Source organism: Peromyscus eremicus, chromosome 12 (genome assembly GCF_949786415.1).
Source record: "Peromyscus eremicus chromosome 12, PerEre_H2_v1, whole genome shotgun sequence".
Lineage (NCBI taxonomy): Eukaryota > Metazoa > Chordata > Mammalia > Rodentia > Cricetidae > Peromyscus > Peromyscus eremicus.
Genome location: NC_081428.1, coordinates 71,613,552 through 71,757,730, shown reverse-complemented (window position 1 = coordinate 71,757,730; position 144,179 = coordinate 71,613,552). Strand labels below are relative to the sequence as shown.

The following is a 144,179-nucleotide window of genomic DNA, read 5'->3' as shown; positions in this document are numbered from 1 at the left end:
TTCTGGATACATATGATCTACCAAAGTTAAACAAGGATGAAGTAAAATAATTTAAATATACACATAACAACCAATGAGATAGGAGAAATGACTTAAAAAAAAATCTCTGAACTAATAAAAGCTTAGGGCCAGATGGACTTAACACAAAATCCTTTAAGACTTTCAAAGAACCAACATCAATACTCCTCAAATCAGTATCTAAAATAAAAAAGGAAGAAATACTTCCAAATTATTTTTACCAAGTCAGTATTATCATGATACCCAAACCAGATAAAACTCAACAGAAAAAGAATAGTAAGGGTCAATCTCCCAGATGAACAAAGAGGCAAAATTTCTCAATAAAACACTTGGAAACTGAATTTAAGAAAATATCAAAAAGATCATCCACTACTATGAACTGGACTTCATCCCAGAGATGTAGAGATGGCTCAACACACATAAATCAATAAATATCAGCCGGGCAGTGGTGGTGCACGCCTTTAGTCCCAGCACTCGGGAGGCAGAGGCAGGCGGATCTTTGTGAGTTCGAGGCCAGCCTGGTCTACAGAGCGAGATCCAGGAGAGGCGCAAAGCTACACAGAGAAACCCTGTCTCGAAAAAAAACAAAACAAAACAAAACAAAACAAAACAAAAACAATAAATATCACTTACCACATGAATAGACTCAAAGACAGAAACCACATGATCATTTTGTTAGATATAGAAAAAGCCTATGACAATATCTAATATCACTTTATGATAAAAGTCCTGGGAATTTTAGGAACACAGGGGACATACTTCAATATAATAAAAGCATTCTACAGCAAGCAAGCTCACAGCAACATCATGCTAAATGCAGAAAAACTCAAAGCATTTACACTAAAATTAAGAACAAGATAAAGATGTCTACTTCCTCTACTGTTCAATATAGTGCTTGGAGTCTTAGTTGGATGTGTATATATATATATATATGAGAGAGAGAGACAAACAGACGGAGGGAGGGAGGGAGGGAGGGAGGGAGGGAACAAATAGAAAAGGAAAAGGTAAAATATTTAAAGTACCCTTATTTGCATATGATGCGATTCTATATACAAAAGGCTCTAAAGACTCCACTCTACAGCTGGTAAGCACATTTCACAAAGTAGCAGGATACAAAATGGACACACAAAAATTAACACCCTTCCTATATCCCAACGACAAACCTGCTGAGAAAGAAATCAGGGGGAAGAATCCCATTCACCATTGCCTCAAAAAATATTGGGATAAATTTAACCAAGGAAGTGAAAAACCCATACAATAAAAACTTTAAGTCACCAAAGAAAAAAATTGAAGACGATATCAGAATATGGAGAGAATATCTACACTCATGGATCCATCTGATTAATATTGTGAAAATGCTATCATGCCAAAAGCAATTTATAGATTCAGTGCCAACCCCCACACCCTGAAAATTCTAACATAATTCTTCACAGAAGTTGAAAAAAAAAACTTAAATTTTGAAGGAAAATTCGAAAGATCAAGGATAGACAAAACAATCGTGAATGATGAAAGAATGATTGGCTGATTTCAAGTTATAAAATAAAATAGCAATAAAGCCAGCATGGTACTAGCGTGCAATAGACACATTAATCAATGGAAAAGAATTGAGGACCCAGCCATGCTTATATCTGGGCTATAGATATACTATGCTTCTACAGTCACTTGATGCTTTTATAAAGATGGAAAAATTGGAGATAAACCAGCTTCTTCAACAACGGTACTGACCAAACTGGATAGGAACATGTAGAAAAATGAAACTAGATCCTTAGGGCTCACCTACACAGAGTACTGAATTGAGAACCTCAGCATAGAGCCTGAAACCCCAAATCTGATAGAGGAGGACACAGGGAATCAGTTCAACTTATAGGCACAGGAAAAGACTTTCAGAACAGGGCCCCAATAACACAGATGTTAATACTGACAGCAAAAAAAGGAACCCCAAGAAACTAAAAAGCTCCTCTGTGACAAAGGATACCACCATTTGAATGTTGAGGTAGCATGCAGAATGGGGAAAATCTTTACCAGCTATGTATCTGACAGAGGCTTGATATTTAGAATATACAAAGAACTTGAAAAACTAAGCACCAAGAAGACAACCCAATTAAAAGTTGAGCCATGGAACTAAACAGTGAGGAAAGAAAGAAAGAAAGAAAGAAAGAAAGAAAGAAAGAAAGAAAGAAAGAAAGAAAGGAGGGAGGGAGGGAGGGAGGGAGGGAGGGAGGGAGGGAGGGAGGGAGGGAGGAAGAAATACAAATGGCTGAGAAACTTTTTTTCAACATCCAGCATCTTTAGTCATCAGTGAAATGAAAATTAAAACTACTTTGAGACTTCGTCGTCATCCAGTCAGAATGGCTAAGATTGAAAACTGACAACAAACGGTATGAAATGCTGGCATGATATGGGGAGAGGGGAACTCTTAATCACTCTCAAGGGGAAGGCAAACTGGTTCAGCCACTACGGAAATCAGCATAGAGTTTCCTTAGAAAGCTATGAATAGATCTACCATATGATCCACTATCCTATATGTCACTTCTGGGCATTCCCAAAGGATTCTATATCTTACCGCAGAGGTACTTGTTCATCCATGCTCATTACTGCTGTGTTCACAACAGCTAGGAAAGAGAATCAGCCTAGATGTCCATCAATGAATGAATGGATAATAAAAATGGAGTTCATATACACTATGAAATATTATTTAGCCATAAAGAAAAATGAAATTATGAAATTTTCAGGTGAATGGATGAAGCTGGATTGATCATCCTGACCGAGGTACCCCAGACCTGAAAAGACCACACTGCATGTTCTCTTTCATATGTGAATGCTAGTTTTCATTTTTTGAGATTTTTATGTATTTTACTTTTAGGTGGTTGGGTGTTCGGTCTGTGCACCAAACACATGCAGTCCCCCAGAGGCAGGAAGAACCTGTCAGATCCCCTAGAACTGGAGTTACAGATAATTGTTAGCTGTCATGTGGGTGCTGGGACTTGAACCCTGATCTTCTGGAAGAATGAACGTTTGGAGCTCATGACTGCTGAGCCATCTCTCCAGCTTAGATGCTAGTTTTGAAACACTCTGGACTTGTGTGTTAAATTGGAGTATCCATAGACAGCAGCAAAGTACTAAGGGGCCGTGGGGGAGTTTCAAGGGAATGGGGGATAGAATGAAGGTAGTCTGAAGAGGGCAAGGAACAACAGAACAGGAGGGGTGGGTGGGGGTGGAAGGCCAGGGTGGGGGAGGATAGCCAGCACTAAAGACCTTTGAAAAAGCCATGTGGAAACCCTTACTGTAGCAGTTCCCCTAAACAAATACATACATATATATGAACGGGGTTTCTGTGTAGCTACCCTGTAATGGGGGACAATGCCTCTCCCCAGACACCATAGACTACCAAATAAGAAGCCCAGTGTTAAGTATGAGTTACCTCTTTTCAAGTTGTTGGTCAATGTGGTTCCACAGCCCCTCGTCAAAAAAGAATATTACAAGTTACTGCCTTTGCTTTCGGTTACCCTCTAGAATTTGACGGTAAGAGTCTGTTGCTAGAGACACCACATATTGAAGTCACAGAACAGGGAGAAGTCAAGCTAAATGGGAAGTTTAATCACTACTAGATAGCTTTCAAAGTGCTGGACGTTTCTGTGCATGCTGAAAGTTTCTGTGCACACTGTTAGGGAAGTTTTACCCAGCTGTGACCCCTGCAGCTACAATAACAACCAGCTTGCCAATGTGTGCTCACTGGTGGAATAGTGGTACAAGTATTGTGGGAATAACCAACCACATTCTTATTAGATTTAAAGTCCTCTCCACAAGACAAAACCATTACCTAGTACCCTTAATTGGGCCAAAAACCCATGACTGGCTAGGTCATAGGCACCAGGGGAGAAACTAACACTTTTATTCTACTAAATAGACATAATAATAAATTACATATGTTCTTATCTTTATACCACAGATCAATGCGTTTCTCTACCCTGATTTAAAAACAAAGTTCCTTTTTGCCGGGCAGTGGTGGCGCACGCCTTTAATCCCAGCACTTGGGAGGCAGAGCCAGGAGGATCTCTGTGAGTTCGAGGCCAGCCTGGGCTACCGAGTGAGTTCCAGGAAAGGCGCAAAGCTACACAGAGAAACCCTGTCTCGAAAAACCAAAAAAAAAAAAAAAAAAAAAAAGGTCCTTTTTGCAGTAGATGGCAACTAATGCAGAGAACCACAAATAAATGTCCACCTGTAGAGAATAAGAGACTGTGGGTTGGTCAGCTCTAAGTGGGACCTTTATATCACAATGCCCTCGGCCTCAAGGCTCAGGGATCGCTGTGGAAGAGTAACGATTCTAAGAACCAGAAAGAGTAGAGGCCCACAGGGCAACAGTGTTTGCTGGATGTGACAGGGCCTTTGTACACATGAACTCAGAGCATCTGGGACCTGCATACGCAAGACCTGCACAGACCAGCGACAATCCCAGCATGGATCAGGGAGGGGCTCATGAAGTCCCACCTCTAGCTGAGAAACTACTAACAATTGGGAGCTTCTGGGAGAGTCCAACTTTCTTTAAGGATGCGGGCCATGCTCCAGGAGATGGTCCCACACCATATACACACAGGCCACCCTCAATTGCCTCAGTGGGTTAAAAAAATTGCGTGAAGTTGGAAGGGAAAAGTACGAGAAATAGGGAAGGAGTTGGAAGGGAGGGAACAGAGGATGGATTTGGTCAAAACACATCATATGCGTGTGTATGAAATTCTGAAGCACTAACCTCCTTAAAAGCAAGCAAACAAAAACAAAAACTAAAAACGAGGTCCCCAGAATAGCAGTAACTGCATCAGTTGGGAAGTTGATAGAAATGCGGTTTCTCGGAGTCTATCCTAGAGCTCCTGAATGCCACACGCAGGTGCACCCCAATGATCACCACCAGTGTGGTGCACTCTACAGTTCAGGGCTGAAAGCCAGTGCCATGGTGGCTCTCCGAAGCAGCTACAGTGTTTGGTCAGGAGCGAGGAAAGTCTTAAGAAACGAGCATGGCTTTGTGAGGACTTTGGGAAATTAAGTAAACGGACTGAAGCCAACACAATTTCATAAATAATATTTCAACTCCAATGAGGAATTTTGAAAATTCTTTATGCAGGCAAGTTAATCGTTTCTTTTACTTATTTTCCTTTCCATTCTTGGTCCATGAGTGCTGGGATCAAGGATATATGCCACCATGCCCAGCTGCTACATAAACTTTTTAAACATTTAGAATAAAATGTGGGAAGTTTGTTCAGGAGATAACTTTGAGGTTATCTGTGGATTTATTATCTTAGCCCATGATTACTATCCTTGCTGTCTAATCTTTTGCTCATGGAAATCATTTACATAATTGGTATAGCAGTAGACAGAGTTAACATGCTAACACAAACACTCTTCATTATGGAACAGTATTTGTAGCTATAGTTTTCATTATGTACAAGAGGCTAGTATATAAATTCACCCTGGTTTATTTAGCTGGTGTCTTATCGTTGACTGCTTCTATTTCTAATTTCTGCTGTGATAAACATCTTTGTATGTGAAGTGCTTCCCTCCACCTACCCACCTCCCTACCCCCCACCCCGTTTTGAGTTAAACCCTTAGCATAGATTTCCACAAGTGGAATTTCAGGGTCACAGGGTACAAATTAGTTTATGATTCTCAATACATTTTGCCAAATTTCTTCCAAAAAGTTTTGTACCGGTTTATATAGCCACCAGCGGCGAGGTGTGAGGATGCCAGCTTCCCCACACTCTTGGCAGTCTTGGAGATTTTAATTAAAAATTTCTGCCAATTTAATAAGCATAGATTTTTTTTTACTTCATTTTAATTTGCATTTTTATTACTTTACCTAATATTGCTCAGTATGTTTTTCCTAGGTTGCTTTAAAGTTCTCAATAAATCCTTTTACGATTGCCAAGCCCTTTTAGCATTGGGGTTTGATGAATGAACATCTGGACAGAGCTGTCCACTTTACAGACTACCACACAGAGCCTGTGCAGCAGGTTCCGGAGGGCTCACGTGCAGCCTTTTAGGCACACACTCATTGTTTTCAGCTCCACACTCCTAACCCACCTCCTCAGTAAACAGAACTACCAGCTGTCTCAATTTTTTTAAGACAAAATTGGGACCCGGGAATCACTATGGATGCCTCCCTGCCCTTCGCCACCTACATCCGGTCAGGAACCAATTCCCCTCAATCACTCTTGAGATTACATCCTCATCTGCTCTTCTACCACCCAAGTTCAATGCATACCCTCCTCAGAAGGTCAGTAGCCAAACCTCCGTGTGGATCTGACTCCCTTCTAAACCATGCCTCACGTTCCAGGCAGACCTATGGTTCTAGATCAAAGTATAAATCAGCTTTTTGTCATTTTTTTTTAACTTCTCTTCCTGGATATAGTTCCCAACTTCCAAGTCCATTTCACAGACCCTGTATCCTCTGAAGCTCATGCTGCTCTTCATATATTTATTATAGGTGTTTGGCCTGCATGTATGTCTGTGAACATGTGTGCCTGATGTCCCCAGAGGCTAGAAGAGGGTGTCAGATCCCCTGAGACTGGAGTGACAGGTGATTTTGTGCCACCATGTGGGTGCTGGAATCCAACCCGGGTCCTCTGGAAGAGCAGCCAGTGCTTTTAACCACTGGGCCATCTCTCCAGGCCCAGCTGTCCAGCTCTTATCTGAGTAGTACACTGTCAGGAGACTGGCCCCAAAACACTGGACACCACAGCCACATTTTCAAAATTGTTGACTGAGACCAATGGTAAGTGTCGGGAAATAGTATCTGCTCCCACCAGTGACCTCAGGAACATGCCTGCTGATCTCAAGGGCAATCATCAGAGTGCTCTTTTGCCTAACTCTGGCTTGGTCTCCGAAGTTTTTGTTACTGGTACAAGATGGGACGAATACGAAAATAGTTAAGTAGTGCCAGGGGGTGGCCCACGCCTTTAATCCCAGCACTCGGGAGGCAGAGCCAGGCGGATCTCTGTGAGTTCGAGGCCAGCCTGGCCTACAGAGCTAGTTCCAGGACAGCCAGAGCTACACCAAAAAACCCTCAAAAAATAAAAAATAGAATGAATAAAATAAAATATAAAAAACCTCCAAAACCAAAAAGAAAAGAAAGGAAGAAAAGAAAACAGGAAGTAGCATTTAGAAACCGCCACAGCAACTGGATAGAATAATTTTCTGTTTAGGAGCCAATAACAAAAGTGGGTTTGCATTTTGTTTCTTAAATGTTCATACTTGCTGCTGGCTTGAAACAGACAGGTAATTGTGTCATTGGTCATTGCTGCGTTTTACTTTCTGTATATTCAACGTGTGTGTGTGTGTGTGTGTGTGTGTGTGTGTGTGTGTGTGTGTGTCCTTGTGGGGACCAGAGGACCACCAATGGCATTGTTCTTCAGGCACTGTCTGTAAGTAATCTATGCTAGTTCTCCAGTGAGCCGCAGGGGTCTGCCTGGTTCTGCTCCAGCTCTGCTGGTTCACCAGTGAGCCGCAGAGGTCTGCCTGGTTCTGCTTCCCGGCTCTGGCATTACAAGCACGTGCCACCACACCTGCTTCGTCTGTTGTTTGTTGGTTTGCTTGGTTGTTTTTTAAATGTAGGTTCTGGGGGTTGAACTCATGTCCTCACATTTGAAGGCAAGCCCTTTACCAACTAAGCTATTGCCCCTGTTCCAGTGTCTTCAGTGGAGGGAAATGTCAAACGTGGATTATTTATCACAGACTTGGTGCTCCACCTTGGCTGTGTGGCTGAAGATGGTTTTTTTGTTTTGTTTTGTTTTGTTTTGTTTTTTTACTTGTTTGTGCCCTGTGCTTTTCACCGAGGGCCACGATTGTGTTGCCAGCTTCCCTAAAATGCCATAGGCTACAGGGGAGAATCAAGTGGTACTTCCTGGAATTTCCCACCCTCAGTCAGAAGAGCTCTTCTTCTGTGTTTAGAAATGGGCTCGTGTGGAGGATTTTACTAGAAGAAAGATTTCACTATTGTTACATGAATGGTGAAACTTAGGCTAAATGATTGCCAATGTCCCCCCTCCCTCCCTCCCTTCCTTCCTTCATTCCTCCCTCCCTTCCTCACTCCATCCTTCCCTCCCTCCCTTCCCTTCTTTCTTTTTAAAATGTAAATAGATTCTTTAACAATTTCATATGCATATACAATGTGTCTTGATGATCTCCACCCCCAGCTCCTCCCTCCACTCTGTCTCTCTCATCTTGATCCCCTCCTCCCCTCCTCTTCCAATCAGCGCTACCGTGTGAGCGTGGCCCTACCAGTGGCCACATCTTCAAAGGAAAATGACCTCCCCACCCCAGCAGCCATTCTCTGCTAGCCCTCTGTCTGGCATTGTGCCGTGTAATCGTAGATGCCTGACTCACAGGCCTAGTATCAGGTGTGGGAGTTGGACATTTGAATGCATAGAAGACAGGCGTGACATCTGAGTGGCGACATACCCCATCGTGAGCAGGTAGACTGCGGTGGACTGGGAAGTGCCCTGTTGAAGGGCTTCTACCCGCTGTTGCCGTGTGACATGTGAGCCCATTCACCAATATATACAGTCTAGAAGCTAATCGTGCCGCATCTGCCTCTGGTCTCTGTAGTTCTGAATTCTTGGAATTTTTTAAATGCTGAAGAAGTAGGACAGAGGAAGTATCAGGCTAGTGGACCAGTCATCTCCGCAGTTGCTTAGCACTGGATCTGGCACATGGGGAACAGACTATGGCTGCCAGCTCTCATTACCATCACCATCATTATTACCTAATAATGGCCTGGCAGACTTGATTCTGTCAATAATTATTGCAATGGAGTTGTAACATAATTATACAATTTTGTACCATTCAAATTTAATTCCTCTAAAAACCGTACCATGAAACTGGAACATTTGGAGAAATTATTGACAGCAGGAAAAAACAAAGTCTCAGATGAATTTGGGTCAAGTCCAAGGTGAATCTTGTATTCTTCTGCCAAGTGTGGCCCTTCAGACTGACTCATGGCTGCTCACGGTGGAAGTGTGCGGGTGGCCAGCACCTTCAGACATTTGGGTATATTATCTCACTCAGTGCTGTCCCACAACACAGTTACAAATAGGTGTCTCGATCTGAGGCTTCTTCCTCACATGCACGACTGTTGCAGTTTTAAAAGCAACGTTCTATAATTCTATGATAATTGTGATAACATCCATAGAATGAAACCCTCTACCTCTTATATAGAATCTAAATGTTCAGAGAATGAATTTATATGTCATTGTGAAATTTTATGCAGGGGTTGGCTTTGGCTTTGCTCTTTTAAAGTTACAAAACAAACAGAAGAGGAAATAAAAAATGTTGTTTCCATTCTAACAGTCTAATAAGACAATGGTTTCTTCATACTCCCTCTCTTGCATCTTTTCATAATATGACTGAGGTTGGTAAAGGTTGGTAAAGGGGTATGGTCATGTTGGAAAATCCTCTCTCTCTGTCTCTTTGTCTGTCTGCCTGCCTCTCTCTCTCTCTCTCTCTCTCTCTCTCTCTCTCTCACACACACACACACACACACACACACACACACACACATGAAAATCCCACATAAACAAAGCAGAAATGAACCAGAAAGACACTTTCTTTTTGAAAAAGAGCGTGTGCCATTCCCCAAAGCAGGCTATAGAGCACACGAGGCCAAGAAGGCCTCTGACTTTTTTTTCCTAACACAGGCGGTGACTGTGCCTCATCCTATTGGTGGGCGGTTGGTGTCACAGTCTGACACGTGGCACAGGGGAGGGGTGTGGCAGAGTTTGGGAAAACAGGCACATCAAAAGACTGAATTTCCAAATCAAGCCGATTCCAGTGTTTGTCCCACCAACGTAGTTACAAACAGGTGTCTAGGTCTGTGGCTTCCTTGACACTCATGTACATGACTGCTGTAGCTCTGTGGAGATTTGTGGAATACTGCTGTTGGTGGGCTGACTGCCTTTGATAGAAAAACATTTCTCACGTCACAAAAATGGGTAGGATACAGTGTAGTTGGTTATTGTTTTTTCCTCTCTTTAGGGGCCCGCTACCCAGCTCCCAAATAAACACATGGAGAATTATTCTTATTATGAATGCCTGGCTTTAGCTTGGCTTGTTTCTAGTCAGCTTTTCTAACTTAAATTATCCCATTTCTCTTTAAATATATTTTGCTTCTGGGCTTTTTACCTTTCTTTGTTCTATATATCTTTCTTTACTTCTTACTCCGTGGCTGGCTGTGTGGCTGGGTGGCTGGTCCCTGGCGTCTTCTCCCCCTCTCTCTCTCCCTCTTCCCTCTCTCTTTTTTCTACCCTAGATTTCTCCTTCTATTTATCCTCTCTGCCTGCCAGCCCTGCCTATCCTTTCTCCTGCTTAGCTATTTATTAGACCTATCAGGCGTTTTAGACAGGCAAAGTAACACAGCTTCCCAGAGTTAAACAAATGCAACATAAAAGAATGCAACACATCTTTGCATCGTTAAATAAATACTCCACAGCCTAAACAAATGTAACACATCTTAAGCTAATATTCCACAACAATATACTTTTTACTGCTGGGGGAGGTTAAGAGGGGATTAGGATCTTAGACCTAGTTCTTTTGTGTTGCTGGAGAGCACACCTAGGGCCTTCCACATGCCAGACACACAGCTGACCTATGGCAGCCTTCTCAAAGAAGGACTTAGAGCAGGCCAAGAAAAAAAGAAGGCGAAGAGAGATGAGTTTGTGAAGAGGAAGGGCTGATTAGGAAGCATGAACATAGAATAATGAGCCTAGAGATCCCAAGATGCCTTTGAAACTTGCTGTTGCGGTGGGGAGGTGGCTCAGTGGTTAGGAATGCTTGCTGCGTTTTGCACAGAACTGGGGTTTGTTTCCCAGCTGGGCAGCTCACATGCCTGTATTGTACTACAGCTTCAGGGGAAGCTGATGCCTCTGGTTTAGAATATGCTATCTAGACCTAGATGGCCTGGAACTCACAGAGACTTGCCTCCCTCTGTCTCCTGAGTGTTAGGATCCAAGATGTGTGCCACCATGTCTAGATTTAGAAAAAAAAAAAAAAGATTTTATTTTATTTCAGGTGTGTGTGTGTGTGTGTGTGTGTGTGTGTGTGTGTGTGTATGGGGGGGGCAGTAAGTGCATGTAAATACAGGTGTTTACAGAGGCCAGAGATACCAGATCCCCTGGAGCTGGAGTTATGAGTGGCTGTAAACTACCCTACAGGAGTGCTGGGAATCAAGCTGTGATCTCCTGGAACAGCAGCAGGTGCTCTGGACTGCAGCTCCAGCTGTGCTGTCCTATACTATTTCATATAGTCTCTGAACAGGCAGCTTGCCCTAGGGTATTTTCCGGTGCAGATGATTGACAGGTGCATTTGGATTAACCCTCTCCTTACCCTCCTCTCTTTTGTGAGACAGCTCTCTCTACATAGCCCCGGCTGTCCTGGAACTCATTATGTAGACCAGGCTGGCCTTGAACTCACAGAGATCCCTCTGCCTCTGCCTCCCAAGTGCTGGGATTAAAGGTTATGAGCACTCCTTGCTCTTCCAGGGGACCTAAGTTCAATTCCTGGCACCCACATTGGTAGCCCACAACCACCTGTGTAAGTCCAGCTCCAGAGAAAATCTGATGCCTCTGGCATTCACAGGCACCTGCACTCACGTGCATATACCACCTACCACCACCACCACCACACACAAGCACACTAAAGAAATAAAACCAACACATATTACGGCTCCCCAGCATCACCTTGCTGTGCATTAGATCTCAAAACCACATGCCCCTTATGTAGAAATGGGCAATTTGATCTGTGACTCTCTAGCCCCCTTACCCTGCCTGCCTCTAGCCTTTGGACATTGCCACACTCTTCCTTGGATCTATGGGTTCAGCTTCTTGAGATTATAAAGTAAGTGAGATCATGAATCATCTTCCTATAACTGATTTTTTTCGGGGACCATTCTACAGTTTGATGCCACCTTTTTGAATTTCAAATAGCAATTCTGAGTAGAGGGAAGAGGAGTGGATTTTCTTCCTCCAGTCGGGAGGGAATGGGGACAGCTCCTGGCTGACCCTGTCGGGAGCCTGACAGCTGAAGAACAGGCCTTCTCTCTGCTTGGGCCTCATCCAGGACTCTGGTCCTTTTAGGAGAGCCCCTTGGGGCCTGGGTGGGCAGCTGCTTTCCTTCGGTGCCACTTTCTGGGCAAAAGACGCAGTGTTTGGATTTTTATTAGCCAATAAAGTTAAGGGGAAATGCTGGAAAAAAAAAATCCCAGCGCACTGTTGTTACTCTTATGAATGAGTAACACAGCTCGCAACTAGACTATTAATGTCTAAATGGGTTTTCTGTGCTCCAAGCCAAAACACATTTCATAAAGTTGCACAGAGATGGACTGCATCCCAGGTAATAAAAACAGTCATGTGCAGAGGATGCCCGGTCCAACCAGAGGGGAGCTGGCTGCTGGATGGTTGCTACAGTTACTGATCCAACTGTGATTTGATTTAACTTTTCAAAAACAAAGCATCTCATTGAATAATTAAACTTGACCATTATTACCAAATTTTAACTCCAAAAATATATTCATTGTGCAAGTTATTGGAAAGACGTAAATAAGGTTTTGTTTTGCTTTTTTTGTGAATTACTCCATCTAGCTCTTGGTAAGGCAACGCCTCACATATCCAAGGCAGGCCACAAGTTCTCTATGAGCAGAGGATAATCCTGAAGGTCTGATCTTCTGATCTCTACCTCTCAAGTTCTGGGGTCACAAGTTGTACCATCACGCCCAGTTTATGTGGTGCTGAGAATCAAGCCTACAGCATTACAGATTCAGCAAGCACCCTCCCAAATAAGCAGCAGCCCCACCCCAATTTTCAATATTCTATCATCAACCACAACCACTTATTTGTAAATAGATGTGCTGGTTTCAAAGAAAATGGCCCCCAAAGGGAGTGGCACTATTAGGAGGTGTGGCTTTGTTGGAGTAGGTGTGGCCTTGTTGGAGGAAGAGTGTCACCATTGTGGTGGGCTTTGAGGTCTCCTATGCTACTCTCAGTGTCACAGTTCACTTCCTGTTGCCTGTGGATCAACATGTAGGACTCTCAGATTCTTCTCCAGCACCACATCTGCCTGCACGCCGCCATGTCCCACCATGATGATAATGGACTGAACCTCTGAAACTGTAAGCTAGCCTCAATTAAATGTTTTCCTTTATAAGAGTTGCTGTGGTCATGGTGTCTCTTTACAACAATAGAAACCCTAATTAAGACAACGTTGATGTTTCTTTTTCCTGTTTATTCCCCCCACCATTTTTTTGAGACAGGGTCTCATTATGTAGCGTTAGCTGGTCTAGAACTCTTCATGAAGGCCAGGCTGGTCTTGAACTCACAGAAATCCTCCTCCTGTCTCTGCCTTCTGAGTGCTGGGATTAAAGGCATGGACCACTACACCTAGACTTTTTCCTTTCTTTTTTAAGATGGTGTTTTCTATGAAGCTTGGCCTGGCCTCAAACTTAGGGTGTTCTACCTTCAGCTTCCTAGTGCAATGAGAAACACAACTTAAATTACATGGATTTTTCTGGAAGTGATGGCAAACACACACACACACACACACACACACACACACACACTCACACACACAATATAATATTTTTATTAAAAATTTGGGAATTTCATACAATATACTCTGATTACACTCACTTCCCATTCATCCCAGGTCTGCCCTTCCATCCTAGTGTCCTTCCCCCAAAAAGAAAAACAAAAACCAAAAACACCAAGTCTACTTTGTGTTACCCATGTAGTCATTGAATTGTGGTCAGACTCCCAGTGGCCAGCCCCTTAAAGTAACAGAGTCATGCCACTCCCCATCCAAAGCCATCAACTGTGAAGAGCTACATTTCAGCATCTTTATCACAATTCTTAATGACTCTCTTCAATAGCTTCCTGTCTGGACTATTTCTCTCTCTCTCTCTCTCTCTCTCTCTCTCTCTCTCTCTCTCTCTCTCTCTCCCTTTTTTTTTTTTTTTGCCAGGTGGGGGGAGAGGGGAGGAAGGAGGTTGTCACAGAAACCTTCAATGTCTCTTATTCTCAATTATGAATCTGCAGTCATCCATGCCACTACAAAAGATGCTTCTTTGCCCATAACAGCCAGCGGCTGCACGGAGCATGAACCTCAACATGGTCTCTGGCAGCAGCATGGATCACGAACATCGACATGGCCTTCAGCAGCAGCAGCAGCACAGACTATAGCCATCTATGTGGCCTCTGGAAGCAACACGGACCATGGACATCAACACAGCCTATGGAGGCAGCACAGATCACGCAGTGTGGCCTCCCGTGACAGTGTGGACCATGGAGCTCTTTCTAGAAGGTTTAATCCAGAAAAAGAACCATTCTTCACCTTAGATAGCTTGCTGTTGCTCAGAGTCGTCAGGGTGATCCTGTGGCTGGGCAGTGAGTTCAAGGGCAGAACCTGTGCAAGCTCCAGGGCCCACTCAACCATCTTTCCCATCTCTCTGTTGAGGATTCATTTATTAAAGCGGCATTATAAACCGCTGTGTCACACAGTGCATTTTTTTTCCTCAAACAGCTTTACATGCAAAGACTTATTGCAACGAGTCTGGGTCAAAGTCTCTGAAGCATCATAAATACTGGACTGTCTCTGAGACTCATCTCCGATAGCCTGTTGCTGCCCAGAGTCGGGAAGGTCTTGCAGCTGGGAAGCACATTCTGGAACAGGTTTGGCGTGAGCTCCAGCCTACTGGCAAACACCTTTAATCCCAGCACTCAAGAAGCAAAGGTGGGCAGATCTCTTGGTGAGTTTGAGGTCAGCCTCACATACACTGTGAGTTCCAGGTCACCTGGAACTACACAGTGAGACCCTGTCGCAAAAACAAAACAAAATAGCAACAAAAATGAACAAAAGCGATGCATTTGATCAAAACACATTATATGCATAAATGAAGTTCTTAAAATTTAAAAAGATAATAATAAAACAAATACAGAGTAAATAAAAGTAGCAACAGCAATAAAATGGCCCAGTTAATTTTATTGCTGGGGAGATGGAAAAAATAAATCAAATACAGGGTAACAGAATTTTTTTAAAAATCTAAGTTATACTTATGGGGCCAGTAAGATGGCCCAATAGTAAAAGTGCTTGCTTCTTGGGCTTGGTAACTCGAATTTGATCCCTGGATCACGAGGCTGATCACTTGGCTGATCATACGGTGGATCACTGGGTGGAGGGAGTAAACTGACTCCTGACTGTTGTCCTCTGACATATGTCCTCACATATGTGCCACAGCATGCATACATATCCTAATAATACATAGAAAAATATTTAAATTATATTTAACGGTCTGGGGATGGAGCTCAGTTGGTGGAATGCTTGTCTAGCATGCTCAAAGCCCTGGAATCAGTCTCCAGCATTGCATAAAACTGGGTGTGATGGTACATCCCTGTAATTCCAGCTCCTGGGAGGGGGAAGCAGCAGGATCAGGAGTTTGAGACCATCCCCAGCTACATAGCAAGATAAGGGTGGCCTAGGTCCTATGAAGCTGTCTCAAAACAGAAAGCAGAACCACAAATTTTAGAAGTCTACATCAATTTGGGAGAGGCATTACATTAACAAATAAAATAAGTGTTATTTTATTTATTTTTGAAACAGGATCTTATCTCTCTCCGAAAGGCTTAGAATGACTGTGTAGACCAGGCTGGCCTTGGACTCATTGAGAGCCTTTGCCTCCCAAGCGCTGGGGCTGCAGGTGTGCACCACCACAGGCAGCCTGTAGGATTTTAACACGGAAAAGGACACTGATAGCTATGGGTGCCTCAGCTCAAGGAGTTATGTATGTGATCACCTTCCATAAAATGTGACAATATAGTTCAGAGCTTAGCATTTGTAGTCAGCCAAAGAAGAAAAGAAAGGAAGAAAGGAAGAAAGAAAGAAAGGAAGGAGGAAGGAAGGAAGGAAGGAAGGAAGGAAGGAAGGAAGGAAGGAAGGAAGAAGGAGGGAAGGAAGGAAGGAAGGAAGGAAAGAAGGAAGGAAGGAAGGAAGGAAGGAAAGAAAGATGTGCTGTAAGAAAGGCCGGGAATTCCACCTGAGAAGCCCCACCTTTTGTTCTTAGAAACCCTTCCCCATCCCAGAACCAGCTGCTGCTGGTCAGCTCACACGGAATGCTAACAGCCTCTTCGGCAAGGCTGAGAAATACACGGCCCTGGCAGATGCTTGCACAGAGCAAGGAGACTTCGCTGTGCATCTTCCTGTGTTCCTTTCTTCCCAAAAATGTAGTACAGACGTAATGTGAAATCTTAGTAAAATACCAAAAGTAAATCCTGTGTGTATGTGGAAATAAATCAAATGTAAGCCACCAGATCATCCAAGTAGGAGTGATTCTACTTTATTCATTTTTAAAATTATTTTTGCAGTACTGGGAATGGAGCCTAGGGCTTTGATGCATGCTAGGCAAGGCTCTACCGCTGAGCCTACCCTCCCACCCCATCTTTTAAAATTTCATTTTGAAATAGGATCTCACTAAGTTGATCTCAGAATGGTATCAAATTCACTGTGTGGCCAGCCTGGCTTCAAATTCCCAATCCCCCTGCTTCAGACTCCAGAGTGGCTGGGATTACAGCTATGCAGTACTGTGCTCAGCAGGATGGATATTGATTTGATCCATTTGTCTTTTTTATATAGTAAGTCCGTACCTCTTAGGAAAGAAGAGATTACTCCCCACCATATACATATATACATATGTACATATATGTGTACATATATTCGAGACAGGGTTTCACTGTGTAGCTCCAGCTGTCCTGGAACTCACTCTGTATACCACCAGGCTGGCCTCGAACTCAGAGACGCACCTGCCTCAGCCCCCAGAGTGCTGGGATTAAAGGTGTACACCACCACTGCCTGGCTTGTTTTTTTTGTTTTGTTTTGTGCATGTGGTTTTTTGAGACAGGGTTTCTCTGAATATCTCTGGTTGTCCTGGAACTCACTATGTAGACCAGGCTGGCCTTGAACTCAGAGACCCACCTGCCTCTCCTCCCAGTGTTCAGGGATTAAAGGCATGCACCACCACCTCCCAGCCTCTGCCAACTTCTAAGTATGTCTGTCGCAAGTGTCTATCCCCAGACTGGGAAAGGAGTACAGGGTGAGTTCAGACACCCACTGGACCTACTGTGAATTGGACGTGATCACCTGACCTCTATAACCCCTTACTTTAGCCAGAGGGCCACAGTGAATCTTGGGGTCTCGCAGAATTAGAGTCAATTCTGAACCAGTATACAATAGGCTTCAGGAAGTCTGATTGCTTCCTTTCCCCCAGTGTACAGTTACCTTTGTAACGGTCATAGGTCTCTCTGGGAAAGGACTGGAGAAAGGCTAACAGGAAAACTCTTAGGCATTTAGCTGAGTCCTTCCTCAGAGGGACCTGGCATTCCCTCAACTCAAGGGGTTCTGGATCTGCAGGCTGGCTCAAGTCTGGAAATTAATCCACAGGCTGAGATTCCCCTTGTTAACAATCAATATAGCCTTTCATTAGTCTGAAATTTTTCTTACAAGATAAAACAAAAATGCAGTAGGCTTTGTATCTATTTCATGCCTGGAAACACCATGATTGATTAGCCAGTACCATATGAGTCATGCCACCATAAAAATCACTGCCTATACTGACCATTACAGATCAGGTCATTATGGACATTGCTGTGTCCATGCTGCCCATTACGATAACTACAATCATCTCACCTTTGGTGACTCTATGCTGCCCCCTGGCCCCCGTTACTTTGGGGCCCAGTTAAACCCAGTGCATTTAATTCATTCAAACGAGCAGCAGCGTCTCCAACCCTCAGGTCTGACACAGGAAAAGGGTGACAACAAAACTCTTCAGATGTGCTGCTGCCCTCTCACCATTTTGTGTCTTATAGGATGAGTGAAGGGCGTGTCTTCTGGGCCTTCCCATTGTGGAAGATTAGGTTTTACACAGAGTACCCACCCTAGCACTGCAGCGTCCCTGAGCCTTCAAACCCCTTCATCAACACTAGGCCAAGGGATATCAGGCATCTCCTGTTCCTTTTCAGTAGGCCAGCTTTAGACAAATGCTTTGGTCAACATTCAAACAAACTGTTGACACCTTCCTCCTCCTCCTCCTCCTCCTCCTCCTCCTCCTCCTCCTCCTCTTCTTCCTCCTCCTCCTCCTCTTCTTCCTCCTCCTCCTCCTCCTCTTCTTCCTCCTCCTCCTCCTCTTCCTCCTCCTCCTCCTCCTCCTCCTCCTCCTCTTCTTCCTCCTCCTCCTCCTCCTCCTCCTCCTCTTCTTCTTCTTCTTCTTCTTCTTCAGCTTTGCAAGCTTCCGTATTATGGAGTCCACTAGGAGCCAGCACATCTCATACACCAAGTCAGTACAGCCGAGGAAAGTTTAGTACAATCAAGCCACTACTTATCTGATCAAGGTCGCAGAACTGATCTGAACTCGGGAGCTGAACTGCGACCTGAGCCAGAATGGTACAGCTTTTAAGCTTAAAACCCACAAACATCTGTGCCAAGTGACAGTTCCGTTTTCCACCCTTCAGGATTCAGGGACAGGGGACTTTCCTGGGAACACTGCTCTGTGGTACACTTGCCTTGTTCTCATTGGTTGGTTCACTCAAGTGTGGTGGGGCAGCTTGCCCACCATTCATGCCTCAGCTTGCCAGCCGATGTCAGTGATGTCAGTTTCCCAGGGAGGTCTGGCGAGGTCTTGGGAACTTAAACTTTATTTGACCCTTATTCAAAATGGAAATTCTACCCAAAATGGCTTCAGTGAGGTTCCTTCTTACAATATTAAACCTAGAATCTCCACTCAGTGGGCCCATATCAATAAAATCAGCCTGATCCAGTTTTATATTCTTCCTACCATTATCCCATGCTCTTAAAATCTATTCGCACACATATTCCCCAGACTTCTGCTTTAATGAACTAGCAAACTCATTAAGCTCTTTAGTAGTGTAGTGTACCTCCTCATGGACTACACTTTCTATCTCTCCTCTAGAAGCCTGCTTAGTCTTGTAGGTCTAGAGGCAACTGTTGGTGAACCCTGAGGGACATCAGTATTGTCTTGTCTGGCATTTCCTTAAGGGAAAGTCATTGCTGGTTTAGCAGACAAAGTGTGAATTTCTTCTGTTAAAGGTGGAAAAGGCAATATTTTAGGGGGTGGGGTGGGAGTACATCTTCTCCTGAGGGTGGTGAGACTACTTCCTCAATGAGATAAACCCTTGAGAATCTGAAGGTTCAAAGTTCTCAGCTTCAGTTGGGTCTGTTATAGAATATTATTTTAAGATGTGTTACATTTGTTTATGCTGTGGAACATTTGTTTTAATGATGCAAAGAAGTGTTGCATTCTTTTATGTTGCATTTGTTCAACTCTGTAAAGCTGTGCTACTTTGCCTGTCTAAAACACCTGATTGGTCTAATAAAGAGCCGAATGGCCAATAGTGAGGCAGGAGAAAGAATAGGCGGGGCTGGCAGGCAGAGAGAATAAATAGAAGGAGAAATCTGGGAGAAAAGGAGAAAGAGCAAGAACGATTAAGGAGGAGGCCAGCCACCTAGCCACACAGTCAGCCATGGAGTAAGAGTGAAAGTGTGATATACAAAAGAAAAGGAAAAATCCCAGAGGCAAAAGGTTGATGGAATAATATAAGAAAAGCTAGCAAGAAACAAGCCAAGCTAAGGCCAGGAATGTATAATTAAGAATAAATCTCTATGCATGATTTATTTAGGAGCTGGATGGTGGGCCCCCCAAAAGTGCAAAAACAACCAACTACAGGGGTCTTCCCACATTGCCATTCCAAGTTACAGAATCTCACTCTTTACCAATTAATGCCGTTACTTTAACCGTTGACACTCTCCAAGGCTGAGACTTGAATTTTTTCTGTTTTTGAAGGTATATTCAGCCTTTTATTTTCAGCCCAAGACAGGGAAGAATGGCCTCGGTGTACCATTCCCTCTCGTTGCAGCAGGCACAGCCATGGTCCCCTCAGCGGGCCAGGAAAGCCATCCCACACCTCCGTCAGGCACTTGTGAATGGGGAAAGAGGGCCAGTCTTGTGGCTAGCGTCGAAAGGTTTCTCTGATGTGGCAGGGCTAGATGGCATCGCCGTGAGCCTCAACACCACAGGCCGCAGGTGCTCTTTTTCCTCTTTCTCTGCTTGCTTTTAGTCCAGTCTTGTCCTGTACCCCCATTCCCCAGGGATCCGGATGTGACTCTCCCGGGATGCTGTGATCCATAAGAGGGCGCTGTTGGTGTAGGAGGCGGTGTGTTCTCGAGAGAGTGTGGGCAGGACTTCACACAGGCCCCCTCAGCAGAGCTGTGATACTGAATGGAGGTGGCAGAAATGGCATGGCTCAGGGGGTCCCCTGCCTTGGATACCATATCCTGCCTCATGAGAAGAGCCAGATCCACTAACTGTGCTACTGTTTCATATGCTAAATATGCCAGAATTTCCATCGCTGTTAACATCGGGCTTCATCGCCATGCTGCCGCAGTCCAGCCAGTCTCGAAATTTGGAAGCATTTTTGGAGAAACTTAGCTGTCGGCTTTTACAGACTTCTGCATATTGAGCTGAATCCACAGTTCGAGTCCGTCTTTCTGCTCTCTCCATCCTTTCCTGTTTAACATCGTCGAGTTCGTTGTCTTCAAACGTTGCCAGAAGCTCTCCTGTCTGGTCCGTAGAGTTGATCGAGTCCTGAGTGATCTTCTGTCCCTTGTTTGTACTGCTGCCGCCACTCAGTTTTTCTTCCAGGAGGTCATCCTCGTCAAGGCCTTTGATGGTCTTTGATTTGCGGTCTCAGATAACCATGTATTTCAGAAGTCTTCTCAGTTCTTATCTTTTCTCACCAAGAACAGAAGATCTTCATCAGAGATCACCCTTGCTCCCCACAGCTGAGAGACTGGCTGTAACAGGTTAATTAGTTGTGTGTGAACCACTTCTTCTACTAAAACTGCTGTTTCATGGAGAGGCCTCCTAGCATCACCTGAAGAAAACACCATGCTCTGCAATTCTGCAGCAAAGCTTATAGCTTTCCCTGTATTTCTTCCACTACTTGACGTGGCCGTGGCCGTAGACATCCGGCTAGCTGCAGTATTATTCGTCTCTGCTTAAGGACACGTGAAGGCACATCTCCGTGTCCGCATGGAAAATGAGAGGGGACAGAGATGGCACCATGTCTGTGGCGGTGGCGGTTCAGGACATGATGGGCAGGGAGGAGGGCGGGGAATGGGGGGACAGAGTGTAGAAAGGGAAAAGGTGATTGGGCTAGGCTGAAGGGGGGGGCGCAAGATGGCAAGAGCGCCACTCTCGAGACTTGAATTTTAGTTGTAATTCAGCCTACCTTATAACGAGGGCTTCTCTTTGATTTTTCACAACTTGAGCTCTGTGGCAGCTGGAGAGGAGATTTTCTTCCAGGGTGCACTTAGAAACCTGTGAAGTCTGAAGTTTAGACTGTTTATGTGCATCTGGAGGTGGTCAGTTTTATCACTGAGTTCACTGTTGGCCTTCACTGTATTCTGAGATGCTAGAAGTTGATTAAAGTTATCACAGAGTTTATTGTTTTCCTTTGTCAGTTTACCGAGAGATGCCAGGACCACCTAACCTGCATCATTGTTGTCCTTATTGTTCCACACTTTGTCAAAAGTTTTATATACAGAGCCACCAAATTCCTTTCCTCTCACAACTGTTGAATCGGGATAATCAAATGCATTTGTCTCAATACATTTGTGAAATTGTTCATGCCATGGGCTCTCAGTGCTCTCCAAGCTTCTAGGAGAGGCTTCAGTAACTGCAGGTGCCAGCAGGTTGGAAAGCCTATTCAGGAACTTAAACTCATCCTTATACTTCTGTAATTCTAGCCCCACTCCCAAGACCAAAATCTGTGCTGGTCAGGGTTTTCTAGAGGAACAGAACTGATAGATGGATGGATGGATGGATGGATGGATGGATGGATGGATAGATAGATAGGTAGATATACGTATATATCTATCGATCTAGATATATAAAGGGGATTTATTAGAGTGGCTTACAGGCTGTGGTCTAGTATACCAACAATAGCTGTCTACCAATGGAAGGTCCAAACATCCAGTAGTTGTTCAGTCTACAAGGCTGGATGTCTCAGCTGGTCTTCAGCTTATGCTGGAATCCCAAAGAAGTGGGCTATAATGCCAGTGAAGGAATGGACTTACCAGGGAGAGTGAAGGCAAGCAGGCAAAGAGCAAAAGCTTCCTTCTTCCATGTCCTTTATATAGGCTGCCAGCAGAAGGTGTGGCCCAGATTGAAGGTGGATCTTCCCATCTCAAAAGATCCAGACTAAAGGTGGGTCTTCCCACTTCAAATGATTTAATTAAAAAAATAATCCCTCACAGGTGTACCCAGCCCTTGGGTTTTTGTTAATTCCAGGTGTAGTCAACTTGACAACCAAGAATAGCCAGCACATGTATGAATCTTGTAAAGCCAGGAACCCAACTATTCTGACTTTGCCAGTATTTCTCCCCAAATGCACATTCTTTCTGGAACCTCAGAATGTGATCTTACTTGGGGGTAGGTGTGGTTAAAGCATTTGTGAGGTCCTTTTGGAGTATAGTAGGCCCTTAGTCCAATGTAACTGGTCTTGTAAGAAAAGGAGAAACCAAAAAACATAGGGGGGTGCCAGTGAACACGGATCAAAGTGATGTATCTGTGAACTGAGGAATACCAAGAATTACTGGCAATACCCAAAGCTAAGGCAGAAGCACACAGGCTCCATGGTCCACAAATACCTTGGCTATGGACTTTTGACCTTTACTGTGAGACAGTACATTTCTGTTGTTTTAAGCCATATAGACTATATGGCTGCTCTAAGAATTGAACACAACATATATAAGCGTTAGTGAATTGAAATGTTATGTACATTAAAAAGCACACACACAAGAAAATAGACATTGAAATACATAGATAAAAGGCCAATATTAAAAATCTTTAAAAATATTTCTAATTTTTACTCGTGTGTGTGTGTGTGTGTGTGTGTATGTGTGTGTGTGTGTGTGTGTGTGTGTGTGTGTGTGTGAGAGAGAGAGAGAGAGAGAGAGAGAGAGAGAGAGAGAGAGAATGTGAAAGTGTGTATGAAAGTGTGCTCAGGGGCATGTGGGTGCATGAGCAGGCTAGGAGAGGGCATCCGATTCCTTGGAACTGGAGTTCCGGGGATTGTGATCTACCAGATGTCTTTATGAGAGCAACCAATGCTCTTAACTTCGGAGCCATCTCTCCAGCCCCTAATAAATTAATCTTATTTTGCTTACTTATAATATGCAGAAAGTCTTGAGAACTACAATGTCGTGTGACTTGTTTGTTTTTGAGACGGAATCTGGCTATGTGGTTCAGGCTGGCCTGGAATCCACTATGTAGCCCACGCTGATCTGGAACTCAAAGTGATCCTCCTGCCTCAGTCGCTTAAGTCCTAAGATCACATGTGTGTGTGCCACCGTTATGTGCCTTTTTAAAATAGACTTTCCATTCTAGAATAACTTCACATTTATAGAAAAGCTGCAGAGATAGTACAGAGAGTTCTCCGGAGCCTCCCTGCTGTGTGTGGGGCAGATGGTGTCTTGCAGACCCACAGGCAGCTGTGACTCTGAGGTGAGAGCCCTGGCTCCTTCTCCACGTAGACCCCAGAACATCTGATTGGTGATCTGCTACTGCCATCTCCCCACCCCGGTTTCTCATTTGGAAACAGGAGCAAAATCACTGTGAAGGTGGAGTAAGTCCTTGTCCTGCCTGTCTCTCGTGAGCTGAAGGGCCCTGAGAAGACATTCTGCTTAAAGAGCGGGCTCCTCATCAGTGAAGGGAAGAGGACGAAGCCTTCCCTCAAGGTCTGAGTGGAAGGGGAATTGTTTCGTGCTTGGCTTCTGCGTTGTCTGCTCTTCCTTTCTTTACCCCTAAGTCATGTTTTCCCGGCTTTTCCTTATGCTGAGTTTTATTTGTGGTGTAAAAATGGTAGGTCAGATATCGGCATGATATATGCAAACACTCCCAGAGAACCCGTTCTAAAATGCTCACAGCTCCTGGCAGAGAGAAAGAGAAAGAGAGAGAGAGAGAGAGAGAGAGAGAGAGAGAGAGAGAGAGAGAGAGAGGAGAGAGAGTTGGAAGGAGCAGGTGAGAGGGTAGAGGAAGAGAGAAAAGAGAGGGAGGCAGGAAGGAGGAAGAAGAAAGAGGTGATTGGTGACCCTTAAGGACCTCACAGCCTTGAGGTTCTTTGCATCAAGAGAAGCAGAATGTAGGCTGAATACTTTTATGCTGGGAGTAGTCCCCAGCTCTGTCTGGAAATTTCCAGGAGGCGGCTGCTTCAGTACATATGTCTGAGAAGAGCTGATTTGTTCTAAAAGGAGCAAGTGCGTGGGTTGCCGCGCACCACTGCTCCGCGTCACCCTCCCCTCGCCCACTCCTCCCAGCACCAGCTCGGCTTCAGTTTAGGAACTCCGCTGCCACCGCTCCTTTTTCCGGGCTTCCTGGGCCCTTTTTTTCAGTTCCATGATGGCAGAGACCCTGGACCACCCATTTTAGAGCTGGGTGTCTCAGTCTTGTCTACGCTTTACTTTCAAATCTCTTGGGGGAGATTTGAACCCCTGGAAGATTCTGATTGCTTTGAGATGGACTATCGCTGTGTACCCCAGGCTGTCCTTGAACTCACCTCAATCTTCCTCCTCCAGCCTCCCTGGTTCTGGGATCACAGGCACACACTATCATGTCCATCAAGCATTTCTGTTTAATTGGTCAAGAAGAGGCCAGAGTTGATTTGTTTGTTTTTTCTTTCTTTCTTTCTTTCTTTTTTTTTTAAAGAGCTCTCCTGGTGATTCAAAAGGATTGAGAACTACTCCTTTCTGCCACAGGCTTCCAGATCACTTCAGACAGAAGGCAGAGACATGTCAAAGCTCTCTCAGCAGCACACACAGATGTTTGTTGGATGAGTGAGCTGACTTGCTCATCAGAGCGCTAGAGAGGCCTTTGGAAGCCATGGAAGGTTGGAGAGATGGTATCAGTTTTTTGGACTCCAGTTCAAACTTAGTTCTCCTGGAATAGCTCACATTTACCCGTTATTATATTTTTTTAATTGCTTCCAAGTAAGATATGCACTATACTCTGGATCAAATGTCTCCCATAGATCCATCTGTTAAACACATGGTCCCGGGTGGTGGTACTGAGAAGTGCCGGTGCCTTTGAGAGGCGGGGCCTGGTGGTGGGCCGGTCTCTAGCCACTGGGGAATGCGATTGAAGGGGACTGTGTGGCCTTGTCATTTCCTGTTTCTCTTTGGCCTCACCTGGAGGTGAGGTAAGCAGATTGTTATGCCACATGCCTCCTGTTGTTGTGACCTGGCACCCCTCGAGGCCTGAATGCACCGGGGCCGCCTAATTGTGGATTAGAACCTCCAAAACTGTGAGCCAAAGCAACACTTCTTGGTATGTTGCTTGTTCTAGAGGCAGGACGCTTCCCAGCACAGTGTAGAGGCTGCTGACTGCGACACAATTCGGCCTTCCATGCAAGTGGGTAAGGGATGGTTCTCCTGATACGTTAAAATAGTCCAAAGAAGTGGGAGAAAAATCCAACACATACTAATTAACAAGTTAAACTAGGATTTTTGTTGTTGTTGTTGTTGTTGTTGTTGTTTGAGAAAGGGGTTTGATGTGTAACCCTGGATGGCCTGGAACTCGTTTTGTAGACCAGCCTGTCCTTGAACTCACAGAGATCTACCTGCCTTTGCCTCCTGAGTGCTGGGATTAAAGGTATTTGGCCCTATGCTAGACCTACAAATTGAGTTTTGTAATTTGAGAATAATTTAGGGGACTGGAGAGATGGTTCTGGTTAAGAGCACTCACTCTTCTTCCAGAGGACCTGGGTTTGATTCCCAGAACCCACATGGCTGCTCACAGACATCTGGCCTGTAAGCACCAGGCATGCACATGGTCCACAGACATACATGCAAGCAAAACACTCATAGACATAAATAAACCTTAAAAAAAAAGACAATACTGCCGGGTGATGGTGGCAGCCTTTAATCCCAGCACTCAGGAGGCAGAGGCAGGCGGATCTCTTGAGTTTGAGGTCAGCCTGGTCTACAGAGCAAGTTCTAGGAGAGCCGGGGCTACACAGAGAAACCGTCTCTGAACTTAGGAGGCTAAGGTAATAGGATTGCTGTGAGTTCAGGGCCAACCTGGGCTACATAGTGCCAGACAGCCCAGGCTTCAGAGTGAGATTCTGTCTCGAAAGCACCAACAAGAAAGAGAATACCTACATGTATACAGTTATGAATTCAGCTTAACCTGATAGCCATTTCTCCTGGCAGACTTTATTTTTGGAAAATTGTACATCTACAGACAAATTGTGAAGATAGTACAGGGAGTTTCCACATATCCTGCCCCTTGTTTTCTCCTAGACAGGAAGGACATGCTGGTAACAAACACGTCAGAGTAGATGAACCAATATGGACACACTAAAGTTTGTACTCTTAGCATGTTCCTCATGACCTTTGTCAGAAGCCTACAGTATATTTAGTTATCATGTATCCATAGGCTCTTCTGGGTTGTGACAGCGTCTCTCTTCTCTTTCCCTTCCCACCCCTTCCCTTTCTCTCCCCGTCTCTGTGACAAAGTTTGACCCTGTTAGTCTAGGTTGGCCTTGAACCTGAGATCTTCCTTCCTCAACCTTCCCAGCGCTAGGATTGCCACTACGTGGGGTTATGCCTAGCTCCCCCTTTCGTCCTCCCCCTGCTTCTTCTCACCCCCCTCACCTCTCCTGAGTCGTTTATGTAAGTGTGGTCCTCAGGTGGTTTTCCTGTGGGCTGTAGTGCACTGCTCCTTAATTGTGCTGCCTTAATTGTTTCCAGCATTGGCCACTGGGAGAACTGGGGGAGCTCCTGAGTTCCGTGGAAGATTACCACCCCCGCTTCCTTGCTTTCTGGCACCAGAAGATGCCACAGATTCATCATATGTATTTTCTGCTACAGATATAACCGTTGAGAAAGACATTTGAATTTCTTATATACTTCTTTTTTTTTTTTTTTTTTTTTTAAGATTTATTTATTACATATACAGTGTTTCTGCCTGCATGTATCCCTGCAGGCCAGATGAGGGCACCAGATGTCATTACAGATGGTTGTGAGCCACCATGTGGTTGCTGGGAATTGAACTCAGGACCTCTGGAAGAGCAGTCAGTGCTCTTAACCCCTGAGCCATCTCTCCAGCCCCCTTATATACTTCTTAAGTTTAGGTTAATGCATTTTTTTTCTTAGAATAACTGAAGATTAAAAAAAAAATGATTGGAGAGGTATGTTAGGCTGCTGGAGTCTATAGTATTGGCCAGCTTAAGAACTTCATTAAGTTTTTACCATTCACTTTCTTGGTTGAAATAAATAATATTTTGTATTCAACCTGGTATTCATGACTTGGAATATTTTCTTTAAAAGAGTCTGCCCACCTGTAAAAGTGTTAGGCTTCTCTCTTGGTGTCCCCAGTGCCCTCTGGCTCCGTACGTGAGCTGAAATAAGAAGTCTAGGTCTTCAGTCGTCATGGTGGAGTGAGACAAAGGAAAAACCATAGAAAAACAAAACAAAAAGATGAATAAGGGTGCCTGCTGTCAAGTATGATGACCCGAGTTAGATTCCCAAGCCCCACAGAGGGGAAGGAGACAACTGATCCCAGAGAGTACTTCTCTGACACCTCTCCATGGTACACAGCCCCCCCACATGAAAACACACACACATGCACACAAACACATACATACACACACAAACACATACACACACACACACTAAAGGAAAGAAAGAAAGGAAGGAAGGAAGGAAGGAAGGAAGGAAAGAAGGAAGAACCAATCAATCAATCAATCAATGAAAATTGAAACATGTAGCTCAGTTTGTGAGCCAGGACTTCTGAACTTTCCCTTCAGCTAATTATTGATCACGATTCTTTGTAAACACGCCTCTGCCAACAGTGTAGATTCAGTTGTTACATTCATTTTTTTTTTTTTTATAGAGCATACTTCAGTAGATATCAAGTCTTTTTTTTTTAGGATTTATTTATTTATTATGTATACAGTGTTCTGTCTGCATGTATGTCTGCAGGCCAGAAGAGGGAGCCAGATCTCATTACAGATGGTTGTGAGCCACCATATTGATGCTGGGAATTGAACTCAGGACCTCTGGAAGAGCAGCTAGTGCTCTTAACCGCTGAGCCATCTCTCCAGCCCTGTTTTTAAAGACTAAAAATATATGTAGCCAGGTGGTAGTGAACACCTTTAATCCCAGCACTGGGGAGGCAGGGGCAGGTGGATCTCTGAGTTCAAGGCCAGCCTGGTCTATAGAGAGTTCCAGGACAGCCAGGGCTACACAGAGAAACCCTGTCAAAACAACCAAATAATAATAACAACTATGTGTATGAGTGTTTGCCTGCATGTCTGCCTTTGTACCGTGTGTGTGCCTGGTATTTTCAGGGTCCTAAAGAGTGTATCAGATCCCCTGGAACTGGAGGTACAGTCAGTTGTAAGACACCATGTGGGTGCTGGGAACCAAAGCCAGGTCCTTTGCAAGAGCAGCCAGTGCTCTTAACGGCTGAGCCATCTCCCCAGCCCCTTCAGTTTTTTTATTCAGTGTTTCATTAAGCACATGTTGTTGGCAGTTCAGCCAGAGCATGCTCAGGAAGAGCAGTCTACATTATATTCATCTTCCTGAGCACAGCTGGAAATAAAGTAAAACAACGTCTCTAACTCCAAGAAGCCTGTAGTGGGGAGGGCCATAAAGTAGGATGGCATATGGATAATTACAGGGGGACCCTGACAGGACTCTGGGTCATACTCCAGGAGCATCTCATTCTCTTCCGGGGCATCGGGAAGCCACCACAGAGCAGAGGCTATCTGCACTCGATTCTGACGGATGAGTCCATGTTTGTAATACAGAGAAAGGGTTGTTGTAGTGTAGTAGCACTTCCTTGTTGGGATGCCAGTCTGCAAATAATGACATAGAGCCTTATTATTATTATTAATTATTATAAAAGCTAACTTACATTAACCCATATTTTTTAATCTACATTTGTTGTGGGATATTTTGATTGCACTCAGATGACTAACCTACGTTTCTTAATTATCTTAAACAGTTTGTAATAATAGCCTTTAAGGACCAGAACTTTACATACATTCTTCCACATGGCTCATTTCCTCACCTCCATACTGCCCAACCTGCTTCTTTGGAGTCTGGCTGGCAACTCCTCCTTTCTTCTTCCCAGAGTTCTCTCTCTGCCCGGAAGGCCTGCCTGTCCTCTCCTGCCTTGCGATTGGCCATTTAACTCTTTATTAAACCAATCAGAAGGTGCCTTAGGCAGAGACACATCTTTATGGTGTAAACAAACATTCCGCAGCATTATGGGCTAGAATGGAGTGGGGCTGCCTAAGGAAGGCTTAGGGTTGTAAGATTTATGTCCTGCCAGGCATATGCAAAATCCTAGGGAGATGAGTGAGCTCAAAATATAACCAGGCTTATTTCAATATCCTTTCCTAGATTAATACTTCCTGTGTCAGATTCCTGTCTGCAACTTCAACCTCTGTACAGTTCATAGCAAATGGTAGGTGAAGGAGACCCCCACACAGCGGAGGTTCCCTCCTGGATCCTGGATTGGGCCCAAACCACATCCAAATGCCTGTTTTCACAGAGATATCCTTTGTTAAGTAGGGAAGAAAAAGTTAAAGCGACTGCTTTCTGACTCAGGCAGAAAAACAGCAGCAAATGACCTTGCAGGTGTAGTTTTTAAGCAGAGAAAAGGGGGAGGTCTGTGTTAGAATGGGCTAGGATATGGTGGTGTATTTTGATTGGGCATGTTAATTGTGTCAATCAGAAGGGACTTTTGATTGCTGGATTTTAATACTTTGATGGCTGAGCCTTGGTGGTCAGCCTCAGGAGGAGGAAGTGGCCAAATAAGGGAACAGACCTAGATGGCCAGAATGTGATCTAATGGTTTTTAGCAAGGCAGAAGGAATGGGAGAGAAGAGCAAAGCCTGCCAGAGCCATGTACGCCATGCTCAAGCTGGCCAGAGCCCCTTCAGTAGGAGCTTAAGAGCATTTGTTGAGAGAATGAAAGAAAGCAGAGACCCCTATTCTAAACGGATTTCTGTAAGTTATAGGAATTCTTAAGGATGTAATTTCATTTATGTGTTTGTGAGTGTGTCTCTGTGTGTGTATGCCATCTGTGTGCACACTCTCTGTGTGCAGGTGCTGTTGAATGCCAGAAGAGGGTGTCAGATACCCTGGAGCTAGAAACAGAGACAGTTACAAGCCACCTGACATGGACATGGACAAGAACTCAGGTTCTTCAGAAAAGCTCTTACCCACTAAGCCATCTCTCAAGCTCTGAGTTATAGGAATATTTGGACATGGAAATGGCCTCATCAGATTGCGTATGATAGCAAAAAAAATCTCCAGAGAACTTAAGCATCCTACAGGAATAGAATGCCTAGAAAAAGCATTGTATGTTTACTACTAAAACCAAATTCTATGTACTATTAATAATGATAAAGATTATTGTTATGAATTTAGAAAGATTACCTATATTGTGTATGACATGAGGAAATTACAAGAATAATTATGTAACATAGGAACCATTCATGAATTGCACATATACATACATGTACTTATGAAGTATCTGGAGGGATTTTTGCAAATAAGTTATGGATTACTTCAGTTTTATCCTTTTTGGTTATTTACTTTTCCTAATTCCTCCATCTATATGAAATGTACAATAATAGAAATGTTCTTAGAAAACAAAAATTTTGTGTAAAGATGTTTACTGAAGAAACAAGTAAACAAATAGAGCTTGTGTCCTTTCAGAACACAAGCACCCCCCACCCGTGTGTGTGTATGTGTGTGTGTGTGTGTGTGTGTGTGTGTGTGTGTATAGCCACGAGCATATGACACAGTTATATGGATATTCTAGTACTTTACTGCCTCACATCAAGTGATTGTTCCCTAATCATCTCTTTCATTCTCATGACAGCTCCGGAACAGAAGAGTGAGTGAGAAGCATCTAAGTATTGGGATTTGTGGCTCAGCACCCAAGTTCATATGGCTGGTACCTGGCTAAGCCTGAAGTCATCCAAGGCCTTGGCACTTCAAGGACCGCAGTATTTTTCTTTCCTATCCCAGAGATTATCCTGAGTGAGGCAGAGAGCCATAGTAATATTTCAGGGCTTTTTCCTGTCATCATAGCCTTTGAAAATGATAGCATAAATGTCCACACAAATCCTTAAGTTAAAAAACATTTGTTACAGAAGTCTGGTCTAACGTCAGTAAAAAGTCATTGTCTGCATAAACCCCTGAAAGATGAATGCAGTAGGATGCATTGCCAAAAGCCATTCTTTGCAATAGAGTGTGAAATAAGAATCTGTGTTTGTTAGACGCTCATGGGCCAGTGAGTCTGGAGTGTACAGCGAAGCAGAGAGACAACATTGACTTCTGAGAGCTGTCCCTAACCACTATGGCATGAGCATGTTTGCATGCGCGCGCGCGCGCGCGCACACACACACACACACACACACACACACACACACACACACAATTAATTTTTTTTTTTTTTTTAAAGAAAATCACTTTTGGCTGGAGATGGCTCCGTGGTGAAGGGAACCTGCTGCTCTTTCAGAGAACTCCAGCTCTGTTCTCAGCGCTCATGTTGGGTGGCTCACAACCATGTGTAACTTGAGCTCCAGGAGATCTGACGCCACAGCCTCTCACGGCACCTGACTCTCGTGCCCATACCTGTATGTAGGAACATAAACATACATATAATTAAAACTAATAAAATCTGGATGTCGTGGCACAGCCTTTAATCCCAGCACTCAGGAGGCAGAGGCAGGTGGATCTGTGAGTTTCAGACCAGGCTTGTCAACATAATGAGTTCCAGGACAGCCAGGACTATACAATGAGACCATGTCTCAAAACAAACAAACAAATAAAATTAATAGAAGTAAATATTATTATTACTATAATATTTGAGACAGGGCCTCACTATGTAGCCCTGGCTGTCTTGGAAATTACTCTGCAGACCAGGCTAGCCTCGAACTCATAGAGGTCTGCCTACCTCTGCCTTCCAAGTGCTGGAAATAAAGGCATCTATCACCAAGCCTGGCTAAAAAAAAAATTTTAAAGAAAAAAAATTTGTGTCTGTTCTTGTAGTTGTATAAGGGAATATTAGGAAGGTACAACTAAAAATGTTCACTTCTCAAAAATTGTTTTTTTTTATTTTTACAGCATTTTAATTTTGAACCATTTGAAAAACCAAAATTAAACCAGGTACCCCTGTAATCTGAGTGCTTGGGAGGCTGAGGCAGAGAACTGTGAGTTTAAAGCTAGCCAGGGGCCCTAGAATAAAACTGTCTCAAACAAACAAATATCTAAGATTGGTTTTAACCCTAAAATTAAAACACTTTAAAATGCAATAAATACAACAAAATGCTCATTTTTTTGCAGTAGAGAATCAAGATACTTATTCCCTTCCTTTTGGCACATCTGGATCTCAGTGTTTCACAAGTGTGAGAAGGAATTATTTTCAAACAACTTTCAAACTTATTTTAAAAAGACTTTAGTCTTTCTACTTTGGTTGGAGACAGGAGTTAAGATTTCTGAAGGGTTCCAAGGCATCTTATAGGCTCCTGTAAAAAGAAGCTCGATTTTCACCTGAAACTCTTAACTGCTGCTGCCTGCCAGGCTGCAGAGATGCTTTCTGGACCTGGTTTCCATTCCCAGAATTCCCTCTGGAATTACAGTCGGGAACATCACTCCACTCAAAGGTGAAATCAGGCTTCCCATCTCAGGGTCATTCCTCCTCTGCCCCAGGCAAACCCAGATAATGCTGGAAAAACAACCCTGGACACCTACCTTAAAGGAAATCGAAGGATTTCAAAGCTGAAGTCCAGAGATATTTTCTGGGTCTTTAGCTCTTGAGTGACTGTGAATTTAATGTATTTTTAACTCAATTCAAGCGCGTCTCCCTCGGGAGATGCATCCCCGGTTTCTCGGCCGAGTTGCCTTGCGTTGTATCCGTGAAGTTTGGCTGGGTGTTTGTTGACACATTTTTCTGGGCAAGGCTATTTGAGAAACGCTGACATTTGCCTAACTTCCTCTCCAGGCAGAAGCTGGGTTTGTCTCCCGGGCCCTGCTGGGGCTCCAGTCTCTTTCTTGGAAGGGAAGAATCTGCTTTCGTCTTCACAAGCACGTTCCAATTTCTAGTCTCCTTCCTTTATTTTCCTCTCCTGATTTGACTCAGCCTGGACGCTTCCAACCACGCTGTCTCCCTAGGCACCGACTTCTCTGCTCACCCATCTGAAAAGGACCGTAGGGATCTTTTCAGTTTTGAATCAGGAATCATCTTTGCCTCACGATCACAGCTTCTCCGGACCCCCCCCCCATATGTATGTTTTCCATTCATTAAAGAGGAAAGCAATTTTGAATACTATGAGAACAAAAACAAATGTGCTTGATTATACAAAAATTTAAGTCTTGGCACGTTTTTGATTACTGCAGGACGCACCACAACTTTAACATTTTCAAAGTTGATCGGTAGTTTGGTTTTATTACCAACAACACCCAACCAAAAGCCTACACCCTTTCAAGTCTTTGTTGTGCGGGCCACTTTGAGGCCCCACTATTTACTCTTTAGTTAGTTTTCATCTCAGGGAGATGAATTGTAGGAGGAAGGAGGACAAGGAAGAGAGGAGGCTAGAAAGACAGAGTAGGACCAAGACAGGCGTGTGCCCCAGGGGCAGCAGATGGTCTAAGAAGAAGTTGGTCTTTAGCTTTAGAAGACAAAGATTTGTCATAGCTCTATACATCCCTTACTGACCAGAAGGTCTGGGACAGCTCATCTGTAAAGCTGGAGTAACTGCTCCATGGGCCAAAGGCGGAGACTGAATGAAAAGGTGTAAGTGAAAACTGTTTGTAACCCAGGTTTCCCCCGCAAAGAACCTAGTTATTATTCAAGATGTTACAGATCATGGCTTAGGACACCCATGAGGCTGCTCAGCTGTGGGGAACGACAAAATGGCCGGCTTTTAGTCCCTCTGCCTGTGTCAACGTGTTCATGACCTCTGCTGACCTCAGAGGTGCCAACAACATTGATATGACAGAATGTTGTCGTCTGGTGTAGAGCACTGGTTTTGGAGCTTGGCTGCCACTCAACCCCATCGGCAAGGGTGGGCTGGACTTGGATCACAGCTCTTTTTTCTGCAGGGCCGCTGTTTGTATTTTGTGCAACGCTGTCTTCTGTGGGCAGGGCTACCTGCATCCCAGCAGGCAAGTTTAACATCTTTGGTCTCATTCACGAAATAACAGCACCCCCTTGTCTTAAACCTACTAAAAAGACTCCCAAATCTTCCATTGCTTTTTGGGCCAGCACCTCCCCGTGAGCAACCACTGGAAATGCCAGCAGAGACCCTATCCAGTGAAAGGGGTCGGATCTGTCAGAGAATGGATCTCTTTAACTAGCTTCTTTGTACACAGAAAATAATTTCATGTGTCTGAGCTCCAGTGTCCCCTTTTATGAAGTGAGAAGCCCATCCTGAAGGTGTCTTTCCTGTCTGTGCAGTCCCGGCCACCCTCTCGGGCCTGCCCATCCCCAGTGCCTCTCCTTAGGGAGTCTCCTGTCCCATGGTGATTGGCTGTGTGCTTTGCATTCTTTTATAAGTAGTTCTACATATCCTGCATTGAACATATCTCCCCCCAATAATCACAGCTTTCCCTTTTTCTCTTTTGCTTATTTGTTTATTGAGACAGGATCTTAGAACAACAACAAAACAAAAAAATAAAAAAAACCCAAAACTCCCTGGACAGACAAGGATGACCTTGAATTCGGGGATTACAGGCATCGGCCACCACACCAAGTTTATTTGCTGCTGTAGACTGAACCCAGAGTCTCGAACATGCTAATGAAACGTTCTACCAAGGGCGCTGCATCCCTGGCCTGCTGGTCTCCTTTCTGTATTCTGTCAGCCTTAGTCTCCCGACCGAAGGGCGCTCCTCAGCCCGTTCTCCACGTGTACTTATGCATGCTGATGTTTCTAAACTAAAACCCGATCAAAGCCTTTTTCTTCGTTATTTTTGTTTGGCACTGGGTTTCATTGTGATATTGTGATGCTTTCTTCTGATGCTGTCATCACGGTTTCTTCTCCTTTGCCCTGCACCGCCTCTCCCATCCTTCCCTCCCCACACTCGCTGTCCCCCTCCCCCTCCCCCTGACATAGCTTCCCCCACCCTCCACCCCCCCATCCCCGCCACCCGCCATCTGCTCTCATGACACATATATTCCATTACCCTCTCTTGTTTTGCTCAAACCAAAATCCTTTGACCGACTTATTCCTCTCTTCTTTATTACATTAAAAGAGATTTAAAAATTTTATACCAATTTCTTTGTAACTTAAACTTTCTTAATTTCATACTTACAGACATTTGCAAGGACAGTAGAGTTCCCGACTATTTTTAACCCAGACTTACCAAATATTACATTTTACTACAAATTACCCCCCCCACCCCCCCTTCTAAACAGAAAACGTGTAGTGTGTGTGTGTGTGTGTGTGTGTGTGTGTGTGTGTGTGTGTGTGTGTATTCCTGAGCTATTATACACAGGATTCTTCTTTACCCTTAAATACTTCAGGGTATTTCTTTCAGATTTTAAAAATTACCTATATATGTGTTTGTGTGTGAGTATGTGCACAGCATGAGTTCAGAGAAGGTGTCAGATCCCACGGAGGCAGGGCTACAGATGGTCGTAAGCTGCTGCCTTTTTGTGAGGCCAGGAACAGAGCTGGGATCCTCTGCAAGAGCAAACCGCTGAGTCATCTCTTCAGCCCCACCCCCACAATCAGAATCAGGAAGTCTACGTCTATATAATATTCTCTGCAGTAGGAGACTGTTAATGGCTTATACATTTCCCTAATCACATTCTGGATCATGTTTGTGTTTGACTGTCATGGTTCAGCTTTTCATCTGAGACAGTCCCTAGCTTTACTTTGTGTTTCTTAACATTGACTTTGTTAAAGAATAGAGGCCAATTGGCTTTGAACTCGGGGTTTCCTGCTTCAGCTTCTGTGAGGCTAGCATTTGTTTTTCTTTTCTTTTTTTCCTCCCTCTCTCCCTTCCTTCATCCTTCCCTCAGTTTGAACATGCCTGATGCTTCCTCATGACTGGAATATAATTCGACTTTTTTTTTTTTTTTGGTTTTTCAAGATAGGGTTTTTCTGTGTAGCTTTGGTGCCTGTCCTGGATCTCACTTTGTAGACCAGACTGGCCTTGAACTCACAGAGATCCGCCTGGCTCTGCCTCCTGAGTGCTAGGATTAAAGGCGTGCACCACCACCACCCAGCATAATTCAGCTTCTTTTCAGGAGAGTCAAGGGACTACACTGTTTCCCTCAGTGCTTTGTGTCAGTCAGGACAAGCCGTTCATTTGTTCTATTCACTGTTAGGTTACGGATTGAATGCCTCCCCTCCCGCCCATTCATATAGGCATCCTAACCATCCGTGGTGGTTTGAATGAAAATGGCCCCATAAGCTCATAGGGCATGACACTATTACAGGATGTGGCCTCCTTGGGGTAGGTGTGGCCTTGTTGGAGGAAGTGTGTCACCAGGGATGGGCTTTGAAGTTTCAAATGCTTAAGCCAGGCCCAGTTTCTCTCTCTCTCTCTCTCTCTCTCTCTCTCTCTCTCTCTCTCTCTCTCTCTCTCTCTTTCTCTTTCTCTTTCTCTTTCTCTTTCTCTTTCTCTTCCTGCTGCCTGCTCATCCAGATGTGGAACTCTCAGCTACTCTCCAGCACCATGTCTGTCTGCACACTGCCATGTTTCCTGCCATGATGACAATGGACTGAACCTCGGAACTTTCAGCCCCAGTTAAATGTTTTCCTTATAAGAGTTGCTGAGTTCATGGTGTCTCTTTACAGCTGTTGAAACCTTAACTAAGACACCGTGTGTGGTGTTAGAAGGTAGGTTATGAGAGATGATTAGGTCACGAGGATGGAGCCCTTCGGACTCATGTCCTTGTATAGGAGACTTCAGAGGTCAGAGTTCTTTCACCCTTTATCTGCTTCAGGACAGCACTGGAAGAAGCCTGCAGAACCCCACCATGCTCTACCCTGGTCTCATGCTTTCAAATTCTACAATTAAATACATTTCTGCTCTCCATCAGCTACCCGGGCTGTAGTGTGTTGTTGTAGCAGCCTGAGCTAAAGCAACCAGCGATCTTATATTGAGTACTTATGGTACTGGTACTGTAAAGACACCTCTGTGTCCTTCATAATTGATGATTATGTTTGGAGAGTGATTCTGAGACTTTAAAAACATCTAGTCAGCCCTCAGACTTTTCACTCAGTGTCTATTGATGATTCTTAGCTAGGGTTAATTCTATTACAATAGCCACTTTAAATCCTCATCCATCCCATGTTTATTAGTGATTTATTTATTTGTTAGCTTTTTTCAAGACAGGGTTTCTCTGTGTAGCCCTGGCTGTCCTGGAATTCACTCTGTAGACCAGGCTGGCCTTGAGCTCAGAGATCAACTTGCCTCTGCCTCCTAAGTGCTAGGATTAAAGGTGTGTGCCACCACTGCCTGGCTTATTAGTGATTTATCTACAAATACTTTAAAATATTTATTTTATTGGTATGAATGTTTTGCCTGTATGTATATATGTGTACCACATGCTTGCCTGGTGCCTGTCAAGGTCAGAAGAGGATGTCTGTCCCCTGGAATTGGAGTTACAGACAGTTGCAAGTCACCATGAAGGTGCTGGGAATAGAACCTGGGTCTTCGGGAAGGGCAGCCAGTGCTCTTTACTGCTGAGCATTAGTGACTTAAATGTTTGTTCTCTAAATTTTATTAATTTTTTAACATCTATAAAAATGATGATATTGTGTTCCCACTGATTTATTTATTCACTTTAGGTTGGCATACAAAAACACAGGTTCAGTCTTGGCATCTCATACACACAGGTCATAATTCTTCATTCTCACTAGCTCTCCGACACTCCGTCCTCTTCCCATTCTGTTGATCTCTTTTGTTTCCTATGTAACCCCCTCTTTCTGCTTTCCTGGCAGTGTATTCTATTGCCCTATTTCTCACCCCTCTTAAGATCTCTTCCTTTCTTCATGATTGCCTTTCTAGTTTTGTGACCTTCAAACACCTATGTACACATATGAAATTTAGATATTCCATATGAGAAAAAAATGTTTGTCTTTCTGAGACTGGATTGTTTCACCGAACATAATGATTTTGAGCTCTGTCTATTTCTTTTCTGCAGATGTCATGATTTCATTTTTCTTTAGGGCTGTATAACCTGCTTTTCTTCTTTCTTTATTATCAATATATAAATTAGGATATGGAATGAATTTGAGGTAAAGACTGTGTGGATGTCTGGCTTCACTTTCTATCCTACAATCTTAGTCTTTTAAATGGCTTAAGCGGTGTTTAAGCATCTTAATGAAATGATCCATTGCAGTGGAGAGCTGTTGGCTTTGCCTCCCGCCCCCACACCCTCCACTCTCCCTGTTTGTTCAAGCTGTCCTTGCATAGATCCTCCAGCATCAGCCTCCTAAATGCTGAGATTATAGGTGTTTACTGTAGTTGGGTTTTATTTTTTATTTTTTTTTTACCCTTTGGAGACCCGCCACCCAGCTCCCAAATAAATACACAGAGACTTATTCTTATTTATGAATGCCTAGCCTTAGCTTGGTTTGTTTCTAGCCAGCTTTTCTAACTTAAATTATCCCATTTCTCTTTTTTTTTTTAAAGATTTATTTTATTATGTATACAGTATTCTGCCTGTATGTATGCCTGCAGGTCAGAAGAGGGCGCCAGATCTCATTACAGATGGTTGTTGAGCCACCATATTGATGCTGGGAATTGAACTCAGGACGTATGGAAGAGCAGCCAGTGCTCTTAACCTCTGAGCCATCTCTCCAGCCCCTCCCATTTCTCTTTAACTATGTTTTGCCACTGGGCTTTTTATCTTCTTTATTCTATATGTCTTTCTTTCCTTCTTACGCCATGGCTGGCTGTGTGGCTGTGTGGCTGGCCCCTGGCATCCTCTTCTCCTCCAAAGCTACACAGAGAAACCCTATGTTGAAAAAACAACAACAACAACAAAACAAAACAAAAAACAAAACAAAACAAAAAACCCTTTAGGTGAGTCAGGCAGTGGTGGTGTATGTCCTTAATTCCAGTACTCGGGAGGCAGAGAGGCAAGTGGATCTCTGTGAGTTTGAGGCCAGCCTGGTCTACAAAGTGAATTCCAGGACAGCTAAGGCTATACAGAGAAACCCTGTCTAAACACCCCCCACCAAAAATAAAAATCAGGTGATATTTAGTTGGTGAATGTGTTATTATTAAGCAATAGGAGAAAAGTTATTTTATTTATTTCTTTCGCTATTTTTAGAATTGGCCAGAAAAATTGTTCATCTGCATGGGTACAGTGTGCTGTTTCAGCACATTAACATCCTGTGTATGACTCAGGGTGCTGAGGCTGTCCATCATCTCAAACATTTAGCGGTCTTTGTGATGTGAATGCTCAAAATCCCCTTCTAGCGATTTTAAATATTTATATTGCTTATGACTAGAGTTGCTTTTCTGTGGGGTAGAACACCAGAGCATTCCCCTTATCTGGCTATGATTTTGTAAGTGTTTAACACTCACCTACCCTCACTGGTCTCTGGTAGTTACTATTCCACACTGCACCCCTGCGCTCAGCTTCTCCAGAGTCCACATATTAGTGAAAATCATGCAGCATTTGACGTTCTGTCATGGATTATTTCAGGTAACATTGTGATCTCCAGGTCCATTGTGTTGGAAAAAAAAATAAGACAGAACTTAAATTTTTATTTTTTTTTTAATGTCTGGAGCTGGTAAGATGACCTAGAGGGCAAAGATGGTTGCTACCGAGCTTGATGCCTAGGACCCACATGATGGAGAAAACCAACTCCCACAAGTTGTGCTCTGACCTCCACACACATATGGCCCCCACATACACAAGTACAAACACACACACAAGGAATAAATAAAATACTTGAAAACTTGGCTAGATAGTACTCCATTGTGCATCTGCACCACATTTTTTTTTTTTTTTTTTTGTTTTTTGTTTTTTTTGTTTTTTTGAGACAGGGTTTCTTTGTGTAGCTTTGCGCCTTTCCTGGAACTCACTTGGTAGTCCAGGCTGGCCTCGAACTCACAGAGATCCGCCTGGCTCTGCCTCCCGAGTGCTGGGATTAAAGGCGTGCGCCACCACCGCCCGGCACCACATTTTTTTTTTAACCTGTTGCTAGACACCTCAGCTGAGTTCACAGGAGCAGCTACTCATAGAACCAAAAGCAAAGTCATCAAAGGCAGCATTCCTGCTAGTGATGCCATCTGTAGCTGTCACAATAGTATGATGATGGGACGCGCACGACAACTCTTTGGGAGCATCCCTGCCAAACACACCGAGTCAGTATCCCAGCATGAGAGAGTGGTAGACAAGCCCAGCTTACAAGACAATCTACTCAACCATAAGCCTGGGGAACATACTTGCATCTAGGAGCTGAAGTTCATAAACAAGGTGAGCAGAGAGGAGCTTGCAAGAATTAAAGCCAAGTGCTGATTAGTGCTCATGATGCTATTTTTTTTTTTTCTGCTTTTCATGGGTTTGAAGTTGTTACCAGGCTGAGCTAATGAAATGAAATACATGCTCACAGAGTACATGCCATACGGACATCTCAAATGAGCGCATCTAGACTGTGCATCATTCAGCCCTTTCTATCAGCCCGTATTAGGAAATGTTTGTTATAATTATAGTTGATACTCATTTCAGATTATTAACAAAAAATAAGATTATATGCTAGCTGCTTGGCTAGTTACTTTCAGCAGTATATACCTTTCTTTTTCATTAACTACATGGGAAATTTAATCACGACGTCTGATGAAATTAAAGAGGCTATTTTGGCTTTTTAAATGAATAACTTAATTGCATTATTCCTAAAAGCTCACCACCAGAATTCACAACCCACGGGAACATCCATTTGTCAAAGAGGTATCTTCTTTTTGGCATCACCCGTCACATTAATAATAACCCACGGCCCAAAGGACTGGAGAAATGGCTCAGTGGTTAAGTGCTCTGGCTGTTCCTCCAGAAGACTAGGGTTTGATTCCTAGTACTCACATATGGCTCACAGCTGAATGTAACTCCAGTTCCACAGGATCTAACATCTTTTTATGACCACTGCAGGCAAAGCAAAACACCCATACACATAAAATAAATTAAAAATAAATAATAATAATAATCCAGAGCTTGAGTCAATTTTACAGTTTGGATAACTGTATTGAGGTCCCCATTGTCATCTTGTGTTGGTAACTTGATAGATTATTCCATCTGCATCAGGTTTAGCTGCTTTAGTGATCTTACTTATTTATAAGGCCTCTCTATGTATTCTTCTCTGAACTCATTCATGATCCTCCCGCCTCCTCCGCCTCCTGAATACTGGTGTTCCGGGCGTGCACAATGGTGCTCTACGCTTTCATAGTATTTCATATGACAGGTGGTACAAAACACACCATTCCACCCGACAACTCTACCTACCCTGACTTCCCTCTCTTTTGGCTTCTCCTCCTCCTGTTCTTTCTTCGGCCTGTGCGGCTCTCTCTAATCACTCTTCCTGCTAACGCGGAAACACTCCCTTTCTCACACACATTTTCAGGAACTTCAGGAGTTCAGGAAAGTAGGGAGAAGTTACCTTCTGTCCTTCAGAAAACATTCTTCCAGTTCGTGAGGTGGCCAGTGGGGCCCTGCACACCATCTGGGAAAGCACCCTCTTCACCATGTCTGACCTACTCTAAAGTGTAAATGTTGTGGGCCCAGCCTGCCACCAGTAGACCCAACACCCAGTCTCCTGTCCAGCCTGTACCACTGGACACTCTTCCTTTGTATCTCAGGAAAAGTAGCCATTTGCTGTCTAATGGCAATCCCAGGGCTAACGTATTATTCCATCTCTAGGCATTTCCTCTCTTTTTGCTTAAACCAAAACAATGCACTGTCCAAGGCCATTTCTCACCAGAAACTCTTGTGGAAATTTAACACTGGGACTCTTGAATAAACTGGACTTTGTGAAGTCTTAACTGGTAATTGCTCTTATTGTATATAGTTTTACTGTGTTAGAGTTAAAACTTTTCCTTTTTATTTAGACAAAAAAAAGGGGGAAATGTTGTGGAATAATCTTTTTGTACACTGTGAAGATGTTGATAAAAAGCTAAATGGCCAATAGCTAGGCAGGATTTCCAGGCACAGAAGACGCTGGGAAGAAGAAAGGCAGAATCACCAGCCATATGGAAATCAAGCAGCATGAGCATTACAGAGTAGAAATAACCAAACTGTGGAAAAGAAGGTAGATTAAAAGATATGGGTTAATTTAAGTTATAAGAGCCAGTTAAAAACAAGCCTAAGCTATCGAACAAGCTTTCATAATAATAAGTCTCCATGTCGTGATTTGGGAGCTAGCTGGTGAGACAGAGAAAGACTTGGTACAAATGGCATACAATGTGGGGCCATATATTTCCACATAAGACCCGAGAAAGCTTAAACAAGAGTTCCAAACACACAAAAATGGAGCCAAACACGGCATCCTGCAGACTCTCATGTGGTCTGCAGTACACAGACATGTCTCCGGGCTATTGCCTGCAGGCTTGAGCCGCCAGTATGCCATGAGCTGAGCTGCATGGCGGTTTAAGGTTTTGCTCATGCAGACAGAAAAGATTACAGATATGCAGTAAAGCAAGTTCAGACAGAAAAAAAATCTCTAAACAGGTTACAGTGTGGTTAACAAATGTATGTAGGCTTAAGAAAAAAAAAAGAAAAAAGATATAGACAGTCATAAAAAATAGTTTAAAAATAATAAAGTTTTTAAAGATAGAAGTAATTAAAAAAAAACAAGCCATATAAGGATGGGAAATATTATAACACAGGGGGTTTGGACCTTATAAGGAGCTTTGTTAATTTTGAATTTTTTGAATGCTAATGAACAGACAAGAGCTGCTGAGAGACATTGGACTGTGGAAGGAACTCCTGAATTAAACCAGCCTACATACTTTAGGAATGCCTTAACTTTAAAATGGAAGTAAAAAAATGTATTGCATTGGGAAGAGGTTATGCTTTTTGTTTCCACAGAAAATAAAAGTCTGTGGATTCCTTTCAGGTCAATAGAGATCAGATTTGACCATTGGAGACCGCTTGAGTATCTTGGCTACAGATTTGGGGGAGGAAGTCAAGAAAGACTACAGGACAGGTGGCATGTAAGCTGATCCCTCTGCCTGGGAACAGCTTGGAGACGAGATGAGACATGATAAATCTTGTTGGCTACAGAGTCCTCATGACTTATTATTACATGCCATCCTTTCATATGACATGGATAGAGATTTATATTACAGTTTGGTAATACAGTCCAAACGGACTTATAAAGTTGACAGATGTCTTTTACCCTGCTCAAACACAAAACAAAAAAAAAATCATCTTTAACTGACTTGTGCACACCACACATTCCATACTTGTGTTAATGCGGATACATATGTTACCTTTTAAAAGTTTGTGTGTTTTCGCCGGGTGGTGGTGGCGGCGGCGGCGGCGGCGGCGGCGGCGGCGGCGGCGGCGGCGCACGCCTTTAATCCCAGCACTCGGGAGGCAGAGCCAGGCGGATCTCTGTGAGTTCGAGGCCAGCCTGGGCTACCAAGTGAGTTCCAGGAAAGGCGCAAAGCTACACAGAGAAACCCTGTTTCGAAAAACCAAAAAAAAAAAAAAAAGTTTGTGTGTTTTCAGAACAAGGGGACCAGACACCATTGAAAACAGGTGGTCCAGGTGATCCAGCCTCTCAGAGTGCCTCTGTTGCAGTTTCTTGGGTATTGGACAATCAAAGCTTGGAGGTCTAAGTCAAAAACAGTCAAGAATTTGGCCTTTGACCTCCAAAGTCAGCCAGGACCCTGGCATGATAAATCTTCTGTAATAGTGCCTTGCAACCCCAGTAAGTCCCCTGCCCTTTTGCTTAGAGAGCCATGGAAACTCCCAGGGTGGGACTCCAACCAGGGCACACCCTCACAAAGAGGTGGGTCATTAGAGGGAAATGTCCCCTGTGCCTCGATGGAAAGTCACATCTTCAGCAAGACTGACCCATCCCAGCAGATGGCACAACGCATGGAGAAAATGAAGGAGCCCGAGTTCCTCCTCCATCCCTAGGAGTCTTGACTGACTTTAACAGTTAAAGGAAAATGGTTGTGCTTTGGTCATTTACACAGTATTAAACACGCAAAAGGAACACATGATGACAGAATAAAATAATTGGTATTGTTAGCAACAGAATTCCAGGGGCTGGAGAGGCGGTTCAGTGGTTAAAAGCACTGGCTGCTCTTGCAGAGGACCCAAGTTCAGCGCCTGACAGCCAGGTTAAATGGTTCACAACTGTAACTCTAGATCCAGGGGACCCAATGCCTGTCTGAGTTCACATGTACATACCCACATGTGGACACACCTACACATGAATAAAAACAAAAAAACTTTACACATTTATCTTTAATTATATGTGTATGAGTGTTTCCCTATATGCATGTATGTTTACCATGTGCATGCAGTGCCCTTGGAGGCCAGAAGATGGAATCAGACCCCCTGTAACGGGTTACAGACTGTTGTGAGTCTCTGTCTCCTGAGTGCTGGAGTTAAAAGCCCGGGGCCACCACTCCCAGCTTATGGGGGACATTTCACAGTCAAATCTCAACTCCCATAAAAATCATTTAAAGATATTCTGTTCTTCTGCCATAACTAATTATCTGGATCTGAGTAAATAAAAATCCAGTTCTCTGTTTAATGTCTCCTTTATTACTGATAGAGAAAATCTCTATCCTACCAGGGCTTGTCATTCATTCCCAGGCTAGGCATGCAGGCCTGTACAGCCCCAGGCTTCCTGACAGATCCTTAACTCCACCCATGAGTCTCAGACCCCAGAGGCCCACTGGAGCATCACTGGACAATAGACACACACTAATTGGAGATATCTGAGCCTATTTTCTTCTCTTTTTTCAGAGCTGAGGATTGAACTCAGGGCCTCTACCACTGAACTAAATCCCCAATCCCTCTAAGCCTGTCTTCTATTTTGCTTCTGCCTCACAGGGATTTTAAACACAGACACACAGACACACACACACAGACACACACACACACACACACACAGACACACACACACACACACACACACACACACACACACACACACACAGACACACATAGCCTCTCCTTCCATGGCATGGTGGGCTCATGTCTTCCTGCTATCTCTCCTTGTGGGTACAGCTTCTTCACAGCAGGCCTGCTGCCGCCATTGCCCTTCTCAGGCTAAAATGGGAATAGCCATGACTGGCCTATCTTACCCCTCTAGTAACATTTTGTATGTTTGCTCTACGCTTTTGGTTCCTGCCTTTCAGCAGCTTTATCAGGTTTGTTTCTTTAAAATTCAACAAATTTGGCTTCAAATAGTTATACAAGAAAGATAGAGGCCCGTCTTGCCTGTCCCAGACCTTGAGACATCACTGTTCTACTTCCGGCAGACCAACAGTAATAGGTAAGGGCCAGTACATTATTCCTACTCAACTTAAGCTACTGAAGACAAGACCGTCATTCAAATGTCAAAAATCTGACACTGTTGCTCTACCAAGAGCTAAGTGTGGACTCCAGGTTAGGACGGATGGCCAGGCTGCTGCGAACTGCAATAAGCCCCAGGTGCAATTGTTCCAGGACACTGACATTGAAACACCACTTGCCTGGTGTTCCACGGACCTCTCTGCCCTATAAAATCAGCCCCTTAGGATGTCTCTGCACAGCTTCATTCTGCCGTCTGCTGTGGCTGGCCTGGAGTGTATCTAATAAAGCCCCCATTTCTGCCTTTTGGTGTCTTGGTGAATTCTTCCACTGCTTGCATGGCCAGCTTGTCACCACCACCCTGCACGGCCGATGAGATGTACGTGATTATGTCACACGAGATTATAATACCGGATTTTTTGTTGTTTGTTTACAGGATAGCATCCCCCTGTGTCGCCTGGAATGCCCTCAAACAAGCGACCCTCCAGCTTCTGCTTCGGTAGTGCTGGGATTACAGGCGGGTGCCACAACATAAGACCGGTCTTGTCTTTTCCCATCCCTTGCCTTACTTCATTTCCTTCCCATCCTTCACTTCCTCCTGTCCCTCTTCTTCCTCTCTCTCTCTCTCTCTCTCTCTCTCTCTCTCTCTCTCTCTTTTAAACAAACTGTCACTATGGACTCCAGGTTAGCTTTAAGCTCATGATCCTCCTGCCTCGGTCTCCTAAGTGCTGGGATGACAGATGTGCCCCGCTATGCCTGGCGTAACACCAGTTGTGTTAGGAAAGTGTCCTGTGCTGGCTTTGAAGAAGTGAGTGGCACTGTTGGCAAGCCTCATGGCAAGGAGCTGAGGGTGGCCTCTGGCTGGCAGCTGGCAAAGAACAGGCGCAGCCACTGACTGTGAGTGTAAAAGCAGTCCTCTCCGCTGCATTTCAGATGTAACATCTGTCTTTTCTGACATGGTGGCTGTAACCTCTGGAGACTGCACAGTGGAGGACTTGGTCAAACCATGCACAAATCCACAGAAATTGGAAGAAAATAATATATGATTTTAAGTCGCAAGGTTTGAGCTGTATATGTGTGTGTGTGTGTGTGTGTGTGTGTGTGTGTGTGTGTGTGTGTGTGTATGCGTGTGCGTGTGTCTGTGTGTCTGTGTAGTGTAGGCCAGAGGTTGACACTGGGTGTCTTCCTCAATTGTTGGCTACCTCGGTTTTTGAGACAAGGTCTCTTACCTAACCTGGAACTCAGCACAGCTGGCCGGCCACAAACTCCGTCTCTCCATTGCTGGGATGGCAGGCAGTTACTCTTGTGCTTGACGTTTTAAGTAGATGTTGATATTCGAACTCAGGTCCTCATACTTTCACAGCAAGCCCTCTTCATTTCCTTTGGACCAGCTACCTAGCCCTCGAGCTGGCGTTTTTATACACCAATCGATAACTACTACAGACAGCAAAGGTATGTTGAAATGAACATCGCAATATTGAAATGATTTTGAAACCGTCAGATTAAGTGGGGTTCTGGAGATGGAATTACAAGTACAATGTGTAGTAATCATCTTCAAACTTGAAAGCACATTTGAATCACCTGCTAAAACACAGATTGTTGGTCCTCATCCTGGGGTTTGGTATTATTATTATTATTATTATTATTATTATTATTATTAATTCTTATTTTTTGAGACAGTGTTTCTCTGTGTAGCTTTGGAGCCTGTCCTGGAACTCGTTCTGTAGACCAGGCTGGCCTTGAACTCACAGAGATCTGCCTGCCTCTGCCTCTTGAGTGCTGGGATTAAAGGCATGTGCCATCACCGCCCTGCTTATTATTATTATTATTATTATTATTATTATTATTATTTTAATATTCAGACAAAGGTATTTCTATGTTGCTCAGGCTAGCCTCAAGCTTGTAACCTTCCTGCCTCAGCCTCCTAAGTAGTTTGGCCAGCTCCAGCATCTCCCTAGAATTTCTGATCTCTCATGTTTGGGATCTGAGGGTCTGCCTTCTAACAAGTTGTGTTGGATGTTGCTGGAACCTGCCTGGAATCTACCCTTTGACAACCAAACATGTAGAGTCATTTGATAGCTAAGTCCTGGTGAAGACCCTTTGGTATACTCCCCAGAATTCCAGTTTCTTATTTCAACAAATTTGAGGAAGGACCTAGAAGAGCTATGAACTGGTAAATCACTGGTAAAGCAGCTCCTGGGGCTGGCGATGCCCGTCAGTGACAGCGCACTTGTCCAGCTCATGGAAAGACATCTAATGCTGGAGTGGCATTACTATTAAACACGCGCACAGTGGGGATGGAGAGATGGCTGCCTCTGCAGGTAAGAGCACTTGCTGCTCTTGCAGAGGACCTGGGTACAGTTCCCAACACCCACATGATGGCTCCCAACTATCTGTAACTCTAGTTCGGAGAGATCTGATACCCTCTTCTGACCTCTGCAGGCACCAGGTGAATAGACAGACATGAAGGCAAAACACTCATGGTCTTAGGGTTTCTATAGCTGTGAAGAGACACCATGACCACAGCAGAACTTTTAAAGAAAACATTTAACTGGGTTGGCTCACTTACAGTTTCAGAGGTTTAGTCCATTATTATCATGATGGGGAGCATGGTAGTGTGCTGGCAGACATGGTGCTGGAGTAGCTGGGAGTCCTACTTCTTGCAGGCAACATGAAGTTTTCTGAGATCCTGGGCGGTGTCCTGAGCCTAGGAGACCTCGAAGCCCACCCCCACAGTGACACACTTATTCAACTCCCTCTTCACAGTGTCACTCTCTATGAGCTTATGGGGGCCAATTACATTCAAACTAACACACACACACACACACACACACACACACACACACACACACACACAGAGACAAAGACAGAGAGACAGAGAGGTTTTTTAACTGAACGAAGTGTGTTAGATAGGGTAAGCTGAACTGTTATTTCTTAATTGGCTCTTGAGCATGTGGTGAGTGAGAAGCCCAGGCTTCTTCCATCTCAGGCTCCACCACGCTTGGGGTCCCGCCACCATCTCCATCCAAATGGAAAGACATATGGAGGAAGCGCACGTTCATCTCATAGCCCTGTACCATAGATAACACGTCTTGTTTTTGCTTATCTTTAATTAGAGAGAAGCGACTAACATGACCACTGTATCCATCTGGGTCCAAACTAAAGAAATCACAAAGTAATTTGCATAGGACCAGTCTCACATGAGGACTTACTAAGCTCCCAGGGACTTGAGAAGCACAAGTGGCCGTCCCCAAGCCCAGGGCAAGCAGCGCTCAGAAGAGGAGAGGACTTGAGAAGAGTCCTTACATTGTTTTTCAAGACCCAGGCTTCATTGGAGAGGTGTATTTGAGGGTCAAAGGTCACCACTAGGCTCAGCCATTTGTGAGAAAGAAAGAACCCAGAAAAGTGGAGACAGGCAGGGTCGAGGCCCGTTAAAGTAAAGAGATACAGATTGAAGTCACCCTAGGGCAGGGCACATAGCAGTGTCTGGGGGACATGGGTACAAGCCTCCACTTGTCCCCCTGTGGAGTCAAACAACATTGAACTCTTTCAGCAATGATGTGCGGGGACACTAATGAAGTGCTGTCCATCACAGAAGTCTGGTGAGACTTGATGTTCCGAGATGTATTGAGGTTAATCACATAGATATGACTGTCTGTCCACATAACTGGTCTTTAGTTATTTGGTTCCTAGGTCCTCTAGAGACCAATTCATGCCACACAGTTTAAAGACCCCACCAAGAACCACACTGTTAGTAAAGGCTCTTTGGTACAGCTCAAGGTCCCAGGTAAGTAAAGACTGTCTTATCACACAGGATATCCCAGAGGCTTAAAGATTATTTTCCAGGAGCCAGGTCGAGGCCAAACCTTTGTGGAATGTGCAATGTTTAGACAATGCAGAATGAGTTAATCCTTTACTGACAAGAGGCCATGACTCTGGCTTGCTGAAGGCCCTAAGTGCCTTGCTGGTAGAATCTACTAGAAATCTGCCATTGGGGAAGTCGATCAGGAACTCTGTTATAAATCTGCCAGGGAGGGAAGTGCTGGGTGCTTCTGGACACTGCGTGGCAGGAGCCAGGCACCGGAGAGGCTGCCCGCTGCCCAGGAGTCAGAAGCACTTTACTGCAGAGCCACTCAAAGTCGGTTGCCTTCTGTGCGCTACGGCAGCCAGGTCTTGGAGAAGCGAGACGACTCGTCACAGGATCGTGGACACAGGAAGCGAATCCTTTCTCTTTACCTCAGGCTGGCATCTTCCACTGACGGAGCCAGACACTAAAGGAAAATGTTTGAAGGTCTCAAGGACTCAACCATTTCAGAGATGCAAAAAAGCAAAAGGAAAAAAAAATGGTGAATTTGAGTTGAGAAGCCATTAATAATTATATTAATTGTATATTAATAATAGGCACAGCTGCATTGCAAAGGATGCTGGGAAGCACAGGGCCGTCATGTATCTGGCTACAGTCTTAATACTAACCGAGCAGAAGAAAAAAATCTCTCTTTGGATATTTTTCACTACTTCACTCAAAATTGCTAAGTCGGAATAGAACCGACACCAAGCCCAGGATCATCTTGCTCAGACTAATGGAAAAACAGTCATTCTCCCATGGAGCTCACTGAAATATTCATTTATGAGATTTTTGTTTAATAATTGTATGTCAGATTTAGTTACATCTTTGTTTTTTGATAAACATGAACTTACGATCACAGGCAGTCCATATAACATGATTTTTAAAATATAGAGCCTTATTGTCAAATAAATATAATTTTTAAAAAGATTTAATTGCGGGCTGGAGAGATGGCTCAGAGGTTAAGAGCACTGTTTGTTCTTCCAAAGGTCCTGAGTTCAATTCCCAGCAACCACATGGTGGCTCACAACCATCTGTAATGAGATCTGGCACCCTCTTCTGGCCTGCAGGGATATGTGCAGACAGAACACTGTATACATAATAAATAAATAAATCTTTAAAAAAAAAAAAAAAAAAAAAAAAAGATTTAATTGCCGGGCGGTGGTGGCGCACGCCTTTAATCCCAGCACTCGGGAGGCAGAGCCAGGCGGATTTCTGTGAGTTCGAGGCCAGCCTGGACTACCAAGTGAGTCCCAGGAAAGGCGCAAAGCTACACAGAGAAACCCTGTCTCGAAAAAGAAAAAAAAAAAAAAAGAAAAAAAAAAAAAGATTTAATTAAAAAAAATTTTATTCATCTATGTGTATGTGTAAGCCACATGTGTGCAGGTAGCTGATGAACCAGAGGGGGCAGAACCCTGCACACATCCCTAATGTCCAGGGAACAACGATGCTCATTTTCCATGTCCACTGAGTTAGATATTTTGAAAAACTATTTTTAAACATTTTATTTATTCATTATGAGTATGAGTATTTTGCCTGCATTTGTCTGTGTGCCACATGTGTGCAAGTCAGATCCCCTGAGCCTGGAGCTGTAGACAGTATGAGCTGCCAGGTGGGTGCTAGGAGTTGAACTCAAGTCTTCTGGTAGAGCAGCCAGGGCTCTTAACTGCTGAGCCATCGCTCCAGCCCCTCAGTTAGGGATTTCTGTTTAGAGATAACACAGTTAGCCAGATAAATACGTTCTGCTTTCATGGAGTTTATACTCTGCTGGGAAAAACAGTCAAATAATCTTGCAAATGGGTAAATAATTAAGCAGTGAGAAGTTCTACTTTAAGAAGTTGTAACCACTAAAAGCAGCAAACAACATGGGATTGATTAATCAGTGTTTTGCAAGATTCATGGAGTATCTTCTCCTTGGCTGAGGTGTGGTCACGTGGACGTCATGGCGGTTAGAGGTCAGGGATGGAGGTGGTGTAACACTGTGGGTCCTGGGGCCGGGCAGGCGTGTCCAGGCTGTCCACCCTGTAGCCTTGTTACTGATTTCTGATTTCTATTTTTATAGCTTAGTTTTGTCTATTTAAGACTTCACGTAAATAGAACTATGCGATATTGTTTGCCATTTATATATTTTCAACTTATTCTCTTTTTAAGATCACTGAGGTGCAGGGTGTGTAGTTCCCACTTTGTAGACGGAGTATCATCTGGCGGTGTAACCGCAACTTCTTTGCCCGTGGGGATGTCTAGAGCCTTAAAACAAAAAATCACTCAGTACACTATGGACAAGAGGTTGGGGTGGGACAATGGAGGAGGACGTGAGACCTGCTAAGTGCTGGCCACACAGTCCAGGTGGGCTGAGTTACGGGACAGACGACGGAGACAGATCTGAGAGGTACTCAGGAGGTAACATTGACAGGAGTTGGTTACTGTTGTTTGATCTTGGTGGGTGCCGATACTTGGCTTCTTTTTGTGGTACCTTTATCCCCAGCAAATGTGACTCCTTAAACATGTTCTATGGAACAACATGCATGCGTTGTACAGTAAAAAAATGTTTAAATCTTTACATGTATGTATATGATATGTATTGCATGTATGCATGGGGGCACAAGGGTGTCACAGCACATGTGTGGAGGCCAAAGGATAACCTTGCATGTTGGTCTGAACCTCTACCTTGATTGAGACCAATACTGCCCACCCCATGGCCTGGTTTTTTATGTCAGACAAGCTAGCCTATGAACCTCCAGAGACTTCTCTGTCCCTGCCGGAGTTCTGGGATTACAGGTGTACGTGATTCCACATCCGACTTCTCATGATTTCTGGAGATTTGAACTCAGCTCTCAAGACTGGATGAGAGCTTTACCCACTGAACTATCTCCTCAACTGTTTTTTGATAAGAAAGATTTTAAAATATTTAAGAAACAAGTTACAAGGTTGTGTACAATGAAGTAATGGCCAATTTTGTTTTTAAAAAGTTAATCAATAAGCCGGGCAGTGGTGGCGCACGCCTTTAATCCCAGCACTCAGTAGGTAGAGGCAGGTGGATCTCTGTGAATTTGAGGCCAGCTCTGGTCTACAGAGCGAGTTCTAGGACAGCCAGGTCTGTTCCACAGAGAAACCCTGTCTTGAAAAACAAAACAAAAACAAGCTAATTAATCAGTCAGTTAATCAATGTGCATGTGTGTGCAAGTAAGCACATTCCACAGCACACAAGTGGAGGGCAGTGGACAACTTGGGGAGTTGATTCTCTCTTACCAGGTGGGTTTTCAGAATTAAACTCAGGTCGTCAGGCTTGGCAGCAGACACCTTTCCTCCCTGAATCATCTTGCCAGCCCAACCTTGTGTATTTTAAAAGCAGCACCAAGAAAGAAGCACACTGGTGTTAAACGTGATCTCTAGTTTGAATTTTTGAAGAAGTTTTGGTTATAGATTTTTCAAGTTTTTCACAAAGAACACGCGCTAATTATAAAATATGAAGAAGGTAATTACAAATATTTAATGTTCCAAAAGTAGGAATGCACTTTAAGAACATAAAACAAGAATACACAGAACCCCAAAGGGGTGGGAAGGTACCAGCAACAGCCCCTGCTCCTTCTTCCTTCCTCTCTGAAAGGCCTTTTCACTCTATGAACTTGTGGGCAAGGATCCGGCCACCCATCCAGAAGTTGTGCCTGGAGGCAGCAGGACGCGCAAGGGCCTGAGTTGAGTTCAAGCCAAGGTTTTGAAATCCACGGGCTTCCCTTGGCCTTAATTCCAGCCATGCTGAGCTGTTAGGTCTGCTATACCAAGGAACATCTTGCGCAAGTCAACCCAGACTATTCTTGCCAGTGCCAGCCCTCTTCCGTCAGGTCACGTTAGAATCACCTGAACGAGCGAGCGGACCCTGCCTTCCTCCAGGAGATGCTTCCTGGCGGCCACCCTCCCTTCCTGCGCCAGTTTCTCCCATGTCTTAGTTGTGGAGTGACAGAGGGCACAGCTCCTCTCTCTATGCTTGTTCCCCTAGGGATTCCATCCAGTCTCAGCTCCCCGGGGCTACCAAACACACTTCTAATTTCTAGCTCCCGCCTGGAGTTCCTCCCTAAACTCCCGGACTCGGCATCCCAGTTGATGTCCCGCATCTGGTCTTTTTTTTCTAATTTTACATTTTATGTGTATATTTTGCCTGCTATGTATGTACGTGCACTGTGTGCGTGCCTTGTGCCCTCAGAGAGGGTGCCAGGCCGCTGGAACTGGACTTCCAGACAGTTGCTAGGCACCCTGTGGGTGCTGGGAATTGAACTCAGGTGCTCCGGAAGCATAGTCAGCGCTCTTCGCCACTGAGCCAACTCTCCAGTTCCCCATCTGATTTCTAATGGCTGCATAAGATAAATTATGTCCTGGGTGGAGGCCAGCTCTTCCCCCAACCACAAATCATGTCTCCTCAGGTTTCTTTCTTGTTTTCAGTTCACAGCAACTTCAACCCTCCTTGGCCCCAAACCATTGCCCCAACAACTGTTCAAAACTTACTGGTGCCAACTTAAACCTGCAACTGGGTATGCCTCCCCTGCCCAGCCATCTGCATTTGGGCAGCCGCAGGTTTTTGGGTCTCTTGCCTCCTTCCTTGTCCTCTCCAGTCCCTTTCAACTTTAGATGTCAAAAGACCACTTCTTGAAGTAAACTTCTGATGAGCTCACTTCTGAGCTCAGATCATTCTTAACAGCTAAGCGAGAACGAAGCAAACCGGGGCATCCTGAATGTCTGTGTGGCCCGTGGAGGACTGCTCCTCATCTCTCACTGTGGACCACCCAACTCCCACCGGTAATTCAGTCCACGCCCTTCCCAACATCCCCAGGCAGCTTCACTCTGCGTTCAGATTTCTACCTGGCACTAGTTTCTTTCAAGTCTTTGCTCAACCGTGAGGCCTTCCTTGACTTCAAGATTTAAAGCTGCAACCCTCCACCCCACCTTCAGGGTCTCCCGGGACCCCTTCCCACAGTAGCTAACACCTTCTGGCAAAGGCTAGCAGTTGTTTATTCCTTTCGCCATTTTCCCCCTTTGTCACATAAAGTCCCAAGCGCAAAAAATTGTATTCACTTGCCCTCAGCTCCACACCCTGGAGTAACACCTGCTATGGAATGCTGCTACTTATCAGATGCCGACAGTGTGTCATATGTTCTAGTTTCGTCTAGAGAAAAGTTTTGTCAGTAGCCTGAGAGCTTCGAAAGGCCCGGGTGGGTTCCGTTGTAACACTCCCATATCCAAGTGTCTGTCACATAATTGGCAACCTGGACATAACTGAGCGATGGAAACCAGACGCATTCCCCTTCACTATGGAAACAGGACCACCGGGGAGAGACCTACTCAGTGTTTAAAGGGCAACACAGCAGACACCACTGATGCTCTGAGACCACCTGAGTAAGCTGCACCCGCCGGGAGTTCCCAGCACACCAGTCCCTGTACTTACCGCCCCCTTGATCCTGGTAGAGAGTACACAAGGAGTTAATATTCTGGGGTTAACATTCAACTAATAGGGGTAAAGGTTAGTGGCTAACTGTCCAGCATCAAGGCAAGATGGTCAGAATAAGATGATGGAACAGTGTCTTTTTGTTTTTTTTGTTTTTTGTTTTTTGGAGACAGGATTTCTCTGTGTAGCTTTGGTGCCTGTCCTGGAACTCACTCTGTAGATCAGGCTGGCCTCGAACTCACAGAGATCCACCTGCCTCTGCCTCCCGAGTGCTGGGATTAAAGGTGTGTGCCACCACCGCCCAGCTGATGGAACAGTGTTTAAGAGCTGGCAAGTAGCGTATTAAACATTTGAAGGGTCATCTTAAGCATTGCCATGCCACAGAGTAACCTTTCATTTGAAATTACTATTTCTAAAGCCCTTAGCAAGTGACTGCATTCAGTAGGCACTCAGTGGATGCTTAGAAAATGAACAATGTATGCTTGGAGAACTGCGCTATATAAAGGTGAAGCAAAGATATTCTGAACTGTCCTATTTACCCTCAACCCCAAGTGCACATACACCTTAAATTCTCTGGGAAATGCCTCCTCCTCCTCCCCTCCTCCTAGGAGTTCTGGGAAGTGGCACCTCACCAGTGCCCTCACTGACCTAGGATGCCCTCCAAGATCACCCAGCTGGGGCCAGAACCTACATGTCCAGCCTCCCAGAGGCTAGTCTGGGTTCAATGGGAGCCACTGTGAACATTCTAAAGAGAATAATCCTGGAGGCCAAGAGCCGTATTTTCAGATTTGATTTCAACCAAGTGTTTCCATTTAAGAAAGCTTGCCAAAAAGATAATGGAGACTTTAGAAAGAAAAAAAAAAGTGCTCTGTAAACTGTAAAGTGCTACCAAATGGTTAGCTATCTGAGGATCACTGCCAAGGTCAACAAATTGAAGCCTGGGTGTAGAGCCAGCTCTTCAATTGGAAGGGCTATGGAAAGGCTGGACGTAGGGTCTGTGTATTTGCCAGCACCAGGACACAACTTCCTGTGTCCCGCGGTGAATCCCTCCATCTATAGGAAGCACAATGCACTTGCACCCCAGAGAACCAGTGTTTCTTTTACATTGTATTAGGATTGGTTTTCAGGACTCCTTCCACCCCCCCACCCCCTTAGCTTGCATTTTGGAGACACACTATGCTCCAACTACCTGACTGCTGGGCAAATGGCTCTTCCCAAACTCCCCTACTGTCTGCGTGTTTTTCTTCCATACTCAGTCCCAGCTGCATTACAATTTAGACTTGAGCTCTGGCTTTCGAATCACATTCTTTTGCCCTCAGACTACCTCTTTGTCATCTAACAGCTGAATAGGCATTGTTCCTCTAACTTGGATCGTGAAAGGGGACCCCATGGAGAATAAACTTCGCATTTTCTGGCTTTCTTACCCCAGCATCCAACACTAGCAGGGCAACCGTGTTAGGTGACCTCCGGCATTAGGTTAATGATCTGGGTCTGAGCCTAGGCTAGATAATGAGCCTGCACACAAAGGAGAGATGACTGTCAGAGCTTTATCATCAGGAATCTGAGAGGAGAGCCCCTTTGTCCTGCACACCCTGCCCCCTTTCCCCAGCATCTTTTCCTCATCTGTGGGAGCTAATGGGTTTTATGTGGCAGACACTCATTCCCCACAAGTTCCCATTGAAGTGGCTGTGTACCAATTCAGTCTTGGATGTTTCTACACTTAAGGGCTTGTAAAACAGCAAAAGAAAGATAGGAGATAACTTACAGAAAGCCTTCTGTTCTAAGAGGCTCTACTTTGTCTCTACACAGTAACAGGAGTCTTGAATGCCCCAAATAAAATGTGCAGAGCAAGGATGAAACAGGAACCCTGCACACAAGATGCTACACAGCTCTATCAATGACTTCCTTCCACATCTCAAGTGTTCCGTGTGTGTATTCTGTTATGTATTTTTTTCCCAAGAGATAGCCATGGAGGAAAGATGCCAGAAAAAAAATATATAAACTAGTTCTTTTGAGGGACTATCATCAATAAAGTATTTCATGTGTCCAAAGCAAAACCTGTTGGGAGAAAATCAGGACAATGATCTTTGTTGCTTACCAGTTTTCAAAGTACCAACCAAAGGGGCTGAGCCAGAAAGAAACTCTGACTCAAAAAAACCCCTGCCTAGTTAATCTTTGCACACAATCCAAGGTTCAAATGAATCACGCTTTAAGGAGAAAAGAATTACTAAGCGGTCCTGGGGGCAATTTTAGCTCACCTTGTGTTGGGGTAGGATCCCTGCCTCCAACCCCTTGGATCAGATTTTTGTTTTTGTGTTTCTGCTTTTCAAAACAGGGTTTCTCTGTATAGCTCTGGCCGTCTTGGGATTTGCTCTGTGGACCAGGCTGGCCTCATGGATGAGATTTTTAACCCTTCACTTCTTTCTACTCCATCACCCATTAGTAAGGCTAAATGTTGGAGACAGCAGGGGTTGGGGTTGGGGGAAGGAGTTCAGAGGAAGCCCATGCTCTTGCTTGCTTGAAAATTAAAACACGGAGGGCAGGAAAGAGGCAGGTTTCAGGAGCGTATAAAGGAAAGCAAACTTCTTTATTGTACACAGTACAGAATATAACGCAGCTTGGCAGGATGTACACAGCCCTGCGCAGGGGGGTGGGTATCTCAAGTCAACGGGCAGGCTAAAGCCTTTCTGCACTGTAGACTTTCCACACTCTGGAAAAGAAGCAAATGAAGGAAAGAACCCCCACACCCTGAAGGAAACAGTTATTGGGGGGTACATGAGTCAGATGGGAATGCAAAGTGACGCTGCTGCTGTCCTATGTCCCTTACAGTGTGAGCCGTGCAGTCAGTCACACAGCAGGGCAAGGGCAGCTCAGGTCACAGAAGGTTCTCTTCATACCCAGTAAAACAGCATAAATTCATTAAAAAACAAAACAACAAAAACCCCAAACCAGTATAAGTAAAGAGAGGAAGAGAAAACAAACGAACAGACAAACAGAAAACCAATCTATACAGCATTTACAACAAATAAATCTCTAGCCAGCTGGGTAAAATTCGCATCTATGTATAGACTATGTGTAGATTAGAAAGCTATAAATATGCTTTAGAAAAAGTCCTTTCATTAGAGTACAATGCTCATTAAGGCCCAAGCTTCAGGCTTGACACCTCAGGGCTGACTAGCTTTCAGGAGGAAAAACCTAAGTTCCCCAGTTACAAAATGCACCCCTCATTCCTGTGAACCTCTTCACGAGTGTGCTGTGGGTCATGAGAGGGCTGTGGAGTGCCTCACTGTAGGACAGCAAAGCCGGTCCCACATTCAGTCAGCTCTGTGTCCTGCACACGAGGAACACTCTTCATGTGTGTGGAGTGTCAAGGACAGCACAGACTCTCGTCAACAGGTTGGGCGCCAGCAAGATGCTGGCACTTCCTGGTGACTTGCATCCACTCTAAATCCAGTTTAAGTTTGGTTGTTTAAAACATTCCCAATATAATACAGCAATCAGAATAAAAACTGAAAAAAGAAAAGAGAGTAGCAGGAAGCCAGAATGCTAGCTAGCACTGTTTTACCTGTCAGTGACAGGCAAATTTCAGACCCTAGGGAACCATTATGCAAGGTTGAAGGTCCAAAACTGAAAGAAAAAAAACAGAAACCGATGTCTATTAGGTTCCCACCAGGTGACCAGGTGTTACATGGACATGACATGTAGTATGTACATCTGCTTCCCAGAGAGGGCAAGTTAGTGAGCAAGGAGAGCTATACACATGGAATCTAAGCTGTGTCCAGGCTGCCCTGTACACTTCAAAAATGTACAAATCAGGTGTAAGTGTTTCAACAGGTTGTCTGGTGCCCAAGGCACCGAGCAGGCTTCTACATGGCGAAGGGAAGCCCCAGCAAAGCCCCTCTCAAGCTGCAGCGTCTTCGGAAGTGGGCACGGCCCTGGCTACATAAGGGATATAGTGCAGTTACCAAAAAGTTTTTGTTTTTGTTTTTTTGCTTTAAATACCAAAACTACAAAAATCAGTTTATATAAACTGTTTTTTCCCCCCAAAACAACCACCAAAACAAAATGATCCCCCCAAATCAAAGCAAAACAAAATACTGTCAAGTGTTTCACCTTTCTTCTAGAACGAAAGCCATCTACACTCAGCCGTGTGACGGGGAGGAGAGGGGCTTGATCTACATGGTGACCACTCTGGCTGGAAGGCTCGAGAGGAGCTGTGGTCAGAGAACCACGGAGTGGGTAACAGCTGTCCTGGCCGCCCCGGTTCTGGACTAAGGGGAAACATTCCACACTGAGATGCAGGAGTTTTGCAAAATTCAAGCCTTAGTAATCTGAGCCTCCCCAACCCAGCCTTTCCACTTTCCTATGGGTGTGTGGTTTCTTTCCAAAGGATTGTGCAAGTCAAAGCCCTTCTATGTAAAGGCATTTAGTAGTACATGCTCAACGCAGATTGTCATACACTCGGTCCCCTTTCGTGGGCGCTAACCTGAACAAGGTATTGCTCTGCACATATTGTCCATGATGGCAAGGAGGCTCCACTTCCATCTCTTCCCAGGACTCTCATCAGAATCACCAGCCACTTGGTGGTTCTTCTGTCTCTCCCTGTTCCCCACTCCCTAGCCAAGGTATTTGTCTTTAAGGGTGTCAATCCAGAGATGGCTTGGGCTCTCCAGATAATACTCAAAGGGCAAGCTTTAGGAACAGCCAAGAACACAAACAAAACCACTGCCCTCAATTGCCTGAATGGGACCTGCTAGCGCTAGGGTTTGGCCACTCAGCCATTCAGAAACTTAGTAAGCGAAGCCTTCAGCATAGGGGAGGCTGCTGCAGCGATCCATGTCCAGGAGGTAAGCAGGGTTGTCTTCAAAGTGAGTCAGTGGCAGGGTGTCCTCCTCGTTGAGGGGGCATTCAGACTCTGCCTTCAGGAACGGACGCTGATTGTCTGGGAAGGCCATGGAGAAGAGCGCATCCGGGTCACAGACAAATTTGTAGACATACCGTTCCCCAGCCACCTGCACGGGAACACACAACACAAGGCTCAGCTGGAACAAGGTATGGGGCTGGAGCAAAGAATTTTTAAGGTGCCAATCTTGAGTCAAGAACCAAAGGGCTAATTAGTAGCTGATTATTCCAATCGCATCTCAGGGACCTGTTACCTGCCAAGGGTTTTGTTGACACCACAGCTCAGTATTTTAAAAAGACGGCATTTGAATTTCAAACACACGCCAGTTTGGCTTTTAGCAGCAAGCCGCACTCTGCCTTACACTGACAGCTCAGACAGCCTGGCTGCACTAGGGTTGATTCAGGGACGTAAAGACACAATGCAGATGCCAGACCGCATTTCCAGTGACCTCCCAAGTGTACAGTTTTCCCAGGATGGCAGTGCTATTTGGAGGGGTTCAGAGCCCCCTGCTACCTTCTTTCTCTTCTTTTTAAATGTGTGTGTGTGTGTGTGTGTGTGTGTGTGCGCGCGCATGTGCGTGTGTGTGTGTGTGTGTGTGTGTGTGTGTGTGTGTGTGCGCGTGCGCACGCGCACTATGTGCAGAGGCCCACGGCACCCCTCTTTCACCTTATTCTTTGAGGCAGGGGCTCTTCCATCAGACCCAGAGCTTGCTGAAGTAGCTTTAGAGATCGACTCAGCTGAATTCCGAGGCTGGAAGTGCAGATGAGCCCTATACCCACGTACTACTTACCTGGAGATCTGAACTCCAGCCCTCTCATATGGAAAAAACTTTATCCACTGAGCAATCTCCCAAGCCTGGGTTAAGAATGTGATTAAGACAGCCTCTGTGGAACTTAAGTATGTTCCAAGCCAAAAAACCCTGCTTCTGACATATCTGCCTGCCACTTCCGCTTGTTCACGGGTCTACTGCACTGGAACTCACGAGGCAGCTCAGGTTGGTCTTGAATTTAAAATTCCCCTACCTTTGTGTCCACATACATTCACACTTGATGATCGTTCACGATTATTCAAGGACCTTGTCACACAGCTGACAAGTCAGCTAGCTCAGTGATTACCCAGGCTCTGTCGGCTCTTCTACAACATCGAGAGAAGGGACAGATTCCTGACAGGCAAATCTAACTGTCAGGCATTGTAAGGAGAGCAGCTACAATTCCCGATTACGTAAGCAAGCGCGTGAAGACTAAAATACCCCAATGGCTGGGCTAGCCCAGAACTGTCATTCTGCTGAGATCTCACATCCCAGTGTTAACTGAAGCCTGGCCCCTGCTCCCCAGGTCTTGTGTTTAACTCTGCTGCAGTCACTAGGAATCAGGGAGCCAGGCTTATCGGCACAGAGAACACAAGCACCAAAGCAAGCTTCGGGGGGCAGCAGATGTACATAACTGATCATCCCGACGACGACGACTCATTTGTTCATTCATCCATCGATTTATTGGTTTTAAGATGGGAGTCTTCACTATGCGGCCAAAGCTGAACTGGAACTCCCTATGGAGCTCAGGTTAGCCTTTAATTTAAAATCCTCCTGCCTTAGCCTCTTAAGGGACCACATGCCTGTGCTACCAATGCAGGCTCTGTGTACGTTCAGTTCTTGTGTGGGTGGCATGGCAACAACCCAAAAGCACCCTGGCTCCCATCACGGGTGCCATCACTAAGTCTTACCTCTGCTTCCCTTACCAATTGAGGGCATGAACCATCTGTGACACCGACAGGCTGTTTAACCTTTTAAACCATCTCATCCAGCCACAGTTATAATAAAGCAATGGGGAGCACATTATTATTACTTAAGATACTTTCAGATGTATTACCCTGAAATTACGGCAGGGTGCTGCATTTTCCCTGTAAGGGATATGAGAAGTTACTTGACCAAACAGGCTACCAACTAAGAACCTGCTAGAGCCACACTTCCGGGTTGTCTCACACTCGAAAATCAAAAGTCAGTAAGAGGGACAACTCTTCCTTCTTAGTTCTAAGCCACTGTGCCTTGGATTATATTCCTTCATATTTGATCTGGAGCTCTGGGAATAAGGTTGGAACGATGACATTTTGGATGAAAAATGCACCCATAATCTCAGGCATCTGAACAACTTGGTCCCTAGTTAGTGGCACTATTTGGGGAGGCTTAGGAGGTGTGGCCTTGTGGGGGAAGTACTTAACTGGGGAAGGGCTTTGAGGTTTTAAAGCCCTGTGCCAGTTCTGGCTTGTGGTTCTAGATGTGAGCTCTCAGAGCTCATTCCTGCTGCAATGTCTGCCACTTCCTGCCATCATGGACTCTTAAACCCCTGGAACCAGAAGCCCAAATAAATCCTTCTACATGATGTTTGGTCATGGTGGGTTTTTTTTGTTTTTGTTTTTTTATTCTTCCTCTTCCCAAGACAGGGTTTCTGCCCTGGAACTGGCTCTGTAGACCAGGCTGGCCTTGAACTCACTGATATCCACCTGCCTCTGCCTCCCGAGTGCTGGGATTTTGTGTCACTGCTGCTCAGCTTGGTCATGGTGTCTTAATCAGAGCAACAGAAAAGTAACTAATAAAATGATGCTTTCTCCTGTATTTGAGATTTGGTCTGACAGTAAGTGGGTTGGGGGGATGGGAAGTAAATGCTAATGAGTATGGGTTTTTTTTTGGGGGGGGAGAGGAGGATAAAAATCCCACAAAATTGACTGCAGGACAGCTGCAAAGATTAACTGGTAAAGTCTATGCAAATACTCTAAATTTTTTTTAAAATTAAACTTCAAAATGTTAAATGCTTCTTATTCTAAGCATTTCAGGGAAGCATATACAACCTGTGTCATAAAGTCTGCCCCAGTGTGTGAATGCTAGACTCATCTGGGAGATGAACAGCATATACGAGGCATTGAGGAAAGGTGCATCAGTCCATCTTCCACTTACTAATGGGATTTTAAGGCTGAGATTCCTTAACCCCTGTCCTAACATGGACTCTATACTGGCTTTTTCAAAAGAAGCTTCATCTTCTATTCTGCAAAGAAAAGACTCTTACTGAATGACAGCAGCTGCTGTATGACAAATTTTGGGCTCTCTGAAGTTCCAAGCTGTATAGGTTTAAGAGAGAAATAGATTTTCTTATTCTTCTAACTCCTTGAGATGGTTTCTCACTGTGAGGACAGTGAAGATCGCTGTGCCCCAAATGTTTTGACAACTAAGATGCCAAGCTCTACAGATTAGAGATCTTAAGTTGATTTTCATGTCTTCCTTTACATATACAACAATAGCTGGCCTAAGTGCTTGAGATTTTTGTATCTGGAAGCAGCTTAAGGAAAGAGGAAGCCAATTTCCTCCTGTGTCTTTCACATGCAACTTCTGTCAGGCATGGACTCAACAACATTAAAAGCACTTTAAAAAAAGAAGTGTTGTTCATTTAAGTGTGTACACTTGTGGGCCTGAGTGTGTGTATGTGTATCACATGTGTACAATACCCATGGAGGCCAGAAGATGGCGTAAGATCACTCAGAACTGGAGTTACAGAAGGCTGTGAGCTGTCTGATACGGGTGCTGAAATCTGAAGTCAGGCCCTGCGAGAGCAGCAAGAACTCTCAAATGCTGAACCATCTCTCCAGTTCTAAAAGGACTTTAAATATCCTACTTGTCTCCTTTTTAAGTTTTTGGAGACAGGATATTATGTAGCCCAGGCTGGCCTAGAATTTGATATGTAGGTGAACTGGCCTTGAATTTTTGATCCTCCTGCCTCTACCTCCCAAGGGCCGACACTATAGGTATATGTCACTCTGTCTTATAATTCCTGTCTTTTTTGTATTTCCCAGGTTCTTTTCTACCAGACTCACTTATGAGGCTCATGTTTTCTTCTAGTTACTGTAAATGGCCTTATTACAGAAGTTAGGGACATTCCTTGAAAGCAGCAGAGGGATTTAAGCATCTGAAGTTGCTCACCTTCTGCATGATGCCCTTTTCATAGTAATAGCGTAGAGAGCGGCTCAGCTTGTCATAGTTCATGGCTGGCCGATTCTTCTGGATGCCCCAACGCCGAGCAACCTGAAATGACAAGACAGCATAGATGAAAACACTGAGTGAATGTTCTATAATGATTATTTTCTCTAACTTGGAAAGTAAAGCGTTTAATTCTCTCAAGATCAAATATTAAGTAAAGGTGATGATTCAGCTACAGTTCTTAGGGGGTGAGATCTGGGGGTAGAAGACTCCTAACACTGTAAGACTGTAGAGGACTTGGTTAGCATCCCAGAGGATACAGGCCCTCTACTATTTCTCCATTTATGAATTATTGACCAATACTCATGGACCATTAACATATTGCCATTAAGTGCTATGGTTTCTGTAGCAGTCAATAAGGAATAATTAGAACGGTCATTCCTGAAACATTAGGAACATGCTAGTGAGTTGCTAATGGGCCTGCAGAGCAGAAGTTCAATTCTAATAAGATTGGAGAGAGGCTGGGAGATGTTTACTTATTGCAGCTCACGGACTAAGGGGGATTCAGATCATTTCAGCCTGCTGCCAACCAGCCCTTCACTCCCAGCAGACCCACAGAATGGACAGTAAAGCGCCCAGCACCATTATCCATTTAATGAAAAATTAACGGGGCTTCTCACATGGTTCTAAAGGGCATTACAGCAACCCAGTCGACTTGAGGTGCAGGGATGGGGAGATGTAATTGGAGCTTTGGGCAAAGGCGTTATGGGGGGGAGGAGTTTCCTCCTAGACTCCACTCAGCTATCAGGGCAGCAAGTTCTGTTCTCTAGCATCTAAACTTTCACGATCCCACTCAGGAGGGTGGCTGTCAAGGCAGATCAACTGTGGAAACGTGAGCTGTCTGACGTCTTCATTTTAGTCACCTTTAGAAACTTCAAAAAAGACCACCTAACTACATCCTTTTGAAGGTTTTCTAAATTATGTGTTATTTGGAGACAGGATCTCTCTATATAGCACAGGCTGGCATCAAATTCCTCATCTTTCCGCCTCTGCTTCCCAGTTGCTTGGATCACAGGCATGCAACACCAACCCCAACTTGCTCTTTTGAGACAGACACACAGACACACTCCAGCTGAGAAAGCTAAAGGTTAAACGGAGAGGAAGGTGAAGAGAAAACAGCAGATCCCATCAGCTATGTGAAGGGTAGGGTGTGGCAGAAACTCCTCCTGAATTCAGGATTCTAAAATGACCTCTAGCAAACACCAGAGACAATCTGGGAAGGAAGAACTCATCGGTCCTAATTATATCAGAGCAATCCACCAGCTACGTTTCTACTTTGCCCTGCAAGAAATCCCGTGCAAGCTCAATTTGCGCTTATTGTTTAGTGTCTCTCAGGCAACCACGGATCTTGGGGCTGTCCTTTGCTCCATTTTTTTTTTTTTAATCAATTAAAAAAAAAAAAAAAAAGGGCCCAAAGGCCAGAAGTCCTTTTTACTTGAGACAGGGTCATCTTATGTAGCTGTGGCTAGCTTAGAACTCAGGCTGGTCTCAATTCACAGAGATCTACTTGTCTTGGCCTCTGAAGTGCTGGGATTCAAGTTGTGCACTAACCCATCTGGCAAAGAGAAATACTTCCAATCAATGGAAATACTGGTAAAAAGAGAAATTTGCTAAGTTAATCTCAGTCCTGCAAGGTTGGACAGCAACCCACACTTGGAAGCTACTTGCCAACCTGTCTGCCAGAAGTGACGGGGAATGTCAGGGCGGCTGGCTCCGTCTCTTTCCTCCCCTGGGTGGTGGAAAACAACCTGCCTGGTCTTCAGCCTCAGTGGTGTCCACTCTTTGCCGCCAGCACATGCAATAGCTTACTGGAGAGCGGTTTTGTGTATGTGCAGACTGCAAAGCTGCTCCGGCAGCGATAGTTACTGACTCATCCTCCAGGCTGGTGCCCTATGATTCAGTGTGGCCTCGCCACACTCCTCCCTCCACAGCAATGCGTGATGCAGCTGGAGACTCGGGCAGCCCCTATTTGGTGTTAGGAAGAGCAGGCGAGAGCACGTTGCCAGCTCGCTCCTTCTTTCTGCTCAAGTACTAAGTTATAGAATACACACTTTGGGAGCTGAGGCTGGGGGGGGGGGGGACGGGGGCCAACGACGACGACCGCACTCATTTCTCTTCAAAGAACAAGCAGTCACAGAACAAGGCGTGGCTCTCTCTAGCAGCCCAGCCTTTAAAACCTCCCATGGCATCATTTATCTGCCACATGTTCAACAAACAACCCTAGCTCCCCCCCCAACAAATATTCATATTAATGCAGATTCACAGTTAAAATGGCTCCAGATTAAAGCCGAGTCAGTCATAATTGAGAGGGTGCTAAGCTGGATGACTATCAAAAGACATTTGATTAGGGGCCTGCCAAAACGCAGTTCTAAAACCACAATTTCCATGCACAGTGTAATGGATATTATGGATAATTACCCAGAGTGCACTACTCAGCCACACAGCTGCCTACAATTACATCCCCAACAGCTTCCTCCTCTGCTTCACCCTTTAAGCTCCCCTGTGACAAGCTCTTACAGCTTTCCCCGGGAGCTGGTGGTATCTTCCTGACATTAATAAGGACAGGGCTGTCACAGTTACACAAAGAACAGAAGAGGAAAAAGTCAAGCACCGTGCAGGCCAAGGCTCAGTGCTCCCAAGATTTCAAAGGGCCCGGCATTCAGGAGCATGAGGATTCCAGAGACCTCAAGGTAGGGAGTAAAACGCAGTTCCTAAAGAAACAATGTTGGAAGTGGTGGGGTGGCTCCGTGGGCAGAGGCATCTGCTTCCCAGGATTGGATCTTCTGGACCCACATGGTGGAGAGAATTCACTCCTGTGGGCTGTCTTCTGATGCAGCACATGCAAACTTGGATGTGTTGCCCCATAATAAAAACACTATAATAATAATAATAATTATTATTATTATATTATTATTATTATTAAATGCTGCTCAATCAAGAGAGAGGCTCAGGGCTGCCATGGCTTCCCATGTGTGACTTGGAGCCGCTTGGCATTTATGAGCATTCTGGGTTAATATTAGTTCCTTCATTAAGTAAGAAAGCAGGGGCCCTCTGCCATCTGTTCATCATTTTCCTTACCGCTGGTAGGAGAGCGGCAGATTCAATAACAGCCTTACAGAGGCTCATAACCAGGTTTACCTGCAGCTGGACAGCCTGTGCTCAGGCCCGAGGCGGTGGCAATAAAGCCATAAAAGCTCCTGTTTGTGGACTGAGATGAATCAATAGGGCTGCCCACAAGACAAGCTTACCTTCATTTCCAAAAGCCTGGGTGAGTCAAGGTACCATCCCCTCACCAAGCCTCACATAAGCCAGGCCGCATCATCAGGAAAGCAGTGACCGCCCCCCAGCACAAGTGGAGCTCAGCCTCCATCTCTACACAACCGAGCCCAATCGGAGGCTGTGTGTAGTGCTCCATGTTGACAGCCTTTCTGTGAACAGGAGACAGGGAATGGCACAGACATATTTGTGTGTGTACACGAGTGTGTATGTGGCCTTATGTGCACATGGAGGCAAGAGATCCAAGTTGCGTGTCTTCCTCAACTGTTCTCTACTTTCTGAGATCAAGCCTCTCTAAACCTGGAACTCATCCATTTGATTAGGCCGGACAGCCCATGAGCTCCAGGGATCTGCCCGTCATTACTCGCGGAACGCTGGGATTACAGATGTGTGGCGCCGAGCCTGGCTTTCACATGGGTGCTGGGGATACACAATGGAATCTCCATTCTTACGTGGCAGGCGCTCTGCTGACTGAACCTTCTCCCTAGCCCCAGGAACGTATGTTTTATACTACTTTAAATGAAGCCTGCCTTATTTTACCAACGCAGGACACCCCAAGATTTCATTCCACTTTTTCCCCCCTCCTTATCCTATATCTCAACTTTCAGACCATGTCCTTCTTCCAAACATAGTGTCAGGCTGTTGCCTTCTGCTGCCAACTCTGCAGTCCTTAATGGAATGCTTCCCCAGAGGGCTGTTCCCATTTCTACTGTACCAACTCAGGGGCAGTGTTGCCTAACCACGCACTATTAAAGAAGCGCATGTCAGCCAGTGAGTGTGTGTATGTGTTTGTATCTTTTCCAACTACAATTTTTTAAACCCTAAACCAAAGAGAAATGAAGATGACTCCCTTTGGCATGGGATATACTAATAACCTGGTTTAATTCTCTATACTGTATGTTCAGGTCCTATGGGTGCATCTTCCTCACTGAAGACAAGGCGGTGGGGGTTCTCTGCCTTAGGTTTTTCTGTTGATAGCTCTGGGCAAAGAGATGGTAACAATGTATCCTTTTCTGAGGGGGCCTCAATGGAGAAAATGCCTCCCTCTATAGGCGGATAGGCAAGCCTGTAGAGCAGCGGTTCTCAACCTATGGGTCATGACCCCTTTGGGAGAGGTGTTGAATGACCTTCTCACAGTGGTCTCCTTAAATGATCTGCACATCTGATCTGATTGGTAGACTATCTATCAGATATTTACGATTCATAACATTAGCAAAATTACAGTTATGAAGCAGCAATGAAAATAAATTTATGGTTGGGGTCACCACAACACCAAGAACTGCATTAAGGGGTTGCAGCATTAGGGAGGTTGAGAAACACTGCTGTAGAGTATTTTCCTAATTAGTGATTGGCATAAGAGGGCCCAGTCCATTGTGGGTAGGGAAACCCCTGGGCTGATGGTCCTGGGTCCTATAAGAAAGCAGGTTGAGCAAGCCAGTAAGCAGCACTCCCCCATGGCCTGTGTGTCAGCTCCTACCTCCAGGTTCCTGCCTTGACTTCCTGGATGATGAATAATGATGTGGAAGCAAAAGCCAAACAAACAAACAACAACATCCCATAAAACCAAAACCAAACTAAACAACAAAAAAATCTCCTCCCCAAGTTGCTTTGGTCATGGTCATAGCAACACAGCAATAGTAATTCTAACTACTATGACAACCGGGATCCTACATAACATACTTAGAAAAAGAAAACCATTTACGTTCTGGGGCTAGATGGAGAGTTGGCTCAGCAGTTAAGATCCAGGTTTGATTCCCAGCGCCCACATAGTAGCTAACAACCACTAACAACCACTAGTAACTCCAGTTCCAGCGGATCAAACACCCTCTCCTGGCTTCCATAGACACTGCACACACACACACACACACACACACACACACACACACACACACACACACACACGGTCCACCTACATACACCCAAGCATGCACACATACATTTTTATAAAATAAATACATACTTTAAAAAAATTTAAGCTTCAAGACTTAGCTTCGGTGGTTTTATTTTTCCAAGTTAGAGCCACGTGAATCACGTGGTGGGGTCCGTGAGATGTGCTCAGCAGGTTGCAGGTTAAGGCCCTTGCGGCCACTACTAATCCTGGCAACTTGAGTTTGATCCCTGAGACCCACATATAGGAGTGAACCAATCCCCACAAGTGGTCCTCTGACTTACCAATTTAGTGCATGTGCATGCAGACACATTAAATAAATGAAGGTTACAAAGGAAAAGTAGTAAAGAGTAGGGTAAATGCAGTCTGTTCATACAGCCTCGGCCACAGGCTGTAACAGACCAGGGTCGAGTCTGTGTTACAGACAACATTAACAGGAAGCACAGCCTGTATCAGGGTTAACTCTTCATGGCTTCACCCATTACTTCTGTTTATTCTCCCTAGGAGTGTTACAACACTTTTAATGTTCTACAACGGATAACTCTGCCTGTTCGTTTGGTCATGTGCAGAAAACCGTCCTACGGACAGGAAGAACACTGCCAAGCCCGCCAGCTGGAAAGAAAATGAGAAAGCAGAGCACACTTCAAACACAAAAGCCCCACTCATCACATCCAGCACCGACTGTGGTAGTTTAAAGAACAAACGTGCCCCACAGGCTCTGGCATTTGAACACTAGTGGGTTGGTGGAGCCACTTGGGGAAGTCTAGGGGGCGTGGCCTCGCTGGAGGAAGTGCGTCCTGGGCTTTGAGGTTTCAAAGCGCCCCCCCCCCCCCCCCCCCCCCCCCGAGCCATTTCCGGCGCTTCTGCTCTCTTTGCTTCTATGCTAGTACTTGAGCTAGGAGCTTGTTGTCTGGCTCCCCACCGTGCCAGAGTCCAACCCTCTGGAACTGGAAGTCTAAACAAACTCTTGTGTAAGTTTCCTCGGTCACGCTGTTTCATTATAGCAGCATTAAAGTAAGACACCCAGACTCACCTCCTCGGGTTCTATCAGCTTAAATTCCATGCCTCGGCCAGTCCAGGCAATGAAGTGGGCATTGGCTGGGTCATCAAGAAGGGTGACAAGGAACTGCCACAGCTGAAGAGAGCCTCGTCTCTGATAAGGGGGCCCCTCTCGATAGAGGGTGGGCTCCTGCTTGACCTTGCCTGTGTGGGACAGGGGTACAGAGGTTTTAACTGAGGTTGGAGTTTCTCAGGGATTTGCACAAAAAGCAGTGGTTGCTGATGACTTAGTCACTGAACGGGCTGGGACTGACATCATCAACCCTCTCACTCAGCATCAAGTCTTGGACGGGCATCTTACCTTCCAGTCTTTCAGGCACCACGCAGGTGTCATCAAAGTATAGCCTGGGATCCTTTTCATATGGAAATCCTGAAAGAATTGAAAGAGAAAGACCACACTGCTTAACAGTCTGCGCTGCACTAAGAACTATGGAGTTAAGGACTAAAGAGGCATTCTTTAACATAAATTAAAAACAACTATTATCGTGTGTGCATGATGTGTGTGGGGCACACACATGTGGAGGTCAGAGGTGGCTCTCTGGGGTCAGTTCTCCTCTCCTACCTTTCACAAGGGCTCTGGGGACCGAACTCAGGTTGTCAGGGTTTCTCGGCAAGCGCTTTTGCCGGTGGAACCCTCTCACCGGCCCATAACTTTTCATTTCTGGTTCCTAAGTCCCACTGTTGTACCTATGCCAGACTGAATCTTCAGAGACTTCCAAAGGACTCAAGCACTCAAGTTCTGATGTCACTACGTTGGCTGAATCAATTCGTGCTATCAGGGCTCGGGCTGCAGGAAGCGCTGCTGAGTCACAAAGGTTCCCTCAAATCTTAGGAAGTTTGCAGGGCCAGTGTGGCTACGACTAACCTGTTTATTCTGGTCGGCCGAAGTAGCTAGCTTTGTTTCATGTGTGTATAGAGTTGTCATTTTCCTTTCAGCTAATAGTAACTCAACCTTCCCGGCAGACTTGTCCAAGCTATCCACACACCTCATTCATGTGCCGCAGCCAAGTATATATAGAAGGAAAAGAAGATGCAGGCCCACAGGAGACTGGGATGAGCGGCACACTCAAACAAGTTGGAGCACTGTCCCCAGACACAGCGGAAGGAATTAAAGCCTTCCTCGTGGTAGACTTGTTATAGAAGGGGAGTCAAGAAATGGGAACTGAATGCTCTGAAGACATACATCAAGGATGAAATAGTTGAGGCACAAAGCAGAGGACACGGGAAAAGACGGCCAGATGTTCTCCACAAGCTGGCCTGTATGCAGTCCCGACCTCAACAAGATCTGTGGTTCAAACCCAAGGCAGCTAACAACTCCCTGATGGGGACCCCGTGCTCTGTTCCTTACAGGTATTACACTTGGTATACAGCCCTTCACCCCCGGCTCTTCTCTGGCTTTGTTCCTGGTTGATTCACCTGGCTGAAGACTACTAGTCTATGTGTGCTAGGTCTGCAGAGGGGAGAGACAGGAGACTCTCTGCAACATGAAAACCCCACAGGTCAAGGAGCCCGGATGTGATCCCTCCCCTGAGATCCCTGGCTTCTTTGTAATCAGTTTAGGTGAGGGAATGTCTTGGCAGGCCTGGCACCATCTTAAGATGCCAGGGCCTAGAAAAAAAAAAAACTCAGTGCAACATGCAACAGATTATTTTGATGTTTAGGTCATTCACCTTTCTGTTTTTAGGCTCAGGCATGATTTTTCTGTTATTTAAATCAACAACACCATATATGGAGAAATAGCTCAGTGGTTAAGAGCACTGACTACTATACTAGAGGACCCAGGTTTGATTCCCTGTACCCACATGGCGGCTCACAACTGTCTGTAACTCTAGTGCCAGAGGAATCCACTGACATCTTCTGGCTTCTCCTTGCACTGAATGCACATGGTGCACAGCCATCCATGCAGGCAAAACACCCATATACACAATTTAAGAAATAAGTATATTTTATTGGCTTTTTTTCTGATTGATTCAATTAAAATTTTAGGCCACATATTTTGCTGATGTGGGTAGGAGGTAAGAACGCAGCCATGGACTTTGTTCTTATGTGTTTACATCTCAACTTGAAGCAGGAAGCAGATAGTAAAAGAACAGGCAATAAATGATTAGTATAGCATAGGAATTAAAGAGTGCAGGCGCCAGAGTGAGAGACAGGTTGACCCCAATTAGCTGTGTGACTCTGAATACATGAATTCCACTGTGTTCAAGTTTCCTCACTGGTACTGTTATGAGGATTGAATAGTTAATGTACTGTCTACTCTACCAGCCACTGCTCTATCTTTACAACAGAGTAAGTACTGTGACAAGCACTATTAAGAAACTGAGCCGGAGCCGGGCGGTGGTGGCGCACGCCTTTAATCCCAGCACTCGGGAGGCAGAGCCAGGCAGATCTCTGTGAGTTCGAGGCCAGCCTGGGCTACCAAGTGAGTTCCAGGAAAGGCGCAAAGCTACACAGAGAAACCCTGTCTCGAAAAACCAAAAAAAAAAAAAAAAAAAAGAAACTGTATGATGCTGTGTCAGGTGTGGTGGCTCATGCCTTCCACTCCAGCACTCTGAAGGCAGAGGCAGGTGGATCCCTTTGAGTTCCAGGCAGCCTGGTCTACAGAGAGGTAATAGTGAGACTCTGCCTCAAAAACAAACAAGCACACAAACAACAACCAACCCTGAATGATAGTATGAGAACTGTCATCTCGACACCCCCTGCATGGAGTCCGATATTCTCAAGGATAAGGGTCCTGTCCTATGCATCTTAGTGTTCTCACAGCGCCTTGCCTATAGTTAAGTGTTCCATCAATATTTGAAGTACAAGATCTCCTGACAATTTAAGCAAAGAATGTTGACATTCTTTCCTTTAAGGCATGGTTTCACGTAGTATAAGTCTACCCTGAACTTGCCATATAGCTGAGGATGACCTCAGACTCCCGATCTTCCTGGAACCCTCACCTCCCAAGTGCATAACACCTGGCAAACTGACTTTTATGACAAGCTGGTGTACTCCACATTATCAGCAAGACGTAATTCCTCATGCGTCACGCTTTTTCCCCTTTAGCTGCCAGGAGGTGATATATTTCCCACCTTCCCTATGTGTTTTAATATTCCAGTGCTGTTTAAATGGTCTCGTTATAAAGTCATTGTAAGCAAACCGCTTGAAAGTTTATACATCTGTCAAACGTGCCACGGTGTTATTTTCAACGCTGTCCTCTAAGGGAAAGATCACTCATCCACAATCCCGCAAGAATAAATTCTTGTTTTGGTTTTCAAAAGCTTATAAGGAACATCATTTGGGAACATTTTGTGGTCTCTAGTTATTGCCACACGGGGTCCTCTAGGACACCTGGAAGATGTTTCTGGTTTGAGTGATAAAGCCAGTTGAGTTTGCATCTACAGTTACTTCAGTTGTGGCCAGAACCACTCAAATAAAGGCACTGGAAGGAAGGAAGAACCTGCTTGACAGGCAGTGGAAATGAAAGGCTCAAAATATCACACGAGGATTCCAGGTGAGTACCCGAGGCGGGACAGCTATCTTAGCAATCAGAGATGCCAATCAGAGATGCCAATCAGAAATGCTTGTTTTGATAGCTGTTTCCTAGGCATCTGTGGTCAAGACCGGAAAGGAAGGATAGAAAACAATCGGGCCAAGATAATTTAGAGCAGTTTAACACACAGGCTTTTTTTGAAATTTACTTTTTCCAATGTGTGCGGTCAATTGGGCAAAGGAATAGGTTGGAGGGCGGAGGTGGCTTCACAAGATGGTTCTGTGTGTAGTAAGCAACCCAAAATCTTACTAAAAATATTTCCCTTAAGAGCATGCTCTTTGCTAAATGTTGTAATTATACAAAATGTTTGCCTCCCTCTCTTCCCTGTTCCTTCCAACATGTGCTTGCTGCAGACATGAACTGCCTCTGTAGAAACAGTGAGGAGTCTGGAAGCAGCCCTGCACAGCTGTGTCTACACAGCCAGCGGTCCAGTAGACAGCCGGCCTGCTCATTCACTGAGATTATCACAGGGTGCACAGCAGGGGAGCAGCACTGGTCTTGCCTAGCCAGGGGGGAGCCATCTACCCAAAAAACCACTCTAGCCAACTAGTCACTTGCTTTTGTTTGTTTTTCCAGACAGGGTTTCTCTGTGTAGCCCTGGCTGGCCTTGAACTCACAGAGCTCCGCCTGCCTCTGCCTCCTGAGTACTGGGGTTAAAGGTGTGCGCCATCACCACTCAGCTGCAACCATAGTCACTTGTAAGAAACAACCAATGCTTCCTGAGAATCTGAAATGCTACAGATGGGGGTTCACAGCCTCAGGTACGTGAGGCTGGAATTTGAGGGTCTCACCACTTAGGGTAAAGCTTCATTCACATCAAAACTTCAATTTAAAAACACCCTCAGGTGAGCCTAAGGTACAGCTGAGGTTGAGTGTGGTTTTCAAACTTGAAAAGAGAGACTTCTGGGCTCCATGTTGGAACTTTTGATTCAGTAGCTGTACCGGGTGGTTTTGTGTGTCAACTTGACGCAAGCTAGTCATCAGAGAGGAAGGAGTCTCAGTTGAGGAAATGCCTCCGTAAGATCCCACTGTAAGGCATTTTCTCATTTAGTGATCAATGGAAGAGGGCCCAGCCCATGGTGGGTGGTGCCATTACTGGGCTGGTGGTCCTGGGTTCTATAAAAAAAAAAAAAGGCTGAGCAAGCCACAGGAAGCAAGCTAGTAAGCAGCACTCCTCCACGGCCTCTGCATCAGCTCTTGCCTCCAGGATCTTGCCCTGTTGGAATTCCTGTCTTGAATTCCTCCAGTGATGAAGAGTGATGTAAAAGTGTAAGCCCAACGAACCCTTTCCTTCTCAACTTGCTTTTTGGTCATGGTGTTTTTGCTGCAGTGATAGACACCTTAATTAAGACATCAGCTCTTGAAAATTTGTCAATCCAAGTTTCAAGAGAAGTTGGTGCCATCGGTTTGGGGGAGTCAGAGAGCTCTAATATATGGGGACAGATGTGTTTAACAGAAAATGAAACATACTTCCAGGGACCCACTCTACAGAAAAGTTCTTCCCTATCCCAGTGTTTGGAAACAAGGTCCTGACCTACCAAACTGCCTAGAAGAGTAACTTGTAGCCCACTGCATACCCTCAAGGCCTCTCAGACCCCACTGGGCTCCTTCCCATCACATGAACTGAGTGCTCTGCCATGGTCATCCATTCACGCAGGAGCTGGGCATTCTGCAGATGTCCCCTGCAGCTCTGACAGCTCAATTGCCCTCCTCCCACACTGTGCCCCACTTCTCCTCTGGATTCCCATCCAATTACTTCTTCAAACAAGTCCTTAAGACTTAAAGTTGTCAACTACACACTGAAAACAGATAACAAAATGCTGGCCTTCAAGAAACCTGGCAGTAGACACCCCCAAAATGTCCTATCCCTTTAACCCAGAAGGTTCAGGAATTTAGCTTCAAGAAGTAATCAAGGAAACACGGAAAGATCTAATTAAATGAATGTCCATTTATAATTATTTTGTGAGGTATCTATAAATTATTTAAAATTTAGCAAGAAGATCCTAGCCAAATGAATCCCTACACATTAAGTACTATGCAGCCACTATGGAAAAAGCCGCTGAGAAATGGGGGATCTGGGTGATTACACTGGACAGACATGTGGACAGATGAAGGCTGGTTTCTGGGCCCTTGGGGGCTTGTCTCAGAATTTTGGGTCTACCTTCCAAGCCATATCATTTAGAGCAAATCTTCTGACCTCTTGGAGTCTCAGTGGCTAATAACATCTATCTTACCAGACGACAGGATGATTAAACAGCTTGAATGTGAGTCAAGAGCTTAGGACAGGGTTTGGAACATAGTAAACATGCAGTGAATTAATGACTCCTGTTAAGAGACTGGACAAAAGGAATCCTGGTATGATCTGTACAGTTCTGTCCAGATGTATGCACAGACAAGCAAGTTCGCGACTCCCTTTGGATAGTGAAATCTGATTTTTATATTGGTGTCTGTCTATAATCTCTAAGCTGTGTGTAATCTGTTTTTATTGCTTACATAAAGACGAAGCTATGAAGGTTTGCACTGTGAACAAAAAGTAGCACAAAAGCAAAGAAAGGTTCTCTAGGGTTCCAGCTCCATTCTGACCATTTCCTTGAGACTACATGCCAGAGAACATCTATGAATCTTTTTTGTTTGTTTGTTTTTTTGTTTTTCAAGACAGGGTTTCTCTGTGTAGCTTTGCATCTTTCCTGGAACTCACTTGGTAGCCCAGGCTGGCCTCGAACTCATAGAGATCCGCCTGGCTCTGCCTCCCGAGTGCTGGGATTAAAGGCGTGAGCCACCACCGCCCGGATCTATGAATCATTTTAAGAATTCTATTCATTACATTAGAGGGCATACAGTGAGCTGCACTGAAGGTCAGAGGACAATCTGTAGGAGTCACTTCTTCCACCACGTGGATCCTGATGATCAAACTCATGTCAGAATCTTTAACCTCTGAGCCGTATTGCTAACCCTTACTCTGTTTTAGCCAAGGATGGCCTTGAACTTCTGATCCTCCTGCCTCTACCTCCCCAGTGCTGAGATTATAGGCATGTGTGCCTCTGTGCCTGGTTATGTGCTGTGCCGAGAGCCTCACACAGAATTCCTTGATTGGGCAGGCAGGTACTGGTAGAGCCAAGCATGTTGGTGGATTTAAATTACTGTTAGTCCAATTAGGTTGATGTCATGAAAGGTAAGGTCACAGGCCCAACTCTGCCCATCGCTCTTGCTCCTAATTCTAAGTATCTCAGCCATCTGATCAATTAGTCGATTCTAAAGGGACTGTGTGTGCATAAGAACCTGAATAGACAGCACACAGCACTCATATTTTGTGTATATGGTTGTATGAAACCATGTGAGTACACGTGGAGGTCAGAGGTCAATGTCAGGTATCTTCCGCCTTCACCTTATTTTTTGAGACAAGGTCTCACACTCAAGTCAGAGTTCACCAACTGGCTAGACTGGCTACCTAGCAAGTCCCAGATCTTTCTGTTTCCTCCCAGTGCTGGGTTCAGGCAGGCACTGCCATGCTTAGCTTCTTCCATGGGTCCTAGGAATCTCAAGTCAGAGGCTCATTCTTGGGCAGCAAGTACTGAGTCTTCCCTCTATCCCTAAACCTTTATGTGCATTCATTCAATAAACATCAAGACATTAGTTCATGCTTGTGGGCAAATCACTTCATAATTTTTTTTCTCATAGCCGTCCTTAGTTTATCCAACTAGAAAACATCTCTGCTGAGTCCTGTAGTGTTTTGTATGCAGTATACCTCTGCATAGTCTTAGCAACCTTCCTATCTCCACCCCCTCCCTTCCATCAGATGCCAGCTCTCTTCCTCTCCAGCTCTCTCAAGGCCAGTGAAGAACTCCTGTGATTTCCCTCTCGCATTAAACTCAGCAATCGCCCATTACATAATCCTTACAACAATGTGCTACCCACCCAAACTAGGTGAAAACCAGAAACTCGTCCTAAAATTCTTTCCCAAGATGTCCTTGGACCCATGTAAAACTTCCTGATCTAAGCCCTGAGGGCCCAATTTAGGCTGACACAGCTGGAAACATAGAAACCAAGTTCCCCTTTTCTTCACAGTGTCCTAGGGACTCGGCAAAGTTAGGGCCATTGCCATTTATAAACGATGACCGCCTCGGTGCTTAGCCGGCTGTTGGCTCAAAGCCTATGTGCAAAGGAACCGATGATTACTATTACTTAGCTCTCGTCCTCATGAGCTACGGAAGGCCGAACCACTGACCTCAAAGCTCAGTTTAGAAACAGGGTAATTTTAAGTTAAGCATATGCATTACCAAAAAACTCTTTAGAAAAAGAGGAAGAAGAGGAAGAGGAAATCCTCCAACTTCCACGTGTGCTGTGGTGAATACAGCCCCTGCCCCCAAAACAAACGAATTTTCAAAGGGCAAAAGTAAGCTCCTGGCCCCTTACCTTCATGGTTGCTGGAGAAATACCCTCCCCTCATGTAGGACGACTGGCAGTTAGGCACTTCTGAAAGGGAAGCAGAGATGCACGCATTCTTACAGATGCACACACTCTTAACCATTCCTGCAGAACAGCAGGGGAGAGGCCGGGCAGCGATGCCCCTAAACCTCACCCTCCAAGGTCATGGCGCTGCTTTGGTTCTTGACAACTTGACACCAGTCAGAGGTACTTGGGAAGAGGGACCCGCCACAGAGCAACTGCCTCTCTCAGATTGGCCGGTGGGGCATTTTATTGATTAATGATTGATACGGGAGGGCCTGGCCTACTACGGGAAGTGTGTGTCTGAGGCAGATCGTCGGGGAAGTGTGTAAGGAAGCAAGCTAAACAAGCCATGGGGGTAAAAATCACGCCGGTAAGCAGCGCTCCTCTGCAGTCTCCGCTGCAGTTCTTGCCTTGGCACCCCTCAATGATGACTGCAATCCCTCAGCCAAATCCCCGACCCTCAACCCCAGCTCTGCACCTGCACCACCTAGGTGCTTTTGATGAGTGTTTTACTACAGCAACTAAGAATCAACCTACGACAAAGTCTTTGGGGCCTTGTTCTGTGGATGGGTACCACGCTAATAAACAATATGGTAAACACTAGACCCCACCACCTGCAAGCAAGACCCTTCTTATCCACAGTCACAGGAGAAAGAGGAGCCCCGCTTCTCTGTCTCGATCTCACTCATTTTAGAAAGCAGTTAACAATGCATCTGGCGAGATGGCTGGCGGTAACACGAGAAACTGGCTTTCAAAAGGGCTTTGGGGTGGAGTGGGGGAAGACGATCGCTTTAGATCTTTCCCAGTCTGCTCCTTTGGCCACTGATGGTCCCATCCAATTCTGTTGCCAGAGATGAGGGTATTTAAGGCCAAAGGGATTAGGGGCACTAAAGCTCTGAAGCCAGGATGAGAACTGGCAGGGTGGGTACTGTAGTCTGGCAAGCATGTTTTCTCCATGTTGGATCTGTTCTGCTGAAACTAAACCACACTCTAGCCATCTCCTCTTCAGGTCCCAGGAGAAGAGAGGGAACTGGGTGCACACCGGGGCCAGGCTTCTGGTGGGAGCATTTCTGGAGTGCCTTTCTTCAAGGGAATGGGATGACCAAAGGTGGTTGAGATAGATTAAAATGTCAATGCTGGGGGGCTGGAGAGATGGCTCAGTGGTTAAGAGCACATACTGTTCTTCCAGAGGACCCGAGTTTCAATTCCCAACACCCACATCAGGCTCACAAGCCCCTGTAACTCCAGCTCTAGGAGGATCTGACTCTTCTGGTCTTTGGAAGCACTCGTATACACTGATACATACGTATAACTAAACTAAACTAAAAATCATATTATTAATTATAAAATAATTCTATATAATAAATTATATATATATATGTATATAAAAGTCAATGCTAACCTTAAAAGTAAAAAATGTTACCATTATGACTTCTCCTGAGAAAAATATTCCAGTGAAAATTGCTATGGGTCATCAGCAGTTATTTTCTATCACAATGTGGTAAATTTCTCCCTTGGCCTACCTTTTCAGATTCCCCAAACTAGTTTCTATCCAAATGGCACAATCTATGTGTTATCTCAAAACCCAAGAGCAGATTCTACACCCCATTCCACCCACAAGAGCCATTCAGCTTCAGACTGCTCCATCCTTCCAAAAGGGGCTTAAGAAAGTCCACAGAGAAAGGAAGAACACCTACCACCCAACCACTCATGGGTCACTGTAGTCCTAACTGTAAGGAAGGACAGGGAGCGTTTCAGTGACGACAGGAAGCGAGTCCTTACACCTCCAGCGTGCCAGGTTCCAGGCCTGCTTTCCTCTGGGGTCTCAAAGGGTCTGACCCACAAGACACAGAGGGAAGAGGTCTACTAGCCTCAACTTCTTCATGGCTGAAGCTGCTAGGCAAACAGCAGGGTCCCTCACAGGTTCCGCCTCTGCCTGGGTTGGCTAACAGCCTCTGCAGGACATAAGCACCAGCCCACTGTAGTTGTGAGAGAGGAGAATCTGAACCAGTACTCTGTACATCTGTGGGTATCGGGCACTTCTCAGAATGATTATTTCAGTCACAGAACTGTGTCTGGGAGGTGAACTCTTTTCCTTATTATATTGGGTCCTGCTGTACTGAAAACAAAGCCACAAAACTAAAATACCCAAATTGTGTTCCTTGTATCCAGTGCACTTAAATTAAGGGTAGGGCACCACCCAAGTGTGGGCCCAGCAATCTTCAGCCTTGACTCAGAGGTGTATTTTATACATTTCTGAATACCTTTAACTAATTCATTAAGTTCTTTGAGGGCAGTTTTTTGTTTGTTTGTTTTTGGTAGTGCTGGGCATGGAATCCAGGACATTCTGTTCTGTATACTGAGCTACATCCCCAACCCCTGAAGGCAATTCTTATACAATGATTCCCCAAATGATTGCGGACAGCACACTCAACACTCATCAGGCAGATGAATGTGAGAATACAGACATCAATACAATGGGTTTATGCTAACCTGAGTCCCCGCAGTAATCTCGGGGCTCCTGCTTGATTCCCATTGGCGACTGGAACCCATGTGCTGGGGGACCAGGCATCCCAGGGACCCCATGTTCATAGAGTGGGTCATGGTACTCCTGCTTGAATCCCTGAAGGGGTGGGGGAGCTGCGGGGGCAATAGGTTCTGACATCTGTCGGTGGTAGCCGGGGCGGTTATCTCCAGGAACTCCTGACTGAGGAGGGAAGGGGTGGCAGGGTTCGGACAGCTGCCGCTGAAATCTGGAAGAAGGAGAGAGTTGTATTGTTTAATACAAAATGAGTACTTACTATGATTCAGCATGGGGGATTCGCTACAACATCTGGTTTAAAAAGATGAATTAATTTCTAAAACAACAACAACAGAAATGTTATTATTAATGTGTGTGTGTGTGTGCGCAAACGTGGGTGGGTACACATTATTAATGTGTGTGTGTGTATGTGTGTACGCATGCGTGGGTGGGTACATGTGCCATGGACACACGTGAAGGGCAGAGGATCGCTCTGTGGAGTCATTTCTCTCCTGTCACCTTTACATAGGTTCCGAAGCTTGAACTCAGGTCATGTCAGGCTTATACAGCAAGTACCTTTAATAATGGCTGAGCCATCTCACTGGCCCATGAATTAATTTTGAAAAGAACCAATGACTTACTTGGTATGGATGCATAACATAAAACTACCATAATTACAATATAAGAAATGAAAAGCTGATTGGTAGATCAAAGGAACTGAATAAAAAAAATTTTTTAATTACCTGTTAAATTGCAAACATATACTTTTATTACCTGTTAAATTAAGCATTTCAAATTTGTAAGGAAGTTTAGGTTTCATTTTATGCTACATTCTAAAGTAAATTTCATATAGACAAAAGATTTCATACTATGAAGTAAATACATGGCTCCAGATCCTCCTGCCTAGCCTTCCCAGTCTTTAGCTATGCACCAGGTGAGTATCACCATAGCTTTTAAAAAGCACCTGAAGGTCAGCATTTCAGCGTGGTGGTTTGAATGAGAATGGCCCCCCATAGGCTCATAGATTTGAATGCTTAGTCACCAGGGAAGGGCACTACCTGCAGGCTTTAGAGGATTAGGAGGTGTGGCCTTGTTGGAGAAAGGCTCTGAAACTTCCAGAAGAAAAAAAGTAGGGAGTACACTTATAGATGCATACAGCCATAGATAAGAACTCCCTAAATAAGATTAAAACCATCCAGGAAACAAAACCATCCATCAAAAGGGACTGGATGAAACAAGTTTCTGTACTGCAGGAAGCTGTTAATGACAGAAGAAGCCACCTAAATGGGGGGTGGGGGGGCGGTAGGGAGTGGGGGGGTGCTTTGCTAGGTTACATCTGACAGAGGATTAGTATCTAGAATATACAAAGAACTAAAAACTAAACTAGAACTAAACACCAAGAAAACAAATGATCCCGTTAAAACATGGGCTGGAAGAAACACATGTGGCTAAGGAAGACTTTTTTAGATGCTGGCCACCCTCAGCCATCAGGGGAATGCAAACCACACAAACTACACTACTTAGTGATTCCATCTCAACTCCAGTCAGAATCGCTGCTAAGAGTTAGAAAACAAAAGACATGGTTCTTGTTAATAGATTTAACCAAACAACGGGGCTTAGATTTTAATCAATCTGTGTCAACAGGTGGCTAACAGATTTCTACAGTGGCATCAGAACTTAAACCCTTCACCTTAGAGATCTGGGTACAGATAACACCGTGAGATCAGCGCACAGCACGCACTGCTCCTGGGGGAGTTTTACCATTCCCCCCCCCCCCCCCCCCCCCCGCCAGAAGCACCATAACAATCACCACATTATAACATCATCTCTGAGCAACTTTACACATGCACATTCTCTTGTCCCAGACACAAAAGCACTCTCATTTGCCAGACCCAACACACCCCAGCACTGTGAAGTTCAGTACAGGAAGGTGCACAATTTCACCAGCAGACACCTGAGCTTTAAGGAAACCTTTCAGGGGTCTCCAAACAAGCACACGTTTGCAATTCAGGCTTGGGCTTGACATTTCAAATACAGGCATCAGCCAGGGGCTCAAAACCTGAATGGGAGCCTTTCAGAAAAGCACGAGGACGTTGTAGAGACTTTACTCTTACTAGCTACCCAAACCCCTTGGGTCACTTGGAAGAAACAGCAGCAAGGACAGCCCCTCTGCCACCATAGTAGCACCTTCAGAGGTGACCCCCACAAGTCAGTTCCTTTGATGGCTCCAAGATGGCCCGCACCACTCAGTTCTGTAACCGGAGCCTCGGCAGCTGGCGGGACGGATGGTCCTGCTTCCGCTTGGTTCTCATCTCCTCACCTTCCAGAATGTAACTCTAGAGTCGGCCTGGGATGGCCTCCTTAGGAAAAGATGCTTCCATGAGCCCTAGCCAGCAACTATTCCCTCCCCACCCCACAGCCGAGTCCTAGGATCCATGAAGCCAAGGCCTGGATAGATCTCAAAGATCAGGTCAGAGGTTTTCACTAACATTGCTCAGCATTGCATGTTTCAAGAATGGGGGTGGTGGTGGTGGTGGTGGTGGGTGGTGGAAAAGGATTCCTGGGGGAGGTCACGAGACCAACATACCCCCAAAAAAGGAATGGTTCAGAGCTGGCCGCTGTAATTGCTATTTGCAGAGATTAATAAAGTAATTCAGTTCTCATCCTCAAAATATATCCTGTGAACTTTACTCACTGGCCTCCATCTGAAACTCATCCCCCTCTCAGAGGTGATCTTTCTGAAGCATCTAAGAACGTGTTGTCCACATAAAACAGCCACGACCAAGATGCTGTTGGGATCGGCCCCAAAGGAGCAGCAGCCCGATTGGACCAGTCTCTCTTCCTCCCACCCCACCCGTGAACCCAATGCTGCTCACGGGTGACAAACTCACGTTCAGTGAGCAAAGGGAGGCAGACTACCGAGCAAGGCTTCTGAGTGCCACTTTATTTAAAGGACAAATTATTTATTTATTTGTCAGATTTATATAGCGCCTTTCCTCTCAAGAGCACGCCCACACCACCAACATTTGGTTTACGTTATGAAAACTGTTAGATTCTTTTTCTGCATTTCCTTTTTGGTCTCAGCTGCCGGCACACAGAGTAAACATAATGGTAACAGAAATCAAAGGGAAAAAGTGCAGATTCAACGCAGGGCACTCAGTGTCTAGGCTTGGCCGGTGAAACAATGATAGTTCAGAGGTCATCTCCGCGACGATAGGTAAGATTGAACAGGAACTACACCACACACTTAAATCTCACTCTTAACAGCTGAGAGAACATGATGGAAAACAGAAACAGCAGAGGCAACTGTGAGCCTGGGCTGTGAGGTCAGAACAAGCTGAGCTGAAAGCCAGTCTCTACCACCGGCTCCCCGCGTGACTTTAGGCAAGTTATGCAACAGCTCTGAGCCTTCAGTTTTCACATCAGCAGAATAAGGATGACCAGGACACCTGCCCCAAAGGTCTGTTTAAAGATTACATAAGATAATGCATGGAACTGGACGGAGCACGCCAAGTTCTCCCAATGCAAGACCTTCAGTCTCCCAGCAAGACTCACAAGCTACACAAATACAAAGACCTCATGGCGTCAGGTGATAGCCATATACGCCTATCCAAGAAAGGCCCACGAGGTGTCCACGATATCCAGTCCCCCTTTGAGACAGAATGTTGGGTTTTATTCTTGAGTGACTCACTTATGCCTACCTGGGAAGAAAAGTGAGGCAGACTCGGCATGCTGCAAGGGCATCAGCTGGGACAGTATCCACACACAAGCATAACTCCGCAGTATCCACACACAAGCATAACTCCGATGAACAGACACATTGTAAAAACTGTAAAAACACAGCAACTGAAGTCTCTACACTTGTGGTAGCCACATTTTAGGAAAGAATCCTTTTGTAAAAAGTATGTTTATAGAAATGTTATATTTTTAAAAATTATTTATTATTATGTGGGTATGTACGAGGGGGTGGGGTCGTGGGAGCAGAGGTCAGAGGATAAATTTCAGGACCTACAGGATCTCCCCCTTTCACTTGGGTTCCAGGGATCCAAGCTCAGGTTGTCAGGCTGTGTGGCACAGATTTGCCTGTTGTGACATCTCACTGGCGCAAAAGTGATGTTTAAAAGGTACAATGTAGAGCCAGTGAGATGGCTCAGCGAAAAGACATCTCCCAAGCCTGACCATCTGAGTGTGCTCCCCAGGACCCACACAGTGGAAGGAGAGGTCTGACTCTGTCGGCTTTGGGGCTCCACAACTACTTCCCATCCTCACAAACTAAATCTGAAAAGTGGGGGGGGGGGGGGGAGGGTAAGTAAAAAAAAAAAGCCAGGCATGGTGATACAGCCTGCGGAGTCGCAGGACGTGGGAAGCACTGCCAGACTCACCCCCAAGTATCCGAATTGGGGTTCAACTCCAAGCCCCTCAGTCTATATAACTCCAGGACTACAGGTCTACAGTTTTTGTTCTTTTTTTTTTTTTTTTTTTTTGGTTTTTCGAGACAGGGTTTCTCTGTGTAGCTTTGTGCCTTTCCTGGAACTCACTCTGTAGTCCAGGCTGGCCTCGAACTCACAGAGATCCGCCTGCCTCTGCCTCCCGAGTGCTGGGATTAAAGGTGTGTGCCACCAACGCCCGGCCAGTTTTTGTTCTTTAAAGATATATTTTAATATTTTTTATGTGTGTGTGTCTATGTCCTTGAAGGCCGTAAGAGGGCATCCGATCTCCCAGAGCCGGGGTTGCAGGCAACTATAAGCTGATGTTGGAGGCTGGGACCTGTGCTCTTAGCTGCCTCTCCTGCCTCACCTAAGCTGTTCCTACAACAGCTTTCAACACTCTATTAGTGACATTTAATACAAACCACACTGGACGTGCACCAGAAAAGCCCATTTTTAGAAACTAAGAAAAAAATTTTTTTTAATTTAAGACTAAAAACTATGATAGCAAACACTTCAAATGACAAAAACACCACAAATCTCAACTTAGGCAATATATCTAAAGGAGGGCTTGTGTAAAAAATTAGGACTAAGGTAGCTGTCTGTCTACATGGGGGCACATTTATAGAAAACAGAACCAGACGGTCCAGAAAGAGTGAAACTAAGTAAGATAAACAACACTTGACTTGTGAGGCTAGATGTTTTCCCTGAGAAGTCGGCAAGACTTTAAAAATTCCAAATAAAAAAGATAATGACAGATAAGCCTTTTTTTTTTCCTTTTTTTTTTTGAGCTGAGGATCGAACCCAGGGCTTTGTGCTTGCTAGGCAAGCACTCTACCACTGAGCTAAATTCCCAACCCTGATAAGCCCATTTTTAAAAGATATTATGGACCACTCTGTGCCAATTAATTTTAAAACACATAAATGGGCAAATTATCTTAAAATTTTTCATTAGATTAAACTAAAAAGAAATTTAAAGCAAAACTCTAAAAGGTAAAAAAAAATTTTAAGTATTTCCCACAAGAATGTCTAGAGTAACTTTACCAGTAAACTCTTCAAACAACTTCAAATACTAATTCATATTTTACATGAAATATTCCAAATATAAAGACATCCTCTATTCATTTGATAAGCACAACTTCAAAGCTAAACCTAACTAAGTCCCCATAAGAATGAAAAACCACCTTATTCTCAATCACAAATTAAGATGCCCAGGTCCTAAGCTCACATGAGAAGCCAAGTTCAGCAACTGCAGACGGCCAGCTACAGAGCCAGGAGGGGGCTCAGCCGTTAGGAGCTTGAAACAACCTGACATGGTGAGTCATCCCTGGAACCCACAGTGGAAGGAGCCAACTGACCCTTGTAAGTTGGCATCTGACCTCCATATACATGCTGTGTCACACAAGCACAGAAATACAAACATTAAAAAAAAAAAAAAAGTAAAAAAAGAAATAAGAGAAATTGGGTTTGTCACAGAGTGCAAGGATGGTTTCATAAAATCAGCGTAATGTACATTTTTAAAGGAGAAAAATAATTGGATCACTTTACTAGAGACAGAAGCATTGACGAACTTCAACCCTGATAGACGTTAACTTTTCATGAGGGGTCGAAGGAAATTTCCTTTACCTTGACAAAAGGTAACAACAACAAAAAAATATAACAAACAGTGAAATGCTGGGAACTAGCTGTAAGAGTCAGCACACCCTCTACTTCAACTGTCAGGAGAAAGTTACTCAGTTTGTCAAAGAAGGAATTAAGAATCCAAGAAACACAAAACAACAAAACAAATGTCTGGGGGCGGCGGCAGCGGCGGGTGGTGGACACCTTTGATCCCAGCACTCCAGAGGTAGAGGCAGGCAGTGAGATCCAGGACAGCCAGGGCTACACAGAGAAACCCTGTCCCCAAAACAAAACAAAACAGAATCCAAGAAACTTGGTTTGAGTCACTAAAGTGAACCCACGTTGCCATACACAACGTGCTATTAGGCAGACATGTGGCGAGGGCACGCACGTTCTACACCCCAGGCTGTTAACACATGTGACTCGTCAACCCCCTTCCTGTAACCACACGAGATCTGAATGGCAGTCTGTCAGGGATGGACTCCAAGAGGAAGTGAATCTTGTAATTTATCAAGCACCATAGTTTTCTATGAAATGAAAATTTGAGAAAACAGCTCAGCCCAGGCTTTGGGCCTGGATTACCCAGCTCACACAGCAGGACACTGCCCTCAGCAGGTTGGCACGTTCCTCTTTCTAAAGGTACTGACCCACATGGCTGTGCAGAACCAACATGGCTGACCTGGTCCCTAGTACAGATGGTCACTGAACACTGTAATATGGATGCTCTTTCACACTACTCAAAAGCAGTTTGGGTTTTTTTCCTACTAGAGAAACATTTTCTTAAGTTTTGTCTTGAGTTTCCATTTTTCTTGATGTCAAGTACGGGAGATAGCACAGTACTTCAAAATTCTTAGATGGAACATTTTTTTTTTCCCCCAGTGAAATCTCTTCAGTTAAATTGTGAGGCTTTCTTCAAGTTGAGATACCATGAGATATGATACAAGGAAGGACAAAAACCACATGCAGCCACGCTGTGGATAGAATACAGCTTCTACATCTCAGCACTTATAACCATCAAGGTTGGCCTGGCTGAAAGGAAAACACACTTCTTCAAGGAGCATAAATGGAGATGTGCTGGAGCTCGCCAAATACATGACAATCCCCTCCCACGCCATGTGAAAGGAATCACCAATGTAAGACACAGCTTTCACATATACCATTTGCCTTCTAAAAATAAACTGAATTGTGAAGAACTCTAGAGGCAGGTTATCCAAAACATTCAGAATATACTTTGACTATATTATATTTTAGTTGTTTAAAGCATGACCATAGCAAATGACCAACGCTATCAACAACCATACTGGGGACAATTACGGTGCAGTTTATGGAAAAGGTCAGACTCATCACCTGGACAGATCAGGCACATCAGGAACAAAACAAAGACATCTTGTCCTATGGACTTAGACTAGATAAAGCAGGAACTCCAAGGACTGCCATTTAAGAGAGGAACAAGGTTCAAGGACAAAATGGTCTCATCGAGGTCACTCAGTTTGCAGTGGATTCTTGCAACTCAACAAGGATCCTAAGCAAAGCAAATGGCATGTCATGCTTTGCTTTCTCACTGTAAACTTAAAACAGCAGCACCAACAACCACAAAATTCTACTGTGGTCACAGAGCTGTGCTCCCTTTAGTATGCTACAAAAAACCAAAAACAAACAAACAAACAAAAAAACCCTATACTTAACAAAGCCATGCTGGGCTGAGGTGAGGTAGAGGAGAGAGCATTCTTCACGCTGTATCAAACTGTTAGGGTAACATAAGAGAGTCATGCCGAAGATCCATGAACTCAGTCTTGGGTGGAGCAAGGAATCTGTGTGTGTGCCTGCCTGCACGCACGTGCACACACACAATATGGGTGACAGAGAAGGTCAACTTCGTGTGTCCCTCGGGTTCTGTTCACCTTTCCACCCCCCCAGGCAGTGTATCTGACTGGACCTGGACCTCACCTAGCAGGCTACACTGGCTGGCTAGCGAGGGATCTGCTTGTCCTTGCATCCAGCAGGAGGATGACAAGCGAGGACCACCATTCCTTGTGGTTTTTTTTCACATGGGAGTCTGAGAATCCAACTCTGGGCTTTCATGGCAAGAATCTGCTAGAATCTGCGTTTTATCTCCACCTCTTCCCTCCTGGGGCCTCCCGTAGACCCTCAGCCTGAGGACCGCAGCGCTAGGGGAGACCCGAGCACTCTAGCACGGCTCTCACTCTGTCACTTTAGAAGCCCACCACTTCACCTTTCACCCCAGTGTCCTCACGTCTCTGTCACCTCGACGAGGGCTACTTGTTTTAGAACCATCATCAACTACAGGCAAAGGGTGAAAAGCAGGAAGTTCAAGACAGATAGGCCACTTCACAAAAGACTCATCGTGGAAAAGAAATACCTATGTGCTTTCCCTCTGGACCCGAGGGCAGACAGTCATAAATCCCAGGGATCTAAATCCTCTTTCTCGAGGGTGGGCAGCCAGGAGACGCGTCTATTCTACAACTGACACTCGTCAGCCATCGTGACAAGACGACAGTGAGCCAGGTGAGCTATTTCTCCCTCAGCTCTGTGATCGACGCATAGAAGCTTTCACGTTGCTCAGGGTAAGAAACGAGGGCTGAAAGTGCTAACCGAACAATCTTACAAGGCAACTTCCCTTTGCCTACATTTGCTAGGCATTTCAAACCCCGAAAAGATTCACTACACCCCCTGCCCCACTAATAACTCCTGCAGGAAATCAGTGAGATGCTGTTTAAAAACACAACGCCCAAACCAGTAAAATAAAAATGGCAAAAGCCCACCTACTTTTGACCCAAAAACCCGTTTTCCATAAAAACACTAATTCTCTTGAAAAAGAACGAGGTTATGATTATGATGACCGCCAAATGAAAAAGAACGAGGTTATGAAAATGACGACTGCCGAAGCCTGGTGGCGGCTGCTCTCTCTCAGATGGGCTCTCTGTGGCAACAGAAGTTCACGAACCAGTGTGTCTGCCCCATCACACATCTCACCCCATCCCCAAATTGGTGATCACCCCTATAGAGCACAAATGCTTTTTCGGGACTCTTGGCCTGACTGTGGGAATGACCGTCAACCAGCTGTATCATGCAGGTCAGAGTAAGCGGGGACGGAACCATAACCCGGTAAAGTATCCTCCAAACAGACACTGGGGTGAACCAGGCTAAGAAAAGACCCCATCTACACCTTCCCTTCTCTTCGCCCATGCCCCCACAGTGTGATAGATATAAAGAATAGTGGCCTCCATCTTGCAGTCCTTGGTAATACCACTGATCAATCATTATCTTGTTATCTCATGATCCAACATAGATGAAAAACATCTGACACGCAGTAAGTCTACAACCAGCTAAATTTCTGGATTCCCACAGAGCAGCAGTCCTCAACCTGTGGGTCATGACCCCCTTGGGGGTGATCAAACGACCCTTTCACAGGGATTGCATATCAGATATTTACATTACGATTCATAACAATAGCACAATTATAGTATGAGGTAACAAACAAAAACAACCTTATGCTTGGGGGGCGGTCACCACAACACGAGGAACTGTATTAAAGGGTCGCAGCATTGGGAAGCTTGAGAACCACTGCCAGACAATGAACTTAGAAAGCCAGGTTCCCTTTCTACCTTTATTGCTGATGAATGAAGAACTCTAGACAATTTCCCCTGATGCTTTAACTGTTAGAAATATAAAACTACCTAGAGGGGAAACCAAGAAATTTATACCCCCAAAGCAGATGTTATCAGTAACATCCTTAGTTCATTTTATTGCAGAAATATGCTAAAATCTGATGAATAATAAATAATGCCTCCTGTAACTAAGAATTTTCCCAGGATGCAAACAGAATGATAATAATTTAATTAAGGAGCATAAACTAAAGTTCAGTTCTCACAGGCAGTTATCTCCTGAGGAGCCCAGAAACTTGTGGGCGGAGAGGTCAACTGACTGTGCATCCTGGACAAGTCACCCGTCTTCATGGCTGGAAATGGGTGGACAAGCTTCCCAAGGATGCTGCAATCCTCTAAACCATTCTGAGTACCCCAGGAACAGGGTGGCACATAACCAGCCCATACCCACAGTGTATCTATCGGTGGCCCTGCTTCACTGACGCCTCAGTGGAGGGGTAACTTTATAGGTAGCTGGCCAACACGACTAACGGCTTCTCTCCTGATGAGGAAAAGAACCCATGAGGGAGGGCATCATGGAAAGTCCAGAGCAGTACCCACCTCTGTTCTGATGGATACTGGCTTTCAGGAATCATCTTTGGCATTTGCAGGGGCTGATGTGGTGGCCGGGGGACCGCAAATGTTTGGTGCTGTGATCCGGGTTCTGGAAGTGAGTGAGGGGTGGGGGCAGGACCCACCCCTTGAACTGGGCCGGCTCCAGGGGCAAGAGCTGAGGTGGGCAGAGTTGCCTGAGGTGGGGGAAATAGGGAATTCTGATGGGTGGGTGACAAAGGAGTGGTCGGAGGGGTTAATGGCTTGAACCCAGAGGGATGCTTCCTAGCATAGGCACTGTGAAAAGAAAGAGACAAGGATCCATTAAGCTGCAGTGAAGCATTTGCATGGTAACCAGGTCCAGCAGAACACCAGTGTGCAGCCCATTGTTGCCAGGAAATGACATCATTAACATAGTTAAATTGCTCCAGCCCCGGGGGAATATTTGTACCTCTGAAATGTGACAGATACTCTGCGTCAAAGGACTTGTTTAACACTTCTAGTGATTTTTCTCAAAGATAATTTTAGCTTCTGCTTCCGGTTTCCTTTTTCCCTCCTTCTAAAAGAATTCTCTGTGTATGCGCATGCAGGGTGGATGGGTGAGGCTGGGAATTTACGGACCTTCTCTCTGGTCCCCTCTTCGAAATATTCCAGGGCTCCCAGAAATTGGTCAAAACCTTTGTGGAAGGTAACAGCACCTGAATTAAGCAAGCCTTGGCTGGTCCCAGGCAGATCTGTGTTTACCTTTTGAGTGCAAAGAATGATTAAAATTAAAGCCTCATTCCTGGGGCCTGGATATTCTTAAGTAAAGGGCACAAGTGTGGGGGCTTTTTTGTTTATTCTGATTTGAAGATTATTTCCTTGGTGCTTAAAGTTCACATTAACATATGATAGACAGGAAGAAGCATATATTACCTGTCTCGCAGATCAAATGGCCCAGTATTCCAGGCTCTTTCCCTAGCTGGTCTTGGTTCCCTATGGAGCCACAACGTTTTAATGAAAGTTTTGCCTTTCATGCATAGCATATAATGGCCCCGGTGGAACACACTCCACCTAGATCACACTGCAAGGCGGGCAGGCTCTGCCCCAGGGCATGCTAGATAATACCTGGAACTCACTCCCAGAGCCTTTCTGAGCTCCATCTCACCCCACCCTCCAGCCAGCCTCGCCCTGCGTTCCCCCACCCCCAACACTTACCAGTAATTGTAGAGGCACTTTTCTCCATAGTTAGCACCAAGAGCCTGCTCGTGGCTACAGGATGACAACTCAGAGGAGGGGCTATGCAGCTCCCGCTTGATCTTGGTGGGAGGCGGGGCGTGAAGCACCACTGAAATCAGAAGAGGAACAGGGGAGAAAGACAAGACAGCCGTCAATACCTCAGGCTTCTTTCTGCAAACCAATGTCAGCGCTGATCGTTCTTGGACCTCAAGGTCAAGGAAAACTGCCACACCTACAGGCAACCTTTTGTCAAAAAACAATTCAAGTTCCTCAGCAGGGTAGGGTGGTGCACAGCTGCAGTCTTGACACATAGGGTGAGTTGGTGGCTAGCCTGGGATACATAGTCAGACTTCTCCCAAGAAGAAAAGTCAGCCTGACATCTTAATGAGCAACAACCCCCATTCCTATTTCTTTAGTCATGGGTCTTGTTTCCCAGTTTCTGAAGTCTTGAAAAATACTAGAGGTGATGAGGAAGAAAATAGAGGTGGCAACAGAGTACCAAGGGTGGACCCCAAGAATTCTATCCCCAAAAAGGAGAAGACAAACTGTGGTGGCAGCCATTACACGTTAGTTTCTCAAAGGCTGCAGCAATACATTTCTTCCTTTCTTTCTCTGAGATGGGGTTTCTCTGTGTAGCCCTGGCTGTCCTGGAACTCACTCTGTAGACCAGGCTGGCCTCCAATGCAGAGATCTGCCTGCCTCTGCCTACTACTGGGATTTAAGGCGTGTGCCGCCGCTGCCACCACCACATGGCAATACATTTCTTATTCAGAATCATCTTTTCAAATTAAATGTGGTTTTTTGAAGTCTTTTTCAAGTAATTCTAAATATTAGTTCTGAATAAGAAACATTCAGGTTTAGGGGAATTACAAAACACTTTAAGGAATAAAACAACTGAGCGGCCCTGGGGAAAGACTAACAACCTGAGGTCTGTGGAGGACTCTGTGCCCACCGTATCTGCTCCCGGCCTTTCCCAGCAACCAATCAAGAAGGGCCGGTTTGCATAAGCAGTGCTTCAGAACATGGGCCCCAGTGACAGTCTGGACTTGTTCTGGCCCCCCTGAAACTCCTACTGCTGTCTGTTTCCCAATGTAATGGCCGTGAAGGGCTGGCTGTATCTGGATCATGACAGTTCCACATGGAAGGAGGAATGAAGGAAAGATGTTCTTCAAGGGCTGAATTAGCAACCACAAGAGCCCTCCTTCCAGTGTGCCTCGCTTCCAAGTCTGGTCTCTTCCCATGTTTTGCATGAAGGCTTCACCAAATACTTCTCAATTTCCAAAACCATAACCAAAATAAACTTCAGAGACTACATATATGCACATACATATAGTTATGCAATATATTTATGTATTCTTAATAAATTACCCAGTCTGGGTTATTCTGTTACAGCGACAGAAGATGGCCCAAGACAATGTCAACAGCTTCTCCTGAATTCACGAGGTAAGTACATGTGGCTAGGGCTGTGTTTGGAAGCCTACTAGAGATTCCACATAAGATTCTGAGAGGGCAAAGAAGTAAGACTTTTCAAAATGAAGGCGCTTTATGTACAGTGGCTCCACACTCCCGAGCACAGAACACTAAGTTAGCCCTTTCTGTCTTACCTAGATGCTAAATTGTTTCAGAGAGGCCCTTTTCTCTAAAGGACAAACTCTTAACAAAGATACTGTACCACAAGGGCTGTCCCTTCTAGAGAGGATTTAAAATGGCTACCCTCTGCCTAGCTACCTGGGTGCAGGATGAGGTCACATTTCTCCGAGGACTACTTAACTCATGAAGAACTAACCACAGTCAGTGTTCTGGTGACCCACCCAAACCTTCCTTGACTCAATGTTTGCTCCTAAAATACTTTTAGGAGTCTGGCTAAGTTCTAGTGATTATACTAGACAGAATTAGCTACATAATTATCCTTTTCTATCTACTAAGACTGAGACAACCAGTTTCTCTTATAACGTTAAATCCAACAACCTGAATCCGACCCCTAGAACCTATGATGGACAGAGAGAACTGACCTCTGAAAGCTGCCCTCTGACCTCCACAAAAATGCCATTGTGTATGTATGCACATGCACACACATGCATTCACACCCACACATGTATGCACCCCCATCCACCCCATCCATGTGTGTACATTCCCCCTCACACCCCACACAATATATTAAGAAAAGAAAAAGGCTGTCTTGCCAACAACAGACTGGAGAAGACCGATTTTCATAATTCCTTTCTTACATAACACCAACTGTGTTTTCCTGAATCCATGAAATAAGTTGAGAACTAACGGATTATATTTAGAAGTCTAATATTAGAGTCTCTGTCATGGGTTTTTGATGGTGACATCATGGCAGCCGAGAGTCAATTGTCATCAAATGTTTTCAGATCTCAGTCACAAAAAGCAGCTAAGCTTCTCTGTGTTTGTGTTTTGTTAATAAATGAGAAACTCTGGCAGCCATCAGAATGGCCCCCTTGGCCATTGCCTTTTTTTTTTTTTTTTAAATTACTTTCCTGCTGTCAAAGCTTTGGTTAAAAAAAAAATCAGAATAGTATCAACACTCCAATTTAAGGAAAAATTATGTGTAGCCTTAAAAGTCTAACTTTTCTTTGTTTAAAAAATTGTCATTTTATCATCAGTTTTATCTAAATTTAGAAAGTAAGTGATTACGGCAATGTTAAATTTTCTCATTTCAAATTTTAGAAATATCTTCATTTTTACAATATTATTATTAAAATTACCAGTTTTCCTGACAAGGCAAACTGGAGAATGCAAACCAAAGTCTCCCAGAGAGAACTTCATTATGATTTCAGGAAAGGCGTAATCCATTTCAAGAGGGAATCTAGACCGTTTGCTGTACCACCTCAGCCAGGCTCGCATGTGATGGAGACAGGCAGCGATCAAGACATTGGGATGAATAGCCAGGCTAGCCAGGCATGGTGGTCTACTCCTACAATCTCAGTACGTGGGAGACGGGAGGACCACAAGTTTGTGGCCAGACTGGGTATGTGGTAAAACCTATCAAAAAAAAAAAAAAAAAATCCAAACCATCCCCTCGTTACAATACATTATAAATCGATTATATTACCAACCAGCTTTTAATGCTAAAGGCCAGGTCCACATTTACTCTTTAATTCTAGGTACGATTGAGCCCTAAAGACCCCACACCCCACCCCGTATCAACCATCTTGAGAGAAAAGGCAGGGCAGAAACACAATGGCAAGCTTCACAAATCTATGTTGACAGGAGAGCTGGTGAGGCCTGAGAGCAATGAGAGGAAAGTTCGATTCCCCACAGTCCTGCCGGGTGAGGGCTGTGGGTACGAGTCTACTCTTGGCAAGTGCCAGTCAGGGAAGAGTGCACCTAAGTCAGGAGCTCCAAAGAGGAGGAATGCTCTGTGATTTGGGTTTCCCCATCCATGTGAATAATGTGAAACAATCTTTTTTATACACTGTAAAAAAGTGTCACTCAGATTATTGGTTTAATAAAAAGCTAAATGGTCAATAGCTAGGCAGGATTTCTGGGGTAGAAAGAATGCTGGGAAGAAGAAGGGAGGAGTCAAGAGGAGATGCCATGAGACGCAGAGCGAGCAGTATGGACACTAAGGAGATGAGGTAATTAATACAGCCATGAGGCAGAAAGTAAATGAACAGAAATGGGTTAATTTAAGAGCTACTCAGAAACAAGCTTAAGCTATTGGACGAACTATCTTAATTAATAATAAATCTCTGTGTGGTTATTTGGGAGCTGGCTGGAGGGACAGAAACTTCCACCTACAGAAAAATGAAGTACTAGCTCCTTCTTTAAGAGTGAAGAACATGACACTCAGATGGAGCCATGATGTTGCATAATTTTATCTGGTGCTTTAAAAACTAGAGTGCTCGCCTTTCCACGGTGGACCTACCAAACGATGCCAGACAGCTCCAGCCGTAAAGGATGGAGCTGGATTAGACTGGAGAAGGGTCATGAGCGCCTAAGAAGTCTGAGATGTTCTAAGTGTTGGCTATTTGAGCTGATAAACACCTATAAGTAGAAATCTTTGTGCTCAAAGGGAGATGGACCCACAAAGTCAACTGCCTCGACAATAAAATGGACCGCCCTTCACTCCTACCTTCCTTTCTCGGATCTTTTGTGAGACCACACTCTCCAAATACTGACAGTGTGAGAGTGAGTAAAACAACAAGATCTTCTCCTCATGGCACACATACATTAGAGGATTTCTAGTGGTTTTCTCAGCGAAGCAGTTGAGAGCTTGTCTGGGGCCTTGGTGTACTTCATTCAGTCCCCTACACGTAAGAACCCTGAGGCCCACTCAATCCCCTACACATAAGAACCCTGAGGCCCATTCAATCCCCTACACATAAGAACCCTGAGGCCCAAAGGGCTTGAAGGAATTGTCCGAGACTTAGAGTTGCTGTGCAAAGGAGACAGTTCCATGCTGTCACTCTATCAGCCTTGTACTGCATGGTCTGAAACAGGAGATTCCAATCACCTACTTTATCCATTAGAAAGAAATAGAGGACATAAACATGCCCCCTCCCGCAAACAATGAAGTATCACATTATACCTGGTTGAAAGTGTTTCTGTGTGTATATGTGAGGGGATGTGTGTGTTGTGTGTGCACGTATACATGGGTGCACGTGGGGACTTGAGGAAGGACATTAGGTATCCTGCTCAACCACTCTCTCATTTCTCTGAGGTTCTCTGAGACAGAATCTGTCATTGAACCAGACGCTAGGCTAGCAGCCAGTTAAAAACCCCAGCAATTTTCCCATCTCTAACCCCCACCCTGCCCCGCTGCACACGTATCCAACACTGGGGTGGCAGGCAACACAGGCACACCTGGCTCTCACGCTCCTGTCCCCATCCCCTCAGCATCGAGGACACATCTGGCTTTTGACTTGGGCACTGGAGGTTTGAACTTGGGTCCTCATGCTCGCTCGGCAAGTGCTCTTACCTGCTGAGCCATCCCCCCCACCCCCCAAAACGCTCCTGAACAAAGGAAAATGGACAAGAAGAGCCAACAATTCTGGAAAAGAACAAAGGAGACAGACCATGGAAGAGGCAACCAGGCAGGCTCCCTCAGCACTCCCTATGTGCCAGACGCCATGGCTTACTTTATTTCATTCAGTCTTTCCAACCCAATGGGAAAATATCATTTGCACTCTTTCCATTTACAGATAGGAAAGCATGGCTCAGGGAGCTGGCTACAGTCTCTCAACCAGTAGGTGGCCAGGATTTCTACTCAAGCAGTTCTTAGGTAGCCTATTGGGATCTCCCAGAGGTAATCAGAGAAAAAAGGTCTACTTAGAAAAGTGGATGGAGCTGGTCCTGTGTCTAATACCAGAATTTGGAAGTGGGAGGTGGAAGCAGGAAGTTCAGGAGTTCAAGGCCATCCTCAGCCATGGAGCAAGTTTGAGACCAGCCTGGGCCATATGAAACCATGTCTCATTTAAAAAAATAAAAAATAAATAAATAAAAAAGATGGTAAAGAAAGGCAGTCATAGCGGCAGGCATGGTGGGATGTGCCAGTGATCCCAGTGCTCAGAGGCTAGGAGGTAAGTTCAAGGTCACCATGGGCTACAAAGTAAGAGCCTACTTCCGGGGAGGCTGATTAAAAAAAAAAAAAACAATTTAAAAGATGGAAAAGCAAGTCTAATCAGAAAAATATGAGAAAATTCTTTTTGTGAAATCAGAAGGCTGTAGCCTCATGTTTACTATGCATTTTCCAGATGGGGTACCCCTGACGCAATCCCCCTGGGAACAGACACCTTCCCCTCCTCTACCCCACAGAATGTCCAGGATCCTCCTTCACTCCCAGTGAAGCTAACCTTCCCCACGCCTACAGCCTTCATTCTTTGCAATCCATGCCTTCTGTTCCAGTACTCCACCTACAAGGTCTCATTTTCCCTTCCACAGTCCAGTTGGCCAAAGCTTTCTGCTCACTCAGACGACTGCCAACACACCGGAAGACCTGGATCTTGCCAACCCCCTCTTAAACCACCTCTGAGGCAAGAACACCGAGTCCACTCCCCAGGTTCCTATTTGACCATAAGAACTCTAATAAAGATCTAGGCCCAAATACAGGTAAAAAATTAGACAATAACATTTAATTAAGCCCACATCTAGGCACACACTAAAAAGTACAGCACTGCCTCAGAGCCCACCATAATACCATTTTGAATTTAGATACTGTATTTACCTATCAACCAATTTAACCTTGTTTGTCATATCACTCTAGGAAACTCCTCACAAGGAGCACAGGATTAATCAACACATCAGCTGGTCCTCAACAATGGAGGATGGGAAAATAACAAAAACCATACACACAGAGAGATTAGAAAAGAACTGTCATTCTTCACCGATGAGCTGGGTGAGTACAAAGAAAACATAAATATACTCAACAAAGAATAAAAATTAATAGGCTCATCTGACAAGGTCATTTGTTACAAGATCAATATACAAAAAGATCTCTATCTACTGCTGGTAACCAAAGCAATATGAAATGAGAAAATACATTTAAGGGGCTGGAGAGAAAGAGACACAGACAGACAGACAGATAGACACACACACACACACACACACACACACACACACACACAGAGGTGGTTCTGTTGTTAAGAGCACCTGGTCCTCTTGCAGAGAACCTGGGTCTGATTCCCAGTATCCACATGGTGGTTCACAACCCTCTGTAACTCCAGTTCCAGATTCAACACCCTCTTCTGACCTCCAAGAGCAACAATGCATGTGGTACTCATACATACATACAGGCAAAACATGTTATGGAATAGTCTTTTTGTACGCTGTGAAGATGTGTTGCTCTTATTGGTTTAATAAGGAGCTAAATGGCCAATAGCGGGGCAGAAAGAGGTTAGGTGGGACTTGGGGACAGGGAGAGAGCACAGTGATGAAGAAGGGCAGAGTCAGGAGGAGAAGCAAGATGAGCATACAGTAATGAGGAAAAGTACTGAGCTATGTGATAGAACATAGATTAAAAAATATGGGTTAATTTAAGATGTAAGAGCTAGTTAGTAACAAGCCTAAGCTATCAGCCAAGCATTTTTAATTAATAAGTCTCTATGTGGTTATTTGGGAGCTGGCTGGTGGGACAGAAAAATCATGCCTACAAAAACATACATAAAAATGAATGAATTCAATAAAAATTAAAGAAAATATATCTAGGGCCAGTGAAAAGGCTCAGTAGGTACCTGCCAACAAGCTCAAAAACCTGAATTTGATCCCCAAGAGCTATATGGTAGGAGAGACCCAACTCCCAAAAGTTGTTGCTTGACTGCCACAATGCATGTTGTGGCGTGTGCCCCTCCCCCAGACAATTAAAATGCAATGAAAGTTTTAACAGCAACAGAAATATCAATTACCTAAAAACAATCTAGTAAGAAATACCTGTAAAGCACTAGCAAAAATTAAAGACAATAAATGGAAGGATGTATCATGAACTGAAAGGCTTGACAATGTAAAGACATCAACTGTCTTCAAATTTATCTATAGGTTCAATGTAACACTAAACAAAACCTCAGCACCATGCAGAGATTAGAATGAGTAAATTACAGTCACGTTTATTCACCGAGGTGACTCTCAGAACAAGCCAAACAAAATAAGCAAGGCATAAAGGTAGACACACTGTATCAATCTACATACAAAAACATGTTGAGAGACCAACCTAACCTGTGGAGCTCAATGTTAGAAAGGAGACACAGGTCACATGGCGAATTAGCAGTGAAGAGTTAGGAGGTGGCTTGTTTCTCAGCTGTATCACCCGAACAGTCAGAAATAGTTCTCCATTTTAGGAATGAGCAGACTAGAAATTCAACTCAGGCATTTCACACACACACACACACACACACACACACACACACTCACTCACACTCTCTCTCTGACAATTTCATACATACATATAAGGCATCTTGATCATACTCAACTTTAATTGCCCCGCCACTCCTCGCCCTATCCCAGATCCCCCAATGTTTTGTTTTTATAATAATCCACTGAATCCAATTAGTGCTTCCAGTGTGAGGACCGGTAACCTACCAGCAGCTACTCCTCCAAAGAAGGTACCCACCCGCTGCAGCCATCATTGCCAACAGATCCTCAGCTGGCAGTGAGGCCCTGTGAGCCCTTCCCTTACCCAAGCCAGAATCACTGACTGGCTGGATCTCTCTTGTGCAGATCTTGGGCAGATACCCAAAGCTGCTGTGAGGTCCTGAGTGCACCAGCCACCTAACATCATTATCATCACCTCTACATACTTTGTGTGGGGTGCGGTAGCATCAGTGAGTGGTGGAGACGGCAGGCACCTCCCCGCACTGGAGGACGACCTAAGTAGACAGACTCTGTCACTTGAAGGGGATGTTGGGAAAAGGAGGTATCCAAGATTCCCAAATCCAGTAAGAGGCAACACGTTCAGATGTGCAGAATGGCTGATGACCACTCTGTCTGGCAACTGTCTCAAACCACCCCCCCCAAAAAAAAACAAAAAACCTAGGAACATTATCAATTATAGTTAGGGGGCACAAGTTCCAACAGTGGAAATCAAAGAAGTACAGGGGTCCTCCCCATTTTCGTATCTAATATAGCTAACTTCTATAAGAACAAATTCTCAAATAGAATACAGTGAAATCAATTATTAGATGAGCTATGCTTAATTTTTAAAAATTGATTATGGATGTGTGGTATCTATGCATGTATATATTCACCATCACCCACGGGGAAGCCAGAGATGGATCCTAGGGCTCCTGCTCTATTGTTCTACGCCTTATTCCTTTGAGATAGACTCTCTCGTTGAAGCTGGAGTTAGACTGGCCGCCAACAAGCCCCAGGCACCCTCCTGTCTCTAACCCCCTCAGCACTGGGGTTACAGGCATGCACAGTCAACCCCCCCCCCAATCCCCTCAGCACCAGGGTCACAGGCTCACACAGTCACACCCCCTCCTGTCTCCATCCCCTCAGCACCAGGGTCACAGTCTTGTACATTCACACCTGGCTTCACTTGGGTGCTAGAGATTTGAACTCAGGTCCCATGCTTGCACAGCAAGCCGAGCAATGTCCTTAGCCTTGTGCTAAAATCCCTAATGAGCTTGCCCAAAGACCTCTCCTCAAGCATGCACAAGCCCTTTCTGATATGATATCAACATCTGATGCTATTAAGTTCAACACAGTAACATGAGTGCAAGCGAGGATCAGCAGTAGAGATGTCCAAGCTCAAGATTAGCATTTCCACATGCTGTTTTCATTTCTACACACTCTTTTTAAATATACCCTTAAAATGGGTCAGCAATTACAAAGCAATTTAAAACCCTCTGAGGTGGCACACACCTGCCATCCTGAGACAGCAGGATCATGAACTTGAGGCCAGCCTACAATACACAGCAAGACCCTGTCTTTAAAATATTCGGTGTTATACGGGAAAATATGGGTGGGTGGAGTAGGGAGATCAGACTGGGATCTGTGAGACCCCGTCTCAAAAACAAACTGAAACAAATCAGGGGAGACTGTTACAGATTAAATAGTCCAGTGAGGCACACACATACAAATGCAGTGGGTGGGTGATTCTTAATTCTAAATCAGAAGCAATGTCAATATTAATGCTAAGAAAAATCCTCAGGGAAAACCTGAGAGTTTGGAATAGGACCACATTACTTTCCTTGGACTACAGGGAAGAATTTCCCTAAGTTTTGGCAATGTACACTAAAGTATTTTGGAGGTGAAATGTCACGGTTTTTACAGCCTGCTTCTACACGATTCGGTGAAAAGAGAAAGAACACGCAATGAACAAATGTAAAAACGTAGTGATCTGCTTTTAAAAATAAATCAAGAATCTTCTCTTTTTCAAAGAAAGGGACAGAACGGATCTCGTATCTGTGGCTGCCTAACAGGTCAAAAGTTAGGAACTTCGAACCTGGAGACAGGGAGATGGCTCATTAGGTAAAATGTTTGCCGTACTACTCGGAGGACTTGAGTTCAGATCCCCAGCACCCATCAGAAAGCCAGGTGTGGCAGTACACACCTGTCATCCCAGCTCTAGCCAGCTGATGAGGTCCAGCTTCTTCAGGGAGAGACCCTGTCTCAAGAAAAATAAATCAATAAGGTAGCGAGCCACAGAGGAAGACAGCTCATGCTGAACTCTTTTTTTTTTTTTTTCACCAACATATGTGTGGGCATGTACACCCGCACACAGGCATATCCACACCCACGGGGGTGGGGGGAGTGGGGGGAGGACACACCCCCTTCCATCTCCACCCCCTCAGCACTGGGGTGACAGGCTCGCTTGAAGGCCGTGCATTGACCTATGAAGAAAGCCAACCTCGGCCTGTTACCAAACCAGAAGCATGGGAATCTAAAATCACACAAGAACAAACGTTGATCGCGTCCTAATGCTTAAGACTGGGCTTCCCAAATATTTTGTTGGCTCTGACCCACTTAGCACCTAGAGAGGGCAAGACGAAAACTGTCCCTGTCCCCACTGTTCTCTGCTGCCTGCTGCAGAGAATAGAATGACTGAAATAAAACCTATCAGTAATTTCATACACATATGGAACCACATAGGGCAGGAACTAAAGCATATGTCCCACTCAGAACCACAAGCATTCTTGGGGGGCGGGGAACAGAGAGAATTTCCTCTCCTTGTGAATATATATATACATACATACACACAACAGACTTTCGGCAGCACCAGACCAGCTGGACACCTCATTAGATTCATGCCCACAGTCCTCAAGGGAGCACAAAGCAGCCATCAGCAGCCTGTGACAATTAAAAAGACTTTGAAAATCTAAAATCTTTCCCTTCAAGTTCTCCTAGTCAATCTCTTCCCAAGTAGCTGCCTTGGCCCCCACTTCTGCTCATGAAGTCTGAGCAGGGCCAGAACCAGAAGAGCAAAGAGGTCAAGCCTGGGGCTTAAGCATTTCTGAGGACTCTGGTTAGCTCACCCTAATGCACCAGGCTGGGGGATCAGAAAAAGATGTGAGGCCAAAGATCGAAGAGCCTGGTGGTGGTGGTGCACACCTTTAATCCCAGCATTCAAGAGGCAGAGGCAGGCAGATCTCTGTGAGTTCGAGACCATCCTGGTCTACAAAGCAAGTTCCAGGACAGCTAGGGCTGTTACACAGAGAAACCCTGTCTTGAAAAACCAAAATAAATAAATAAATAAATAAAACAAAAACAAAGACAAAAGTATGCTAAGCTGAGCATGGCAATTTATGCCTGTAACTCCAGCACATGGGAGGCTGAGGCAAAAAAAGTGCAAATTGGGGACAGCCTGGGCTACATAGTGAGTTCCAGGCCAGGTTCTACAAAATGAGATTCTGTCTCACACACCCTCAAACCAAAATAATATGTATGCCACTCCGGAAATATTTACAACGGAGGAAGCAAAGCGGGCAGTAGAATGCTGGCATGGCACCGACGCTCTCCACACAGTAGCAGACAGGACAATCCCTTGGCACAGTATGTCACACAGGGGCTGAGGTTTAAGGGAGGCTCATTCTGCAGTCTTAAACTACAAGGGCAGATATATCTGTGCCAGGCAAAGTCTTACATCAAGAAAGTACAGCTTCTGTTCTGGGTAGAATTTTCCATCTGTGTGCTCGGGAAAGGCTGGTTCAGAATTGGTCACATTATTCAGTTATTTAGACTGGTGATCAACCACGGCGATGTGAGGGGATTTTAGCGTTGATAAATATTCTGGATATTCATATTCTCTATATGTTTCTCTCCCTCTCCATCTTCCTCTCCTTCCCAAACAGTCTCACTATGTGGTCTTAGTTGGCCTGAAATTCTTTATATATACAAGGCAGGCCTCAAATTTTCTGTGATCCTCCTGCAACTGCCTCCTCAATGCTGAGATTATGGGCGTCTGCCACCGTGGCCAGATGGGTTATTTGTCTTGTATGTCATTTCAGAGAGGACCATAGGACTGTCACCCTGGTGCTATGGTTCAGGATCTCATGATGTAGGATCAACCACGAGGAAGCAGAACTCATCAATGAACAACTACAGAAGACCTTATATGATAGGTACTGACCTAATATGGCCAGTACCACCCTCTGTACAATAAATAATGGCCAAAGCAAGAACCAATAAAGCTGGTTCCCAGATCATTTGACTTCAGGAGTCAGCTCCCACTGCTACAGTCAGCAGAAACAGATTTAGCAATTAAGTGTATGGAGAGAAAACAAAAATGTCAGGATTCAGATCTAGAAACCAGGTAATACAGTCAGCAAGAAAGGCTTTGACAGAGGAGAGGTGAATCTGGGGAGGGAGGGAGAGAGAGGAAGAGAGACTGGGAGGAGAGGAGGGAGAGGAGACTGCTGTCGGGATGTAATATATGCAGAAAAGTTTAAAAAAAAGTAAGGAAGGCTTTGAATGTAAAACCATGACATGGACTATGGGAAACGAGAACAAGTGGGGCCCCGGGCTATGCAGGCACAGGACCCACCTAAGACTGAGGGTCAAGGTTTTGAAAGACAAACTAGCCGGGGTTCAACCAGAGGGAAATAACCAAAGGCACGAGAGCAGGTCAGAGCGGAACTGAGTGACGGAAGAATACAGACTCTGTCCAATCAAGGTTTTGGAACTTCAAGAACCAGGGCCTTTGGGAGCAATGGTTTTTGGGTATAAGCCCAGGGAATCTTGAGTTAGAATTTTAAAGGAAATCGAGCTAGTAAGAGAACTGAGCTCTAAAATTCTCAGACAGTTCCATGAAGCCGCCTTGGAGAAGGGTCTCTCTCTCAAGACACAGGAATTAACAGCTCACAGACCTTCCTCCACTAGGCTGAACAGTCACACAGACAGGGTAACACAAAGACACCCTGCTGCGTAAACCTTCCTCTCAATGTCTGTTTATCTCTAATAAGCTTAGATTTAGGCTGTGGACTCCCGAAACCAGCACAGCGGCTCTAAGCTGTAACATGTATGATGCATTGGGCTGGCAGGGCATATGCTTCTGGGGACATGCTGGATGGGTATGGAGTTAAGCTTCAGTGCCAAGAGTGTACACGGGCTGGGACAGCATTTCAAACTCTGGTTTGTGTGGAGGTCATGTTATACTATTTTATGTTCTTACTGCTCCGGGAAGTGTGGACAATTACAAGAGGAAGGAGACGGAATGAACAGAGAAGTCAGTCTAGTTTCGAAGATGCCCTAGCACACGGGGTGATGCCGGCCTTGGGGGCTCTGGGTTAGAACTGCCATTTAACCCCCAGAACAACTTCCTGGCTATGACTGAAGCAGGGTAAGATAGAAATGGCTTTCCATTCACAGAGCCATTTCAGTTTCTTGTGGGCAGGGACATTGGCATGACAAGGGGCTTTAGACAGGTACTTGTGGTATTGTGTTCCCCCAAATATTGTGCATGCTAATAAACTTATCTGGGGTCAGAGACAGAGCAGCCACAATATTAAACATAAAGGATAGGCAGTGGTAGCACACGCCTTTAATCCTAGCATTCCAGAGGCAGAAATCCATGTGTTCAAGGATACAGCCAAGCATGGTGACACACCTTTAATCCCAGAAAGCAGCCTTTAATCCCAGGGAGTGGTGGTAGAAAGCAGAAAGGTATATAAGGTGTGAGGACCAGAAACTAGAGGCATTTGGCTGGTTAAGCATTCAGGCTTTTGAGCAGCAGTTCAGCTGAGATTCATTCTGGATGAGGATTCAGAGGCTTCCAGTCTGAGGACACAGGACCAGCTGAGGAACTGGCAAGGTGAGGTTAGCTGTGGCTTGTTCTATATCTCTGATCTTCCAGCTTTACCCCAATACCTGGCTCACAGGTTTGATTTTATTAATAAGACCTTCTAAGATTCCTGCTATAGGTACTGGTACATTTCGGGAACTATGATGTTTATTTTAGCTCTTAACTACATATAAATGGGGGAGGAGAGGCAGCTTAGAGGTCTGTTCCTGGTAGGCTCAGTTCAATAATGCAGTATCTAGCAGCTGGCTGGAGCACTTGACATCCCATAATTAAATCATCAAACCCAGAAGGTAAAAAACTAAACGCTGCCCATGAAAATCAACTTAGGAGACCACTGTGTGATGTGCAACCCCTCAGAAGGGACAGTACGGCCGACCAGGGAAACCGTGGTGGTTCCGGGGAGAGTTCAAGGATTCCCTCTCTAGAAAGCAAGACATGTGGTCAAGGACACAATGATTCCCATGTTCTGAAGAACACACAGAGGGGAAAAGCCTGGCTAGGAAGAGCCACAGCGGTCCTCAAAGCCGTCTTCCTCATCGGCTGCATGAGACCGGAAGTTGCTCCAAGGCATGAGAGGGTTCCAGAAAGAACTGGAGTTACTGGGCTGTACATACAGACACACAGACCACTGTTCAAAGCTCTTCGAAGAGGAGGGTGTGGTGGCATGTACCTGTGGTCCCACTACTAAGGAGTTGGAGACAGGAGGGTACCTTGAGCTTATTACTTCCAGACCAGCCTGGAGTCTTCATTTGAGGAAAAAACAGAATCTTGGATCAGGGGCTAAGCAACAGCTCAGACACAGGACTCGTCTGGTACAGGTGAGACTCTGGGTTCAGTACCTATAGCAGTGACGGTAGAAACACTGGCCAGGCTTGTCTGCGGTCGTCTACCCGAGGTTGCCATGGGTCTGAGAACACTGGCTTTGCCCTTTCTTTGACTCTTATCAGTACTAACAACAATGACAGTGTTTTCAAAGAAAGCATAGCTAAATGGAAAGATTCACTGTATCAACTAAAGCCCCCTTTCTTCTCCCAAAAGTTGGTCTCGGAGTGAGAGGAGGCCACCTTGGGCACAGGTTCCAAGCCAGGCACCTCTTATTCACAGACCTCACGAGCTATGGAGCGTCCAGCGGTCTAACACCGACCAGCTGCCTCTGACTCTTGATATCAAATTGCATCATTTATAATTACAAACAGAAAACCTGTTATCAAATAAGGAAGGAAACTGGACGCCAAGGGCTACAGTTGCCAAAGCCAATGACAGCACTTTTTTTTTTTTTTAACCCAGGTGAACTGGTTTCAGATTCTTTCCTTCATCGCCATACTTGAGCATCCCTCTCAAAGCGCTGGGATCTGTGAGGTTCCTTTTGGTTGGTCAAAGGACGTGTCTATGCCAACAACGCAAACCTGGTGCTTTCTCACTCTAAGAGAGGGACTCCAGAGACCTCAAACCCGAAAGTTAGAACTGAAAGGAGGAAAAGATCAGAACAGAGGCCCAGACTGAGGTAGGGATCACGCTACGGGTCTCTTACTCTGGGGGCCAGAGAGAGACGGCTTAGTGCTTACACTCTTCCAGATAATCTAAATGTAGTTCTCAGCACCTAAGTCAGGCAGCTCACAGCCTCCTTCCTATCCCTTCAGCTCCAGGAGATCCCATGCCTTCTTTCAGCCTCTATGTGTACGCACGCACGCACGCACGCACGCACGCGCACACACACACACTCACAAATAAAAATCTTTAAGAAACATTTTGTGCAGAGTAAGCACTCCTGAGTGAAAATTATCTACTAGAACATATAGGCCACCCCCCCCAAAAAAAAAAAACGCTTTAATACTCAAGGAAAGGGCTTGTCCACCTGAACAGAGCCGATTCCAGGGAAAGACAAGACAAGCTTCTGGACCTAAAACAGCCCAGCCAACCATTTAGTGTGTCTGTAGAGTAACAATGTGACTGATTAGTTTGAACACTCAAAGAGGAGCTGAGCGTCCTGCAGACTCTTTTACTACTAGCCCAGAATATTAATATTCAACCTCTACCAGTATGAGAGGACAGAAAAAGAGGCCTGCAGTTTTCCTCTCCAGGCTCTAGTGTGTCCACACTGACCACTGCAGAAGTCACACCCGGCAGAGAGCCCCAGCAGGGTAAAGGCATAGAGCATCATTTTGAGAGAGTGGGAGGGCCCAAACTGAACTTTTAGCATTACTGTCTCAATAATTTTATCTCACTTTACATAGTTCTCATCTAAACTAACAGAGTAAATTTCAGAAATATTAAAAACAGGCAATGCAGAGAGACCATCTCAGTAAAACAAAAAACAGACGGGAGGAATGTTAGAGGTACTGGAAATGCATTAAGGCCTGTGCAAACTCTTAGCCTTCAACTTTATATTTAAAGTTCACCTTTGGGGTCTGACTTTAGGCAAGCGGCCTCTCCCTAGAACCATTCCTCTGTCACTTGCCACCTTCTGGAGGCAGCCCATCCGGGCACCTGTGCTGGGACTGCCTCTCCAGCATATGCAGATTTCCTGGGAGGCACAGAACCAGCTGCTCAACCTAGACCACCAATGAACACTTTACTACTACATGCATCTAAAAGAGGAAACAGGAAATAAGAACTAGCCCTAATTCATTTCTTTCTGAGGTCATCATGGGAACCTAGGCTTTGGGATTCTTTGTAGAGTTACTTCCTACTGTTGGGAGGCCAGCCCTGGAAGGTGGGGTGGGGAGAGGACGAAACAGATGCCCTGCTTGTGTGCTAAGTACAGAACCAGGTACTACTGACCCTGCAGAGCATGGGTCTGTGGCTGAGGAACATATCAAGAAACATTACAGGACTTTTGTACTGCTGGAGGTACTTGGAGACTAAAGGAAATTCTCAGTGTGAACAGGAATGGGAAATGAGAAGCAGGGATTAAGATTAATATTCATAAAAATAAAGGGCAGGTTAAAAATCCCACATGCTGCTTTCTCAGCATCGCTCAAGAAATAAAACTCTACGGCTTCTGAGGAAGGAATGAGAAGACAAAGGACTAGAGGACAACTGGAAAATGTCAGGGTATTCAGGTAACAGGGGCGATGATCTCCATTCAACTGTTTTCCATTAAGATTCAGATTAGGAAATTTGGGCAGGCTCCAGAATCTGCCCTTCACTATGGGTGACTGTGTACAGGAGACACCCATGTTGCAGAATATTTGTTGACAATGTGAAGATGTATCTTCTAATTCATTTAATAAAGAGCTTAGTGGAGAATAGTTAGGCAGGAAGAGGTTAGGTGGGACTTCTGGGGAGGGCGGGGGGGGGGGGGGGGAGCGCTGGGGCCGGGGGACGAGGGACTCTGGGAAGAAGAAAGGTAGAGTTACCAGCCACATGGACAGGAGACAGGAGGTACAATACAGAAGAGAGGTAACACCACGTGACAGAACATAGATTAATATAAATGGGTTAATTTAAGTTAAAGAGCTAGTTAGGAACAAGCCTAACCTAATTAATAATTAATAAGACGTCTCCATGTCATTGTTTGAGAGCTGGCTGGTGGGATCAACCTGTTACATACTCACCCCCTCTTTGGTGTACATCCATGACCCTTGGGAATAACTCTTTAGACCATTATTTCCCGGCCTGCAGTTGAAATGCTGATGTCCACGACAGCCTCCTCAGCCATTGTGTGTGTGTGTGTGTGTGTGTGTGTGTGTGTGTGTGTGTGTGTGTAGCAACCTAACAGGTTTCAACTTTGGCAAAGGACAATCTACCCAAGTCTATTCTCCTAAGAAAAAAAGGGGGGGAGGGGTACAAGGTCAGCTGCCAGGGAAATATTCGGGATAAAAAGCCCTTAACGACAAAACATAAACAACTTTATTTTGGTTGTGAGGACAAAAGACAAACACCCAGAAGAACATTTTAAAATCCTGCCGAAACCTCATCCATCATTACTAGTTACGTTTTGCCCTTTAACTGAGTGAGTGTCCTACAATGCTGACCTAGCCTAGCCTAGCTTGCTCTTTGGGAGTGTCTCAGGAGCTGGCTGTTAGCCAAGATGCTGGAGGCTATTTAAGGGTATATCCTATTGAGCTGGGTACCCCTAAAGCCGAATACTTCCTGCACGTACGAAGAGGTTCCTCGGGCTTTGGAGTTGTTCCAAGGTGGAGTTCTTTCTGGTACTCTCTGGGTATTTCATTGGAGAGGCCAACCCTTTCATTGGGGTTTGGGAAGTAGTAAAGCCACAGTGAGGGTAGCCCGTAGCTAGGTACTGAAGTTTGGGAAACATCATTTTAAAGTTAACACTTTTTGAGCAGAGATGAAAATGAAACGAAAGAGAGGCCAAGGGGTTGAGAGAGTTCAGTTTTATTGGCCATTATGAAAGTCTTTTTAAAAGCAAGAACTATCGGCCTCGGCCTTGCAAACACCAATCCTCCGGACTGGGTTTATAAAGAGCAGAGTCTGGAAGACCTGGCAGCCATCTTCGGGGGAGAAGGAACGCCACAGCCGCGGAGGAAATAAACGGCTGCCATCCGCAGATCAAGCCTCTCTGGAGAAGCTAGCCCGCCCTGGCCTCTACCACTACGTTAGACAGCCGCTCTAGAAAATGACAGGCAAAGCAAGGAGGGAGGACTCAGGGCTTCACGGATCCACTGTGACTCGCCCTCATAGCTCAGGTCATCGGCCTGGGAGCGAGAGAGTTAAAATACAGCTCTTAAAAGAAAACTCATACCCCATTAAGCTCGGGCTTGGAGAGCAGGGAGCAGTTAGCAGGCCAAAGGAAACTAATTCTGGAGGCTCTCCAAGCTGCCAATCACACGCATATTTCTAACAGTCGCAGCGTTGTTGGAGTTGGTTGTTTTTCCACAGGCTGCACAATGGGGTCTGGTTATTCATTGAAAAAGTCTGCCAGTGGGCCCCGCCCTCCATTCACAACCAATTTGGAATGCTCCATTCACACAAGAGGGGGAGAGTCTGCAGCTCAGTTAGCCGGGACAGACCTACTACTCCTGCCCAGGGCTCAGCTGTCGCCACAGAGAAGCTTGCTCGCCCAGTGTGCTGTGTTTATGTAAGAAAATCAGACGCAGTAGGGGGCGCTGGCTGGGTCTGCACCCTCCCTAGGACCCAAATGGCTAGGATTATTGCTGAAATCGCAAGGCTGATGCGGTTCAGAAGTGCCCTCAGGGAAAGGGGAAAAGGAGTAAGCAGGGCTACTCGGCCTCCATTTAGAATCACTGTAGCTTCCAGGGGAGAATACCGATTTCCCTTGCCCTGGTTTATAGTAAGGGGCAGCTCTCTCTCGGAGAGCTTAGTTTGCCCTGACAGACTTCTTTTCCCCCATTTATCCCTGGTAGCCAACCCGGGGAGCTCCATCGCTTCCTCCCCAGGGCAGAGGAACTTGGGATACATTAGGAATTTCAACAATTTCTTGGCTTCTAAGTGGCTCCCGGAGGGTTTAGCATACCCTCCTGGATGTCCAGGCAGCAAAGGGAAGACTGTGTAGATCTGGAGTGGGAGGAAAAAAACTCCTAAGGCTTCAGAGGGTACAAGGCTAAAAACTGGTTTGGTGTCTTAGGTCTTTTTTTTTTTTTTACCCTCTCTAAACACTCAGTAATTACCCCGACGGTGAATGGAGGGAGCCTGTCTGTCAACCAAACTTGATTTCAAGGAAAAGTATACTTCTTCAGGAAAGTCGAATGAGATCATTTGGGGCTTGTAGGCCGTTTTCTTCATACCAGACTTATTTTTGAATGTCTTATGCTTTTGCTTCTCAATGCCCGTCCCCTCACCAAACAAGGCCTTGCCTGTTTGGGAGGTGAGTCTGGGACTCATGGCCTAGATCTTAGCCTGCTCTAGATATATCCTCTACCCTCTGCCATCAATTCTCTAACTTCCTCTTTCTAAGCAGAGGGAGCCTCAGTTGTTCGCTGGGCGGGCCTTTTGGGGGGAGAGGCTCTTCTCCCAGCAAAGCTGAGCACGGGTCCACTGTCACCTTATGCACCAGACCCCCAAATGGACCTAAGAGTTAGGACTTATGCCCACACACACTCACATGCCACACCCACACCAGGGATCTAGTGTCTTGCTACTCTTTTGAAAGAAGCCTAGAAAAGGGGCAATGGTGGGAACTGACGACCAAAGCCTCCGTTAAATGAGCTTGATGAGTTCACAAAATGAATTTTTTAAAAACTAACCTAATCCGGTAATGGCATCAGCACACATGGCATCCATCCAAAAGCTGGGAGCCGCAACATGACGAGACTCTGAGCTCCCTGGATTCCAAATGGAGAAGCAGTGAGTGCCAGGGCACAGATGGGGCCCAAGCTGCTCAAGGGCACTGTATGCCCAGGAGGGGGAAGTCAGGGAGGCTGCTTCTTCACCGCCATTAAATCTCAAGAAATGCAGCAGCTGACTGTCTCCCACACACCCAAACCTGCCTCACCCCCAGGAATATTCTTTTCTGGGGCTCGTAACACAATAATGATACTATGGGACAGAAAAAACAGCAGTCAGCATGGACTGTCAGCTCTTCAGCTCCCGTATCATAAAGCTGAAGGATGCCGGGGCTAAATGGTGAGTTCTTGATGGATGCCAGGATTTTGTTACTTCTGGCACCTACAAGACTGCTCGGCCTGGCAGACAGATTAATTCCCCTTCTCCTCAAGGTTTTCTCACCAAATACAAAGGACTGGACAGGCTTCCAGGCTCAACTGGAGAGGAGTAAGAGAACCACCACTGTTTTAAACATGCCTAACTGGACCATATGGCTCTCGTTTAGATCAATGGTCTTAGGTCACTAACAGTTCTCAGGATGCTAGAGGCTACGGAACCAGGAATGACGCTAATCATTGAGGGCCCTGTCTGCAACAAAGCAGAGGACGAGCTAGCAAAGTCTCTGGAAGTCACTGATAAAGTCTGGGGCCAAATCATCTCTCCTCCAGGGTTTTCCTCACACTTTTCCATCAGCTTTCTTTTCTACTCTCCCCCTTCTCTCAGTACTAATGCTCCCTGAGAAGCACACACCAATGGCCTTGACTTGGTCAAGCCTCCTCTTCCTAAGTCGATTATAAATTTCTTTCTTATCTTCCAAAAACAACAAATCTAGGGTCCTTTTACCTACAAGTGGCCTCATTCCACAGAGCAAGGGCTGCTACCAGCACCCCCTCCCCAAGACCCATGGCTAGAACTCTGTGTTCTCCTCAGAAGGGCCCCAGTGTCACTACTGTAGCTGCTGTTTGAGGCTCCAGGGCTAATACAACCATTAACCTTAGTCTCAGCCATCTACTGCACCGAATTTATGAAAAGCTGATTTTAACAGCTAATTAGCAGGTCTTTGGGAAATTACTTGTACTTCCTGCAGTCATTTTTTTTTTAATTTTTCATTTTTTTGAAACACAGATCTAAAAAAGAACTCAAGGGGAAAATGGGGTCATTCACATTTTAAGACCATTTTGTAAACTGTATTTGGTACAGAACTATGACTCTACAATAAGATTTATCATTGCCTCTTAGCATAAACTACTTCAGTTACTCAAGATGCTGGTAATTATTCACAATGCCACCACTGAAACAAATGAGATGTTTTTAAAAAAATCAGAATTGAAACCTGCATTTAAAAAACACTCATCAGTACCCAGGAAGCCAGCTCAGAGAAACGAACATAACAGCTTCCTCATCCCCACATCAAAGTTCCAAAGTGCTCCTGAGTTCCAATCTTATCTGTGGCTTTGACTTAACTCTGTGAAGTAGGGAAAGGGTGGGGAGACCTACAGAGACCCCAGAGCCCATGTTTTGTTGTAACATGTGGTCTGTGACATACTCACTTATTATAAAACACACACACACACACACACACACACACACTTACTATATGTAGGACATGTAGTTTTACACCTTTTTCTATACTAAAGAATTCCGTCAATTGTAACAATGTTTCTGTTTTACATCTCTTCCAAGTCCTAAATTGAAAACTCAGCTACCTCCCTAGCACTCTCCTGAAAGTCACCTTCTGGACCTTTAAATGATGAGTCCTGATCCACCGAGCAGGCTGGTAACAGGACTGCGGCTTTCCTTAAGGATTAAAAACTGTATTTATTTCACTGAATTCTTCCCATTCACACCCAAACTATGTGCTGGTTTTTGTTTTTTTTTTTTCCCCAGACTATCTCTACAAGAGATTTCCAGCTCCAACAATCTTGGATCTTCAAGTCACTTCTCAACACCAAGGGATTATTGGGAGGGGGTGTGCACACAAGGCAGAGCTCCTAGGCTCTAGAGCAGCAGTTCTTACCTGTGGGTCTCAACCCCTTTGGGGGCGGGGGTCGCATATCAGATATCCTGCATTCCAGATATTTACATTATGATTTATAACAGAAGCAAAATTATAGTTATGAGGCAGCAACAAAAAAATGTATGGTTGGGGTCACTACAACATGAAGAACTGTATTAAAGGGTCGCAGCATTAGGAAGAATGAGAACCACTGGTCTAGAGGATGCACTTTCTGTTCTCTTGATTTGAATTTTTTAAATTTCCAACAAGGAGCTGGCAAGATGGCTCAGAGGATAAAAGTGCTTGTCACCAAGCCTGATGACCCACACACAGAGTGGAAAGAGAACCAACCCCGACATGGTCTCCTCTAACCACTGTAAGAAAGCTGTGCCACAAGTATAGTGTGTATTCCTGAGACAGAAACAAAATCTGCATCACTAGAGGTGAGCTGGGCATTTCCGTTAAACTTACAACAGTTTGTTTCTTTAAATCACATTTACAGGTAGATGTCTACAGGCAAGGTACCCAAATCTGGAACAATTACATAGTCTCTTTTAGAAATTGAGCCTATACTGTGCTTCAAACAAACAAACAAGAAACAACAAACATAGTTTTCATGTGGATCTTCCAAAAGACAGTTGGGAGAGCTGGTCCTTCACACAAGGCCATGGAAAGTGCTCACAGGGAAGCAAGGTATGTAGTCTGACAATAGCCGGACTCCATCATCCCCCCCCCCCCCCCCCCCCCCCCCCCGGGATCCCTTGGCTGAACCTGAATTGCAATCGAACACAGCAACCTGAATGAAGGGTTCCTTCCAGGCTCCCCCGAGCCATACTGGGGCTCTTGCCTCAACACTCAGGGCAGGTCAATCTATTTGACTCCACCCTTCCTGAAGCTCTACCTCAGTCAGAGTCAGGAAATAATTATTACGAGGTTTTCATAGGCTACTCAACCATCTACTTTATCCTTAAAATACAGACAAGCTCCACCTTAAGCAGTTATGACAAAAAGCAAGCAGACAAACAAATCATCATCAACAATAACAAAAACTCCCATCATATTTGGTGAGCAGGGACAGCTCCCAAAGCACCTGTACTTAAGGTATGGTATTTTAATGAAAGAACCTAGCACATTCTATTTGCCGAGCAAGAATTATTTCTAGAGCACCAAGACACATTTATTGATTTCTTTGCTGGAGCCTACTCCCACAGATAAGAATCTCTGCAGATAGAAGCCCCCACTCACTGGCATCCCTCCCCCCCCTCCAGCCCTTCCCCACTAACAGGTGAAGCAGGCAATCAATCTGAGCTCAGCTGTCTCACCTCCCTTTTAACTCTTTCGGGTTACAGAGAACCAAACTGTAATAAAAGCGTTTCAAAGAACCTCTGCCACACAAGCCACCTCCCAAGCAGTCTGCGGCTTACCCTGCTCTGGAGAAGAACTGAAAAGGCAGGGCTGAGTGGCTAAGACCTAAACAAGACCTTGAAAACACTGCCCCCACACCACCCCCACGAGTTATCTCTATTTAGCCTTTCAATGGCAGGCTCCCAATCACTTGAAAGCAATCAAAGGGCAATAATAAGCATTTCCTTTTGTATAGACAATCTCCACAGCAAGCTGTGACAAAGCTAAGGTAGCCATTCATCTATGGGTTGCAGCCTATTCTCTTTTCAAGTTTCATGGCATTTTGCCTTGAACACGAGGCCTATCATTACAGAATGCTTAGCTGGTACCTCTGTTCTTTTATCTAATAGATTCAGAATACCCCGCTTTTATATGGACCCAAATACTCTCTCTCCCAGTGGCATTTTTACACACACATGCACACATACACCCTAGAGATAAAACAAAGCTTTGAGAAGAATCTGTTGGTGCAAAATGAGAAATCAACTCCGTCTGGCTCAGGTGCTTGCTATTATAAACTATGACTAAGAGACATGAATTTCTCTATGATGCAACTCTCAAGAGAGGCAGCGTTCTCCAGCCCGCTCTTAAACCTGCTCATTCGCCAGTGACTAATGCTCTCTAGAGCAGCCCTGGGCTGCTCCAATTTCATCAGCCAGCTTTGTCCTTGGTAGCTCTGCCTGGACCATAAAGCCCCCAAATGTGTTGAGGACAGCCCAGGAAGATCAAGGCAAAGCTAACTATGCTCTGCCAGCATGAGGAGCCATTATAGAACTCCTTACTGCATTTATTAGGAATGAGCACCCAAAGACGACTTAAAAAAAAGGCTTTACTCTTCTCAACAGTGAGGTCATAGCAACCACGTGACAAATAAGAGCCAATCAAGTCATTCTGTGACCACCTTTCATTAGCTTAGAAGAAACAAAATTGACATGTTAGGTGGAACCACAATCAACAGGAATTTTCCATTAAGTATGTGCTGTACCTTTCAAAGGAAGAAAAATGACAGACTCATCACTGGCTTTGCCGTAAGCATACTCTTTTTTGCATTGCTGTTGATTGAGTTTAGAACCCTGTACATGCTAGGCAAGTACTATACCACTGAGCTACATCCTCATCTCAAAGACTAAGTTTATAAAACAAACAAACAAACAAACAAACGAGGATTTGAAAAAAATATATAGGCCGGGCGGTGGTGGCGCACGCCTTTAATCCCAGCACTCGGGAGGCAGAGCCAGGCGGATCTCTGTGAGTTCGAGGCCAGCCTGGGCTACCAAGTGAGTTCCAGGAGAGGCGCAAAGCTACACAGAGAAACCCTGTCTCAAAAAACCAAAAGAAAAAAAAAAAAAAAAAAAAGAAAAAAGAAAAAAATATATAATCTATAGAAACCTGGGACTGGAGAGATGGCTTAGCAGTTGAGAGCATTTGCTGCTCTTCCAGAGGACCTGAGTTTGGTTCCCAGCAACCACAAAAGGCCACTCATGACCACCTGTAACTCTAGTTCCTGGGGATTTGACACCCTCTTCTGGTCCCTGCAAGTACCAACACACATTACAGACACACCTCCCACCCCCAGATAGATCTAAAAAAAGAAAAGGAAATGTTTGACATAAGATCATAGATAGTAAACTAACTTAAAATTCTGGAGTTCAAGCTTTTAAGGTAAAAAGGAATTTTATTGAAATTACGTTGAATAAATCTTGCCTTCAACAGAGCCAGAAATTATTAAAATACATGCATACCAATGTCCAAAATCCTCTGGCTATCGCTTTAGAACGTATTCTAGATGGGAACGATCCAAGACCAAATAATTTCAGAAGGAATGTGTCAGCAACAGAAAGGTACTTACAGTTATCAGACTGGAAATCTGGGACAAATTGTTCATCATCAGGAACTTGAGCTGGAAAAGAGATTTCTGTTTTAGATCTTTGTATTTTATTGAAAGGCACAGTAGAATGTTTTACATGAAGAACAGCACAGTCAAAAAACTTGCCTTCAGCTAACCAAGCCTCTTGAAGTTGACTCAGATCCTGAAACAACTCTGCAATTAAAAAAAAAAAAAGATTCACAATGAGGATCCTGCTTGTGCTAAAGAGAAGCACAGGACACAGCACACTGGCAATCTGAGGAAGCCACAGCGGCCAGGGAAGGCTCCACTACCTTCAGAATCGTGAGCCAGATCAGTGTCCAAAAACTTCCTCTTTCTGTCCATCACAGGTCGTCCTCGACATTCCTCTGACCGAGATTTCTGAAAGAGGCCAACAAATGAAGATTCAAATGCAAGAAAAGAGGTGGGTGGGGGTCCGCCCACTTCTCCAGGAGGAAGAGGACCCACACAAGGAGATCAAGAACACAACAGCACAGATGCCAACTCACCCCTGGGACCATAAAAGGGACTTGCTGATCACAAAACCCATCCATGGTGCTTCCAAAGTCTCTGGTACCACGGTGAAAGGCTTCAGCATTGAGTAGTTTCTGGGGGCGTATAGAGATCCTCCTGTAACATGAATTTGGGCGTTTAAAGTGTGGTGCGGGTGGGGTCTTTCTTTTCTTCTTGCCTGAGCAGTAAGTCACCTCCCCTCTCTGAGGTTCCCAAAGCCTACCCAAGGTGAAAACTTTTAGGATAAGTTTTTAAAGCTTACTAGGCACTTAGGCCAAATCTATTTACTTGATCATTAGGGGGATGTTTTCCAGTGGTAGAACACTTAGCCAGAAGTATGCATAAGGCCCTAGGTTTAATCCCCAGCAGTGACAAAAAAAAATTATATATAAAAAATTAGTGTATATATAGTATTGCCTGCCTGTCTACCACATAAACCAAAACCAACCATCCAACAAAGCCTCTCAACTTATTTTCACTGTAAAATGACCTTCCAGGACATATTTGTTGCAGGTTTTGTTTTTAAGATAATTAAGTTTTTGATAGTACAGTAACAAGAACTAGAGAACTGAGTGTTAAGTATTCCAAATTATTGGCAATTAAGAAACTAAGATACATGTGTTTCTCAAAGTATTTCGTAGATCTATTTGTGGGTCTATGGTAAAAAACACTCAGTACAGTTCCAGGACCAAATGATCAAAAGTATACTTTCTTCACACACAATTCTTTATTTAAAACCTAAACCTTCTGTCCAAACAGGTGTGTAGACCTGAAATGACATAAACATCTCCATGGCAACTTACAAAGATTATCTGCCATTAACTCAGCTTCTAAAAGAATAAAACATCTAGAAGAGCAAGAGATAAAGGAAGCTCCATTCCACTTCACTATTTATGCATCTCTACTAAAGCACACTCCCCCCCAAAAAAAACCTTTCAAAGCAAAAAGATCCTTGGAAAGAAAACGCCCTTTACTGAACAGTGAAGTCAAATTTCCCAACAAAAACAGTCAAACACTGGTAAGAGCTGGGCTTGGGAGAGAGCAACAAAAGAGTTAGGACACTTTTCTAATGGGGGAGGAGCTAATAAACAAATTTAGAAGGTGTCACCTTCCTAAACACTTCATTTTCCAACTAAAAACTCAGATCAAAACAATAGGGGGTTGGCATGATAATTCATTCACCCCAGGCCTAAATAATAGAAAGGCCTAAGTGGCAATTTCTTTTAACTTGCACACAAACTAGGGTAACTTTTTTCACAGTAGCCCTTCCATCTGACTTGTTTTTCATGCTGAGAACACCATATCAAATTTTCATAAGCGAGCAGGATACAAGAAAACCCTTCGCAGCCAGCTCTTGGCCCAAGTAATCAGATATTTTCAAAGTCAAAGGAAAGAGAGTTCACAGCTTCCTAGAAATACACCCCTGCCTGCCTTCCACACAGTGCAAACACCGTTCAGAATGAGGCCCCTCCCTCCCTCTCTCCCCCTCCACGCCCCCCCCTCATGTCACCAACCAGTATCCAAATCTGAAAAACCTTAGTGAAGAGTCAAGAAGCATGAAAGAATTCTGTGCTGTATTTAAAAAATCTGATTAAATTGTGGCCTAAGAAATTATTAAATGTCTGTTGTGGGTAAGAGGACAACGTGTAGGAAACCGGAGGGTAAAATATTTTTAGAATCTCATGATGCACAAAAATATCTTTTGAAAAAATTGTTAAAAGAAATCGCCCTAAGAGAATCCAAAAGAAGCATCGAGGACCTTCTAAGCAGCCCTTGGAGTTCAAGGGCTGGAAACATTGTGTTCAAAGTATCTTTTAAAAGCCTGCAGGGAAGGCTCCAGTTCATCCTGGAGTTTTAAACCACTTCCTTTGTGTTGTCGTCGTTGTTCCCACCCCCCCAAAAAAAAAATCCGAGTGCCCCCAGGAAAACTTTAACTCGGCGCAGCAACCGGATCGAGGCCCCTCCCCGAGGCGCGCAGCGGGCCTGGTTTTATGAATGGGAGAACGAGCCGCGGCCGCCACCGCAGGTAGAGGCTGTAACTGGATCCCTCGCGCCGGGCCCCATTCACAAAACAAGACACACTTCCACCCAATTCCCAGCCTTCCCATTCATGAAAACTCCTTCAGCTGCGCCCCCGCCCCCACTCCCAACGCACGCCTAGCCTCCGACGCAGGCCCCTCACCCCAGCGTTTCAGGGGGAAAAAAAAGCTCAATGCTTCATTCACAAAAAAAAAGGGAGAAAAAAAAAAAAGCCTCAGGGAGCTCGGAGTCCACGAAAGAAACCTGCTTCATTCATAAAAGTCACCCACATTCAGAAACGAGGTGCGGCGCTGGGTGATACCAACTGCCTGTAATTTACTCCCGACCCCACACGCCTTCCTTCATCACCCCCTACTCAACCACTCTCCCCCCCCCCCCCATGCAAGCCAGACCCCGAATCCTGCACGAGGCTCCAGCATCACTCTCGGCCGTCTCGGCACCGGTTCTCTCCCCTCCAGGCCGCAGCTCAGGAGGCTCCCGGCACCCTCAGCCCGCAGAGGAGGGAGTGGGGGGCTGGGGGTCGGCTTGCCCAGTCTCCAACTTGCCAGGCCCGCAGAAGTTCGGGCAGAACCCGCATCCGCAGGCTGCACATGTCGGTGTCATTTAACTCTCGGGGTTCTGGAGAAGCACCCTGAAACTGCTGCCCGCCCCCCTCCCACCTAAGAGTCGCGGAGCGTTTCTTCTCGCGAGCCTCCCAGGGCCCTCGGGGGCCCACAACTCCGCGCCCCGCACCCCGTTCTTGCACCCCGCTCCCGCAGCCTGCGCCCCGCACCCCGCTCCCTGCACCCGCTCCAGCACCCCGGGTGCCTCCTCCGCGATGTACGGAAACCCGTTTCTCCGCTCGCTCCGGAACCGCTAGCCGCCCCCGCCCGAAGCCTCCCAGGAACCGAACCGAACCCGGGCCTCGGGGGGAGGGGACGGCTAGCTCCTGGAGTCACCCCAGGCACGCCCGACTGAGGACTCGGAACCAGCCCGCACCTGAGTGGCCACTCCGCGCGCCCGCCTGCGCGCCTCGGTGGCGGGCTGGGCCGCAGCGATCGGGGTTTGAGGACCGCTCCGCGCGCCGGCCTCCGGACTCTGCACCGCCCTGCAACCCGCTGCAGCACTGGCCCGGCCCCCGCCGGCTCCGCCCGCCGCCATTGGCCCGTGGCCCAGAGCAGACCCGTCCTCATTGGTCCGCGGTCGTCCCCCCGGCTGCCCATCACCTCTTGTTTACCCTGTCTTCAGGCAAATCCAGCTGGGCCGCCCCACCAACTGCGGCGCCCATTGGCTAACGGCCGGCCTCTTTCAACGCCCCCAGAGGTCTGTTTTACATAATTTATGCGCTGGGCGCCATTGACCAATCAGCACCGGCTTGTTTATATAATGAATGTAAGGACGTTTTTCATTCATAAAAAACGCGACCTGAGGGGGAGCTGAGCTGAGTCAGTGAAGCTCTTAAAGGGGCCACTCGCGAAGTTCCCGCTGGCCTCGGCCTGCGCCGTTCCTCCCGCCACCCCCGCGCGGGGCCGCTTGGCGCCAGGCGTTCGCAGCTGCAGCAGCGAGCTAAGTTATCATTTTAGAACTCAGGCGAGAGGAATTCGTCATTCCACACACAGAAACTCGCTGACCCGCCTGGGCGTTCGACCCATAGAAACACAGAAAACGGAAACCGAGCCCTCTAATCTTAGCTACCTTGAAGAGGAGAGGCTTTAATTTTTTTTAAACCAGGTTTCCAGTGGAAAGAATAAGCACTTATCTTCCTTTTAAAACCTGAGGTCTTCCAGGCTTTAGTTGCTGTTTCATGTTGACAAAGCCTAAGGCCCGAGGTGATCACATCTCCTCGGGCTAATTGACTCTGAGCTCTGCAAGTTTGAGGCTCCAACCAGAAATCCGGTTCTCGGACCGCACGGGACCAGTAGAGGGCCTTGGAAGCACAAATCCCTCTGAAACGTGCGGGCAGCGAGACCGTTTGCTTCCCTCCCAGGCTGCTTGTTTTCCATTTAAGTGTTGAATGCAAGATGGTGTATTTGCGAATTAGATCCCGTGCAGCTGGGAACTGGGAGAAGCAGCGTTTGCTTGCCAAAGGATCGGGCACTGACTGCAATAGCTGAGATTCTTAACAGGGTGTTCCAGGAAACAAACAATCCTCTACCCTCCACCTCCTCGCCCGGCTCCCCGCTCCCCGCTCCCGAGACCGACACCCGCGGTTCTCCTCTCTTCCCAAGGATGCTAGGGCGCCAGTGAGGGAGTTCTGTTCTCTCTGCCAGCTGGAGAGCGGGATGTCAAAGTTAGAGGAGCCTCAGCAAAGGGCTCCTAAGTTGTTAAACTACAGGTGTGAGTCCCCCACAGTGGCGGACGCGGTGTGGATTTCGAGGGTCCGCGGTCTTCGCCCACTCCACTTGTGTACCAGAGCTGGCACTTCGTGTGTTGATCGGAGACCTTGACCAGTTTGAATGCTGGGGTGAAACCTGGTCCCAGGCCCAGCGGGCTGAGTTATCGGTTTTGCCAGAGACTGGGAAGGGCACCGATTGATGTGTGGGAAGGTGCTTTGAACTTTTAACGAGCAGTTCCTTGATATTTAATTTCCTGTTTGAGCACCGTGCTTCCCTTAGCACCAATTCTCCTCGGTGACTGGAGATTCTGCCCTAGTCCTTTAGAAACCCCAGCTTGTTACTGGCGTCCCTGCAGGCTACTTTCAGGGCCCACACTAGTTCCCAGATCCTGCCTTGCCCCTTCTTGGTCCACTCTCCACTGCCATCCCGCCCTGTTCTCATCCCAGGCCAGCCTCCTTTTGGTTGACTTTCTCCAAGAGTTTCCTACCCCACTTGGCTTAGTTGTCTCAGGCCCTCCGTCCTCCAAAAGCTCATAGCTTGCTGTCTGAACTACAGGAAAACAGTGCAGGCAACTTCCCAGTGAGCCCTTCACATTCCTCACTTCATGCCTGGAGTGTGGTTCTGGTGACCTTTGCCTCAGACCAAAGCTCTCCATTCCTCTTTGGAAAGAGGATGGGAAACTTATAGGTTGAGAAGCAACAAACAGAGGCTAATCGGGACGAGAGGGCATGTTGTGTCATACTCGGTTTGTTTATTTGTTGCCTTTTTGAGGCATGGCCTTGATACATAGCTAGATTGACCCGGAACTCACTGTGTAGCCCCAATCACCTTGATTTCTCTATTCTCCTCCTCCTAAATATTGGGATTGCAATCATGTGCCAACATTCCTGGGTAGTTATCATAATTTGGGAAGATAGCTTGTCATTGAGAACTTGCCTAGAAGCACAAAGTCCTGACTTATAGCCGTGGAACCACAGAAAAGAGGAAAGTAGATGGAGTATCATATGGTATCATATGTGGGGAATTATGCTGCATTAAAGCTATTGGTATTTAATAATTTAGTCACCCAGCAAACGTTTAATTTTGTACCAAATATTCAGCCAGACCTTGTGCTGGGCAAAAAAGGAAAAAAGAAAAAGAAAAAAAAAGGTACAGAGATGAATGAGATCCAGTGGTTGCCTTGGAGGGCCCATTGTTACAGAGCTCTCCATAGCTTATCTAATTCCTCACAGTAAGTGAGGCAATGAGAACTATTAATATCTCCATTCTACAAATGAGAAACTAAGGCGCAGCGCTAGTCCATCCATTGTCGAAAGCAGATAAGAACAGAGGTCACACTCCCGAGCCCCCACACAGGAGTCCCACTGGTGTCTGGGCTAAGCAAGCCGCCCAGCAACAACATCAGAACAGAGTCCAGAGGCCAAAATGAGTTCCACTCCTCTCTGGCTCCTCCAATCCATTCCCACCCAATCCCTTCTCTTGTTATCTCGGCCGATATGATAGTTAAGGTTAGACTGGAGAAGGTCCTTGTCTGGTACATTGGATCTTTGCTCCTAAGAACATATTTACACAGGGGGGTTGTAGAACAAGTGTTCCAATTACCATTCCTTCTCCTCCAGGAGAGAAACAGAATTGGAAAAGAAAACAAAAAGAGACCTGCCCCCTGGGACATTCATCTTGTGTCAATCTGGCCTTTGTCCTTGGGCGGCAGCAAAACTCGGTCACAATGAGAAACTGGACTCTTATTCTTCACATTCAGCGTGCAGTGTCAGTTGAAGGAGACAAAGAGGGGGAGGGGGGGAGGGGCGGAGAGGGGGCTGCTTTTACCAGGTCCCCCAAGACTGCCAAAGGCAGCTGGAGTAAGGCAAGCCACCTAGCTTGAAGCTGGTGTCCAAACTGATGCAAGCGGTCATGTGTCAGCAACTGGCCTCTTGTCCCAATCAGAAGTACTGTGGTGAGTGTGGCCCTGGGGTGCAGGCACAGAACCCCAGGTTTCTTTCTTCCTTTATAGTGTGGAAGAAAGGATTTGAAGACAAGGGATAAATGGTACAGAGATGTTTTCTTCAAAGGAAAGATCAAGAATTCAGTCTCCCTTTCTAAGATTTAGAAATAAGTGCCCTGAGACCTGAGGGAAGAAAAGAAAATATTACACGGTTGATGTTTCTTTAAATAAATAGGGATCCTGTTGCCCGCAGGGCTCCTTAGGACCAGGGCATAGTGAAATCAGACAGTTAGTAAGAACTTCCTATCAGGCAGCCTCTGCTCAGTGCCACATAAGCACCAGTATTTCCGCCCATGTCATTTCTAAGGGAGGTGCACTGCTATGATCACCCCCACTTTCTGTAGACGAGAAAGCCTCAGCACAGACACAGTCATGGCGCCAGCACCGAACGAGCAGGACAGTGTTACAATTTTAGTGGCTCATGTCTTGAACAAGTGGTCCCCAGCTAGTAGTACTCTTTGGAGGGCAGCAAAATCTTTAGGAGGTGGGTGGTAGACTAGCCCTGGCTTCCGCCACTCCCACTGTTTCTTTGTAGTGCCCTACCCGAGCCATGGCAGAGCTGCTCTTCTTGCTCTGCCGGACTAGAACTCACTGAAACCAAAGGCCAAAAGAAATCTTTCCTCCCTTCAATTGTTTCAGTGAGGTATTTTGGTTACAGCGACTGACAAGTCACTCATACAGACAGTGTATCTCACAGGTTTCCCCGGAGTCTGCTGATAATCACCAGGCTATGCAGCCCAGTCCCGTAGAAGCTGGGTGCTTAAAGACAACAGCCAGCCCTGGAAGATCCAGGCTCTGTGCAAAGGCTTTGCCTAAATCAACCCACTCGATCTTCCTATCAACCCTATGACATGGATGGATGCCAGCATTCTCCCGTTTTCTATGTGGGTAAAGTAAGGCACAAAGGCTGGGAAATGTTTCCAAGGGCACGTAGCTAGTAAGAGTTGGAGCTGAACACAGATCCTGAACAGGGTCCGTGTTCTCAGGTCCTCTACCGTGTTGCTCAGTCTCTCTGTGTATCGATCGTCCTGTCCCATCTTGCCTATGGGATTCTGGCTCTTCATCTGCCACTCTAACAAGAGTAGTTTTCTGACATGATATGTGCTCACTCATAAGTGGATACTAGATGTAAAGCAAAGGATAACCAGAATACAAACCACAGATCCAGAGAAACTAGGAAACAAGGAGGACCCAAGGAGGGACGCATGGATTGCCCTGGGAAGGGGAAACAGATGAGATCTCCACGAGTAAACTGGGGATGGGGGGAAATAGAGGGGAGGGGATTGGGGATGAGAGCATAAGGGAACAGGATGGTCGAACTGGGGGAGGGACAGAGTGGGAGAGCAATGAAAGAGATACCATGATAGAGGGAGAGAGACATCATGGGGTAAGGGAGAAACCTGGAACTAGGGAAGTTCCTAGGAATCCACAAGGATGACCCCAGATTAGACTACTAGCAATAGTGGAGAGGGTGCCTGAACTAGCTGGCCTACCTCAGTAATCAGATCAGTGAATACCCAAAGTGTCATCATAGAGCCTTTCTCCAGTAACTGATGGAAGCAGATGCAGAGATCCACAGCCAAGCACCAGGCTGAGCTCCAGGAATCCAGTCGAAGAGAGAGAAGAGGGATTCTATGAGCAAGGGGGGCTGGGGGGTGGTCAAAATCGTGATGGGGAAACCTACAAAGACAACCGAACCAAGCTAATGGGAACTCATTAACTTTAGACCGACAGCTGAGGAGCCTGCACGGGACTGGACTAGGCCCTTTGCATGTGGGAGACAGTTGTGTCGCTTGGTCTGTTTGAGGGTCCCCTTGCAGTAGGATCAGGTCTATCCCTGGTGCATGAGCTGGCTCTTTGGAGCCCACTACCTATGGTGGGACGCCCTGCTCAGCCTTGATGCAGCGGGGAGGGGCTTAGTCCTGTCTCAACTGAATGCACCAGGCTTTGCCGACTTCCCATGGGAGGCCTTACCCTTTTAGAGGAGAAGATGGAGGTGAGTGGGGAGGGGAGGCTGGGGGGAAGCAGGGGCAGGGATAAAAGGGGGATCTGTGGTTGATATATATAGTGAATTAAAAACAATTCCTTTAAAAAAAAAAAAAGAGTAGTTTTCTGGGAACTTCAGAAACTCCACCTAGACTTCTGAATTATCCTGAACCAGCAGGATATACCTTCATGAAACCCACATCAGAAAAAATTGTATTTACGGAGCATCCTCCATGTACCAAACACTTCACATACAGTGTCTCATTCAATGTCCCCAAACTCTCTCACAGGCAGTGCTAATGCACAGTTTGCTGCTGAGATTCAATGTGAGAGGTTCAAAAACATGCCTGAAATCAGGGCACTGAGGAGCAAACTTGTACTTCTGGTTCTGGGGAGGTGAAACAGGGGTCCCTGGGGCTCCCCAGCAGGTCAGCTTAGCCTACCTGCTGAGTTCCAGGCCAGAGACCATGTCTTAAAAAAAAAAAAAAAAAAAAAAGGGTACATTGTGCCTAAGGAATGACACTGAAGAATGTCCTCTAGTTTCTAGACATGCATACACAATTGCACACACGCTTGTGCAATGCACACACACACACACACACACACACACACACAGCCATGCATATCTGAGATTTCTCATGAAGCAGCAAGTCAGGTTGACTGCATGTCCCTGACCCTCAGACTGGGGTTCTGAGAGGCGCTCACTCGTATCCCTCTCCTGGCTTATTTCCGGAGACCTTCCCCTCCCTGTCTCCTACTAACACTCCATTCTTAGAGCTTATGAAACATCAACCATCAGGGGACTCTGGAGGAACATGAGCAATTAAGATTTCTGATAAAGGAAGGATGCCCTCCTTCAGGCCCAAACCTTGAAAACAAACAAACAAACAAATGGCTTCGCATTGCCTTTAGAACCAGGGCCCACTTTGAAACAGGATCTACACCCGCAGCATTCCCCTAGGACCCAGTGGTCTCTCCTGAGCCCCTCCCCCACCTCTAGCTACAGACCTGCCTACTTGTGGAGCCAGTCACGTGCCAAGTTTCCTGCCCTATCTCTAAAGGTCACAAGAATCACCTGCCCCACATGAGGGACCCTCAGGCTACTGGTTTTTTGTGGGGAACCTGTCTCTTCTTTTTAGAGTTTTCCTGCTCGTCCCCACCTTAGCTTGGCAACCAGAACTTGTAGTCGGTTAAAAACATGGATTCTCCACCTTAGTTTTCTGCCTCTGATCTGCTAGCTTAGAAACCCCAAACCAAGTCAGGCACAGTAGTTCATGTCTGCAACCCCCACCCCTTTCGAAACTTTCAAACCAAAAGCATTGGAGGTGGGTGTGGAAAAAGAGTCCCCGGGGTCTGACTGAGGTCTGATGTGCCTACTCCAGGGATTCTGTAGAGGAACTTGATGTGTGGACTTGGCAAAATCTATTTTGACCGACCTAGAGTCCTCTTTTTGCTTCCCTTAATGCTCTTGGTGGTGAGCTTCAGATGGGCAGAGGCTAGGCCTTGCTCTGACCTTTGCAGACTTTATTCCCAAAGCAAGAGTAGCATATCTCACAATTTGTCTGCCAGGAGCTCTGAAAGGTCTGGCTTTGGCATCTCCCAGCAGCACCTACTGGAAAACCTAGGCTAAGGGAGGAGCTGGCCCACTTCAGTGTGGTACCTGGAGGGCAGGTGGCAAGGCAAGCTGTTCTTCGGCTTTTGGCTTGGTCTGTAAGCACCCACCTACACTGGGTCCTGCTGGGTTTATTGAGTGACTTGTATGCAGTTTGAGTTGGACAAAGGGGAAATTAACCATGGCCGACTGGTAGTGGACCTCCAAATGAAATGCTCCATCAATGAATATGATTACTTAACTTGACAAGGGACATCCAGCCTGCCCTTTTAGCCTGAGGTAGGCTCCCCATCTATTGCCACTTGAGAGCAAACCACCATAGTAAGTGTTTAGAAACAAATGCCTATCTTATTCCCTCTCTTTTGGTCTGGGTGTGCTTTGACTCTAGGGATAGACAGCATTGACTCAAACCATCTGAGAACCTCTCCGTACCTCTTGTTCCTGCCCTTCCTATGCATCCATTCCCATCAAGAAGCCAAACCAGGCCTGGTGTGATGGCACACACCTTTAACACCAGCACTTGGCAAGCAAAGACATACAGATCTCCGTGAGTTTGAGGCCAGCCGAGGCCTAAAGATGAAGAACCCTAGAGAGGTCCGCCCTGGGCCAGCCCTGGTGTAGACATGCTCAGACCCCTGTTTCTTCTTCCTTGTTCTCTGGCTTTAGCTCATGGCAGGAACCAGGCGCTCACTGCACCCCAAAGAATCAGTTATCTCAGTCACCATGGCATGCCATTACTGGATATCTAGGAGGCTGAAAGGTTGACATCTGACTCCCATGTCAGCCTCTTGGAAGAGAAGGCTTAGGTATCTCAGCTGGCCTGTTTGACCTATATGCTTTTTATTATGTATAGCTTGTATAGGAAAGTACATGGATTGTTAACTGTGGACTAAATAAGTTTTCACAAAGTAGGGACCTCTGTGTTTACACTATCCAGATGTCTTAGGTTCCTATTGCTGTGATACAACACCATGATCAAAATCAATACAGGGAGGAAAGTATTTATTTGACTTAAAAATCCTGAGTCATAGTCTACTGAGGGAAGCCAAGGGAGGAACTCAAGGCACGGACTGAAGCCGAGACCAAAGAGGATCCCGGCTTATTGGCTTGCTCCTCTGGCTTGCTTAGCCTGCTTTCTTATACCAACATCAGGACCAACTGCCCAGGGATGGCATGTAGGCGGATTTTCTGTCCTGGCTAGCCATCTCCCAAATAACCACACAGAGACTTATTATTAATTATAAATGCTTGGCCAATAGCTTAGGCTTGTTACTAACCAGCTCTTACAACTTAAATTAACCCATATTTCTTATCTATGTTCTACCTCAGCATGGCATGTTCATCTTGCTTCTCCCCATGTCTCCTTGTGACTCTGCCCTTCTTCATCCCGGTGTTCTCTCCCTGTCTGCAAGTCCTGCCTAACCTCTTCCTGCTCATTTAGCTCTTTATTAAACCAATGAGAGCAACACATCTTTACAGTATACAAAAAGATTATTTCACAACAACAGCACCACCCTCAATGAGGGGAGCCCTCTCACATCAATGATTAATCAAGAAAATGTCTACCAATTTGCCCACAGGCAACCGGATGAAGGCATTTTCTCAGTTGAGGTTCCTCTCCCTAGATGACTCTAGATTGTGTCAAGTTAACAAAAAACTAACCAGGACAGCCGACTAAGAAATAAGACTTCCCTAGCTTACCTCCAAGTCCTAACAGAAAGCCTCCCCACCACCAGGCTGCAAATCCTCCTCCTCCTCCTCCCTTCCTTCTGTCTCAGTAGCCACCTTCTTAGCTCCTAAAGTTTTATCTGTCTTTATACTTCATAGAAACAGAATCACCCAGCACGTGTTTTATTCCGGCTCCTTCACATGGTGTCTAGGAGAGTCACCTGTTGCAGTTGTATTTTGTAATGTAATATTCCATTGTATAAATAGTTTGTAGTTGGCCTGACCATGTTACTGTTAATGGACAAATAGCAAGTTGCTATGCACATTCTAGTGAGACTCTAGTGTGTGTGTTTTGGTTAACATCAACCTAATTTTAATTGGTTCATTTAAATTCTATTTACAGGATTCATTCTCATTTCTGATCTCTTTGAAATGACAGAGACTTCTGACAAAATTTTATCATAAAAAGATATAGAATGGATATAAGCTCCCATGTTACCTTCTTGCCTGTATCCAATTTTCTCAAATTACCCACAATAACAGTTTATTCTATACCACTGTGTGTATTTTTTGTTGTACAGACAACCACACTTAAATTTATACAATGTAGCTGTTACAAACCTACATGTTAGGTTTTACTGTGCCGTTGTTGGTTGTTTTTGCTCTTTTGGGGGGTCTGCCACCCAGCTCCCAAATAAATCACACACGGAGGTTGATTCTTTCTTATAAATGCCAGGCCTTAGCTTGACTTCTTTTTTGCCAGCTTTTCTTAACTGTCTATCTTTTACCTCTTGGCTTTTTCTTTTTCTTACTTCTGCATAACTTACTTTCACTCTTACTCCATGGCTGGCTGTGTGGCCATGTGGCCATGGGGTGTGTGGCTGTGTGGTGTGTGGTGTCTGGCTGTGTGGTCATGTGGCTGTGTGGCCGTGTGGCCGTGTGGCCGTGTGGCTGGCCCCTAGTGTCCTCCTCTCCTTGTTCTCTTGCTCTTTCTTCTTTTCCTCTTTTTTCTCCTCCTCTGCTCTTTTTCTCCTTCCAATTATTCTCTCTACCTACCAGCCCCGCCTATCTCTCCCTCCCTCTCTCTCGGCAATTCAGCTCTTCATTAGACCAATCAGGTGTTTTAGACAGACAAAGTAACACAGCTTCACAGAGTTAAACAAATGCAACACATCTTTGCATCATTAAACAAATATTTCACAGCATAAACAAATGTAACACATCTTAAAATAGTATTCCACAACACTGTGCTGTGTTCATGTCCCCTGGTCTCCCTCCCATACTGACTATAGAGCTCGGACAGTAAGTGGCCACAGCAGGTTGATGGCCCCTCTGTCGGGGGGGGGGGGGGGGGGGGGGGAGGCATCACTGTTAGAGGCCCTTCTGAAGTAAGACATGGGAGTTTATAGAGCAGTAACTTTCATTTCCACTCACATTAACATTTGTTTGGCTGGCGTCCTCAGCCTGGGGCTTGTCTGAGAAGCGCTAACAGTCTGCTAGTAGGTGGGAGAAAGGCAAGGAACAAATAGCTACTGTGTGGTGGCTACGGGTACCATAAGAGAGGCGTGGAGGTGAGTTCCGGCAGTATACACGAACTATTTCCTGTGAGGGTCAAGGAAGACTCCAGAGACAGCTGGCATATGGGCCAGCCCTGGAATTGATTACTAGAGCTTTGCTGTACCTACCAAGACAGAAAGGGCTTTCCATGTAGAGGAAATAACACAGAGAAGCACACACAGGCTTGGTAATAGTCCGTTTGTCCCAAGGCTGCCAAGTGATTGCTCCTACATGTCTAACTAGTAGGACATTAGCTACTAGAGATATTTATTTTAGAGCCAGGAGGAGCCATGTCTGAGACAGGGCTAGAACCAGAGTTTGGATGACAGGACATCAGATGTCTTGTATTGGAGGGAGGATCATTCACATTTTAAAATCGTGGGCTACATCTCACAGGTTAAAAACAATCATCAAAAACTAGAAATGGCTCCGAATACATCCTTTGTCATGTTTCTGATTAAAGCACAGATCACCTCGTAGGTAAAGCTATCTATGATGCTCAGGGTGGAAATTCCTTCAATACGGACCCTCTTGAAGTTTTGTCTGAACCTCGCAACTCCATCACGCAGCACTTTGCAGATGGTCACCAAATATTGAATGACTTTATGAATAAACGAATGATTTATGCTGCAACAAAATACTGTGCCCGAGAAAGGGGACAGCTGTCCCTCCTTTGAGGACTTATTAACATATGCTTTTCTGTTCTGCCCAAATAGTGGGAGAGGAACAAGATAAGGTGGCCTTTCAAAAACTCGACATAGGTACTCAGGGAAGTGCCTCACTTTTCAGCAGCAAGATCTGGGCCCCGAGAAAGTGAAATTCATTTTGGTCACAAAATGTGAAATGGAGCTTGGTTAAGACTTTAAAGCCTCCCCTTTAGTCATGTGAGAGAATCCATATCGTACCTCAATGCACTGTCGCCTGCCCGGTTCCCATCCTAAACGCTGTTTCAAAGGACTGAATCAGCGTCCTGGTAAAGGACTGAATCAGCGTCCTGGTGGACTCAGTTAACTAGCGGCTCCCTCCTTGCCCTGCAGGGCTCCTCCCACTGCAGGGCTTGGCCAAAGTGAAGGCCTAGCCACTCTTGCCTGGAGAGAACAGGGGACTTTGGGGTCCCTGGCTTGTCTGGTCCTCACCCATGTCCCTGGTTTCCCCAAGAGACCCCAGTGCACCTGAAGGTCTTCTTTAGGCATCCAGGAAAGATGAGCATCTCAAGGTGTTCTGTTCCACCTGCCCATCAAATAACTTTCCGCTGGGAGAACTGGACGCACCCTCTGACTGGAATCCCTTCTGGCTCTCCCCCACTTTCTGTGCTCCTTCCATAGCCTCATTGCTCTATATATTTATCTGAGTTTCATCTGGACTTTTCCTCTCAGGAATGTTTACTTTACATGTGGAGGCTGACCTCAGGGCCTGCTCTGACAGAGCCTGGCAGTGTCATGATAGGATATAAAAGCTAAATATGGTCTTCCTCTTCCTCCCTACATGCTAAGCTGCTTTTAACGACAAGATGTAGTTTTTCATTACAGGATCCATGTTTTACCTGTTCTGGCCCACGCACTCCTGACTAGAGTGTGGGGAGCATTCATTTACACTTATGTGTACACCTTGTAAATGTGAATGATAACTAGGTAATCCATATGGCGATACGGTAATAGCGCCACAGACTCATGTCTGGAAAAAGGCACCCCCATACCTTCCTTCTCCACGTGACACTTCCTGTGGAAGTATTATCTCAGCGTTAAACTCGTAGCTACGTTTTCTCTAACGCTTTTGTACCTTCTTCCTCATCTTCACTGACTGCCAAAGAAATGCAAAGGGTTCCATAGGATCCATGCAGGGGCAGACAACCTCAAGGGGGATGGGATTCTGGAGAATGCTGGAATGTTCTTTGGTAAGATAGGGGCATGGGGATATGGGCAGAATGTATAGTAAAGGGCACAGATGTGCATTTGCGTGTGGCATGCTGGGAAAGGGTTGGAGCGTCTGCCATAGTTGTTGGCACTGCTTTGGCTTACAACAACCATGTCTTTCTAAGCAGATCATCGTGAGATATATATAAACTATCATTGAGGGCTGGAAAGACAACTCAGAGGTTAAGAACACTTGCTGTTCTTCCAAAGCATCGGAGTTTACTTCCCAGCACCCACAGCAGACAGCCCACAACCACCTGTAACTCTGACACCCTTTTCTGGCCTCTGCAGCAAGGCACCCGAGCATACTTGCCATCCACTCACACAGACACGGGCCTGCAAATAAGATCAAATCTTTTAAGAAGAAAAGACCATCGTGAAAGTACAGGGCATACATTACATGAACCAAGAAGAACTGAACTAATAGAAAATGGGAATGCAGAGGTGCCTGAAAAGCCACAGCCATGAGCACACGTCTGTGAAATGCACAAGCTGTGGAAGGACATGTGTTGGGCTGTCCCTGGGGCTTTCTGTGATTATTCACTGAGGACTTAATCATTCGGTTTGCCATCTGTGAGTTCTCACAGGAGATAGGCAAAGCTGCGGATGCCAAAGGTTTAATAAAAATTGATGGGCAAACTTAACGTTGAGAAAATTGTATCTTTGAGCACAATTTGGACAAGATGCCATTATTCTATTTTAGCGAAGGAACATTTATTTCTAGCCCATGAAACTTGTGAGGGCCACTGAAGAACCATCTGCTGGACCAGGAGGGCTGGGCTGGAGTCACAGGGCAGGCAGCAGCGGAACTGGTGCTGGACGGGCACCATGTATTGAAGAGCCAAGAGATTTGGATCCCTCTTGGAGTGAGAGAGCCTCAGTAAGTTCTGGAGGAGGTGAGTGACAGAGGAAAAGGGCTCTGGTGCATTGGGCAGAGACAAGTGTACTGATCATAAAGTGTGTTAAGTACATCGGAGCAGCGTATGAGAGAGCGGGCACAGAATTTGACCTGGATAGACAGACAAACCACTCTTCTGGCCTGGAACTCACTCTGTAGACCAGGCTGGCCTTAAACAAAACAGAAAAAGAAGAACCTCTGTTTTGTTTTTCGAGACAGGGTTTCTCTATATAGTCCTGGCTGTCCTGGAACTCGCTCTGTAGACCAGGCTGGCCTCGAACTCAGAGATCCTCCTACCTTTGCTTTCTGAGGGCTGGGATTAAAGGCATGCACCACCAGATCCAGCAACAACCTCACTTTTTAAGGTGGGAGATAACTTCAAAATTATTTGTTTTTGTTATATTTATTTATTTTTATTATTTTATTCTTTTTTTAAAAAATTTATTTATGTACATTGGTGTTTTGTCTCCATGTATATCTGTATGAGAGTGTTGGGTACTCTGGAACTGGAATTACAGACAGTTGTAAGCTACATTTGGATGTTGGGAATTGAACCCGGGTTCACCGGAAGAACAGCCAGTGGTCTTAACCACTGAGCCATCTCTCCAGCCCTTTATTATATTTATTTATGTTGCAGTACTGGATCTTGGACAGAGGGCTTTGGTATGGGTAGGCAAGCCCGCTGTACAAACTACACCCCAGACTAAAGATATAGATCCACAGGAGTCTGTTTAAAAGTATTAGGGAAATTTATTAAGGTAAATTGAGGAAATACACTCAGGAATACAGAACGGAGTAGAGAGCTGAAGTCGTCCTCTGATCTGACCAGGAACGAATCCACCTTACAGGCAGGAGCAGGAAAAAGGGGCATGTGACCCTTCTCCCTCTCCTTTTAAGAGGTCACGTAGAACAGCAAGAAACACCGCCTCCTTCCTGAGCTATAGCCCAAGGTCATGGGTGGAGCAAATACCACTACATTTCCCTTTTTGTCTAAATAAGAAGGTTCTAAACTTAATGCAAGCTGTATACAATAAGAGTGATTATCAAGTATTGTCCAGGAAAAACAAAGGGTAAACATAAACAAACAACCAAAAACAACCAACAAGAATAACATCAAACAGCCAGGCAGTGGTGGTGCACGCCTTTAATCCCAGCACTCAGGAGGCAGAGCCAGGCAGATCTCTGTGAGTTCGAGGCCAGCCTGGGCTATCAAGTGAGTTCCAGGAAAAGGCGCAAAGCTACACAAAGAAACCCTGTCTCGAAAACCAAAAAAAAAAAAAAAAAAGAAGAATAACATCAAACAAGAAAGACATGCTAAATGTCCAGAAATGTCCAGAACGTAGGTAAATGGTGAATTACCGAGATTACTCGAATAGCTGTCCTATCTTGAAGATTCTAACTCTAGTACTAATATGTTCTAGTTAGGATATGAGCAGATTGTAACTGTAACTATTCAGAAATGGTCTATCATACTACACTTCCAGCCAGAGTCTCAGACAGTCTTAACCATTACTCTATTGAGACCATACTATTTAAGCTTTCTTACAGGACCCCACCAAGATACCATCACCCCCCAGACAGCAGGAAGTAAAATTAAGAAAACAAAGTCCACAATCCCAAGAGGTGGGGTGGGTGGGGTTTGGTCATTCAATGGGTTATGGTTATTTGTCATTGTTTTGGGTGATTGGTTACAAGTTGTGTTGGTAATGGTCAGGAAAAAGGCTGAACAAAGGAGATTAGATTCAGGGTTCTTGTTTGAAAAAAAAAATGAAAAGGAAAAAAGGGGGATACAGATTTGATAGGATAAAAGGGTAGATTATTGAATCTACTCTGGAAAAAAATACAGAAATGTAGGATAAAGGGTAGATTATTTACTCTGAAAAGAAAAAAGGGAAGACACAGATATGATATAGGTAAAAAGGTAAATTATTGAATCTACTTTTAAAAAGCAACTACTAGTTTTAAATATTTTACATTGGATTGGATTTTTGTATATTGACACAAATTTGAGATTAATTTTTTAGAACATACTGTACATAATTTTTTTTTTGTTTTTTTGAGACAGGGTTTCTCTGTGTAGTTTTTGGTTCCTGTCCTGGATCTTGCTCTGTAGACCAGGCTGGCCTCGAACTCACAGAGATCTGCCTACCTCTCGAGTGCTGGCATTAAAGACGTGCGCAATGGCCGCCTGGCTGTATATACATTTTTAATCTTGTTCAAGGTATTGTATCTATACAACTCATTTAACAATGGAATGCAAATTTCTAGTCCTTGAAAGTTATTATTACGAACTATTTAGGATAATAAAGAAATGCCAAAAAAAGCAAAAACAAAAGAAAAAAGAAAAAAAGAAAGAAATGCAAGTTAGTAATTATAATCATATAATCAAATTTGTAGTCATGTTAGGTATGTTTTCAAGGTCAAACAGAGATTTATTTTAGATAGACAGGTCATCTTCAAACACTTCAGAGATCCTCAGAATATGGCATTTAAGATTTTTTAATAACATAGTTTTTGTTTTGTTTTGTTTTTTAATGACAATGAGACATGTCTGCTCCTGGCAGCATCAATATACTTCAGAGAAAATGATAGGCATTGAAGAAACTCCATATGGTGTTTATTTGCTTTGTGGCAAAAGTTAGCCACTAGACAAGAAAATGCCATTGCTGATAGCGTGCTGTCCAAATGGACAAGCAGGCCACAAAAGAAAAGGATGGCTGAACCTTACCAAGACACAGTAGGAAAGTCCTTTAGAAAATTCCTGCTTCACAGATGAGTCTATCAGATATGCTAGGCCTGTAGGCCGAAGATTGATGTCCCAACATTGCAGAGGAATCTTGGGTGACTGTCCAGGCAGCCAGCTGTTTCTGTCATTTCTCACATTTTTTGGAATTTGCTTGCTTGCACTTCCTACTTACTCAGTTAATAGTATTTCCTTCTCAGGTCTCTGAGGGAGTTGAAGACTAGCTAGTTATAGTTTTTTTTTTGTTAACAAATTCAGAAAAGAAACTCACTAAAGAAGTATAAGGTTTATAAGTTTGAGAGACATCAAAACACAGTTTGGTTTTTGGTTGATAATACAAGTTAGGATAGAAAGTGAATTAGGTATAACACTTTGGACTCACCAAAATAGAATAAATAATGAAGTATTTTCTCTGAATTTATCAAATGTTAATGGACTAGACATTATTGATGTAATTATTGCCTGTATATATTATATATAGTTATTGTACTTGTTGTACATAGTTTTCTTATATTAGTTATAATCTTTTTTATTTTAGACAAAAATGGGAAATGTAATGCTATTTTGTGTATGCCCTAACAAATAAAGCTTGCCTGAATACCAGAGGGCAAAGCCAGCCACTAGTTAGCCACAGAGGCCAGGCAATCGTGGCACACACCTTTGATCCCAGCACTTGGGATATCATGCCTTTGCTCCCAGTACTTGGGAGGCACACATGCCTTTAATCCCAGCACTAAGGAGGTTGAGACAGGAAGTGATATCGCTGGGTGGAGAAAAGGAATATAAGGCAGGAAGAGAGGGGCGCTCAGGCGCTTTCAGGCTGAGGATTCCTAGAGGTAAGAAGTCTTTCTAGTGGCTGGCTGTTCTGCTTCTCTGATCTTTCAGCTTTCACCCTGATATCTGACTCCGGGATTTTATTATTAAGACCAATTAGGATTCCTGCTACACCAGACCATGTTATTTTCTATCTTTTTAACCCAGACAGGGCATTCATCTTTGAAAAGCATTAAAACAGGTCATATTACAAAACACAGTTTGCAATATAATATACAAATTATGATACAATGCTAATTGCAAAGTGCGTATGTACTATATACAGTTAGGAAGACTTTTAAAAAGGTTTAAAACAAACCAGCAAGCATCCATCATCTTAGAAATGAATACAGTTAACATTTGAGCATATTTCCTCCTCTTTCACTGCTGCTTTACATAATGGAGATGCTTTTGAATGTATAACTTCACATTTTGCCTCACATTTTATCAGGCACATCTCCAGGATATTAAATATTCTTTATAAACTTCACTTTAAAGACTTACCTAATGTGTCTTGTACTGGTTTTATTTTTCTTAATTGTTCTCCAAGTGCGGAGGATTAGTCTTGCTACCCAGAACTGCTCTCTACCTCTTCTCTCTCACACATGTCCATGCCTGTTAGTGGAAATGTGGCTGGGGTAGATCTGGCCAGACCCTGCTGCCCATTTTAAATCAAGGTAAGATTGTGAATAGATTGTGAATGAATGCTGTCAGTCGAAGGGAGGGCTGCCCCAGACACTTTCAGTGTGGCCTTTGGGAGCAGATATAGCACCGGCTGTAATCTAGGAGACCCTCTTTTTCAAAGAAACATGCTTCCCAAATGATTTATTTATTGCTTATCTACTTATTTATAGTGTGTGTGTGTGTGTGTGTGAGAGAGAGAGAGAGAGAGAGAGAGAGAGAGAGAGAGAGAGAGAGAATGAATACCCACCAGTACAAATGTAGAGCCAACGGACAACTTTCAGGAGTCGATTGATTCTCTCCTTCCAGCTTTTTGTGGCATGTGTGGGCTTGGCATCCAGCGCCCCTTCCTGAGGAGCTATCTCACTGGTCCCCAAAAGCTTTTCAAATTGGCCAAATTAGTATTGTGTAGTTTCAAAATCAAATTACACCAGTGAAATGAAAACAATGTGTTGAATGAAAGTAGGGAAGAGCAGTTATGATTAAGTTGAATAACAAACTAGTAGGAATGCTATCTGTAAAGTTCTGTACAGGTTGGCATCCTTGGTAGAAGAGTTCCCCAGGGTAGTAGAAGGAGGAGTCAGCAAATAGAATTCTGAACCTAACTGGGCCATTTTGGGCAAGACGCTCAGCCCCTCTGAGCCTCCAATGCTCACTTATGAAATAAAAGTGACAATGCTAATATTTCTCACTTACTGAGTGGATTCAAACACCTTAATAGCACGATAACACCTAAATCTGCCTAAGGGATGGATGAGGCTCATTCTTAAGTCAGGTTCTAAACGCTGTCCCTGTCTCAGGACCCAGTTGACTGGAGCTTCTGAAATAGAGATTGAAGGGAGCCCTGGGCTGCATTTTCAGAAGCCATTGCAGGGATCCTAAGGCTCCCCCCTCAGCCATTGAATAAATGATTTCATTTACACACTGGCTTTCCTTAACAGACAGCTAGCATAGTCTTTGTCCCAAGTGGGGAGAAGGGCCAGAGATGGGCTAAGGGAACACTGAGACCTTCTATTCCTCCCTTAGAAGTTTGGAAACCCTGCCATCAAACCCAAGGCCTGATTCAGAAACAAGTGCATCCAATGAATTTATTACTGAAGATTCCGAACTTCTAAGAATTCCCTAGTAGGAAACAAACAAAGTTTATCAAAGACCTCCCTCATTGTCTGTGTCTAGGAATTGTTTCTTCTTCCTGACTTCTCCAGGTGTTGTGCGTGCTTATTCATGAGCAGGCACATAGGTTTCAGGTCACGTGACAGACACCCCAATGGGAACACAGCTACAAGATAGGGTTCAGCACACATGTCTGATAGCTGGACTTCTTTAAAATGAAATCAATATCTGGGGTGTGTGCGCGCATGTGTGTGTGTGTGTGTGTGTGTGTGTGTGTGTGTGTGTGTGTCTCGTGTGTGTCCGTTCTCAAATTCCAGCTATGTATGTAGAATGACGGGAAAGGAGAGCCCGTGGTGCCCAGGATCTCAACAGGCCTACAGCAGGCATTATTTACAGTTGGCCAACGGGATGCTTATCATCCAGTCTTCGTTTGCCCTGCTCTCTGAGAAGGAAAGAGGCACATTTTCCCTACCCCACTGTGGACTTTCTATTTTCACAGTCCTTTGAAGTGCTCTTGAGATCCAAGCGTTGGGCTGAAAGCAGCGCTGTGTATCTTTGCAACAGATTAGAACATATTCACATTTTATTTGCTCACAGAACAAATATTTCCTTTGGAATGAGGCCGAGGCAACAGAACAGGACCAGACAAGGCCAGCCATCCAGGATGGCCCCACGGCCCCCAAGGCCACATGGAGCTGCTCTCCCCCATTTCTTCATTCAGTCTTGTACATGCAAACAGGTCGATAAAATGAGCCATTTATTCACTTTGAAATATATATTGAGCTCTGACTCCATACAGAACACTGTGCAGGCCAGAAATGAGAAAGTAAGTAGCCACTCCCGAAGGGGCTTACGGTCAAGTAGGGAGATAAGCTCGTTTGGTATTAATAACTCTAATCAAGGTAGCAGAGTCTTCAAAACTAAGGAGAAAAGGGTGTTCTGAGGCTGGTAATGATTCTGTTTGTGTTTTGTGCACATGTATGAGGGAAAGTATGGGGTGTACTATGGGGTGAATTTGCCTGTGTGTGAGGAATACGTGCAAGTGGGAGGTTTGTGTGGTTGTGTGTCTGAAAACCTTAAGTCTTGACCGTGAGTGTGAATGTGGTAGTAGATGGTGTGTGCATATGCACTCATATCTGTAGTCATACAGTCAGAAACAAGGTAGGAAACCCTTACTGAAAGAGAAACTGGGGAAGGATAAACTGGCGTGTTTGTGCGGTAGGGTACGTGTGTGTGTGTGTGTGTGTGTGTGTGTGTGTGTGTGTGTGTCCATGTACTTGTGTATGTGTGTGCGCGAACAGTGATATGGTGGTGTGGGAACAAGGTTTGAAAACCTTCCTGTTGGTAACAGGGCGGTATAGGGCTGGCAGGGTGGAAGGAAGACACAGCAGACAGAGGAGCCGTAGCAGCTAGGGCGACAAAGGAAAACTGGTGGGAAGGTGCGAGGGAAGGGGTGAAGAGGGAAGGGATTTCCCATCCTGGCAGGGACTTCCTGATGAGGACAATGGCGGCCATCTACTCTCCTGTTTCCTCCCTCCCTCCCTCCCTCCCTCCCTCCCTCCCTCCCTCCCTCCCTCCCTCCCTCTTTCTTTCTTTCTTTCTTTCTTTCTTTCTTTCTTTCTTTCTTTCTTTCTTTCTTTCTTTCTTTCTTTCTTTTTCCAAGATAGGGTTTCTCTGTGTTAGCCCTAGCTGTCACACTATAGACCAGGCTGGCCTTGAACTCACAGAGATCTGCCTGCCTTTGCCTCCTAAGTGCTGGAATTGAAGGCAAGCGCCACCACTGCCTGGGTTACTTTCCTGTTTCTTAAGCTCATGTGCGGATCTTGGTTTAATAGGTCTGTTCCTTTGTCTCAGGATCAAAGGCCAGTGTTGAGTAGACTGGGGTCTGTCTCATGTAGGTGAATGTTTGAACATTTACTAGGCCCTTCTCGACCTAGGCTTCTATACCTGGCTTGGTTTTGAGAGCTTCCAGCCTCTATAGGTCTCAGGAAAGCAAAGGCAGATTCTATTAGATGTGGGGGCAGAGACACTAACAAGGCAGGATCTCAGTGGCAGAGGTTGGAAGCAGCTGCAGTATGCACCTCTCTAGGCATGCAAGGGGATCTTTGGATTATGCACGGTGCATGGCTGCTTGGCTCCACCTGTATGCTGTGGAATAGGAGGCAGCTAGCAAGAGTGGCTCCCTGTCTCCCATTTTGGTTGGCTTTATGTGACTAGATAGGTTCAAAGCTGTCTCATAATCAAACCTTGTTCAGATAAGAATTATTTGTTTCATTAGACACAGAGGAAACCAACATTTATAGAAGGTATGTTTGCAAGATGCTGAACTGATCATATCATCTTATGTCCATCTTTGTAGTCCTCTTTAGGAAACATATCATCTTCATTTTACAAATGCAGAGATTAAGTCAAAGAGAATGTAGCCAAACCACTCTAATAAACATAGCAGTGAATTCAGTCACTGCTCACTCACTGAAATATGAACCCGAGTCTGTTTGCCCTAAAGATCATGCCCTTTCCTTATGGCTGTGGGAAGTTCAGGAGGCCACCTGGGACAGGAAAGGGAGAATGGATTTTATCATCAGCCAGGCTGAGGTTCAGACCCAAGCTCTGTCCTGTGCTGGCTAAGGATGTCACTGGTTGGGCTTATTGCCTCCATGTCAAGCTGTATGCTGAGAACCTGAAGTGTAACGGGTTACCACATAGGCCGTGCCCTTCCACGGCCAGTGCGATGGATCCCACAGATCAGGAAGCAGTACAGTGCAGTGCAAAGTGCTGTGATGAGTAAGCCCCCAATGCCAAGGCATCCCCTTTAAGTGATCTCAGTGGGCCAGCACTGCAAGCGTCAGCTCATGCCAGGGTTTAAAGGCCTACTACAAAAACAATGCCATGTCTCCTTAATATTCTATATTGATTACCTATTGAAATGATAGGATTTTTTTTTTTTTTTTTTTTTTTTTTTTTTTTTTGGTTTTTCGAGACAGGGTTTCTCTGTGTAGCTTTACGCCTTTCCTGGGACTCACTTGGTAGTCCAGGCTGGCCTTGAACTCACAGAGATCCGCCTGGCTCTGCCTCCCAAGTGCTAGGATTAAAGGCGTGCGCCACCACCGCCCGGCTTGGTTATCAGACATTTTAAACGTATGCATTGACTCACATTATGCTTCCATAGGACAGTGCTGTTCCAGAGCAATGAAAACATGGTATGATGTTTCTGTAGGGCACTGATCAGAGAACATTGATCCTATGGCATCTACAGGAAAGCACACAAGAAATGTTTGATGTGCAGGAGTTTTGTTTGCCCAACACATCATTTAAATGGCTACTGTTGAGAAGCTTGAGGGACTTCTGGCTTTGATACTGTGGAGAAGGTATCATGTGACATGGCTGTAGAGCTCCATGTGTAGGCTCCTGAAGGGTCCTTATTCCCTGGGATCCATCTTGTATTGGGGGATTTTGTCCTCAGTGTAGTGGTGATGAGTCTGTGGTCCAGCGGGAGGTAGTTAGATCATTGTGGTTGCTGTCTATCACATTGGCAGGCATCTCTACAGAATAGTCTTCTCTTTCCTGTTTATAGTTTATACAATCTTGGGAAGGGGCTCTCAGAGCCTTGTCAGTTTTGTGAGTTTCCCTGGCCTCCTGAATTACATGAGCTTTTTGTATTTTGGTTGCTTCTGGCTTGCCTCTTCCCTCTAGGAAGGAATGCTTCAATGTAGAGAAAACCACTACGTTGTGTTGTCCAAGAAGACATTAAGGAACATCTGGGGCTGGTTGGTTTCTGAATAAGAGAGTTGCTGTAACAGAGGGTCCTTGATCCTGGAGTCTTTCTATGAAATCTGTGTCACGGTGTGATGTCCTCCAGAGATACTCCTCCCCTTGTGATGCCGTTGTCTGTGGTCTCCCACGAGAAGCTGGTGACACACTGTTGAGTGTCCAGAACTGTTTGACATCAAAGACAATGTCTTTTCTTTTCTTTTTGAGACAACGTTTCTCTGTGTAACAGCCCTGACTATTCTGGAACTCACTCTGTAGACCAGGCTGGCCTCAAACTCAAACTCCCTCCCAAGTGCTGGGATTCAAGGTGTGTGCCACTGCCATCCAGGGACAATGTGTTTTCTTTATAAGCAGTCAATCTCAAAAATTTTGTTAGAGCAATTATTGCAATTCATAAGAGGCTAAGAGATGTTATTACAGTAAGACCAAGGTGAATTAGTAAGGTCATGTGATTACTACAAAAAGCTAAAGCCATAATCCAAGTAAAGGATGCAACTCTGCGATTGTTCACATGTTTCTAGGGCACGGGGATGGTCTTCAGTTCTGAATCATTTCAAGTACTTTGACAAACTATTGCTGTCTCAGAAAAAGTTTAAAGAATAACAGATTGAGACTTATAATATATAAGGCTTGATTTAAGAATCTGGAGGATGTTCCATACAGAAGCAAAATACGTACATATGTACACACATGCATACGTAGTTAGCTGTAGTGAGTACTGCTTCCCAAACATCATAAGGGGAAGAAGACATAGTCTGTGTTCCAATGATGAGAGCTCCTGGGGTGTTTTGGATGCAACTGGATCCTATCTAAGGCTCAGAGAGCTGCCTTTATGGGATTCTCTGAGAAGGGAGTGAGCTGTCCACCAGTGGGTACCTCCCAGGGGAGGCAGCCACCTATGGGTGTTTAAGGAAGGCTCCCTCTGGGCGAGAGGTTGGATTGAATGTTCTCTGCGACGACGCCTTCACTTCTGAGGCCACGAAGGGTTCCCTCTGATCTTTCTGATCTGCTTCTCTCACGGTTACTTTGCTGGCTTTTTGTTCCTTCTACAAATGGCTGTAGGGTTTTAGATCCAGAACTATTTCTGTAATAATTGATAGTTTGACTTAATGGCAAGTGGGAGGGAGGGGCATCTGAAAACAAAGGCTGTTTTGTCGCTCGGAAGGGCGCTCAGTAACCTGTTCAGAGGAGGAGGGACAGGAACGTGGTTGTCTGTGTTAGACCTATAAACGCTCCAGCAAGTGGACAGGCACCATTTGTTTTGGGCTCTAGTTTAAAATGCAAGCACACCAGCTC

At 45.2% G+C, this 144,179-nt stretch overlaps 1 protein-coding gene and 1 pseudogene across 1 annotated transcript; both read right to left on the bottom strand.

Moving 5' to 3' along the window:
* Positions 1-19,990: 19,990 nt before the first annotated feature.
* LOC131922266 (transcription initiation protein SPT3 homolog) lies at positions 19,991-29,194 on the bottom strand (annotated as a pseudogene).
* A 29,169-nt stretch (positions 29,195-58,363) lies between these two features.
* Etv5 (ETS variant transcription factor 5) lies at positions 58,364-120,893 on the bottom strand. The gene is made up of 13 exons (XM_059277305.1): positions 120,790-120,893; positions 117,768-117,888; positions 117,552-117,639; positions 117,385-117,432; positions 117,241-117,291; positions 92,023-92,152; positions 90,835-91,122; positions 80,534-80,793; positions 78,005-78,064; positions 70,358-70,426; positions 70,031-70,200; positions 63,777-63,878; positions 58,364-59,921 (listed from the first exon to the last, which is right to left on the bottom strand). The coding sequence occupies exons 2-13, from the start codon at positions 117,810-117,812 to the stop codon at positions 59,700-59,702; spliced, it is 1,533 nt and encodes a 510-aa protein (XP_059133288.1). The 5' UTR covers positions 117,813-117,888; positions 120,790-120,893; the 3' UTR covers positions 58,364-59,699.
* Between the last annotated feature and the right edge of the window lie 23,286 nt (positions 120,894-144,179).

Excerpts from the sequence above, each read along its gene's own strand:
- Etv5 (XM_059277305.1), bottom strand. The coding sequence starts at position 117,812 with ATGGATGGGTTTTGTGATCAGCAAGTCCCTTTTATGGTCCCAGGG. Across the intron at positions 80,794-90,834 it reads CAGTATCCATCAGAACAGAG|ATTTCAGCGGCAGCTGTCCG; the intron begins GTGGGTACTGCT and ends TCCTTCTTCCAG. Across the intron at positions 70,427-78,004 it reads TTTCTCCAGCAACCATGAAG|GATTTCCATATGAAAAGGAT; the intron begins GTAAGGGGCCAG and ends CAATTCTTTCAG.